The 144179-nt window shown below is 31.6% G+C and overlaps 3 protein-coding genes, 1 long non-coding RNA gene and 1 pseudogene across 6 annotated transcripts in view; 1 reads left to right on the top strand and 4 right to left on the bottom strand.

Annotated features, from left to right (window-relative positions):
- Positions 1-12626: 12626 nt before the first annotated feature.
- LOC139516645 (uncharacterized) lies at positions 12627-26479 on the bottom strand. The gene is made up of 7 exons (XM_071306856.1): positions 26257-26479; positions 25523-25814; positions 23227-23313; positions 19070-19297; positions 18512-18844; positions 13341-13682; positions 12627-13032 (listed from the first exon to the last, which is right to left on the bottom strand). The coding sequence occupies exons 1-7, from the start codon at positions 26362-26364 to the stop codon at positions 12869-12871; spliced, it is 1554 nt and encodes a 517-aa protein (XP_071162957.1). The 5' UTR covers positions 26365-26479; the 3' UTR covers positions 12627-12868.
- Positions 26480-30818: 4339 nt separating this feature from the next.
- On the bottom strand, positions 30819-101654 carry LOC139516644 (SCO-spondin-like). The gene is made up of 51 exons (XM_071306855.1): positions 99535-101654; positions 94257-94461; positions 87600-87712; positions 86941-87008; positions 85972-86213; positions 85459-85611; positions 83182-83294; positions 82777-82844; positions 82056-82297; positions 81452-81604; positions 80810-80980; positions 80017-80187; positions 79479-79649; positions 78640-78810; positions 77787-77957; positions 75544-75714; positions 69681-69851; positions 69257-69427; positions 68466-68636; positions 67705-67875; positions 67241-67411; positions 66644-66814; positions 65468-65638; positions 64919-65089; positions 64407-64577; positions 63008-63178; positions 53424-53594; positions 51564-51734; positions 51076-51246; positions 49796-49966; positions 48076-48246; positions 47497-47667; positions 46324-46494; positions 45436-45606; positions 44538-44708; positions 44177-44347; positions 43228-43398; positions 42277-42447; positions 41823-41993; positions 41156-41326; positions 40471-40641; positions 39478-39648; positions 38821-38991; positions 38180-38350; positions 36760-36930; positions 36334-36504; positions 35295-35468; positions 34352-34657; positions 32514-32828; positions 31972-32129; positions 30819-31019 (listed from the first exon to the last, which is right to left on the bottom strand). Exons 1-50 carry the CDS (start codon positions 101008-101010, stop codon positions 31975-31977), a joined length of 9939 nt encoding a protein of 3312 aa, XP_071162956.1. The 5' UTR covers positions 101011-101654; the 3' UTR covers positions 30819-31019; positions 31972-31974.
- Positions 101655-109085: 7431 nt separating this feature from the next.
- On the bottom strand, positions 109086-123571 carry LOC139516642 (uncharacterized; annotated as a pseudogene).
- A 10907-nt stretch (positions 123572-134478) lies between these two features.
- LOC139516641 (uncharacterized) overlaps positions 134479-144179 on the bottom strand; it is a 16213-nt gene continuing 6512 nt past the window's right edge. For all 3 annotated transcript variants that reach the window (XM_071306854.1, XM_071306853.1, XM_071306852.1), the window contains exons 5-9: positions 143410-143509; positions 143154-143254; positions 142382-142548; positions 136881-137021; positions 134479-136213 (exon numbers count right to left, since the gene is read on the bottom strand). In XM_071306854.1, coding sequence (XP_071162955.1) covers positions 136107-136213; positions 136881-137021; positions 142382-142548; positions 143154-143254; positions 143410-143509 — 616 coding nt within the window. In that variant the 3' untranslated portion in view covers positions 134479-136106. The remainder of the gene's footprint in view (positions 136214-136880; positions 137022-142381; positions 142549-143153; positions 143255-143409; positions 143510-144179) is intronic.
- LOC139516643 (uncharacterized) overlaps positions 141147-144179 on the top strand; it is a 681292-nt gene continuing 678259 nt past the window's right edge. The window contains exon 1 of the long non-coding RNA XR_011662995.1: positions 141147-141464. This is a non-coding gene — a long non-coding RNA (uncharacterized lncRNA). The remainder of the gene's footprint in view (positions 141465-144179) is intronic.

Below are 144179 nucleotides of genomic sequence, written 5' to 3'. Positions count from 1 at the left end.
ATATTTTCAAAAGTTGTGAATGCAGAAAAAACCCACTAATTTATCTCAAAATATTATGAAATCGATAATTCTAAACTCCAAATCATATATCTGTATAAGAGAGTTGTCACATTGGCACTCATACCACATCTTCTTATATCTATATATTATAATGTTTGTGTTTTTTCGCCGAAAGAGAATACTTTTATCAGTGACAACGATCCCACATCTTATCATTTTTAGGAACGACGAAGAATTATTTCATGACAAAAGACCAGAGAGAATAATCTCACTATATAATAGGATATATCATTGTGTATATATATATATATATATATATATAAATGTATCTTTGAGAGGGATATAAGAAAGACCTTCACAAAAGTGCAAAAAAATGTTATAATAAGAGAAACAGAATAAAGATTATATGTATTAACTGAAGTATGCAAAGACATTGAAGCATAATAGAAACCTCTTACTAGTATACTGTCAAAATTGAGAAATCGTGTTCGAGAAAAATACATAGAAAGTATATCATCAAATCTGGGTTGACCTTTTTATATTTTATATAGAGAAAATACAGTAGTATCATAAGTACTTTTATCAACTTTTTTGGTGGAATTTAAGAAAACAAAACAACAAATAACGCGTGGCACTTTTCTGGTACGACCGTAATGACATTATACAATGTTTACTTTTCGTGAGTTAGATAAATTGGTTTGACGAGGGATCTTTGTTTCGTAATAAAGACATGTTTTCATTTTTGACGAAAAATCACGATGCCAATGTCAAAAAGGTCAGAGACATCTTTGTTAAAATTACAATCTAATAACATCTTAAAAATGAAAACATATTTGGTTGGTACTAAAAGTCCAATTTCCACAGAGTTAAAATCGTCTAATCATCTACTTAATTTGTTTCAATGACCTTTAACTTGATATGAATAAACGCTTTCTCCTTGGTTTTAAATAGGTACTCTATCTTTAATTTAATTTTTGCTTCCTTTTTCCTTTTCGTCTTTCTTTCTTTTCACTCTATATGTTTGTTTGTACTTATATTTTGCTTGATAGTTTATTTTTCACATCTTTCAATACATAATAATGATAAAGTAATAATACATAATAATGATATAGTAAAATTTACATTTATAAGAAATACAGATATCACTATAATTCAAGACGATTCGGTTGGAAAAACAGCAGAAAGCGGACCAAATATAGTTAACCCGCGGCAGTTAGGGACCAAGTTACGTTAACATTTAATAATTTGTAAGTGATATTTAGCACTCGATAAAAGTAAAATAAACTAAATAAATTGTTTAAAATTTAAGAGCAGTCGTAGTTATACCTCACCGCAGGTATCAATTATTTCTATACCTGTTCCCTTCACGACTGTAACGCCATGATATCACGTGTCTTATTTGGCTTAATTGATGAGTTTCAAACGAGACGCTTTCGACCCTTCTCTCAGCAAGCCTTTTAGCAGTAAGAATTGCAGCATTATTTTACACATTATTCACTGTCGATTGTGTATTTGATTTCATTTTATAATTAATTTAATTGAAAATATTTGTGGCTCTTATTATGTTAATATTATAAATTACTTTTTTGTTATTGAAGAGCGTAAAATACCACACACCTTAACTGTTAAAGAGGAAAACATTGTTGTATTATTGAAACGGTTTCAATTTATATATAGTAAATTGCGGTTTTACTGTGTATTGACGAGTGTTTCTGTTAATGTAGAAAAGTTAAAACAAATCAAGGTGTCCAAAACATTCAACGAAAATTTGTCGATACTTAATTATTCGATATAGCATTACATGATATAGAAATTAGTTCAATGCGCATTTCTATGTTGTTTGGGACAAACCCGAAAAATGTATGAAACATGGGAAACTATGATATCACTCCAGAAATAAAACCAAAAACATATTCCCAAATAGAAAAACGATAGACTCAAAAGGATAATTACACAATAAAGCATTTTTCCATCTTTGAAAGTCTTATGAACATCTACAAAAGACTACTATTAAAAAAAGCAGTGCTGTCAATTTGTAGAAAGAAAAAAAACAACTCAACATTGCAAATTGTCAGTTAATATGAACCACTGAATGAATGAATACTTTATTTGCAAGAAGCATAACCATTCTATTTTAAACGAAAATATATACAAGACAGGAAAAACAAACATATAGTTCATTCTTATGTTGTACTGTTATACCACTGTCCAAGGTTAGGGGGAGGGTTGGGATCCCGCTAACATGTTTAACCCCGCCACATCATTTATGTATGTGCCTGCCCCAAGACAGGAGCATGTAATTCAGTGGTTGTCGTTTGTTTATGTGTTGCATATTTGTTTTTCGTTCATTTTTTTTATATCAATAAGGCCGTTAGTTTTCTCGTTTGAATTGTTTTACATTGTCTTATCGGGACCTTTTATAGCTGGCTATGCGGTATGAGCTTTGCACATTGTTGAAGGCCGTACGGTGACCTATAGTTGTTAATGTCTGTGTCATTTTGGTCTCTTGTGGACAGTTGTCTCATTGGCAATCATACCACATCTTCTTTTTTATATTATAAAAATATATGCAATACATGACAAACAAACAAAAATATATACAATACATTACAAACAAACAAACAAGTATATAATACATGAGTAACAAACAAAAATATATATAATACATGACAAACCAACAAGAATATATACAATACATGACAAACCAACAAAAGTATATACAATACATGACAAACTAACAAAAGTATATACAATACATGGCAAACACACATTATTATAGACATGACAAACCAACAAAATTATGACAAACACACAATACAATGCAACAATTCACGACAAACCTACAAAAATATATACAAAACACACACAAATATATACAATACATGACAAACAAACAAAAGTATATACAATACATGACAAACCAATAAAAGTATATACAATACATGACAAACCTACAAAAATATATAGAATGCATGACAAACACATGTGCACAATATTATATACAATACACGACACACACACGATATTATATACAATACATGACAAACAAACGATATTATATACAATACATGACAAACCAACAAAAGTATATACAATACATGACAAACAGCAGAGAATAGTATAAGTAGTAACAGAATACTATTTTGACAATATATGCGATTTTGTATTCCAAAGTGCTTTTGAATAATTGCACAGTTTTACTAATATAAATTTACAATGAGCTTGTAATAAATTATTTAACTGTACCGATTTGGCGGCCCCCTGAACATAGATACATACAATTGAAAATCTACGTTTGTGTTACTACAAAAAATACTATTAACTATCGTCTAAAAATTCATAGTTTTCTGCATTCTTCTAAAGCTGTAGTCCGATTTTGTCTTTTATACGTGTTTTAACACAATCAAATGATAAACTGTACTGGGATCTTGTGAAATCTATACATCGTTAAATATAAGGTTACATAATGCATTTTTTACGTTAGAAGCCATTATTTGCATCTTTATTATTTTTTTTATAAATAAATCTGTTATCATATGATCAACTAGCACACAGATAGCAAACAATTTTAGAAATTGTTGACTTTTATGATTTTTATGGTTCTGTTAAGGACCAGTTTTAGTTTCGATGCTTCAATTTTTTTTGATGTATTTGCCTCCCCGAACGTGGTCGTTTACGATGATTGGTTCGTACGTTTTTAATACAGTATGAATAATACCTTTTGGAAGCAATATAGCTAATATTCACTTCGATCAAATCAAGTTACAAATACGCATACCATGGTAACAAAAGTTAAAACAATTGTCCGTTAAAAAGTATATGAATTTCGCATAAGGCTTTCTGTAATTTATATTTTTTCTTAAACAGAAGTCTAAACCAACGCATTACATAATGTTGAAAAGTAAAGTATGATAAGTTTTATATCAGTCGAACTTATTGTATGTTGGAGTACTCGTTCAAATTTTATTCTTTTTCTGTTTTTTCTGGGTTTTTTTTGTTTTTTTTTATTTCGTTCGTACCATAAATATCGTGTATAATAAGAAATATGTCTTGATATACCTTTGTGCAATTTGCATAATTTTTACCGGGTGTTGAAAATAAATATTTGCCAACAAATCTGTAAAGTGATAACTAATCAATTATTCAATACAAAAAAAAAACTCATTGTATCTTTCACTAATCATTTTAAAATCATTTAATTTTAAATAGTCAACTTTTCGGGCTATAAAAACAGGTTGCAAGTTTAAAAATATCAAGACGAGTCGCAAAACTTTCGACGAGAGACATCTCACCTGAGAATGCGACTTCAAACGACTTAATTACGGCAGGACCACTCACAAAGTAATATGGCGCTTGACAAGGGTACATGTTCTATCACAAAGTCTGTTGATTGATAAAACTTATTCTGTCAGGTAACATGTAATTTGATGCGAGTCGTGTTGGCAGAGAATGGCGTCGGGTTCTATGAGGACATCAATTGTTGATAAACTACTTTCGCTTTCCACGAGTATCGAATGAAGTCAAGACAATGGCAGAAATTCTTGACTCTGACAACTCAAAGTAAGGTTGAAATTAACAATCAAACTACTATGTTTAAGAGATTGAAAGTCAATGACACATCCTGAATAGTTTGTTGACAGTTGATGCCTTTATTAAGAATAACAACATAAAGGTACATCCTTTTTAAAAGGTAGATTAAGTCCAGCTGTCATTATCGTCTGATGGTCAATTTTCACTAATACCAACATGGTCCCATCAGAAAATCATGCGACAAACTAGTTTCAATAACATATAAAATATCATCTGATAAGCTATCAATAAGTACCTTGATTGTTATTAAAACAAAAATCTCTTTAGTAAAACATCTTAACACGTTCCGAATGAGAATATGGGCATTTGCCTTGAGAGCTGGACATTCATGTCTTACAACTGCTGTGTACTCATTTTTTAAGAATTTTAAAGTTATTTGCTTGATATCGTCATCTATGGAATAAATCTTAAAATCTATATTGAATTCATATATAAACCATAAGAATATAAAACTTACGTTCTTTATATTATTTATTTGAAAAACTATGTTTGTGTTAATTACAAATACCACTGTCGTCTCGAAAAAAATATTAAAAAGGAAACTGTCTATTAAAAGTACGACAAGGACTTCCTATTTCAACTAAAATCAAATCTCCCGATGAAATTCCCTTATAATTATAATACTATAAATGTATTGATATGTATTATACCGAATTTAGAACTTGTTAAGTTTGGTACTTAATACATTGCACTTAAAATTTAAAGAATCGAGAAAAAACATTAAAATTCTAATAGTAGTTCATGTTGTTCCATTTTTCTGGTATAATGTTATTTCTTTTTATTGATGGCTCTGTTTTTGTCTATAAGTTGGTCTACAGAGTAAACCTAACATCTCCTTTTATGTGTATAATTCAGATAATTTGCCATTTGTCAGCTTATATCACGATAAGACAAAAACAACATGTTATAAAACATTACGTATATCTGACATGGAGGGCAAACAAAATAATAATGTTTAAGGACACTTTCAAAAACACCGATTATTCAATAGCTCCCAGAAGATTTTTCATATTGTTCGTGTAACTGATCTGCTGCCATATTGCGACAACCAACAATCCTCCTGGCGCAGACTATCACTCCGATTTCCGTCTCAGAATGACCAATCACCGTCTTCGTCTCTTCTGGTAACAGAAACCAGACCCAGAATTGGCATTTTTAAAGACAGAATTATGCAGTAACGAGACGTAATGTTTGTTTACAAATTAGTTGATTAAGTTAATAATGAAGGGTTGAGATTTTACAATAGCTCGTCGACACCGTTGTGAATAAAACAATTAAGAAACAAATTTATCACAAAAAGTTGCTGATGAATGAGTTGTACTATTAGTTTGCCAAAGATGAATTTCTTTTCAAATTGATCAGCGTAAAAAGTATTGGAATTTAATTATTATATTAAACACCATTTAAACATGGGTTACTCATTTGAACTGTTCATTCAATTTACAACTGCCATAATTATAAATAACAATGATATTGTATTTTTAATTGCCAATTTGTTGTTATGGATACTATAATGATTATTATCATAACATTGTTAGGGTATATAGCGCGCATGGTACTTATAATATATAAACTATAAAGGCAACAGTAGTATACCGCTGTTAGTATACCCATGGAAGTAATATTCAATATTACTTCCATTGTATATTACTGTTCGAGATTCATAAATCGGGTTATAAACTAAAACTGAGGGAAACACATAAAATATAATAGAACTACAACACAACAGAAACACAACATTAAAATGTAACACACACAGAAACGAACTATTTGTTTTTCTATTTGCCAAGATACATCAACCCAACAACATAAAAGAGACATCAAGAGGTTTAACACATATAAAAGTGTATAGATAAACTATTATTCTTGAGTTTTCTATGTTGTGTCGTGTGTACTATTGTTTGTCTGTTTGTCCTTTTCATTTTTAGCCATGGCGTTGTTAGTTTATTTTCGATTTATGAGTTTGACCTTTCGTCCCTCTTTTAGAGGCCATCATGATTGACTAAGTAGATGAATCGTTGTTTCGGAGTTTACTTCAAACCATATTGTTGGTACTTTATTATCAGCTAGAAATGAGAATATTAATGGTATACTTTATATCATTTCGAATTGTGCAGAGTCGCATTATAGAATGGTAGATTGATATATCATAGATTTATTTCTTTCGATTATAGCTATACACACGAAACATGAAAGATGATACAAACACAATGTTTACAATGTCGTCATAGTACTGCAACCAGAGTTCATTTTTTAAAACTTTAATGGTCCGGAAGAACACACACCTAAATTATATATCGATGGAAAGAGGAAAACGTGTATAATAAGAAAAGTTGGGTCGTAAAAATCCAGAGTGGTCACAATTTTGTGAAATTGAGGTCAAAGGTCAGACCTAAAAATATCAATATTTCAACCACAAGGACAAAAAGGAGAAATATTCTGATATTTATTCAATAGAATGCTACAAAAACGATTCAATCATAAGCATATGGTATAAACGATGTTAAAACGACAAATTTGACTACTTATATGAAAAGCTGCCGTTAAAAAATGGCGTTGATTTGGAACCTTCTGATTTTTTTCCATTTAAGACATAGCAAAAGAAGAAGTGGCCTTGACCTTTTCACATCCATAAACTTTCATATTGTGTATAGTATTTCACTATAGTATATTACAGAATTATTTTCTAAAGTATAAAACACCAGTTTATCAAATTATTTCAATATTTTTTCTATGATAATCTTTGAAAAAAACAAAATTCAAGCGCTGAAACAGTGTTTTTAATTTTGCATCTTAAAGGTTGTGTATTTTGTGAAAATTAGTATCTAGTTATAGATAACACATATTGTGTATTTGCAAAGTATATACAGGGCAGTTATAACACAAAATATACTATAGTCACACGAGGCGAATGCGAGGTTTAAAAAAAATGAGTGTAAAACAAAGTCAGTTTGGTGCATGAACATTTTTTTAGTGGGATAATCCTGGTTAAAAAGTTAACTCATTATTTTTTTAAGGGAAGGATGGAAAATTATACAATGCAATGCCAATTTTCTAATGTTGTAATTCAAAATCAGTCATGGTCCTTATATATAACTTTTAAAAGTGATACACAATAGCTCAAGTATTCATAAAATAGGGACATGAATCAATCTCTTAGTCATCATATGCGGATTCAGTACGCGTACATTAGCATTACAAGACACTTCCCTTTTTTTATAAGAACAAGTTCGGCGTAGGACAGAGTTTGTTCAAAGCAAACACAGTTTTTGAGTACAAATGCTATCTGGAGCGTAAATACCGTCATGATTCGGTCATACTCGTCAGATATAGTCTTACCTTTGCATAGGAAACACAAAAGAAATGTGAGTACAAAGTTTCGATCAATGTTAGTGACCCATATTCCCATATGCATATGCATGATGTATCTGCACTGCCAATCAAAAATGTAATGGGGCGAATGTTGCTACAGAAACGATTGATTTTGTAATAGCCATCAATTTACGAATTTTTGTTATTTTTAGGGACAATATACGGTTCAGAAGCGCCTTTGTGTTATTTTTATCAATTAACTAACAAATGAACTTTTGAGCCTAGGCTCCGTGTTGAAGACCGGACCGTGACCTATAATGGTTTACTTTTATAAATTGTGACTTGGATGGTGTGTTGTATCATTAGCACTCATACCACATCTTCCGATATCTATCAACAAGCTATGCATTTCCATAGAAATACCAAAATGAGGACATAGCTCATAAGAGCACTGGTGGCAGGGTGAAAGAATTGTTCTTCTTTTAATGTATCCTTAATATTTTCAGACACACCTTGGTGTAATTCTGAAAGTCTTAACATAGACTTCAATTTTCCTGCAGCAGATATGGCATCCCCTAAATTGAGTTCAGAACTAAACTCTTTATTTCATATCCCTTGGCCCCACTATGTCTGAATTGTAAGGTGTCACAATATCTAGTTACATGTAATTCTGGAGTTTGGCAGTTTGGTAAACATCAGAGACAATCTTGGGTAAAATTGATCGGTATATATAGAGGATGTGCTACATGAGAAAGGCTTTTTTTTTATGGAAGAACAAATCACATCACTAACAATCGTTATTAATGAACTGACAGCAAGTTCAAATTCTAATTTTTCAGTAACTGTTTTACTTAATTGCACAGGTGTTGACTTCAATAAGTACTTGGTTATGCTTGGATAAATGATTACTCACATTAATAAGCACAACTTAAAAGACTGTCAACACGTTTAGAGGACTCAGTTTTGCGTAGTTTTCTGGTTTTTTTAAAGGTTTGTCTTTTACACAAAAACCCTGTTTTCATATCCAAACTACAAGGAAGAAACTGAGCGCGAGATCGTATAAAAGTGTCAGGTTGTGAGGATACATGTCGATCAGTTTGATCACATGTATGGATTTCTGTTGTTTCTTATTTAAAGTTCCCCAAGGGGGACTGGGGAAACGAAATGTAGTCACTTGGTCTTCTCCCGACCGGCAGTAAAACGAAGTGGGGCGTCCGTTTGGCTGTGCGGGATGTATCAAGTTCGCAGTCACGTCCGGTCAGAATGGGGACGTTAAGTCCGATGCCTCGTGTAAAGGGAGTGTCACGTTCTTTGCATGTTAAAACCCTTGCATCAACTCTTTGAGGAGTCCGAAGGTGGCCTGTTGCAATGGAAAATTTCTGTCCCAATCCAATATACCATCATTTTCCAGTGGCAGTCTAAATTTTCCCGATCATCATCCCGAATGGCCTCTATTATGACAAAACCTACCTATTGTTTTTATTGTTAACTTGTTCTCGTCCTGAACATGCATGAAATATTTGTCACTGGACGTTAAGCAACCAACAATCAATCTAATTTAAAGACGCACCAATTTGCCTTTTGGTGCAAGTCTCATAACATCACTGATGATTCGCCCACGGAAAGCAGAATATTAAGAGAAGTTGGTTTTAGCATCACCTTGTCACACACCAAATCTCTGCGAATCTTCAATAGTACTTTTCTCCCGACCACTTGCATGCATATTAATTGATCTGAGGTTAAACATTGACAAACAATGTATTTTCACACAATGTCAACTATAGTCATTATCCGGAAAAAACTCTTATCCGAAGGATTTGGTTAACTTTTATATAAAGTCAAAATTTTATTAACAAAAATATAACTTATTTACAGAAAATACACGAAAGAACTACTATATATATTCAAATCACTCAAAAATAAATTAACTTCTCCTACAAAATCTAAATAATCACATCGAAACTATCAAATTGATGGCAAAGGAAAAAATAAATGGTGGAGCTGATTGACGGATAGGAAATTTCCGTAATTAAAAAAGGTACAAATGATGTTTTTATTTTTGAGTTTTTGACAAAATTGTTTGGAATTTGCCCAACAAAATTTGCATACAGTATCGCAATAATATGTTTTGTCCTCTCAAATGTCAAATACTATTTTTGAATCATATGTTTTCTCGTTTTCAAAGAAAAACGCGTTAAGTTTCTACCTAAAAAACAGCTAACTTTAAGTTTGAAAGTTTTACTTGGAGATGGTATTATATTTATGTCTTCATCATTCCGATGATCCTTGATGATATGTGCATAGAAAATATTTACGAAAATAGCGGGAAATTTAACCAAAAAATATATTTTTGGATTTTAAGGTAACTACCCAAAACCGTAAATTGTGGGGTACCCCCATTAAAGGGATAAAATACAAAACTGTGACCATAGAAACTTTTTACGACCCGACGGAAATTAAAATATAGATATTATTCTATCATTTAAAACAATTTGCAGCCGTGTGTTATTCCGGACCATTAAACTCGTTAACTAAGCGTCTTTTTCGATGTCAGTTGCAGTACTATCAATACAAACAAACATATAATAGTACAACATAAATGCAAGATCACATAAAAGTAAAAATATAAACAAATATATATAAGCCATGACGTATTTTTATACATGTATTAGCTATAATAGATATGCAAGGTATAGGGGAGGGCTCAGATTTCCCAAACTGACATGTTTAACCCCGCTGATTTTTTTACGCCTGTCCCAAGTCCGGAGTCTCTGGTCTTTGGTAGTCAATACATGTTTCTTAGCTTTGTTTTATATTTTAGTGTGACGTCCATTTTCACTGAACTAGTTTCATTTAGGGGCTGCGGTACGGACCCTTTGGTGGCCTTCGGCAGTTGTCTGCTCTTTGGCGGGGTTGTTGTCTCTTTAACACATTCCCCATTTCGATTCTCAATTTTAAGGCAGATAATTAACATACTAGGATAGTTAGTAAGACATGTACAGCTTTTGTTTTCAATTGGTATTTGGTAGCGAAATGCAATTCATGATATTATAAGACGTTTTAAAGAAAACAGAAATTAATGTAAACAGTAATAGGATTTAAGATTTTGCAGCTTTTGACTTAGCTAGAACAAAATTAAAATTAAAAGTCGCATTTTGTGCTGCCTTTATGTTAACTTTTATGACCCGAGCTTTAGTTTCATGTTTTTTTTTGGTGTTTTTTTCTTGTTTTTTTTTGTTTTTTTTTACATATTTTACTTGTAACGGTCGCATCAGAACGTTTTTCCTATTGTCCTATTTGTATTTCAGTTGTTTCGTGTTACTCAATGTTAATAGTTGTTTGTTTTTATAATGATTGTCATTATTTATTAATTTATTTTGTATGAAGTGGCGAAATTTCCAAGGGCCGTATATTGTCCTAGTATAAGTGTATCATTCAAACGCACCCTCATTAACGTCGTTCAAGAGATGTATGAGAAAACGTAAGATATAACATTTGTATCCAAATACCTGTTAAAGACTTCTTGCATGTTGCTTAACACGCGCTAATTGAATTAATAAACAGAAAATTGGTTTGTAAGTAGCCCTAATTCAATCATACACACTTCTCACAGACATAAGATAATAAATATTGATAATGTTTGTGTAAACTTATCTCTAAGTCGTGATTTAGTTTACCTGAAGTTTATTGGCTTGTTATAAAAGATGCATTATATTTAGTATAATTAACTTTATGATTTGTTATATTGGATACGCTATCGGCTAACCTCGGGTGACTTCGCTTATCTCCGTCTATCTTAAATGGAGTTATCTTAGATGGTGTTACGGAATCGGCCGATTTTTAACGAATGTTTCGATACTGAAAACTAGAGGTCGATGCATTGGTATAACATAGGCATTACTTTATTCTCAAATTTCTCAAGCTAATTTAATCTTTCCATAAAGGTTTGGTTTATTTTCTACACTTCATTTGTGGGTTGTTAGTTCGAATCAATTTAGCCAAATTCCTATTAGCGTTATATTCACTGGATTTGCTCAATATTGGAACAACAACTAACAAAAAAGATGACTATGTTACACAGAAAGAAAAAAAAACTTTGTTCTTTAGTCTAAAGATAGTTGCCTTATTGACAACCTTACCGCATTGTTTTATACAGACGAAAGGACTTAAGAAAAAGTTAAAGATGACTGATATGTTGCCTTAAAAGAATATAAGAATAAAAAAAAAGTCTCATTGAGTCATCTTATATTATGCGACATATCTCTTTATTTTCAGCAATTTAAATTCAAATACTTAAGCATTTCAAGTAGTAGGATCTTTTTTCAATATTGTTAACACGCTTTTTTAATTACCGAGCGTTTAGGAGTAAAATAAACAAAACAAATAAAATCAGCTTGCGTAAATGCCTACATACAACTTTCATTGATATATTTTTTTACACTTGTATTGTAAACAAAAGGGCCTCATAAAAAGTGTAATTTGACAAAAAGTCGAAGAATCAAATGTTTAACTGAATTTTTTTTAACATATAATATGCGTTATCTCCCGTTTGATAATAAAATAACACAAACTGAGAACACAAATGGACATTACAAAATTGAATGCAGTATACGTGTGTTATACTTATGTAAATGGGACACTATTCTCGTTCTTCTGATTCCTTTTTCTATGTATTAAACTACGATTTAATCAAATATGAATTGTTATTCAAACATTGTAATATATTCACCTAGTGTATAATTTTATTCGAAAAAAAACCATACTGTTAAAAACATTTGTTTATATTCAAACACTATTAAAAACGTCGTAATACTGATCTGTTTATTTAAAGCTTATTCAAGTTCGCATGACACATTTTTTTAATAATTATACAGAACAAGAAATGGTGTTTTCATTTTCGCATGAAATTGTCAAATGTCATCGTATCGATGCATGTTACCAGACGTCTATTACTAGACGGAGTGTGTTACTCATAGTTTAATAGATCACACTGCGACACATCCTCCATAAAACAAGTGTTCTTAGGACATTCATATACATCCATTCGGTCTGGTCTACATCTTACAAATTTCTTACAAGTATATGGATGTGGTTTGTAAGCATCGCCAGTCTTTTCGTCACAGTAATTTTCTGAAATGGAGAACTTGCCATTAATATTTTCTTTGTAACGATTATAACTATGTCTAGACATTGTGCTATTCGAGCTAGACGCTAATGAATTCCAACCATTAAAACTAAATATACGTATATGATAGCACTGGTGCGTTCAATTCTGGTGCCGACAAACAAGTTTGTAATTTAGACCTTCTATATTTAGCGCTTCATCTTAAGCCATAATATTTATTTGTAAAAGACTCAGAAACAATTAGAAATCGAGGCTTTGTACTCAAGTAAGTGTTATGACTGAAATTGCTTGAGAATTGTCAATATAGTTTTACCTGGAATCACAAGTATGTGTTCCGTCCCAGCCTGGACACCATCGAATGAGGATACAGCGTATAATATGGTGTTGTTCATTTCTAGAGTAGGCTTGAACTTGACAATACTGTTAATGTATGTTTTACAACTATCCTCCCTTATTTTCATTCGCCATGAGAGGTCGGCCGCTTTAAACGTCTGTGGTGCATCTGTCAAATTACCTCCTTCATCATCTGAATACAGCCATGTTATATTGCCAATCGGAGTGGGATAACCGCCTTTCCATGTAGCCTCAATTTCAACAACCTGTCCTTCAATTATTCCAACTGGGCTCTTCATTTTGATACTTGCTGACGGTTTACCTATTTTTAGAAAATATTTGGGCTTTTATTTTTTTAAGGTTTTTATTTACTTTCTTCTGTTTTTTTTTTTTAAATTTTCTATCTTCTAAGTATTCTACAGCTTGTTTCATTTTAACTGTTGAGAAGTCGACATATTTAAGATATGGACATGTTATACAATGATTACTACTAAACCATTCTAATCGTTTAAAAATAGCACATTAAACAGTGATACAAAAAACGAAACATATTTGTAGATAAAAAACACAATGATATAATATAAAAGCACTACATGTCAACGTACATTTTATCCAATTTTGATAAAATTTCATGAAAATATATGATTTTTTTAATAAACATTCGCATACGTTTTAAAAAACTTGATTAACAATTTTGTTTAGAATTAACTGATTTTACAAAATATGTATATCGATGTCAGAAAAAAATGAAATGCATTCAACGATGATTGCTCAAAATCATCTTCCCCTAACTATACTTCTTGTGATTTGATAAACTTAATTTTGATAGACTTGTCCGCCTTCTGCAAATCTGTCACCCTCGTATTATCCAATCAAAATCTGGCATTTTGTTATGAAGAATAAAAAAGTAAAATATAACCCTCGTACTATCCAATCAAAAACTGTAATTTTGACCTAAAGTATTATAAAAATACTTATAACAGAGCACAACCAACGACCACACACTGATCATTGTCAAAACGTGTTCGTATTGTGGGGTGAAAACCAATAGGACAGCTAGCAAATACATAAGTAAAATATGGACTTTGATAATAAGTATAATCTGGTAATATGCTTAGCTATAAAAAGTCCCTGGATAGTAAAATGAAAAATGATTCATCATAGAAAATAAACTGCCTGATTTAATCAAATAACATTTGACGAAAAACAATTGAATGGTTCGATTTATTGAATGCTCGTGTTTGACGACACTTTTAGCACTATTAGTTGTATCTTGGTGGTCAGTTTTGATTGGCTGAAGAAACCGTATGGCCCAGAGAGAGCATCTACTTTCGGCAGAAATCTGATAATCCTGGTCAATTGACAATGGGGTCGAACTAAACTAACAAACCCTCAACATCATTTTTGATAAGCTGCACTGGTAAAAATGCCACATGTGTACATGTATGACACATGCGTTTCACATGTGTGTCACACGCATGTGAAAGAGACGCATGTTACACATGTGTAAAAAACGCAAGTGATACGCATGATGCACACATGTGAATTTCATGCTTAAGGAAACACACCTGTGATACATGCGTGACACATGTGTGTCATTTTTGCCCTAGTAGTGATATTTCGATGGAGTACATACTAACATAGTTCACTCGGCCATCGAATCCTCAATCATGATGAAGCAACAAAAACCAATGTATTTCAGTCTTCTATATTCGGACTTGCAAAAAAAGAATGTGCTTGTGTAAACATGTTAGTGTCTAACCAGCTGGACAGTAGTGTAACAGTATAAAACGCTCCACAGTTAACATACTGAAATCTATTGCTGTCAGTCAAAAAGCCACTGAAATCTATTGCTGTCAGTCAAAAATTCACAAGATTTCGATTGACAGGTAGTGGAAAGGTTGTCTTATTATTAATAATTAATATAATTGAATTATGATCTTATTACAAGTTGATGTCATATTCAAAAGCTGTTTTTCGATTTACATTAAACATAAAAAAAAATCCGGCAGTTTTTCTTCACAATGAATTAAAGATTTCAAGTGTCAAATATATAATGAATATATCACTGTCATGTAAAATAAACATATGTTTAACATAAGGAAATCAAAATCGTTGAATACAAGTTTCACGTTTACCTTTGGTTTTATTTCATTAATCTATTTATCGTTCTTATTTAAAATGATCACAGCATCAACGAGTAGTTCAGTAATTTAGTACCTTGGAACATTTGTACTTATAGGATGACCTCCTCGTTTGTATCGTCGTAGCATGTTCATATATAGAATGCGGGAAGTCAAGGTTCGTCAAACCAAAGACATGAAATTCAGTACTTATTTTTGTTCCCACCAGGTAAACGACATTTTTTAGTAAGCGCAAATACTGGTCAGTCAGGGGTCAGAATAATGTGTCCGGATAGTATGACTTGTTTTCCTGTTGGCTATTACCTTGTCAAAAAGCAAGCTAAAACATCGCTCAGCATGTCGGCCTATACCAATAGTTATCAAAGGTACCAGGCTTATAATTTGGTACACCAGACACGCGTTTTCTCTATATAAGACCCGCCAGTGACACTCGGATCAAAATAGTTATAAAGCCAAAATAAATGCAAGGTTGAAGACCATTGATTACCTAAAATTCCAAGTAAAAATATGCCATATACGGCTAAGGTAATCTATGCTTGGGATAAGAAAATCCATAGTATTTTAAATAATTCTTTTTTTTGCAAACAGTAAATTTATAAAAATGACCATATAATTGATATTCATGTCAACACCGAAGTGCTGACTACTGGGCTGGTTATACCCTCGGGGAGAAACGTCCCCCAGCAGTGGCAACGAGCCACTGGTGTAAGTAGTTATCAAAGTTTCCAGGCTTATAATTTGTTACGCCAGACGTGCGTTACGTCTACTTTAGTGACGCTCAGATCAAAAAAGTTAGAATGTCAAAACAAGTACAAGGTGGAAGAGCATTGATTATCCAAAATTCCAAAAAAGGTTTTGCAAAATACGGCTCATATAATCTATGACTGGGATGAGAAAATCCTTAGTATTTAGAATAATTAATATTTTTGCAAACAGTAAATCATAAAAAGCACCATATAATTGATATTCATGTCAACACCGAAGTGCTGACTACTAGGCTGATGATACCCTCGGGGACGAAACGTCCACCATCCGTTGCATTGACCCAGTGGTGTAAACAGTTGTAAAATGTACCAAACTTATAATTTGTTACGCCAGACGCACGTTTTGTCTACACAAAATTCCTCCCAGTGTCATCGACCCAGTGGTATAAATAGTTATCAAAGTATTAAAAGCAGATTTTGCTCTAAATATGCATCTAATTTACTAATCGACGCGTGAGACATTCATTTATCCATTTTCCATTTTATAGTTAGAACTAAAACATAAAAGTGACATTCCTTGTATATGAAAACACTGGAAATGGAAAACGGACCTTATTAACACGGATTTAAATATTGAATTATGACACTAAAGAGTGCACTCAAACGTGATACAAATGTTTATAATACTGTTCTGCTATAACAGAACCCACTGTAATGTAAATGACTGTTTCCCGAGTGTTCAGTTCGCGCATGAATCAGTTCTTCTATATTGATATCGCTTCATCGTCCAAGATTGTCTATGCACAAGTTTTGCTGTCTTTTAGAGTTTGAATGCCAGAACACAAAGTTTTCTTTGTGCATGTTTAGCTGTCCTTCTTTTCAGTACTAAAGACAATGCTTCATATGATCAATTTTGACTATATGCCACGATCGCTCTACGATCTCTGAAAAAAAATATGAAAATGTTCACGATTGTAGTATGATCGTGGTACTATCGTGGTTAGGTCTTCATAATCAGGATGATCTTGGCTAACGTTAAACATGTTCAAAACACGTGGTACGGTCGTGGCAAAATCATGTCGTAGAAGCTATAGAGGCGTAGCGAGAGCACAGTAAGGTCATGGTAAGATCCGAAAGGTGGCTATACCATCGTAATGAGAGCGTAGCGAAATTGCAGTTCTAGCCGGGGAGATTGCACTACGATCTCACATCGACGTTACTTCGACCTATCTACGACCATCACTTTCTCCCGCGACCCAACAACTACTCTACTACGACTATACCACGTTTATACTACTATTCAAGACCATAGTACGATTCTAGTACGATCATGCCGTCCTCCTCACGCTCTTGCGATCTGAAAACGTTCATACTAAGACCATTTCGAGTTCTAGCCACGATTATTGTTATTGTCATATAACATATATATTAAAGCTCTCCAGGTTTCGTCTGTCTATATGTAATTTGGACCTCATGCCCCTTATTTCCAACAGCTCAACCATGCTTGACACATCTGTATTATTCCCACTATTGTTCAATAAAATATTGTCATTTGATGTTGATGGATCAGCAATACATCGTGATTCAGGTTGGATTGATTGATCCAACATCTCTTCTGGGTCCGGATTCGTACAAGGGGCCACCTGACTATCTCTACACCTACCACTACGCCCACGATTTCTGGTAGGTGTTGGTGGCATGTTCGTGTTGTTTTCGAGAATTCTGCGTATTAATGACAATAGGGAGGAATGGAACAGTATTCATATGGAACATGATGTTGACATAATTTCTGAGAGCGTAGAATGATCGTGATAAGAGCGTGCTATACTCGCAGCAGAAGCATGGAAAGATCCCGTTGCAATCATATATAAATCGTGGTATTGTCGTAGTGAGAACGTGATGAGCGTGGTAAGATCGTGATAATCGTAGCGAGTGCGCTAAAAAAAGAATTGTGAAAACGTGGTATAATTGTAGCGGGATCGTTGTAGAAGCGTAATGAGGACGTAGTAACATCGTGAAAACAACGAAAATCTACATTTTCATTCCGCTTATACCGCAACCTCATTATCACCACGATCTGACTTTATTTTAGATCGCTTTGTGCGATCATGGTCTAGTGTGGGGCATTAGGCAAAGTTATCAATGCAAAGTTTAGCTGTCCTTTTGGTTTTGAAACTCTCTAACGCAAAGTTGCTGAAGAAACATGCATACTCATGCTCAAGCATTATAAAAAGCATGAAGAAAACTGGTTGTGACCAAAGCGGCTCCTGATTAGTTAAATGTTTTTATTCATTACGACTTACGTTGGACTATAAGCTTTCCATATTTCTCTGTTGTTGTCAAATTATCCTTGAATCCGCAAACAAAATCGTCTTCGTCCTCACATTGGACATCTTGTATTAAAACTTTTAGCGTTAGTTTTGTCATATTTGAACCATCCATGAGTTTGAAACCATAATCATATGTTTGCCTTGGCAGGAATCCGGAAGCTATAGTTTTATGTGATTTTGTAAAATTCAGCTTAATAGTTTTCCCTTTGAGGTATACATAGTCCCAACTATTTGTTTGTATTATGCAGGAAAATGTTGCTTGATTTTTGCCTATAGCTGTTTCAACATCTGATATAAGTACTGGTTCTGTAAAATTATTTAAGAAATTAGAGGCTGATTATAGTCATTATTTTGATGTAAACAAAACGAATCATGCTTAAAGTTATAATCTTACTAATCAATGCGGATTTTTTCTAAATGATATAGTTTAAATTAATTTAATGTCATACAAATATTTGCTGTCAATGCTTGGGAATAAATTAAAGATAAAACAATAGACTTTCACATCAGTTTATTGATTCAGAGACCTACCAATTGTTGGAGGCGAAGGCGAAGAAGGATACCATTTCACTGTTTCCTCAGTTGGTGTTGGTGGAATCAGTACTAACTTCGGCTTTTTTGTTGTCGTCGTAGAAGTGGGTTCGTTCTTCCAAAATGAACCCTTTCCTATTGGTTTTGCTGGAGAAGTAAACTTTAATTCATGTTCTGCATCTCGTAAATCAGTTATATACTTTTCTTTGATAATATTCGTGTTGTTATCTGAAATGGTTTTAAACATTGCAATCGTTCAAGGTTTGTGTTTAAAAAATGGGCGAAAATGCTATCTAGAAGTTTCCAGTACCGAGAAGACGACAAACAGGGGGTAGCCAAAAATGCAAAACTCTTTTCAAGTCAATGTGTTCCAAAGAGTTTTCCATATAATAAGCTAGATATACGTATCTTACGTGTTTAAAGAAGTCGAAAAAGACTGAATCATTTTACGCTTTGATCTTTTTTTATAATAATATTGTTTGTATACTTTATGCCTTCCTGGGGCTATAATTTGGTAAATACAAATATTCTATATTCTATATGAAGGCTATATAGAAGTGGTTCTCTGACAGAAAAAAAGATCAACTAGTCCTCGTAAGCCTATATAAATGAGATAAATTGGTTAAATTAGAGTTTTATCACCATTCATGGCTGGTGTCCCAACCATTTACTTGGATATTTTTTTCAAAATACTTTCAACAGATGGATCAGAGCACACTCATTATGGAAGTCTTATTTTCGATAAAAGCATTTTCTCCAAAAATTAAAATCAGGTGATGTATTTGTTATAGTAAACGACAACCGTACATATTTAACCCTAAAATCAAGGTCAATTCAAAAGACATAATGATGATTCGTCACAACTCGGCCGATTCCGTACCTTCAACTTCACCCGAGGATTGCCGATTGGCATAATGATGATTAGTGTGTTCATACTTCAATTAAACTAGAAAATGATAGTGCGAATAGGGCATTCGTGTATTATGGACACATTATTTTTGTTGATTATTTACAAGACTAGTGTTATTTTTTTTTTATAAAATTTTTTTTTTTAAATTCTCAGTACCCCTCTCTCATATCCTCTGTCTTCCCCTTCGCCCCACATCTTATCATTCTCTTACGCACACTGACATTCTCTTTTTCACTCACTCTGTCTCCACTCAAACTGCTCCATGCTCTCGCTCTTCTCTCTCACACACTCACTTAGCACTCTTTCTCTTTCACCGAAGAAAGTCTCGATCTCTCTCTTTATCAGTCTTCTCACTCATGCTCTCACACAGAAACTCTATATCTCTCTCCTCTCCATAACACATACACACACTCTTGCTCTCTCTCTCTCAACTCCTCTCTCACTCACATCCCCTGTCCCTCACTTCCTCTCTCCTCTCACTAGCTCTCTCACACACATACTTTCTCCTTTCATTTGCTCTCTCTCACATACTCTCCCACAAACATACGCTCTCACACACATTTTCTCTCTCATTTCTTCTCAGATGCTCTCTCTCTCTCTCTCTCTCACACACACATATACTGTCTCTCACCTCCTCTCTATCACATACTATCTCACACACGTACTCTCTCTCTCTCACCTCTTGCATGCTCTCTCACCTCTCCTTTCACATCCTCTCTCTCTTACATACTCTACCACAAACATACTCTCTCACACACATAATCTTTTTCACCTCCACAAACACAAACACTCTCTCTTGCCTCCTCTCTCCTCTCACACACCCTGTCCACTCACGCAGCCTCTCCCTCACCCAGCCCTCTTTCCTTCACACACTATAACTTCTATATTCTCTTCAATCGCACATTCTCGACTTGAGACCTAAAATGGCTATGGCAGTACATGAGTTGTACTCCGTCAGGACTGAGGACACCACAGTCCATCGGGGAGGACATCACTGTCTACCAATGTCTGGGAAAAGTTGGTACTCTTCCCTTCAGTTATACTTCATTAGGTATGAGTACAACACTATGGAAGAAAATCTATGCTTTTTATTGCAATGAAAATGTCCTTCTTCACCGGTCTTTTAACATTTTACAATTTGCAATATATACCTGTATGAAGAATTAACTTTTTTGTTTTCATTTGCATATCACTTTCTTTTAATATTCTTGACCCTTTTTATGTTCAATTAGCTTAATTTTTTTTACTTTTTTGTATACACAAAAAATATTAAATTAGAAGAAATGAAGGGTGCTAACTGTGACAATCCTTAAGTCATTGTTAATATATATAACGTAACAAATATACGGCTAATTAACAGATAGCACATTGTATGTCAAAATCAGTTCACTTGTAATCATAGTAATCACTAACCTGTAGAAATTTCAACTGAACATTAATAACTTAAATTTAAATTTATATTATAAAGATTTTTCTAATGAACTCTGTTGAATAATATCAGCCCCTGTTGTCCTATTATCTTTGGTTGGCCCATTCGATTCATCATATTTGTGATGCTTCAGTTATCTCTTGGTTCACATATGTTTAGTATTGAATTCAACTGCACTTGGTTGTATTTTTTTCTTGTAATGTCTGTTTTCATAGCCTTTTAATTCAGCATTATTCGTTAGATACCAACTGTCCTTGATTTCGTGGTTTCGTGTGAGCCACAAATGAGATGTTCAACATATTATCTATAACTAAATATAATATCCACGAAAATATATGTATATATTTGCAGTTGTCAGGTTGGAGATTTTATCTGGTAAGTCGTTGATTTCCGCTTAATATATTTCGCACATATGTTATTTTTTTAACAGAACTAGAACACACCTGCGAATTTGGAGCTTAGTTGAAAGTATGTAAACTGTTGAAGGGAGAACGTTTGTAAAAGAAATTATGTCTGGAGAATTTCAGAAATGGTATCGAAAGGTACTTGGAGACAGAACAATTTTTTAAACTCTCTCCCTTTTTTCCAAAGACTTAGTCCGTTATTTTTTTTTTCTGATAAATTTCATTATTTTCGCGTTTCTGTATACTATGAACATACGTATACTTTAAATAAAGTGTATATGTTATTAACTATCAATTTCAAGTTTCTTCTCAAAGGCGATCACTGTTATATTATATACACAGCTACTTTTGCATACGTACTATTTCTGTACCAAAAATCTGCAGTACTGAAAATCTACTTTTAATATTCGGTACTATTTTGTCACTTTAAAATTATTGTAATATTTAGGTACCTGTATTTCACAGTACTTGATTTGTACTTGAAAATTTGAGTACTACATATTTTTGTTTACTTCGTTACATTTTCAGCATTTTGAAAGTACGTCAATATCAAATCTCTCAAAAATATGATTTCCAATTATGCAATATTGTGATCGCCTTTGGTATTATTTCTGTACCAACATTTAAGTACACATCAAGTACTGTAGTATACAGGTACGTACATAGTACAATAATTTGAAAGTAAAGAAATAGTACTAAATATTAAAAGTACATTTCAAGTACTACAGATTTAAAGTGCAGAAATAGTACCTTTGCAAAAGTAGCAGTGTAGAGAGTCTATAAAATTATTGTCCTATCTACGAGTATTCTTGGGAAAATTATGTGCTAGTTTAAACCGGAAGTCTTGTATGACTCAAACGTTGGTCTGATGACAGGAACACTATCCGGACGTCTTAATTTTCGTTTTTCTCCCAAAATAACCCAAACTGAACAGTCATAAGAATAGATAACACATGCGACTATGCATGGTACCTATAGAAAACAGAGGCTTGGTGATTAATTTATTGTCGAAGGAAAAGAAGTGACACTGACACAAAATGAGATCGTCTCGTTTAATAGTATAGACTCTGGCCCTTGTTAGTCTTGTATTATTTTAGTTTAAGTTTCTTGTGTACAATTTGGAAATTAGTATGGCGTTCATTATCACTGAACTAGTATATATTTGTTTAGGGGCCAGCTGAAGGACGCCTCCGGGTGCGGGAATTTCTCGCTACATTGAAGACCTGTTGGTGACCTTCTGCTGTTTTTTGTTTTTTTTCTATGGTCGGTTGTTGTCTCTTTGTCACATTCCCCATTTCCATTCTCAATTTTAGATACTAAAACGATTATGTATTTGCATGTTACTGTTTTGATGAATTCATTCATTTTATTATCATGGGACTATCATGTCATCGTGTGATTAAAACATGCTTACCTTGAAGTATCGCTAATGTTTCATTTGCTGTAAAATTTCCAGAAATGTGAATAAAATTTTGTCCACTTTCTATTATTTCATTTTGTGCTAAAATAAATATTACAGTTCATTTAGATTTATAAATAGTTTTAAACATTCTCTATGAACCACCCTATATTTTCTTCACACAAAAAAACCTTGGATGGAGAGTTGTCTCTTTGGTACTCATGGCACAAATTCATATATCTATCTGCTAGTAGAAAAAAAGACGATGGATCGCTTTTTTACATCCAGTGTCAGCTACTCTGTTACAAAATAACAAGCTTTAACAAAGAATTGAATAATTGATAGTCACTGTATATGAAAACAGGAACTAAAAAAGCAGAACAAATGAAGGGTCTGTGTGCTTTGTTTTCAAGATATAATCCATTGAAAATTAGGCGGGAAATAATTCTCTATATTTTTCATGACACCTTTTCCTCGAAATACGATGAAAAAGTAACAAGTATTTTATGATTTTCAAAGCAGTCATTTATAACTATATGTAATAAAGCTATCGAAAAAAGTAGGAGTCAATGGGCAAATTGTTGTAACGGCACTAGATGGATAAAACCAGAGGATTTCGAATTTCAGGTTAAAATTCAAAAGTCTTATGTTTGACACTACCAGAAATGCTGCATACAATTTATTTAAAGCTAGCTTGATAAATTGTGCAGACTTCCGCAATTTGGTCTCTGGGTGTCTTTTTATTATATGTGGCGTTTGAACCCTGTCTCATATTAAAAGCTTATTTTTTTTTTACAATAATAATATTGTGATCATCGATCTAAGTTGAGATAAATTACACTTCATAATTTATATCCTGGCATTCAATCACTTATAATGTAGTTTAACTGTTTTATTGAAACATGTTGACTTCAATTTGATAAAGTTGAATTTAATTTTCAGGAAATATTTAACTCCAATTGCCAATTTATTCATTTAGAGTTGTTTTGATAAAAGAGATTAATCCAATACTAAAATTCACCGTTTGGCAATTCAGAGTGAAAAAATAAGGTGAAAGAACTTGATATGAAATATTTCTGTAATAACAAAAAAAGTGCTATTTTGAACAAGGTTTTAGTTTAGAATTTTAAATTTATGGAAAATGTTAATATGAAATTATGTCAAATGATTATTCTAAATGTCGTACGTGTAGACTAGATCATGGAATTTATAAAATGTTATTTACGTTTCCTACAATTGGGTTGTCAAAGGTGCCAGGATTATAATTTAATACGCCAGACGCGCGTTTCGTCTGCATAACACTCATTAGTGACGCTTAGATTAAAATAGTTATAAAGCCAAACCAGTACAAAGTTGAAAAGCATTGAGAACCTAAAATTTCAAAAAGTTGTGCCAAATAATGCTTAGGTAATCTATGCCTGGGATAAAAAAAGATCCTTAGTTTTTCGATAAATTCAAAGTTTTGTAAACAGGAAATTTATAAAAATGACCATATAATTGATATTCATGGCAACACCGAAGTGCTGACTACTGAGCTGGTGAAACCCTTGGGGACCCAGTGGTGTAAATAGTTATCAAAAGTACAAGGATGATAATTTAATATGCCAGACGCGCGTTTCGTCTACATAAGACTCATAAGACTCACCAGTGACGCTCAGATCAAAATACATGTAGTTATAATACCGATGGATGGATAGTTAGTACTCTAAGACGACAATTCTATTTTCGGATACATAAATAAGGGTATACCCTTCTCGAACAGTAGCCCCAAGTTCTGTTTGATTAAAGTTAATTTTAATTCGTTTAATTTAAAACTTAAACTCATCTTTTTTTTGCATAATATCTCACAGTGTATATTTCAAGATAAAAGATTATAGGTAGCAACTGAACGACACAAACCCTAATTAAATCTATTCTTATTTGTCTCTCCTATTGCGTCACCCTGTAGTGACTTATTTATAAATATAGTAAAACATTTACATGCATCTTTGAATATGTTAACCAAGAACTTGACGATTTCTGTAATGAGAATCACAAATTAATTTGTCATTCTTACAGCATGTACATAAAGTCATGATATGATAATAAGTGTGGTTTAAGCATGATGAATGTAAATTTACCTATACAACAGGACACAATTTTTAAGTTAGGTTAAATATCATTCCTTTTTGGAGGTAATTTTGAATAATATGAAAAAATTATCATACTTTTGATATCGGTTCTGTGTGTTTGTGTAGTTTGGTTGCTTATTCATTTATGTATCCAACATCTATATTTTACTTAATATGGTGAATAATTAAATCTGACTTACTTGCAATGTAGAAATAATGTATAACAAGTGCAACAATTGCTGCCGTCAGTGCAATAAAAGTTATTCCTAAACACACTAAAAATCTAGTTCTGTTTCGTATCTTTTTATAGTCCATGTCTCGCTGTGAGCGTTCGGACGAAACAGATACAGACCGTGGGTGATAAGGAGGGGGCATCTCATCGTCATCTGATTGAAATTTTGGTGGAGAATACCAACTTGTCTCATGCGTCAATATTGGAGGTTGAATAGGAGTTTTATAATTACAAGGTAGAGTTGTTCCATTATTAAGCATCTACAATAAAAATAAAATGGATGTGCTTCTCTTCATTTTTTTTTAAATTTTGGTATTATATTTTGTAATTGGAAAGAGTATTTACGTATGTTAAGGCTGTATTTATTAATGTATTTATTCTAAATATTTTAACATCAGAAATGTTAAAAGAAAGAATGAAATAAAGAAACCAATATTTCTAGCTTGATGAACTTTCTTTCCTTGAATATGCCTGTAGTACCTTAACAGAACTTTGTCAACGTAAATGGTTTAAGTGTTCTGTATCTTCAAATAATTGATTCTAATGTTAGATGTATGGTTTCTTTAATATGTTAATTCGTAAAAATTCAAGTAGATCTGTTCCTAAAACAACTTTTAAATGTAAAATACGAGAATGAATGATTTAAAAAAAGATGTATCATTCGTAATTTAAATAAAATACATGTACAATGATTATAAATACCTGTGATAAATCATGATGCTTCAAGTAGCGCAAATACCTCCTATAAAGTGTGCCTTCAAAGAACAGGGTCCAGGCAGGTCTATCGATCTTGTCATCGTCAAAACTCATCAGTAAATATATGTATTAGTAAATCCTAATTTGAAAAAATGTTCTTTTGATGTATGCTTGCGAGAGAAAAAACGTGCATTGCTATTCTGGGCGTGACGGACGTGGCAACAAGGTAATTAATTAAGGGAGAAAATTTAACAAGTCAAGATAAATATGTGTTTTTAAAATTAATTAGCTATGTTAATATATGCAAATGAAAATTACAGATTATGTGTATGTAAACATGCGACTACTCAAGCGTAGGATTTTGTTGTTTTACGTAAATAGTTTTATAAATGTTGGCTTCCGAATTTAAGGAGTAATAGATGTGTCCAAAACATTACAAATGCCTAGATTTTGACACATGTGGTTTGAAATTGTAATGTTTCGTCTTATTTAAATCGGTTTTTATTAATTTGTACTAATTTATAATGTCTTCAACGCGATAATTTAGTTACGAACGGATCAAGTTAACTCAGTGCAATGAAAAAGAAAAAGTTAATATGAAAATGGATTAAGATACAGTACACGTATAAAGATATGTATTATAGGTCGAAATGTTTAGTTTATATATACCTATAAACTTTAACTGTTTCGACCACAATCGGTTCTTATTCACAAGTACATATAGGACATGTATTTTAATAGCAGGATAGAATGAAATTTCCTGAAATATGTTAACGTTGCTTTTAAAATTTCACAAAATTCAAAACATGATGATTGCAGTCGTGTGACGGTCCGTTTATAAATGTGGATGTGGACATGATAGTGCTTTAACTCCTGATATTAACTTAGTTTTTTTTTAAATATTATTGGAATTTTTTTAACGTTCAGTAGCAAATATTAATAACATCATCAAGATAAGAGCATCATATATAACGGCATATGAAAATGCGCCTTTCTTTATGAATAATTATAGACAACCGGATAAAATGTGATTGTTTCAAATGTGAAAGTGGCATAAAAACAAGCTATTCGCTCAAAATCATTATTCAGATTTTATAGCGTCAAGGCGGAGAAGCACCAATCTAAATATTTTGATATTGTTGCTACTTTGAATCGAACCCTTGACCTCAAGGTCTCATGTTAAGCAAGCAACCACAAAACAACAGAAGCAGGAAGCAAGCGGTTGTCTCCAATTGCATAATGACTTTTTCAGAAATGAACTGTATTTATTCAAATTGCGGGATGCTGGGAAAAATGGTTTTCGTAAAAGGTATCATTTACCTACGTCGAATATGAATATGAATTTGATTTTGAAAATTGTTTATGATGTATTATGTTATGGAACCTAAAATACACGTCGAATGCGATAGTTTTCGCGTTTCCTTTTAGAATCAAGTTTTTTCATTAGTGACCTTAAACTTCTCTGCGATCCGGAAGATAATGAAAGTACAATTTTATTCTCCAATTTGTTTTTATCTGCCATTTCGTGAGATTTTCTCTTAGTTACCTCAAACATTGGATTTGTTTGATTTCCATGTGAATGAGACTACTATAGGTCTCGGTGTGTGTTAATGGGACTACTATAGGTATCGGTGTGTGTTAGTGAGACTACTATAGGTCTCGGGGTGTGGTAATTATGAGACTACTATAGGCCTAGGTGTGTGTTAATGAGACTACTATAGGTCTCGGTGTGTGTTAGTGAGACTACTATAGGTCTCAGAGTGTGTTAGTGAGACTACTATAGGTCTCGGAGTGTGTTAATGAGACTACTATAGGTCTCGGAGTGTGTTAATGAGACTACTATAGGTCTCGATGTGGGTAAATGAGACTACTATAGGTCTCGGTGTGTGTAAATGAGACTACTATAGGTCTCGTAGTGTGTTAATGAGACTACTATAGGTCTCGGAGTGTGTTAATGAGACTACTATAGGTCTCGGTGTGTGTTAGTGAGACTACTATAGGTCTCGGAGTGTTTAAATGAGACTACTATAGGTTTCGGAGTGTGTTAATGAGACTACTATAGGTCTCGGAGTGTGTTAATGAGACTACTATAGGTCTCGGTGTGTGTTAATGAGACTACTATAGGTCTCGGTGTGTGTTAATGAGACTACTATAGGTCTCGGTGTGTGTTAGTGAGACTACTATAGGTCTCGGTGTGTGTTAATGAGACTATTATAGATCTCGGTGTGTGTTAGTGAAAGTACAATTCGACAAAATTGATTAGTAATAATGTATGGTAAAATAGAAATGAATAAATGTCATGCATCTTAATCAGCCTTAACCGTTATATGATTGCTAATCACAATTCAATTATGCACATGTTCATAGTTAAAATAGAGACAATATCAAAAGGGATAATCAAAATCATAAGTCGAAAACCGACTAACAGTGCCATGGCAAATAAAGAAACCGACCACAGAACAAACAACAGTACAAAAAAAAAACATAGAAAAATGAACAACACGTTTAACCGAATGTGATTTCATGTGCTTCAGAAAGGTAAGCAGATTATTCTCAAAATGTGGCGCCCGTCGTGTTTCTCGGGCAAGTACAATTAAACGCGATAAAAAGTCTTAATGGAATAATGGAAGGAATTGTGTTTACGACAATTGGAACATATCCGTCGCCATCTGTGAAACAGATATTTCATAACGGTTAGCCAACTTACTTCACTACATTTATTGTACCAGTTTTTATTATCAACCTGTTTTGAACAGTTTTGCAAGTAATGAAATAAGATTTAAGATAATAAATCAATTTCAAGAAATAAATACATGTTGAGTCTTCCTTTAGATACTGCTGCACCTCCGAAATAGCCAGGATATGATCTGTATTTTAGAAATTTGATATTGACAATATTTGGAAATCATTTAAATTAAGGTATGTTTCCTCTTGCTATCATCCAAGGTTTTGCTTTTTAAATTATATGATTTTAAGGGGGTATTCAGATTGTCAACGTTTGCACTTGGTGGAATTTAAGATTTTCAATTAATTTTGCTTCCGTCATCACTCAAGAATGAAGACATATTGATATCTAAAGATCTAGTTCATTCAAATTGTTGGCAATAATGTTATTACTACCAATGGGTTGGTACAATAACTTGTTGTCAGTAAGTCTCCGAGGTTAACAACCACGTGGTTAAATATTTTTATTGTCATATTTATAAATTATTTGTTTACAAAACATTTGAATTTATTAAAAAACTAAGGCTTTTCTACCTCAGGAATAGATTACCTTAGCTGTATTTGGCAAATATTTTTTGGTCCTCAATGCTATTCAACTTCGTACTTTATTTGGCCTTTTTAACTTTTTTGGATTCGAGCGTCACTGGTGAGTCTTTTGTAGACGAAACGCGCGTCTAGCGTAAATACAAAATGTAATCCTGAGTTTATTTAGAAACTATTACAAGAAGATTTAAGCATAATGTTAATGGCATTCTTAAGTAGAACCTTATGATATGCAAAAACATAAATTTCTCAAACAGAGCTATTATCTTTATATATTTTGTCAGGATGAACGACTGAAATTAGTTATTCACAAAATCTAAGAAACCAACGAGTATTTGCTGGTTATTTAAGTGTCTCGGTTTCTCAACTACTTAAAACATTATCATTTTGTCGTAAAGCTAACATATCAACTTTATTCCTTTGACATCATTACGGTTTTTTGCATGTTTCGAGCTTTGATACTCACTTGATATGACATTGGAATCAAACGACAAAATAATCATACATGAATGACTCTCACCTTGATCTCACTCCAAACGGAGTAAATGCAAATTTTATTTTTATTACTGCCTTGTAAATCTCTCTGTACCCAGACTTGAGCCTTGTTTGACATTGGTATAAAATATCCGAGTGTAAAAAGGGAAATTTAAGTAACGGCACATGATTAGGATAAGTGAAGGATGCATAATTTCCTTGGTTTATTTTTGTAGACAACTGTATAGTTTTGGCTTTGCTTTGTTTACTCTTTTCTTTTTTTATTGACTTTCTTTCGTTCTCTTTCGTTCTCTTTTTTTTTTTTTAGTTTCATTTTTTCTTTTCGTTTTTTTTTTAAGAATAAATATTGCAACAATCCATCAAATAAATTTATAATACATTTTTTGTTCTAGTTGTAAGAATTCGCTTTTTTTGGACAAGCATAGATGAAAGAAATACCTTCAAGTCTTTCTTAACTTGTCTCTTTTGTTATAGATATAGGAAGATGTGGTGTGAGTGCCAATGAGACAACTCTCCATCCAAATAACAATTTAAAAAAATTAACCATTATAGGTCAATGTACGGCCTTCAACACGGAGCCTTGGCTCACACCGAACAACAAGCTATAAAAGGCCCCAAAATTACTAGTGTAAAACCATTCAAACGGGAAAACCCACGGTATACATGTTAGTTTATATTTCTCGGGTTTTTTTTATAAACATACCTGATGAATGTGTATAAGGTAAATAACTCAAATGTTTGTTGTCGTACATTAAAAAAATTGACACAAGTGGTACAAAAGAATGAAAATCGATACAAAAGATACAAAAAAGGAATCTTTTATTGAAAATAAAAATAGGAATGTCCAATTGTATATATAAGTTCAATGTTGTAACGTTCTGGAAGGCCACATATTTTCTATCAATTGCATATGATTTGTGTGGCTGTTCAAAGTTGTTCTGTACTAGTTGAAGTCTCTGGTTCAATCTGTCAACAAACACACTTTGTTCAATGTTCTATTGAAGTGTCTGAAAAAAGACGATAACACATTTAAAATGTTTGACGGATGCATAGACTGTATCTCCATAAAAACATATAATCAAACTATAAATAGAAACAAGTGGCATGAAACTAAAGTAATTCATCAAATGAATTCACGAGTTATGTCGCTTTGTGTGTTTTAGAAAGAAAAAAATAGTTCATTAAAATAACGAAAATCAAAAACTGATTTGTTATAATAATAAATGAATTAAAGGCAGCAGTTACATACAAGTTAAGGTAAAACCTATAACATGATCGATAAGGAGTCGCATTCACTCGGAGGGTAAGTATATCGACACCAAGGTTGTGAGTTCAAAAGCCGCAAGTGGTAGGTGTGTTCGACTTCGATCTTTATTTACTAGAAGTGCAAGTTTGGCCTTGTTGCTGAAGGTCGGTTTTTCTCTTAGACTCACACCATCAATAAGATTTGACAATGACAATGGCGTTGTCAGTTTATTTTTTGACTTATGATACTCATAATCAGAGTTTGAATATGTCCTTTTCAGATCTTTCGCCTATCTTTTATAATTATGTTGTAAAAAGTATTATCGTTTCAATACCTATTTCTACTTCATAACTGATTTCAGACATTGAACAGATCAAGTAACTAAATATACAAATACAATAACAAGTTTTTTTTCGAACAAACAAGATTACAATAACTGGCAAAGGCCAATATGAATAGAGCATGATGAAATAATAAGTTTTGCTGGAGAAGATAAAATCTCCTTTCTATTATCTGGACATTTACGTATGTAAAGACTAGTTACTGTCTTAACTTTAAGAGAATTGCTTTCAATGCAACATTTCATATTTACCTTTGCTGTGAATATTCTTAGATGATTAAAACTGCTTTATGAAAGATTATAATGCAACAAAAACTACACCAATGATTCATTTACAAAATTGCCATCTTCCAAAATATATTTACATACTTACCTCTCACTGGTAAACGCACACTTGTGATTCCTCACTGTAACATAGTCCTTCTGGACATTCCATCACATCAACCTTGTCTTCTAGACATCTCATGTACTTTTTACACGTGTAGGGATGACGAACCGTCGAAAACAATGGAACAGACTCGCAGTAATATTCTGAAATAATATATTTTGGGTTCTTTCAAACAGATAAGATTCACAAAATGTGTTTGAATTTGAACCAATAAATGCTCTGGTTTTTATTGTATAGTTTTTGAAAGCTTGTAGATTATTTGTTTCTTGCATTATCGAAGGTTGTATTTTATATCATATTATGATTTATTTCTAACTCACAATGACGAGGGTTGAGATAAATCACAACTAGCCACCTGATTTTTGTTCAGTCCCAATTTGGGATTTAGATAATACATGCGAATTCCTTTTTGTTTTGACTATTTTTATACAACCGTCTTATATAACTGATGTTATAAGGTATATATACGGTTCGTCAATCCATGCGGTATCGAATTAATGTATTCTTTATCTATTTAAACGTTTTACCTGATATCAGCCATATTTCTCGTTCTGTATATTCTTCAGAATCTGGGGCTTGACAACGGATTTTGGCACCATTCCACTGCATGGGAAAATGAAAGTCTACTTGGACGGTTTCTTGTCTACGACAATTTTTATCTGTTACTGTTCTAACTGCACTATGAAACCTATACTCCACATACTCTGTATGGTTTCTGAATTTTACCCAAAACTCAAGATGACCTTTAGGATACCCTGGATTTCCTGTACAAGAAAACAGCACACTTGTCTCCCCAAAGATTTCAGTATCTATATCAAATACTGGTTTACCGACAGGAGGAGCTGTAAAAGATATGTGTATTTTCAGGAAAATTGGTACCTTTAATTTTATTACTACCCCTGGGTCGATGCCTCTGCTGGTGGACTGTTAGTCCCCGAGGGTATCACCAGCTCAGTAGCCAGTACCGCATGAAAATACGGTATTTTTTGTGTTATTAAAATTTGCTCTTAAAAAATGTTAGAAATTATTAAAAATTAAGGAAAATATCTCCCTCATGCAAAGCTCTGATTCCTTTCAAGGATTTGGCTATACTTTTTGAATCTTTTGGATTATAGCTCGTCATCTTTTATATAAGCTTTGGATTTCAAATATTTTGGCTACGAGCATCACTGAAGAGACATGTATTGTCGAAATGCGCATCTGGTGCAGTAAAATTGGTACCTTTAATTTTATTACTACACATGTACTACTGGGTCGATGTATCTGCTGGTGGACTGTTAGTCCCCGAGGGTATCACCATCCCAGTAGCCAGCGAGGTACTGGCATGAAAATACGGTATTTTTTGTGTTATTAAAATTTGCTGTTACAAATTGTTAAACATTATTAAAAGTATCCCCTTATGCAAAAGTCTGATTCCTTTCAAGGATTTGGCTATACTTTTTGAACCTTTTGGATTATAGTTCTTCATCTTTTATATAAGCTTTGGATTTCAAATATTTTGGCCACGAGCATCACTAAGAGACATGTATTGTCGAAATGCGCATCTGGTGCAGGAAAATTGGTACCTTTAATTTTATCAAAGTGAGTTCATACACCGACATATGTGAAGTGAATAACAGAAAGTAAATATAGGAAACTTTGTAAAAGCTGGCCTAATAATCTGTCTTCTGTTTTCTCGTGTTTTCATTGAAAGCTGTAAACACTGGTACTTTTGATGTTTTAGGTGTTTCTGACTGACGTGTTTCTATAAACGTATTTGTCATAATTGAAATTAAATTGAGAATTAAAACGGGGAATTTGTCAAAGAGACATAAAAACCAGCAAAGAGCAAACTACAGCCCATGACCACCAATGGGTCTTCAACACAGCGAGAAAAATGACTTCATAATTGAATTTTCTTTTAATGCTTTGATAAAACTGCTTATGTATAATTTGGGCATTGTTCTCTGAATATTTCAGCAATTAAAATAAGACAGACGTTATGATCATTCAAAATATGTTCCTGTTTACAAAGGAGTTACAACAATAGATGTGGTCAAGATGAACTTATTTTACATATGTATAAATGTGACACCCCCAGTTTTTGTTGGGTTCGTATTGCTTAGTATTTAGTTTTCTATGTTATGTCTTTTGTACTATTGTTTTTCTGTTTGTCTTTGTCTTTTTCTTTTTTAGCCATGGCGTTGCCAGTTTATCTTTTTTATCTGTGAGTTTGCATGTCCTCTGGTATCTCTTCTACGCTAGAAGTACTCAATGAACCTGCATGAGTAAGGTACTATAATAACGCCATCAGTTCTTTTTTTTTTATATAATAATTGCTTATAAACAGTAATTGAATCTCAGTGATTCATATCAAAATACATACTTTTAACTACTACATCCGCTGACTGGTGAAATCCCCTGTCCACAGAACAAACATACGTTCCTTCATCCTTGCAGCTAAATTTATTGAAAGTTAGCTGGATCTCTGCATACGTGTCTTGAATATCACTAGATACAGCAACAGTGCTCCCAAGGTTGGAAGTTGCAATTCCCTTAGATTGCAGAATAACCATTTCTCTCGAATTTTTGGCAATTTCTAGTTCCTGCCATGATGTGAAATTTTCAATACGACATTTTGCAAGAACAGCAGAAGCCCCTTCGAATTCTTCAGTTGGCTGAAAGAGCAGCCCTACAAATGTTAATGAAAAGTTTAATATTTGCTTTGGTTTATTATGAAAATGTTCTTTCATTGCACTAATTTAAAACCCATCCTGTACATCACCTGTCTTTAGGATATGAGGTTACAAAATGAATCTAGGTGACTCTATTTGTGAAGAGTTAAATGTAAGTGCTTTAAATTACCATCATATCTTCTAGAAATTGAAAGAAATTCAAGATAATAAAATTAAAAAAAAAATCCATGTTTGTTCAGTTCGAAGTTCCTGCTTACTAATGAAATAGATGTTTGATTATAGGTCTATTGGTTTTGGCTACTTTCTCTCTTTTTACTTTTTTTACTTTCCTGTTTACAAAACTTTATTTTTTTCGTAAAACTAAGAATTTTCTAATCCCAGGAATAGATTACCTTAGCCGAATTTGGCACAACTTCTTCGGAATTTTGGGTCCTCAATGCTCTTCAACTTTGTATATGTTTGGCTCTATAACTATTTTGATCTAAGCGTCACTGGCGAGTCTTTTGTAGACGAAACGTGCATCTGACGTATCATATTATTGTCCTGGTACATTTGATAACTATTCACCATACGCAGTTGATTCCATATTATAACCAATCGTGAAAATATTTCTGTTTGAACATGTTAACCTACCTGGACAACCCAAATCACCACAATCCTGGACCTCAGCATTATTTCCATTACAATCTTTTCCGCCATATTTTGTAGCTGGATTATTACATTCTCGTTTTCTTTGCTGAAATCCACCACCTCCACAACTAACAGTACAGGATGACCACTGCATCCAGTCTGACCACTGACCATCAACTATATAAACAGTAAACTCAAATTAATAGAGGTTGATTATGTTTATGTATTAGAAATCACCAATAAAATTACATCAAATAGAAATCTTTTTCATAATAATTGCGAAGATGAATAGCGTTGTAATCAAAGATCAACTAGTATTGGTTTGTTCGAAATTACACTGACAATATCAATTTTGCTGCACAAAAACACATTAAGGCAATACTATCTCTTTTATGATGCTGGGGGTCAAAATGATTGAAATTCCAAGTTTTTTTATTCTGATGTTAAAGATATCTTTAACATCATCAGAATAAAAAAACTTGAATTACAATATCAATTTTGCTGCACAAAAACACATTAAGGCAATACTATCTCTTTTATGATGCTGGGGGTCAAAATAATTGAAATTCCAAGTTTTTTTATTCTGATGTTAAAGATCCAAGTTTTTTTATTTTGATGTTACAGATCTTTAACATCAGAATAAAAAAACTTGGAATTTCAATTATTTTGACCCCCAGCATCATGATTTCTTTATATCTGATACAAACAAATCGTAATAAAAACTATGGCGTTTTATGGAATTCGAAGAAATTATATGTGTTTCTCCGCGTTGTAGTGTTATTTTAGAGTATGAAGGTTACCCTTATCAAAGGTTATCTGCTTTTCCTTTTCCTGTACTGTTTTCATTGCATTCGTGTTAAATTTCTTTTTTTTTTTTTTTTTATCTTTTCTTGATCATATATGAACTGAAGTGTATATGGCTGTGTAATCTTGTTGCTGTTTCATTGACATATACCACATACCTTTTTATGTACAAATCATAAGTAAAGTTATATTGTATTTCAAATCCCCAAATGGAAGCAAAATTTTATTTAAGCCTTACCTGGACAATTGTTTGTGTTGCAAGCTTTGTTCTCTTTATCTTGTCCTGCACAACTGCTTCCATTATACTGCGGAGCTGGCTCTGAGCAACTTCTTGTTCTTGCTGATTCTCCCCCTCCACAGGTCACTAAACATTCTGACCATGCAGCCCATGAAGTCCATTGTCCATCAACTAATGATAAAATAAAATGCACGTAGATAAAAAGATAACTATACTGTATGTTCTTAATGTTAGTGTATGTTCTAAATGTAAGTGTATGTTCTTCATGTTAGTGTATGTTCTAAATGTTAGCGTATGTTCTAAATATTAGTATTTGGTGTATACTTCCTCGCATGTGCTACCATTTAAACTCTCTAACAATGGATGTTTAGTATTTACATTTACATTCTAATTGGGGTTGGTATGAATGAACTGTTTTATACTTACTTGGACAATGTTGTGAATTACAATGCTGGTTTTCTGTTTTGTCTCCTTCACATGTGGTACCACCATACATCGGTGCAGGATTAGTGCATTTTCTGCTTCGTGAGTGATGACCACTTCCGCATGAGACTGGACAAAGTGACCATTCACTCCAAGTAGTCCAATTACCATTAACTGAAATAATAATATATACTATACTATTGACTGAAGTGATACATAGCATCAATTAACATAAACTAAAATTAATGTGTTTAGTCCAAGCATAAGATGATGATATTTTTAACATACACGCCACGTAGATCGGCACTATAATTAAACAACAAAAAATGTCCTGTTTACAAGTTTATCTATAATGTATTTTATTGAACACAAATAATATTCAATCACATAGATGCGAAACAAAATACAGATGCCCACTTTGGCTTGAATTCAAAATGAGAAAGTATTCTTAAATGTGCGTATGATACAGCACAATAGGTACCATTGTATGCTATAAGAACTGTAAAATTTCCCAAACATGTATTATTTTAATTGATAAACTGATATAAGTTAATGTATAAATATGCTGTGAAAACTCGATAAAACTGATAGAAGATAGTTATTTCATAAAGTGGAAGAAAATCAAGGTGGTCTAAAAAACCATCAATTAAATGCAAACAGAGAAAAAAGGCCAAAACGAAAAGGACAGATACGAAAAGGGAAAATACTAGCCACAAAACACAACACGAAATTTAAATAGTGAAAAACATGAGCCTCAACAGCAACAACAAAATTACAAATGACCAGTATCCTCTCCACTAGTGAGTACCACCGTGTTCCTCTCTTTTGATAATATGAATGCATATATTTTTCGCAGATGAGTAAACCTTATCACATGACGATCACTTGTATGTTTAATACCATATTTGATTTCGGAAACGACATTTTTGGATAAATAGTATGAAATTCAAAACAGTGTAGCTGTGGCCATTGATTGACACATTAAAATCATTCATTGACTGGGACAATTTAGGTGAACGTTTGTATGTAACGACCAATGCTCACTATGTACTTTTTAAAGACACTTAAACTATGGGGTCACCAAAGGTTCTCAACACCTAAATAAAGTAATTCGAAAAATTAATCAGAAATAACACGATATTTTGATTTATATCAATTATATAAATCAAAACACAAAGGTTATTCCTGATTAATTTTTCGAATTATTTTATAATTAAAGGCGTTAAGAAACCTTTGTTGACCCCACAGTTTAAATGTCTATCGTAGGTACGTCATGAACAGTGGTTGTTACAGACAAACGTTCACGTAAATTGTCCCAGTCAATGGATGATTTTGATGGGTCAATCAATGGCCACAGCTACACTGTTTTGAATTTCATACTATGATAAGGCATCGACTCAATTTACCAGTTTGCATTACTTACTAGGACATGGCTGAGTATTGCAACTTTCAGTTTGATTTTCGTCGCCATGACAATGTTGTCCCCCATATTTCGGTTCTGGTTCTGAACATGATCTGTTTCTACTGTGCTCCCCTCCACCACAGGTCTCACTGCATGATGTGAAATCACTCCAGCTTGACCACTGTCCATCAACTGAAAGAATACACACGATAGTGAAAGATACAACTCAATATGCCGCCCAGGGACCTGCCATTACGATCAGAAACATTATTATACACTAATGTTACCATTTTAATTTCTTTAAAAAAAACCTTTTGCATTGTTTTGTGAAATCCAGAAGTAGAACAATATTGGGGTCTTGATTAGAGAACATTATTTCTGTGTTCATTAATGTTTATGCCATTTTTCGGTTGTTATATCAAAGATTAGATAAGATTTTAAGTGGTCTCTGTTTGATTTATTTATTCATTTGTCATTTCTGGTATTATTGGACCTGTCCTTATTATCTCATTGACACATAACTTATTGATACCTCACAATCTTATGTGTATTTTTATGGAAAGACCGTATCATACGACGCTGTCATTTATACTTAAAACTGACAACCATGTTTTTACTTTTATAAGATATGAACATGTATTTAACGAGTATACCAAACTAACTAGGACAATGTTGAGTATTACAAATCTGTGTTTCAGTGTTATTTCCTTCACATTCATCCCCACCATACTGCGGCTTTGGGTTTGTACATGATCGAGTTCTTGTGTGTGTGTTCCCTCCACAAGAAACCGGACAATCTGACCAACTACTCCAAGCGGTCCAATTACCATTCACTGAAAAAGGTAGTTTGTACCGGTAAATATAAATTGATTGCAACAAGCTGACCGTCAAACTTATACAGTATTTAACTTTGATTACTGCAAAGAGGAAATTATAATTATTGTCACCTAAATTTCATCAGAGGTTTATCTAACTTTCCATTTAAATGACGCAGAAAGATGCTAGAATCATTCCTGAATGATCAACAAATGCAATGCTTCATAGACAATATGTATTCATAATCTTATATCAGAACTGTTCGAACAAAGAACAATTCAAGCTTGTTTTGTTTGCTCAGTAAAACAAATCGAATTGATCGTAGTCGATTTTGCCTTTTATCTTATTTGGTTTTTCTACCAATTTGTGGTTCTAAAGTCGACGAGACAGGCGTTTGGAGTCGTTAAGAATACATCGGATATCTTTGATACGTTTTGATCATATCATTAGAAATTGTTTTGCAACTGCATGCATTTTTCTATTCAAAACATTTGTATATTTACCTGGACATGGATGCTTGTTGCATTCATTAGACTCAATCTCGTACCCCAGGCATTGCTCTCCACCATATTCTGGTTTTGGATCGGAGCATGATCTTTTTTTGAATTGCATACCTCCTCCACAAGACTGGTCGCAATCTGACAACTCACTCCAGGGTGACCATTGACCATCAACTGAATTCAAACAATAAAATCGTCAAATTCGAGAGTAAATTATAACAATTGAATTGTGCATTTGCTATCAATTTGTGTTTACAAAAAAGTTATGATTCCGCTTTACAAAATTCAATATTTGAATGAAGTTGTACTCTATGGTCGTTTCAGAAATCGTTTGATTTTACGTTTTTGTTTGAATTGCTTTATCAAACAATGTCCAAGAAGCTAAACATATAGAAACGTAAACAAATATATATCTTATATATAAGAAACTTCTTTAACCTAGTTATGTACACTGTAAAGTTGATATGATACAAAACTAAACGTAGATAGAAGAAGAACCTTTTTGATACTATAAATAAATAAATGATGTAGTAAAAAGACTAGGGCTAATCTTTTCTTAAAATTACATTGCTCTCGTGGACGTTTTAAACTGAAATTGACTACATATTATAGACAAGTAACTAGATAATTTTCATGTTTTTTTTTAAATTATTAACAGCACCATATTTAATAACATTGAAAGAAATCCATACTTCCTACTTTGTTTTTGCTGCTATAAAATTTTGTAATTATTTTGAACTAAGGACGGATCTTCCTCACGCATATCTCTTATTGCGTGCGCAGGTCAACTCTTACTGTTGTTTTTTAAACCTTTCACCGTTTTACACACAAGGATTTAGTTGTTTAACTGAGGCAAGTCAATTTTAGGAATCTTTCAAACAAAATATCATGCAAGGGCAAGACTAAAATCAAGTAAACAAAAAAGTTAAATCGATTTGGCCAAACCAAAAGAAAAAGTATAATTCAAATTGTAAATGAAGTAACGTAAAGGCTCACTTGGACAATGGTAGAAATTACAAGACTGTGATTCAGTATCGTTACCGTCACAAATATCACCACCGAACTCAGGCTTTGGGTTTGTACATGCTCGCATTCTTGTGTGTTGATCCCCGCCACATGACACTGGACAAGCATTCCAGTTACTCCATTCCGTCCAATTACCATTTACTAAAAATAAAATAAATGTACCATTTATTTTGAAAAGCTACAAACAACGAATCTTAACATTACACTACACATCACTTAAAGGTAAAAGAGGCCCAAGTAACAGTAAGACATGTTGTTAAAATATGTTTGTTTATAATAGATACTTAAATCTCAAATGTTTGAGTATGAAGTAGTAGAATATCAATGTTTTGATTAAGAACTACGTATACTGTGCAAAAGTTTTATACTAGGTAACCTGCAGTTCCTAATATTAAAATGTGCAATCTACAAACCATATTGTTAAATGTTCAGAGCGCTCCCTATTATCATGAGTGTCAAAAACCCAGCCGTTGTTAAAAGTAAAATGTATCAGGCACATCATTCATTTTCTGTTAAGGAAGAATTGAGACGAACAAAAATGTTAAAATCCCTAATTTGAAAACCCTATCTCATGTATTTCAGGGAATCATTACTGATTTAATCACTTTCTTTTCACTTCATGATAATGAAAATTTTTAGATCACTGCATACATACTTGGACAAGGCTCATTATTACAACTGTTTGTTTCATTTTCTACTCCAGCACAATAGTCTCCACCATATAATGGTTCAGGATCAGTGCATGATCTATTTCTACTTTGCAGACCTCCACCACACGTCTGGCTACAGCTTGTATACTCAGTCCATTGTGACCACTGTCCATTGACTGAAATATGGAATTAAAAAAAATGTGGGAATTCAAAGGTATAAACAAAAAGTAAGTTGATACGTATTAGAAATCTTTGCTTAAACCCTAAACAGATAAATCTTCGCCGAACTCTAGCTTCCCATCCAATATCTACAAGTTTTCGCCTATTATACATTTTGTGAAAAAGAATGAACTTATTTCGAATTCACGTATATATTTTAAAACATAGATATTAAAATCACACAATCTATCAAGAAAATTCTAAAAGGCCATCTTGACATTTAAAGTAAATATACTCTAATCCATCCCCAACCAAAACGTAATTAAAGCAAGATGAAAACGAAGACAACTATACATGGGTAGACTAAACGCAAAGCATAATTTATTCAAGTAAAAAACATCGTTATCACATAAAAAAAAGTATCAAATTGATAAGAGTATTTTTATTTATATATACTTGTGGACTGGAAACATAAAATCTAATCAGATAATTTTCAGATTGATTTATTCTTACTTGGGCATGGGTCTTCATTACATGTCTCCGACGTTGTTGCATTTCCAACACATGGATTTCCACCATACTGTGGTAAAGGTTTTGAACATGCTCTTTCCCTGTCTTTCAAACCACCTCCACAAGAAACACTACATTCGTTCCAAGATGACCACTTAGTCCAATTTCCATCAACTGAAATTAACATTTAATAAATTAAATGATGATAAATTAATTAAAATCATAAAATCCTCGAAAATAGATAATGTATAAATATTACCTAGTATTCTAGCTTTCGGGGGAAAAAAACGTTTGAATAAACGTCCTAAATGACAATGCTAAAAAACAAAATACTCTTTTAGAAAGGATTATGCAATATCAGGACTAACTGGATAATTATTGAAATAAGTAAAACATGATCGACTAGATGCTTTATATCCAATAAGTCTCCTTGTAGATATACTTGCGAAATACATACTTGGACAAGGATTGTCTGCACATGTAGAAATATGGGTATCATTTCCTGTACAATGTTTGCCACCAAATTGAGATTCAGGATTTGAACATGTCCTGTTTCTAGTCTTGACTCCACCACCACATGTTACGCTACATTCTTCCCATTCACTCCATCCAGACCAGTTGCCATCAACTAAAACGAGACAAGAGCAAGACACTGATGGTGAAAACTATTCTGTTGTAGTTCGATTAGAATTAAAACTAAAGTCATATGAAACGAGTGAATGCTGAAAATTGAAGTGAATCCATTTCTTGAACAAATGCATGCATACATCATAAACTTAGTCTTTTGTGCACGATTTTATCATTTTTACGCATCTATCCATTTCGTATAATCGTCAAAAAGATATTTCACTCCGTCAGTTTTGTTGTGAAAATATGGCAGCTAATAAATAGTAGTGTTTTGAAGCAGAAGTTTATCGATTGTGACCTTTGTAAACAAACAACAAAGAAGCATGGATATTCAAGTAAGCAAGAGTATAACATGTACAATACAATATAGATTATTTCGATGACTTAAAGATGTTTTAACGTTTGTTCACTCTCTCTGCCAATTTTATTTTCCCCTTTGCACTTGCGTAATTTCGATCTCCGGATTTTTACGAGAAAGGTCACGCTGAGGTAACTGCATACGGATAACATGTCGGTGAATTATTGACGATACAATTTCTTCTAAATTTGGATAAATTAAAAAAAATTCTTTTGAAAAAAGTATATGTACACAAGTTTTATAATGAAAACTAGCCATTTAGTTATAACAAAAACATATGCATCATTCTTTTTTTAATTTGAACTTTCATTTGACTTTAAATTATAGAAAACAAAATGGTATAAATATGCATTAATGAGGTGATGAACATTTCATTAGTAAAAATTAATTTCACGATCAGGTACATTGCGATTGTTTTCTTACTTGGACATGGGTCGTCATTACATGTTTCAATATTTGTGACATTTCCGAAACATGGATCTCCACCATATTGTGGTACAGGATTGGAACACTCTCTGTCTCTGACTTTCATGCCACCTCCACATAAAGCGCTGCATTCATTCCAGGATGACCACTCTGTCCAATTGCCATTGACTGAAATTGGCACATTATACTATTATCAATTAATCCACCACTATTAATGGTACAACATGCTAACCACTATATGTAACATTTGTAAAATATGGACCATTTTACAGTAACACACAGATTAAAGAACAATCTAAACATGACATAATTCGCTAGATGTATAGATTACCAATTTCAGATCTTGAAATCAGAAACATATGCTGTTATTATAAATGTGAATATAAAATGATGTTATTAAGGTTGTCATTTGATGATTCTCCTAGTGTGTGAAAATATAATTTGTGTGTGAATACATTACCTTCATACTGAGATAGAGGATAACGTTGATAAATTTTGACTTCCATACACCTATTGTTATATCCCTTGTAAATAAAAAGTAAAATCACAAAAATTCAGTAGGAAGTATGGTATTAAAGAAAACAAACTTTTTAATATTTTCTAAGTCATCGAAATTGTTTTCCTTACTAATCGTTGCGAATGTTTAAAATTTGAAGAACACATATTTCTGGATTACTGTATATTCACACAGTCATACTTTGTTTAAAATTGCCACTATTATTTCACAAATGTATTACAATCGATGATTATACATGAAATAAAACGTGGTGATAAAATTTACTGCAAATTACTCCTTATTTTTGATTAAGTGAAAAGTATATCAATAGTGCCCAACTGCATAATCGTACAGACAAAAATTGAAATACTTCATTTTATATCTTCCCAAAAGAAAAATATTAACATTGCAAAAATCTAATTATTTTACATGAAGATGCGCAATACATACCTGGACAAGGTTTTTCTGCACAATTAGAAATATAAGTATCATTTCCTGTACAATATTTGCCTCCAAATTGGGGTTCAGGATTTGAACAGGTCCTGTTCCTATTCTTGAGTCCACCTCCACATGTTACGCTACATTCCTCCCATTTACTCCATTCAGACCAGTTGCCATCAACTACAAAGAGACGCGAGCATTACAATAATGACGAAAACTGTAGCAACTTATTGTGGTTCAAAAAAGAAATACATATTTATCTATAGAAATCAAAATACAAAAAATGTAATAAAAACATGCATTAATTAGTAAATGCATTTTCGATTAGACAAACATTATTTAATCATCAGTGTTTTTAATGTTTTCTTACTTGGGCACGGATCTTCATTACATGTTTCAATATTTGTAGTATTTCCAAAACACGGTTCTCCACCATGTTGCGGTTCAGGATTTGAACATTTTCTGTCTCTGACTTTCATGCCCCCTCCACAAGTAACATTGCAATCATTCCAGGATGACCACTCTGTCCAATTCCCATTGACTGTAAATGGCACATTATAACTATTATGATACAATCCGCAAGCATGGATAGTTAAAACTTGCTGATCATACCATGTAACATTTGTAATATATTGCACAATTTAATAGTAACGTAATAGCAATGAAAAGATTGTAAATGACAAAATGCAAATCAGGAATATTTTCTGTTATTATAAATTTGAAAATAATTTAATGTCAAGGTTGTCGTGTGAAGATGCCATAAATATGTGAAAATGTGATTTTTGTATGAACACAGTAAACTCATACTGAGATATAGACAACGTTTATAAATATAGACGTTTATACACATATTGCAATTTCCTTTATATGTAAATTCGGTACAAAGTTTGGAAAAAGAAAAAGTTTTTCCTTTCTAAGTTATCAAAATTGTTTTACTTAATCAACCAATGCGAATATATAATATTTTAACATATATTATTGAAGACATATATTATTTAAGATAATAACTATCTTTTGACAAATAAATTTCTTATCATTACCTACAAAATAAAATAAAAAGTAGCACTTTTCAACTTTCGTAATAAGATTCCTCACAAAATACATTTTACTTTTGGTTATGTAGACAGTATATCAATATTGCCCAACTGCATATTCGTACAGACAAAAATGTAATACTAGTACGTCATTTAGTATCTTCCCCTCAAACAAATATTATCACTGCATTAATCTAATTCTTTTACATGAAGATGTACTTGCGCAATACATACTTGGACAAGGATTGTCTGCACAATTAGAAATATTGGTATCATTTCCTGTGCAATATTTGCCTCTATATTGGGGTTCAGGATTTGAACATGTCCTGTTTCTAGTCTTAAGTCCACCTCCACATGTGACGCTACACGCCTCCCATTCGCTCCATCCAGACCAATTGCCATCAACTACAAACAGAGAAAAGCGGGGCATAAATGACGTAAACTATATAAAAAAAAAAGTATTATAGTTCTAATAAGAAATGAATATTAAACATCACAAAGCAAAATAATAATAAGATCATTTAAAAAAGAAGATGTGGTATGATTGTCAATAAGGCAAATTTCCACAAGAGACACAATGACACAGAAATTTACAAATATGTGTAAAGGCCATATCTCATAGTATCTATAATAGGCCACGACATGACATTTGTAAAACAATTTAAACGAGACAACTAACGGCCATGCATTTAAAAGATGATTTGGTATCGTGTCTGATGATTTGTACATGGAGTTTATAATGCCATATATCAGGCATTAGTACTTTACCGATTTTTAAATCTCATAAATCGATTTAAAAGGTTAAAATCAAGATAAAAACGAAAATTGAGAAAGTTGCAAGATTTAAGAGTGTGATGACTAAAAAGTTGTCAAAATCAAAATGTAAAGTGATAAAACCTAACTTTAGTTTATAAGGATTTTCTGATATAAATAAAACAAATATCGGTAATTCAAGTCCAACGTAGTTGATCGCGGATAATATAATGGAGTTCTTTGTTTAGTAGTTTAAAGGTTGTTGCTTCCTTAATGTGCGACGTTATAATATCATTACTGTCATGTAGAACTTTATCTAAGCCAAAATTAATTTCACTATATGGAACATTATTGGAATTGTTTTCTTACTGGGGCACGGGTCTTCATTACATGTTTCAATATTTGTAGTATTTCCAAAACATATATCTCCACCATATTGCGGTAAAGGATTTGAACAGTTTCTGTCTTTGACTTTCATGCCACCACCACAAGTAACACTGCATTCATTCCACGATGACCACTCTGTCCAATTCCCATTGACTGAAATTGACACATTATACATAAAATGACGCAGTCCACCAGTATGGATATTACAACATACTGACCTACCCATGTTACATTTGTAACATAAGGTTCCTTTTAACTTTAACTTACTTTGTAATGAAGTTTAAAAATGGCATAATTCACTGGTGATATTAATTAACCATAATTTAAGAACTGGAGATCACGAACATCTTTGATTAGGATGAGTTCTAATATAATTTGAGGTGATTGTAGTCGTGTGAAAATTTAACTGTAGTGTGAAAATATAATTGTAGTATGAACTCATGATAAATTCATGCTGAGATAGACGATAACGTTTGTAAATTTATCTAGCTAAAGCAATTTCACTTATATATTAATATGTCGAAAAGTATGGTTAAAGAGAAAATAAAATTTTTACTATTTGCTTCGTCATTTACCGGATTTGTAATAACATATGCAACAACACGGGTGCCACATGTGGAGCAGGATCTGCTTACCCTTCCGGAGCACCTGAGATCACCCCTAGTTTTTAGTGGGGTTCGTGTAGCTTAGTCTTTAGTTTTCTATGTTGTGTCTTCTGTACTAATATTTGTTTGTTTGTCTTTTTATTTATAGCCATGTCGTTGTCAGTTTATTTCAATCGATGAGTTTGACTGTCCCACTGGTATCTTTCGTCCCTCTTTTAGATTGTTTTCTAGTATTCATTGCGTAAATAAAATTTGAGCAACACATTTTTCTGGCATTCCGTATAAAGATTATTCAAGACTACCACTATTTGTTTTTGCAAATATATCTGTATAATCATTGCTTAAAACAAAAGGACTCCTAACTTCGTTATACAATTCACCTAAATGTACCATCTCATATTAGATGAAGTTGAAAGTATATCATTATTGGCCAACTGCATCATGTGCATGTTCATACAGAAACAAATTGTTAAACATCAGTTTTTATCTTCACCAATCACTACTTTAAACATAATACTTTTCAATGTTGATGTACTTGCGAAATACATACTTGGACATGGATTTTCTGCACAATTAGAAGTATAGGTATCATTTCCCGTGCAAAATTTGCCCCCAAATTGGGGTTCAGGATTTGAACAGGTCCTGTTTCTGGTCTTGAGGCCACCTCCACATGTGACGCTGCATTCCTCCCAATTGTTCCATTCAGACCAGTTTCCATCAACTACAAGCAAAGAAGAACATGGAACTTGTGATGTAAACTATAAAGACTACATGTGATTTGAATAAGAAATAAATATTAAGCTAGATAATGCAAAATAATATTGTAATCATGCATTTTAGAGGTCATATAAAATCGTAACTGATGATTATAACTTATAATTTCAGATTTGATGCAACCGTGCTTTTGCATTTATAAGACCTTCTAAATCAATTCAAGAGGTAAATATCAAAACGACAAATAAAAACGAGGTCAATTGGAAGACCTAAAAAAGGAACCCGAATTAATAAAATCAATAAGGAAACGAGAAAAATCAAAATCTGTAGTGATAACAATAAACTAATGGTCAGGGAACTTTCCATTACACAAAGTTAGTTCACTCTTAGGATCGGCATTATGATCTTTTCTTACTTGGACACGGGTCTTCATTACATGTTTCAATATTTGTAGTATTTCCTAAACACGATTCTCCACCATATTGCGGTACAGGATTTGAACAGTTTCTGTCTCTGACTTTCATGCCACCTCCACAAGTTACACTGCAATCATTCCAGGATGACCACTCTGTCCAATTACCATTGACTGAAATTGAAATATGGTATGATATATATAATAATACAATCTGCCATCATGAATAGTAAAATCATACTGAGATATCTAAGGAATTTTTTCACATATTATATATAGTATGTCTCAAAAAAAATATAATAATGCACCACACAACGACAGTTTAAAACACAACTTATTTAGGTTGTTGAACTTTTTTCATAAGTAAAATTCAGGCATACATTTGTCGACATTATTCTTAAAACAAATTTATTTTAAGGTAATTGTTAAGAAATTATACTGGTGAACTCATCGTGATATTTAATCCCCGAAAGTAAAGTAAAATGATAAAATATCACGCTACAAAACACCTACTTGGACAAGGATTGTCTGCACATTTAGAAATGAAGGTATTGTTTCCGATGCAATATTTGCCTCCAAATTGGGGTGCAGGATTTGAACAGGTCCTGTTTCTAGTCTTGAGTCCACCTCCACATGTGACGCTACATCCCTCCCATTCGCTCAATCCAGACCAGTTGCCATCAACTAAAACAGACCATCAATGCCGAGAACTATACAACTTATAATGATCCGAATAGGAATAAAAAATATGTATATATGTTAAACTACAAAAAAAATGAATAACCAATGATATGATCATGTGAAAAAAAGATCACAAGAAATTTTCATGTCATATATAAAATTGTAAACATTGCCATGTGCCTAATAAAACCAGGAACTTTAAATAACAAGAAAACTAATCAAGTAGAACACTTTGACATTTATGAAAATTTCAAGAGAAAAGAATATTCCAATAGTAAAGGATTTTAACAGATATATTACAAAAGCAGGGGATTCAAATTTAACTTGCATAACTGATCAAAAAGTAATTTGTTAAGTAGATACTTGCCTTCTCAATTTATTCAAAAGATAGTGTATCGTTTTGATACAGAAATTTCTATCAAACAAAATTATGTTCACGATCATTTATTTTCTTACTTGGGCATGGGTCTTCATTACATAGTTCAGTATTTGAGTAATTTCCGAAACACGATTCTCCACCATATTGCGGTATCGGATTAGAACAGTTTCTTTCTCTGACTTTCATGCCACCTCCACAAGTAACACTGCATTCATTCCAGGATGACCACTCTGTCCAATTCCCTTTAACTAAAATAGACATATGATACATACAGTGACACAATCTGCGAACGTTTATAGTAAAGTATATATAGACCCATTGGACAGCAATGTAAAATGTCATAAACAGCTTTCAAACAAACAAATTATGGTAGCAATTCCTTTGAAAAAATTGGGGCTCAAGATCATTTTTGTAATTATTGTCTATAATAAATTTCGTTTAATGAATGCCGTTATAGGATGTGTGTAGTTTTAAAGCTATCTTATTGATTTTTTTAATCCTAATAATCCTTACAGCAAAAATTAATATAAAAAAAATAACCTGAATAATTACAAAAAAATGATTATTGTCAAGCGTGATTCGATATCTTTACAAAAAAAAGGAATTCTTATCACTAATCATTTTCCAGTTATTTTTAAGGTAAAAATTATGAAAAAAACATACTTGGGCAAGAATTTTCTGCACAGTCAGAAATAAGTGTATCATTTCCTAGACATTTGTTGCCACCAAATTGGGGTTCAGGATTTGAACAGGTCCTGTTTCTTGTCTTGATTCCACCTCCACATGTGACACTACATTCCTCCCATTCGCTCCATCCAGACCAACTGCCATCAACTATAAACCAAAAGAGCAGTGCATAAATGACGAAAACTATTCTAATGTAGTTTGATAAGAAATAAATGATAAAGAAGTTTAACTACAGAAAACAAAATAATCAGATGATAATGTATTTAAGAGATCACATTACTTGTTAAAGGGGCACTACGAGATATATAAAAAAATCAAAAGTATGATTTGTTTTGTTCAATCATTAATGAAAGTGAAATAGTGAAATAATAATTTGCTTTTATCAGCTAAAATGGTTCAATTTTGTCAAGTTAAGTTAATAAACATTCATAATGATTAATTCACTTGCAAGTGAATAATTCGACCTCATTAAATCCATATTCATGTGAACTCCGATTTAAATCCGTAGAAAGAGATAGAATTACGCATGCATTGTCCGTGTACGGGCATTTAAAGGAAAAGAATGTCAACATTGAAAGTGAAACTAGGTAAATAATTTGAGTAACTGATTCGATCCACACAAAATCATTTTTATAAAGGTAAAAACGACGATAAACATATTTTTTTAATCGACAATACAAAATATAACGTACCTATAAAAATACAATTGCACGATTTGCATAATCTATTCATATATATGTGTATGTTTACATCGCTGATATGGTCATAGAAGGTCAACTCGATAGTTAATTAGATGGAGTCTTGGCTAAAATTCACACGAAACGAAGCTACATCTTATTGAGACCACGTCCTGTAAATTGTTTATTTTATACTTTTGATAGTTTGTAAAAAATGTTTTACATTGTTATAAATACAATATGAGAATTTGAGTCAAATCGGTGAACATGAATTTCCGATTGTAAACTTCAAATCGTGCCTTGTACAACCTGAAACTTCTATTAAGTAGAACACTACGGCAATTTGAAAATCAAAACAATAAGAGAAAAAGCAATATGATAGTAAATTATGTGCCCTAAATCAAATTTCTTTTATAACTTATCATATCCATAGAATAATTGTTTTGTTTAGCAGTATATACGTTGTTTGTACTTTCCTAATTCGTTCAAACGATGGTGGATCATAATTGTAACAAAGAACTTTCAATAAGACACAATAATGCTCAAGATCAGGAAACATAATCAGGATTGCTTTCTTACTTGAACATGGTTCTTCATTACATGTTTCCAAATTTGTTTCATTTCCGAAACACAATTCTCCCCCATATTGTGGTTCCGGATTTGAACAGTTTCTATCTCTGAATTTCATGCCACCTCCACAAGTATCACTGCATTTATTCCATGATGACCACTCAGTCCAATTTCCATTGACTGGAATTGAAAAGTAATAAATATACGGACATTGTCAACCAACGCTTTTGTAAAAAAAACATACTGAGCTATCAATTAAAGATTTATTTGTACAAAGTGTGCTAAAGAGTTACTAGTTGTAAATAAGGTAAGATTATGGAAATGTTTTTCCTTATTTTCCTTTATGCATACTGAAATGTAACATAAATATTATTGAACAGCTATAAAAATAGAGAAAAAGATCACTGTCAATCATCACTCGATATCTTAACCAACACAGAATTCTTATCAGTGAATTGAATGTAGTCATTTTTGGAGAAATGCATTAAAATACATACTCGGACAAGGATTGTCTGCACACTCAGAAATGTTGGTATCATTTCCTATGCAATATTTGCCACCGAATAGGGGTTCAGGTTGTGTGCAAGTCCTGTTTCTTGTCTTGAGCCCACCTCCACACGAGACACTACATTCCTCCCATTCACTCCATCCAGACCAGTTGCCATCAACTACAAGCAGAAAAGAGTACAATAATAATGATGAAACTATCACAACTTGGAGAAACTCGAATACGAAATAAAAATTTAACTTCAGAAAGTAAAATAATAATATGATCATGTATACCATTGTATACTATTTAAATCATCATTGTCTGTATACTGTGTACTATTGTATTTAAAATCATGTTGCATTATCTGGAATCGCTGCTTAATATGACAATAAACAATGAACTGTAGATAAAATATTGCAAATAATAAATTGTGAATATGGTGGGTAAACTATTTTTTATTCTAGTACTGAGTCATTACCGATGCTTCTCATCTTGGGTGTTTTCCCTACAGCATTCAATTTGACGGTACTACAAACATGACTAAAATATATCATTTGTCATCTTTTACTTGGTAAATAGTTATTAAAGGTACCAGGATTACAATTTAATACGCCAGACTCGCGTTTCGTGTACATAAGACTCATCAGTGACGCTCAGATCAAAATAATTATAACAATAACAATAGCCAAACAAGTACAAAGTTTAAATTGATAAAAATGACCATATAATTGATATTCAAGTGTTGACTACTGGGCTGGTGATACCCTCAGGGACTACACGTCCACCGGCAGTGGCATTGACCCAGTGGTGTAAATAATTATCAGAGGTACCAGGATTATAATTGAATACGCCAGATGTCCGTTTCGTCCACATAAAACAATATAAACTTAGAAATTAATACGAAAAAAAAGGTTCAAACTCCCTCAGACAAAATGTATCATTTATTTTATTTGGCTGCTTCGTAAGGTCCTTGTTGGTCATATAATATTTAAGTACTAATACGTTCTTGGTATTACTATTACAATATTACGGTTTGGACGTTCCTGTGAAGGTAACACCAGAAATGTGATTTGGATGAATCACATTTTTAATATGCTATATCTATTTCCCTTTTAAACTATAATATCTTCATATGCTTAACTTTTCACTTAACTTTTTTTTTTCATAGGAAAGCTGAAACTTCTAACATAGAAAAGGTAAACGTATAGAGGAAGTACCCTTCTTTTTTTAATTGATTAATATAGTAACAAGTACAATACACTGTTTCGTTGATAAAATTCCTGTTTTCTGAAAATCTTTGGTATTAATTCATCTTGTAAAATCGTCATGCGTCCTGAATTTACATGAAATTACAATTAGTTCCATTGGACCAAAAACTGCATTCAGACTCATGCATGCACCCAATCTGTCCAACTGTCATTTATTGACATTTAGACAGTTTTATATGTCCAATATTTTGTTTGTATACATAAAAATATACAAATTATTTCACAAGCAGTTTAATTCGGATTTTCATGTCAGTTTATCGTTAATGGAAATTTTTATCCAATTAGAAAGTATTGGGATACATACTATTATTTTCTTATACCTATTTTATCTATCCAAATTAAAATTACTGCTTCCCATATTCCTCCTCCACTTACAGCAATTTATTCATGCCTACTGAGTTACCGTAACCAAATGGGTTCAGTTAATACAACCTATGTGGATAGTATACTCAGTATTCTTTTGTTATTACTACTTATTACATATTCCAACAAAACAGCTTTTTAACATGAGTATCGTATCTGTCATTTCTGAATTAAGACTCAAAATTTGAATAAAAAAAGTAGTGACTTTTATATTACCTTAATTTCAGTGGTCTTACCTGGGCAGTAATGTTGGTTACATAAAGTACTCTCTGTGTTATTTCCTTTACAATCGTTTCCACCAAACTGAGGTTCAGGATCTGAACATGTTCGATTTCTAGACTTAACTCCTCCACCACATACATCAGTACAATTGTTCCATTCGGACCATTCTGCCCAACTACCGTCAACTGTATATAAAAGGAACCATTGAAAATTTGATTTCGAAACGAATGTCAAACGTATTTGAGACGTCAACTTCTTTCTGGAGTAAGACTAGACTTTTATCATTCGGACAAAATCAAACGATGAAAATTATATTTGTTAGTCCGACATTACCGGTTTATTGGCTTAATTTGAGTTACGCCTGAGTCATATATCGGAAGTATAAATCTCATGCTTGTGTAGTGAATCGTAACTTGTAACATGTGCACATAAAAAGGGAAATAGCAGTGTTATTTTGCTATATTTGACTGTACATGAAATGCTGTAAAAAGTAATATCACAAAGATACTGAGCTCCCAGGAAAATTCAAAAAGGAAAGTCCGTAATCAAATGGCATATCAAAAGCTAAATGAAAATAACCTATTTAAAATTCCACGATGTATATTTTTACATACTTGTTTTTGTACTGGAGGAGCCTGAAGAATGCTCTATGAAAATTTGATTTGAATTCTTTGATCATTTATTGTTCATTACACTGACTGCTTTTTCATACAAAATTTTCATTTTCAAAGATCCGGTTTCGCTTTTATCAACTATTTCATATTCAGAATGTGAATGTAACGTATTCATATAATAGATAAATAATCTACTGTCTTATGGAAATCAAATCTATTTTCTCTTGACCTTTCATTTCATTAGAATTATAACTTATTTTTATAAAATGTTCTTAAATATTGTGCCATGAACATCGACCTCAACCCGCCCCTTCCACAACTTTTCATTGGTAGTTACAGTAAGAATAACACACTGATGAGAGCATACTTTATTATTACAATGAGTAACAATATGATTGATAACAGTTGCACACTTTCTAGTCCGTATGTTGCAGTCTCTATATATTCTTGTATATTCCTTGTGTGGTAATTATCTTTACTATTCCTCCTAAATGCACTATTTTAATACTATTCAAATTTCACAAATGTTAATTCTTGATGCATGCATGATGATAAACAAAAATATGTATCCTGTCAATTTGTTGTATCTTTAAACAAATTAGTTAATTGTATGATAACGACATTTGAATGAGTCATATATTTTTTCCGGTTTGAAGTTTCTATGTTTACTGACTCCTAACACCTTCATGTGGAGCACCGCTTGGTCGTTTTTCACTCTGCAGAATAGTATCATCTTTTACTCTGAAATGTAACACACAGATGAGTTCAAGCCAATTTAAAGGATTAAATCATACGCATAAATTAATGTATGTCAATAACTTTATACAATATTGTCAGTTAATGTATTTTTTTTAACTTTATAATTAAAAGATATATGTGCATTTTCTATTGATTTTTTAATTTACAATGATATAATATGAGGGAGATAATAAACTAGAGGCTCTAAAGAGTATGTGTCGCTCACCTTGGTCGATGTGAATATTAAACAAAGGAAGCAGATGGATTCGTGACAAAATTGTGTTTTGGTGATGGTGATGTGTTTGTACATCTTACTTTACTGAACATTCTTGCAGCTTACAATTATCTCTATCTCTATCTATAAAGAACTTGGCCCAGTAGTTTCAGTGGAAAATTTTATGAAAATTGTTAAAAAATTACTATAAAGGACAATTACTCCTTAGGGGGTCAATTGACCATTTCGGTCATGTTGACTTATTTGTAAATCTTACTTTGCTGAACATTATTGCTGTTTACAGCTTATCTCTATCTCTAATAATATTCAGGAAAATTTCAGGGCAGATAGATCTTGATCTGATAAACAATTTTACCCCATGTCAGATTTGCTCTAAATGCTTTGGTTTTTGAGTTTTAAGCCAAAAACTGCATTTTTCCCCGTATTTCTACTTTTAGCCGTGGTGGCCATCTTGGGTGGATGGTCAGGTCACTGGACACACTTTTTAAATTACATATCCCAAAGATGATTGTGGCTAAGTTTTGATTAATTTGGCCCAGTAGTTTCAGAGGAGAAATTTTTGTAAAAGATTACTAAGATTTACAAAAAATGGTTAAAAATTGACTATAAAGGGGAAAAACTCCTAAAAGGGTCAACTGACCATTTCGGTCATATTGACTTATTTGTAAATCTTACTTTGCTGAACATTATTGCTATTAAAGGGAAATTCCGCGATTTTTTACTTATCATCTAATTATGTTCATCTTAACATAAAAAACACATTTGCAAAGTTTTAAATTTATATTCCTTCTAATAACGGAGAAAATCAAGTATTTGTAACTTTTTTGGTTGAATTCTCGAGTGAGTCGTGACGTTTTAGATTTGTTGAATTCTGGGAAAAAATAAAATCTGTTTAACTCTTATGGCTTATCGACAATATACGTAATTAAAAGCGCACAGCTGACGAATGGTCGTAGTTATTAACCACAATATAAGAATGAACGAAAATGAATATGCATATACCGTTTTGTATTGATTGAATTAAACTCCTATAAAATTATCTCTAGTAAATGTTTTCGAATAAATTTCATTAATTATTGTTGAGATTTGTTTCATAAAATATTTATTGAACATTTTTACTGATATTAAACTGAAAATATTTCCGTTCTATTTACCGTTATTGTTTTGATAATCATTTCAATGCAACCAAGGATTTGTATATACAAATCCTTGATGCAACTAATGTGTGAGCAGAGTGTGTATATTATTTTGTAAAGGTCTCTGTATTTCTCGGCTTGATGTCATTTCGTTTACCTTGTAGCTATTTAGCAGCAGGTGTGAGTTCAAGCGTACACAGGTATGAATGTTGTTATTTGGAAAGGATAAACAGAAAGGATTAGAAAGAGTATGCTGTATTTAAAACACTAAGATTTAATACACGATGAGAATAAAGATACAATAATTAAATTGTGTAAATTAATTGAAAATAAAATTTAGATTCATAATTCCGAAAGTGTATAAAAATAAAAGGAAACAATTTTGGTTTAATCTTTAATAAAAACTAAATGCAATATTTCCCAATTTGATATACCATCTGTTTGATATCATTGACTTTACCGGAATTTCTTAACTTGTATTCAAATCTGGCTGTGTTAATGCTCATAAAACTATCGCAATTTTAAAGACGGACTATCGACATCGACCGCTTGTTCTTGATATTTGAAACTGCATGCATATATACGTATACGTATTTACGTTTATGATAGTGATGAGTTCTTGCGTCTGACAAAAACTAAATTCCTTCATGGTTACTTGCCATACGTTTATATTGGTTTGTAAGGTGATTACTCAAAATCGTTATTTGAAGATGAAGATTTATTTTAATACAGAAATTTCGTCTATATATTAAGTTTCACAAGTGTATACCACGGAGAAGCTCTGAAGGTACATAACTCCCATTTTGTTTGGGTGTGAACCATCGATGTTTACAGCAATATCAAAGAATAAGATGATGATGGTAGAAAGAACTATGGGCGTCATGTGGCAAATATTACATGCATATCGGACCATGAGTTGTCAATCTGTATGAAAAGATTTCCAATACAACAATATTATTGAGAAGGAATGTTTACATGTTATATTCTCGTACTAGTATTACAGGGTTCTTGTGGCGTCCACCTTAGACACACATCTTTCTAACGATGTTTTAAAAAAAAGACAGAACCAATTTAATGTTATATTTCCCTTGAATACCAAGAAAGAAAATAAATCCCGAAATTAATTTGAAACTTTGATACTCAATAGTTTCCCAGCAAAATATTAGAATGTAGGACAGAAAGTCACAGACAAAAAGTCACTGACAAAAAGTCACAATTCAGTTTTTAGAATATTTTTCTTTAAATAAGAAAAAAATAATTAAAAGATAAAAGTTTTGTTTTTTTCTTGAAGTGTTAAACATAAAGCAACTTTGTAATTAAAATGTATTAAATAAATATCAATAATGATCAAATAAGTGTTATGAAAACCAGATGTCAACGTGACATGGTACCTAAATGGCTTCATATTGCCAAGAAATATCTCCTTTGAATGATTAAAATTTAATAATTTTTATTTAACAAAGCTTATGAACAATGTCCTACGCTTAAAAATGAATAGATGTATTGAAAAGTAAATATTTAAAGATCTTTCTCTTATATATTTAAACAATTGTCAGAGAATTAATTGTGAATTTTTGTCCCATCAAATTTGTGACTTTATGTCCTGTAACTTTTTGTCCTGTGACTTTCTGTCCGTTTACCAAATATTCACATCCCTTGGGGATAATTAGTGTTCGTCCAGTGGCATATATAACAATTGTGATGACGAATTCTTTCCTTGGTTCGAGAACAATCTTATTGAAATATAAATCTGTGATTTTACTATGTCCACAACTTCGATGAACCAAAGCAAATTATACATCGACCTGTATTTAAATCAAATTGGTTCTCTTCTTCTGGTATACAATAGTCTATCGACATTCGATGATTACATACTGTTGGCATACGTGGACTAGTCTATTTACAAAACTTTTACCCCAATTTATTCAAAATATATGTTTTTTTCTTATGTTCAATGTATACATGTATATATTTTAAATTGCGCTATAGTTCCGTAACTTTCTACCCAGTCGTATAAACGAATCGTCGACAAGTGCGTACATTTTTTTAAATCAATATTTCTGGTATGTTCCAATCTGTCCTTCACTATTGACAATGAGTATATATTACATTTTCCCAAATTCACCCTTGGAAAAAATATTTAAATAGATTTTAATTTCATCAAATCTTATTTGTTGGGTATTATTTATATTTTTATGAATAATATTCTTTACACCAGAATGTTATTTATAAACAAGCGTATGAGTTTAGTAATAACAAGTAAGACAGAGTTGTATATTATACATCTGATAGTTCAAAATGGAAAGTTATAAGTTATCCGCCGTGTACACTGATCAATACCTGCAGAGGTGAAACGATGCATGAACTTGCAAGCCCGACAGGAAATCGCTTGAATACCTGGACGTGTCACCTCACACACCTTCACAATACCTTTGGAAGTAATACCTTTAGCCATGCTGGTAATCAGATGAGGGAAGATCAGAATTTATTTGAAAAAGTTTATTACTTTAAAGAATTATGAACAAATTAGATTTTCGAAAACAATTTTCACGGAACACTTATTTATGATTTCAACTTTGACTTTTTTACCTAATTCCAATATCAACAGTTTAAAAACAACAGACCATGGTAATTTAAAAAAATAAGAATATTTTCCGTATCAAGTTAGTTAGTCGGATAAAACAACCGTACGATTGACAAGATATCGACACGCAATTACGACTTCATCGGTTACTGTAGTTTTGTTCCTTTGTGGTTTATAGACATATCGTTGTTATTAATCGGGAAAGAAGACAAAATGGCCGAACGCAGAGAATTGATACTCTAAATTTAAAATCGATGGTGATCGCTTATCTAGCGGAATAAAACTTTAATAACTATGAATTTGAGCATTTTTATACTGAATGAACATAATATCAATTTTTGATTTTTTTGCGAAGTTTCCCTTTAACAGTTTATCTCTATCTATAATAATTTTCAAGATAATAACCCAAAACAGCAAAACACTTCAGGTGCACCAACCCAACAACGGGTTGTCCGATTCATCTGAAAATTTCAGGGCAGATATATCTTGACCTGATAACCAATTTAACACATGTCAGATTTGCTCTAAATGCTTTGGTTTTTGAGTTATAAGCCAAAAACTGCATTTTACCCCTATGTTCTATTTTTAGCAATGACGGCCATCTTGGTTGGTTGGCTGGGTCACCGGACACATTTTTTTAACTAGATACTCCAATGATGATTGTGGCCAAGTTTGGTTTAATTTGGCCCAGTAGTTTCAGAGGAGAAGATTTTTGTAAAAGTTAACGACGACGGACGACGACGGATGACGGACGCAAAGTGATGGAAAACGCTCACTTGGCCCTTCTGGCCAGGTGAGCTAAAAATAAATCCTTACAAATTTGTAATGAATTAAGCGACTTAATACTGCAATTTCAGAAAAGACGACGAAAAATATATTTATAGCAAATGAAATAGAAAGACAGATATTAATTGATAATAATATTAGAAAATAGTAAAAAAAAAAAAAAATAATAACATTATTCCCATTTACAATATTTCAAAAAGGGAAGATTTAGTGAAGTTTGTATCCTTTTATAAGTGCTGTTGTAATGTAGATATGATAATCAAGAGTTTTAAATGGACCATATATTACTGTAACATCACTTGATAGTTTTATACTTCTATTATACCATGAACTTAATTGTGATTATGGTTATCAAATTTGTTCAGTCAAAACATACAGTGTTTTACAATGAGATTGGAAAATATCTCAATTCACGTTATATATTAAATATAAAAAAAAACTATCATGTTCCCCTTTTAAATTCTAAACTATTGTGACGCTCTGGATGGCTCCTTTATTTTTGTTATTATACCTATTTGTAAATTGAGGGGTTGTGAATAATACCTTCTGCAGACGTCAGGATAATCTGGATTATATTGATGCATGCTTTTTAGTTAGTCAGTGACATTTTAAACTCTTCTAATCATTATAAACTATATCATTACAGTGCTAAGTGTTATGTAAACTAATCATTAGTACAATTTCTTACCTCAATATATAATTAGCCTTTGTTCTTTTAACTTCCTACGAACAATTGCCAGTGATCATCTATTGAAAAATAACGTGTTTTGTTTTGCGATTGCAAGTTCAAAAACGGCATGACCGCAGAAGATATTTTTGTAATATTTTCAAATTTGTTTAAACAGGTTTCTTTGAATTTGCTTTTTACATACTCATTTATCTAGGTATTGCTGTCATCATAAAATAACAAATCGTTTTGCTAACATTGAAATAATTTTCTAAGGTAAGTTTTCTCATAACATAACATTAGACAACGGTTTTCATCCTATCAGAATCGCTGATCATGGTTTTTGAAATTAAGATGCAATCACGGAAAGATTTTACATCGAAAACCGCCAAAAGATTTTTTTTTCTTTTTTTTAATGTACATCTTATTCAGTATCTGATATATAACATATAAAAAATCAATATGTTGTGAAAAAAATCAGAAAACTAAATGACCCTATTTCGAGATAAAAATTATAATTATTTTATGCAAACAAATGAGGATAACTCGGTTTTCTTACTACTAGTATATAATATAAATAAATTTGATAATCTTCTTTTCTAAGAGTAATTGATTATAATCATATCATATAATAAGGCAAGGTTTCACACTTCTTATATTAAAAGCAAAAACAAAATCTTGTTATTCACAATGAGGCTATTTTACTACTATGTGTGGAATATATCATTTGGGTAAAGATGTTGCTTATATATATTTTGGCCAAAAACTATGCACGAAAGAACCATGATAGGTTAAAAACGTAAATTTGGACTATTACTCCATGTTCAAGTCATAAATGATCTTTAATCAGTTAAGTTTCCAGAGTACAGACACGGATAGTTTTCTCAATAAAATTAATATAATTTTCAAAAGGTGGAATAAGTTTCCATTTTGTGCAATTTCCGAGAACAAAACTTGCTCCGATCATATCTCCTCTGTTGCATTGTTAACAAGTATGTAAGCATATACTTAAATTCTGTAAGTTTAAAAGAGGGACGAAAGATACCAAAGGGACAGTCAAACTCATAAATCAAAAATAAACTGACAACGCTATGGCTTAAAATGAAAAAAGACAAACAAGAGTACACATGACACAACATAGAAAACTAAAGAATAAACAACACGAACCCCACCAAAAACTAGGGGGGATCTCAGGTGCTCCGGAAGGGTAAGCAGATTCTGCTCCACATGTGACACCCGTCGTGTTGCTTATAAGATAACAAATCCGGTAAATAGTATAATTCGGTAGGTCACATTCATGAAAGGGAAGGGGGTTGTAGTTACGACGTCAGGAACATATCCGATATCATTTGTGAAACGGTTATTCCATAACGGTCAACCAACTCGTGATGGCGTCCGTACAATTTACGAAGGAGTGATTTCAACTTCACCATTTGAAACTCTTGGTTTAATAACTTCCTTGTGAGCAGCAACCCTCTATCAAGAAAATCATGATAGGAAATGCAAGCACGGGAATATCGTTTCAATTGGGAGATATATACCCCGTATGCAGGTGCTGCTGGAATGTTGCTACTTAGAAATGGAAAGTTCACAATTGGAAAGCTGAAATCATCTCTTTCGTCGTAAAGTTTTGTTTTCAATTTTAAGTGTCGTTTGTTTTCTCTTATTTTTGAGTGTAAATTCACATTGCGATAAGACGTGTCACGGTACTTGTCTATCCCAAATTCATGTATTTGGTTTTGATGTTATATATATATGTTATATTTGTTATTCTCGTGGGATTTTGTCTATATGTGTTACATTTTAGTGTTATGTCGTTGTTCTCCTCTTATATTTAATGCGTTTCCCTCGGTTTTAGTTTGTTATCCCGATTTTGTTTTTTGTCCATGGATTTATGAGTTTTGAACAGCGGTATACTACTGTTGCCTTTATTTAAGGTTCATTGATAAACTTTCATTTGTGAATTAAATGGACTAACTTAAGAAAGAACAAAATCGACCATAAACGAACATTTACTATTCAGAATGATGGAAGACACCCATACAACTTTTTATGACTAAATGAAAATGTACATGAATAATATCATTGTTTGAAAATTTCAAATAGAAAACATTGGAATTCTTTACTTCTGTTTGTCTATTCTTATCATTATTTTGATTGGAAGAATACTATATTGCGTCTAAAAATCCATTTACTATATGGTTTAGAATCCACAATAATTTATTATGAAACTAAATGTCTTTCATTTTCTTTGATAAACATTTATTTTGCAAACACTCTACAAGACAGACTGCATGCAAACTATTGTGACCAAGTTGTCCAATTACCGTTTGATTTTATTTAAACAAAAACAAAATGGTTACAATTTGAACATATTCCTTTGTAATTGTTTTTTTTCCCTGGTATCCAAAACTTATTTTCTCAGCATTTCGATAAGTTTTGACTCGTAAAGAATTGTGTATGATTACATGTCAGTCCATAAAACAACCGAACAAAGATTAGATTCGAGCTAGTCTTATTGTAAAGACACCTGTTTACTGTTGAAATCTATGTCCCTTCTGAACACATTCTAACATTCTAGGTAGTCATGTCGATGGAAGAACTCTTCTTTGAAGTATACTAACAGTTACTGTATTCATATCGAAGTGATGAGGTTGATAATGATATATTTGGTAACAAATCCAATAACAATCATGATCTTGAATCCTTCTCTTCTAAAAAGAAATTAAGTCAAAAAAGTGCCTAACGACATTTTTGGACTTAAGAAACATACAAGAAGAAAAAAATACGAATTTCCTTGTTGTAATGTATTTAAAATAATTCTTAAATATGTTTTACCTGGACATTCATGTTCGTTGCATATATTATTGTCTACACTATTTCCAACACAATCAATTCCTCCAAATTGTGGTTCAGGGTCTGAACATGTTCTATTTCTAAATTGAAGGCCGCCACCACATAAATCGGTACAATTGTCCCATTCTGACCATTCTGCCCAACTACCATCAACTGTATTAAAAGAAACTTTGGGTGATTATGATATTTTCATATACATTGGATGTGTAGATACACTCTAGAGGGAACAAGCTGAAGATATGATATCATATTGAAATCACAAACGTAGAAATATCATAAATAAATAAAGGAGAGAACAAGAAGTCAATAGCAAATTGATAGCTGTCTAAATATAAAAATTAAGTTGACAATAACTTATGCTATATATTAAGGACCTTGGAGAAAAAAAATACGAAGGTCAGGCAATGCTCAACTTCTTTCGCACATAGCTCTTCTAATAGAACAGCCATATGTCCATCTACAGGATAATATGAATGATTGCATCAAACCCATTAAAATTAATATTCAATTGCATATGTCATGAATATTTTTTAACACTTGATGAAGTTGACATGAAACAAAGTAAAAGTGAATGTTTGATTGTGTCCAGCTCTTTATATTCTATAATATCATCAGAACAAATCATTGGCACATGATTATCCATACATTTGTTTGCATAAATGAGGTAGGGTCAAATGTCGCGGTATTCGTTCAACTAACAAAGTCAAATTACGAACTTGTTCAAGCCGAGTGCAATTCAAACACACAACAAAATATAAAGTATACTCTAAAGCAATTTTTACAAATGTTGAATATTCCAATACAATAAAATTGTAATTTAACGCACAATATAAAAAAAAAGACTTCAGATGCTTGATGCTCCTCTTTAAAATATTTGGATACATACTCATATGTACCCAAACATGGTATAAATGCACTTTTAAGCACATTTTGTGGCATTTATAATATGGTTAGATGTTCAAAAATACACACAAAATGTAAATAGTAATTGGTGTACACATATGCATCTACGGTTTTGTGACTTATTGTTCTACACTGAAGGAGTTTCACAAAATAGCTATGCTGTTTAATAAGTTCTGGGGAGAATGAACCAATCTCTTTCTTTTATAGTGAATAATTGATCAATTCAGAATATTATGTGAAAACATCAAAATATGTATCAAGTGATCACTTTCATTAGACCCTCAACTTCAGAACTCTTACGCCTGTAGATGTCTTCTAGACACTTGACAATCCTAACTGTAATGGCGGTACTTAACCTAACGAATAAAAATGCTGTAGAATAAAAATTTTAACGCTTGCTTGTTCGGGGCATTTTATGTTGCTGTAGCACGGAATCAATATAATCATTATGTTTTTTTTATAGAATTGTATGTATAACCTGGGCAATAATGTGTGTTGCAGGAATAATTTTCTGTTCTATTTCCAATACAGTCAATTCCACCAAACTGAGGTTCAGGATTTGAACAATTTCTGTATCTGAGCGTAAGACCTCCACCACAAGTATCACTACAACTGTTCCATTCAGACCAATCTGTCCAATTGCCATCAACTGCAAAATAAATCGTAAATACAGACTAACGCAACAGATGCAAAAATGTGTCAGAAATGTATTATCTCAATCTGGGATAAATTGTTTGCTATGCCTATTAGTATCAAAAATTTTGATAGTGCTCAATTCAGGCCATGCAAACTTATATCAAACAGCTTCTGACATTATCAACGATTTGTTTTATCTTTTAGTAAATTTTTTTCATTAAACCGTATTTTTACAAAGTCATGTATTTCAATGTAAATGCCTAAACAAATTCTTGTAATAACAACGAATTAAGACTCCATTTACTTTCCGTTTTAAAAGAATTATATTTTATAATTTATTATCATTATCATTACCTGGACAGTAGTGGTCATTACAAATATCGCCTTCTGTACTGTTTCCTAAACAATTTTCTCCTTCAAATCTTGGTTCAGGATCAGAACAGGTTCTTACTCTTGACCGAAAACCACCACCACAAGACTGTGTACAATTGTCCCATTCTGACCATTTTGTCCAGTTGCCATCCACTAAATGTTGAAATATTTAAAATTTTAAGAATTCAGGAAATAATAAGTAAATACCAAAATGAACTTCATTCACTCGCCTAGCATTTAAAAAAGGAACTGTCAAGAGTTGAGAGATATCTTACTACACGATATTAGGGGGTTAGAATTTGTTTCCCTTATAAAAAGACGAGATGTCTTTTCCATTGCAATGTTCTTCCTATGTGACATCCCCAGGCATGATCGCCTTTTATTTCGACAAATGGAAATTCAATAGATTTAGAAAAATAATATTTAAGAGACAAGTGAAAATCAAATTATCAGACCACAATACATAAATTAAGCTTCAGGAAGGTATAGACTTTTTTTTATTAACCATGCAAAGGAATGGTATGTGTGTACCTGGACAATTGTGCAAATTACACATATCATCGTCGCTGGCATTACCAAGACATTCCATCCCACCAAACTGAGGCACTGGGTTTGAACATGTTCTGTTTCTAGATTGAAAACCTCTTCCACAAGAGTGGCTGCATGTGCTCCATACTGACCAATCTGTCCAATTGCCATCGACTGAAATAGATTTAAACTTAACTTACGCCTCTTGTACCAAATTTCATTTTTGTTTCTGGATCCTAATTGTGAATGTGTTTAAAAAATGTACAAGTATAATGCATAATAAAATATTATTTAAATCAATTCTCGACAGAAAATGTAATGCTTTTGATGATTCTTATTCTTGTATAATCAACACTATGAAATTTGTCACATAAAAAAGTATCTTCTTGTTTTCATTTGTATCTTGTATTATGAAGTAAATTATTAACTTTATTTAGAATATATCGCATTCAATTATAAATCACCACGGTGAACAATTTTATATTAACAATTGTTTGTTCCATATAAGATTTTTACACCAAAAAATGAACAGGGAATATTGTATAAAAAAACAGTAGTTTTAACACATTACATAATCCCACTTGTATTTAAAGTATAGGAACACAGGAAGTAGACGTTTAGCAGATACGAAAAGTGATAAAACGTTACAACTCATTTATGTTCAGAGAATAACTAAATATGTAATTGATTTATTCGGTATTTCTTGAGAACTCGTCAGTTAGACAAATGAACAGACAATATGATTGATAAATAACAGGTTGTTGAGTCTTTATATACTGACTCATTTTATAGCCATGGCTTCCTAGGAGGATCGAAAACATTTTAAGATTGGCGATTATAATCCTGAATTTCATATAAATTCTTTCGAATATAGGCAATATATATTATTATGATTTACTGTGAGTCCAACATCTCATTTGACCTTTCGTTTACAATTCATATAGTCAATGTCCCACGTTATCCTGTTATAAGACGTGTTTTAGTGTTTTTGTACATGGTTGTGCCATCAAAATTCATAAAGAAAATTGAAATTTAAGGTTGTTTTGCAATGTTACCGAGATACCTATAGATATACACATAGATATTCATAAGAAGGTAAAAAAAACGCAAAGAGGTATTGACAAATAGTTCATACGATGCTGACATAGGGAAGAAAATCCACTTATGTTATAATAATACCTGGGCATTCATTAGTGTTGCAGTGATTATTCTCGGTATTGTTTCCAATACAGTAATCACCACCAAACAGTGGTTCAGGATTAGAACATGTTCGATTTCTTAGCATAAGACCTCCTCCACATGACTTGCTACAAATACTCCATTCTGACCAATTTGTCCAATTGCCATCAACTAAATTTAAGATTCAATTAATATGATTTAATCATATGTCGTTAAATCTGATACACATTATGTAGAGAACTGACTAAATAAAAAGAATTGAGTTATTTGAATACACGATAAACATTTAGATTCAAAACATGGAAACAAAGTTTAAACATTATTTTTCTATCTTTACAAAGTGCAACACATTAGTACATCTTTCTAAACTTCAATCTTTCCAAGTTACTTAAATATAAGCAAATAGTAGTCATCGGTATTTCAACTATTGATGTGATAAGATCGATACTCCCGTGCTGTTAGCAGCAATGTCGTGTCTTGTGAATACAAACTAGTCCGTTTAAGATAACTGCAGCCTAAATTTCATTCGGGTCTTAAATGAAATCAGAACTGTAAATTAGAACACCTGAACATAAATAAATCATAGACTGAACTCACTTGGACATTTATTGTCATTACACGACTTGGTGTCTGTGGCATTTTCTCTGCAGTCTTTTCCGCCAAACTGGGGATCAGGATTTGAACATGATCTATTTCTATATAGTATTCCACCTCCACAAGACACACTACATTCGTCCCACGCTGACCATGTAGTCCAACTTCCATCAACTACAAACGTATGAAGTATTACAATTAAATTGTTTCATAGTTACACTCCATACATGCCGTTACGTCAATAAAAATCATATTTTCGTTTTTTAAGGCAAACATGTTGACCATGATCCATCAACATAGAGTAATCCAATGACTCATGAAATTACACAGAAATTCGTTCAGTTTAACAAACGAAAGTACGTTAAAATTTATTACAAACAATACTATGTTTTAGTTAGAGTTTTCATCCACAAATATAATTAAACATTTCCCTCAATGCAGTGAAATTATCCTTAATACTAACTTACTTGGACAATATTTACTATTACAGACGCTTATTTCTGTGTTATTGCCAAAACAGTCCCCGCCTCCAAACTGCGGTACAGGATTAGTGCAGTTTCTATATTTTGTTTGAATTCCACCCCCACATGATACATCACAATCACTCCAGTCTGCCCACTCAGTCCAGTTACCATTTACTGAATTAAAGATAAATATTCGCGTTATTTTGTGTGTACAAATTAGTTTTATAGATATTTTCGGTAATGATACCGTTAACAAATCGAGGACTGGAATACGGGACTTTCAATATGAATTTCACATGATCAAGACGGACTTAAAAAGTGTTTATTTTGTATAATGATAGCCACCTACAAAACATAAATATATTTTTCTCAACTTTTCACCACTGTTATCTATACAGAGATTTTATTTCATCAACAACAATATTTTTAACTTACGTTACAATTTGAGCAAAAATCATATATTTTTTATAATTCCGCTGATTTCGATGCAATTCTACTTCGTACTTTGTTTGACATTTTTTTAATTTTAATTCGAGTGCCTCTTGTCAGTCTTTTATTGACATAAAGCCCGTCTGGAGCGTCTGGTGTTCATTTCACAGTCGGGACATTGCGCTGATGACTAGTTAAATATACTGAACTCTGTTTTCCCCTTAACCATTTTACAGAATTTGAATACATAGATGTGAAACACAGTTAATGTTTTCTTGTGCAAATAAAGCATATTTTAAGGATTAATTCAAAATACTGTAATATGTACTTCATACTTGGACAGGGGTAACCGTTACAATTCTGCTCTTCAGTAATATTTCCAGAACAATGGATACCACCGTTCTCTGGTTCTGGATCGTTGCATGTTCTATTCCGTGACTGTGAACCACCACCACAAGATAAACTACAGGCTGTCCATTCATTCCAATTTGACCAGATACCATCAACTAGGGAAAAAAAACAGTAGTTATAAACATAAAGCCCAAAAAGATAGTACTGTTTACTGCCTCCCTGATTGTCCTATCACATATATTGCATAGCCATTTGTTTTGGTACTGTTTATGAAGAGTCTTTGTTGTTGAAAGGCACCGTTAAGTGCAATGTTGTTTTTTTTGAAATTGTAACTACACTAGATTATAAGAATATCGGTATCCCATGTTTTTACATGAGCGCCACTTACAAGTTAATTGTAATCGAACCACGAGTGATATTTTAATATCATCACCTTATATTTGATTGAACCAAAGTGCAAAAAACTCTAACATTTACTTTTATCGGTAATTCGTATATTTTCCCTTTGATCTTACTGCCTAATATTTTCGAGTATCAAGCTGTTTCACTGAAAATATTAGGCAATACATTGTGTGACGTCATAATTACCGATAAACAAATTAATAATAGGTAGTTTCGTTTTTGATACTGACTATATCATGTGAAATATCTTAACTCGCCCTAACGGGCTCGTCTAGATATTCCACATGATATAGTCAGTATCAAAAACGAAACAACCTATTATTCTATATGTCTTTAGTTTACATATAAGGAGGAAAAAATATTACTGTCTTACTTGGACATAATATAGCATTGCAAATTGCAACTTCAGTATCATTTCCATGGCAATCTTCTCCACTATACTGTGGTATTGGATCGGTGCATGTTCTATTCCGAGTTTTATCTCCACCACCGCATGTTACACTGCATTCTTGCCAACCACCCCAGGTTGACCAGTTCCCATCTACTGTAGAAAGAAACAAAATATTCCTAAGATGATAATATTTCCAATATATTCTATCTTTCCATATGAACAGATAATAGAATTTTTCTATCCGTTAACAACACAAAACAAGCTTAAAGCTCTGATAGATTATACGTTTTGAAAGCAGTATATTTTATTTTCATTTCAATTTACAATCTAAGCTATATCATAATTATCTTGACAATCATAACCATAACATAACATACGGTGAATTGATTACCATTTCATAACATACCTGGACAATCGTTTGTATTGCAGATATCTGTTTCAGTTTCGTTGCCATCGCAAAGTTCCCCACCAAATTGCGGTGAGGGGTCAGTGCATGACCTATTTCTTAATTTATAACCTTTCCCACAAAAAATTGTACATTCAGACCACTCATTCCATTCTGCCCATTGCCCATCAACTACAACATATATTATCACAAGCTATTACCCTTGATATATATTGCGTTAGGATAGAAAACGTTATAATGGATTGTTCAACTTAGTTTGTCAAGTACTTCAAATATGTTTGTTTGCTCTGACAGGATATGGAAAAAACTGATGGTTGTTTGGGTCTACCTTACGTAATGTGTATCATCTTTAAAACTAGAGGCTCTTAAGAGCCTGTGTTGCTCACCTTGGTCTATGTGCATACATGTATGAAACAAAGGACACAGATGGATTCATGACAAAATTGTGTTTTGATGATGGTGATGTGTTTGTAGATCTTACTTTACTGAACATTCTTGCTACTTACAATTTTCTCTATCTATAATAAACTTGGCCCTTTAGTTACACAGAGGAAAATATTTTTTTTAAATTTACAAAAATTTACCAAATCAATGAAAATTGTTAAAAATTGACTATAAAGGGCAATAACTCCTTAAGGTAACACGATACCGAATGGCATATCTCCCGATTTCCCAAATTTTTGGCATACGTGTTCTTTGAATCGAGTTACATCGGAATATGTAATAAAAAATGGGGGTCACCATTTTTGTTTTTTTGTAATTTTCATAAGAAAACGTCAAATTTGGCGACAAATTTACTTAGGTATATAGGGAAAATGCCTTTTTTTCGGCTTACCTTTTTAGATTTTCGAATGGATGGCTATTTTCTTATATACGGAGAAAAACAAAAAACTAACATAATATCCATGATTGCATAGTGAATCCATACACGTATAGAAACTCATATGTCACCATCCTTGTTTTTGAAATAAATGGCTTCAAAGTTGATCGATAGGCCTAGAATTTGACCAAAAACGTGTGACGTTATTGTGTACGGAATATAACGTTATTCCTTCTCAGAGAAATGGAGAAAAAAATATGTGTCGGGATCTGAATGAGTATATTTTATTTTCATTCCCCCTGTCGACTGTCGTAAAGTTCCTAGTAATGCAATATAAAATTCTACTGAATCAGATATAATTTTATTTCGTCCTGCACATGGAATTTCACTCATATGAATTAATATCAATATCGTCTGATTTTCACATCAAACGAGCATATACTTGAAACTTGCGTGAACAGGTTCCATGTGAATCGTATGATAATAGTTCATGCATAAATCACCGGAATTTTGTACACGTTAAATTCACGTAAATATTTGAAATAAAATTATTTAAATAATATCTTTGTTCTTAAATTTGATTAAAACCATAAAAAAATCCTTCAGATTTTTGTTAAGTTTACGTGAAAATTAAATGAAATATTTCACGTGAGATTCATCATTACTGATTTTTAACTCCATCATATTAGACAATGGTGGTATCATCACTGCATCCCGTGATGCATAAATATAGTATTTCAAAAAATTTGATTCATTTAACTGTTTTTTAATTGCTCGGTTTGATGGTTGTTTAACATTCAGTGGCAAATAGTTCATGCATGTTCGGGACGATACAATACAATTTTGAAAACAGTTGTTTATAAAAGACACATTTGATGTACCAGTCAAAAAAGATTAAAGTGAAAATTATGAGGAAAAAAAATAATCATGATAAAATACACATTCCAAAAAATAGAATAACAAAGCTCCAAGAAAAATTCAAAACGAAAAAAATCCCTTTTCAAATGACGAAATCAAAAGCTGAAAAACATCAAAAGAATGATAAACCGCTGTCATATTATTGACTTGGTACATACAATACATGTAGTATAGTGTACTCTGCGTGGTGTAAATGTGTTACTTGTTTGCTCAGCAAGTCGGACAAACCTTGCAAACTGTTAACCCGAATTAATTCAGTCGTTATATTCCGCTTACTACATTAAGTAAGTAGGAGAGATCGATTACGGTGAGGGACTGAATTATTCGGGTTAGCTAACTGTATGCCTAATTTCACAAATTTCAACCTTCTGTCATTTGTGAAAAATTATTTACATAACAAATCTTGAAATCATATATGCATTCTAAATATATAAGTAAAACAACTGCGAAATTTAAAAGTTCCAGCTTAAAATTCAACCTGTATCAGATGTAAGCCGGTGTCTGTACTCTGTGTGCCTTTGTATTTTATCAAAATGCCTAATCCAGCAACCTGCCATGAAACAAAAAAGAAACTCCAGACGATATACGCACCTATAATATGAGTAGTAACACCAGGTACATAGTTTTAAAGCTGAAGCAAAACTACTGTAGTCCTAAATAATTAGCCGAATTAACCCTATATATACTAAGTGCGGGATTAACGGTCGAACGGACAAATGTAAAACAATATGATGAAACGTGCTTTATAAGTAATTTGGTGACAATGCATATTTTTTAATATGCAGTTCATATAATGGAATGGTAATTTGGAGATCTGAAATGTAGTAGCAATGTAAGAAGGCTAGCATTTCCGTCATTTCGTCTTTGGTGGAAAGTTGATTAATTGGAAATTTTACCGCATCTCCTTATATTTCATAATGGTTTGAATTTTCTAGAGAAGAGCAAAAGTTTTAAAAGACTTAAACTAATATTAACCAAGAGACTGAAATGTTACTGTGACAATTATACTACACATACTCAAAATTTTCCAACTTTTACTAAAACTACAAATAAGAAGTGTAAAGATACTATTCCAATTAGCATTAGTTACGATTTTCTTGATGTCTTCAAGGTGTTGATGTCAGTTAATAAATGCCCAGCTGTTGCTATCTTATAATTTGCATATCACATATCTCCATTTATCATTCTATCAGCCAACTTTTGTACAAATAACATGTACATGTACACAAAAAAAAATATTTGTACTTGTACTTTTACAAATAAAGTCTCATGTTACCCCACTTCCAAAATGAGCAAGCGGTAATGTAGATATTTAGTTTTGCGTAACTGTTCAATTTTGGTCTTCCTCGCGGTCTGCGTTTAAACTTTTTCGAATTTTTTGAAAAAAATAGAGGCATTGATTTAAATTTTAACAACTAAAGTTCCAAGTGACGGGTGTAAATTGTAGGATTGATTGCTTTGATTATTGGTTGGTTAACGTCCAGTGGAAAATATTTCATGCATGCTCAGGACGAGAACAAGTTAACAATAAATACAATAGGTAGGTTTTGCAATAGAGGCAGGGCATCCGCGATGATGGTCGGGAAAATTTTAACTGACGCTATACATGTATATATATACTTGTATACTCGTTCTAAAAACTAATTTTAAGAAAGAAACTTTTCGGACCTTTTCCGACGCCTAGTATGCGAGCAATATAGCCCCCAGAGCCCTAAAAGGTAACTTTGTTAATTTTCTTTCAGTCGTTTTGTCTCCCAACTTGTACATGTACATTCTTTCCAATTCAAAACTAAAAAAAACACCGAATACCCATGCAAGCGTAAATTAACACGAATATAAAATCTAAATGATTTCAAGATCTAGCTTTTTTACAGTCTCTTGCCGTTTGAATAATAAAAAGTCAGTCGTTTGCATGTAAATTTCGAGAAAAAAAATTATAACGGAATCAGGGAACATGGAACCGGTCTGACTACAGCCAGCCCCAACTACCAACTTGCGTTTGTAGACGCAAGTAGATACTCGGGGCGGGCTTTATTCAGACTCTAACGGAACCTTAATTTTGTTATTTTATTTCTGCCGAATCAAGTGCCCATGTATTTCTCAGCCTTCGTTCACTTTCTAATGCTTCATTCCGATGTTGCTGTCCGTCCTGAGTAGACCACAGGTATTTGGGGCATGTACCCCCTTTTTTGGACCTCACTAAAAAATAATGTTTGGTGTTTTTTTTTTTATTTATTTACAATTTTCTACAATGTATTGCTAGTCGATTACAATAATTTTTTTTCTATCCATACGAGCCCCAAGTGAAAAAAGAAGGGCTCGTATAGATAGTAAAAAAATTATTGTAATCGACTAGCAATGGATTTTTGAGACTTGATATATGTTTATACATTGTAGAAAATTGTAAATAAATAAAAAAAACACCAAACAATATTTTTTTTAGTGAGGTCCAAAAAAGGGGGGTCCATGCCCCAAATACCTGTGCTATAAATTAGATTTCTACTTTCAAAACAAAATTTCATGGGGATACAGCGCGAATTATGAATAAGTACTTATTGCAAAAATAAACCAAGGTTTACTTTTATAAATTGTTATTTGGATGGAGAGTTGTCTCATTGGCACTCACACCACATCTTCCTATATCTATACCAAGAATAAAAATAAAGTGATAAAACTGTGTCTGTTATGCATAAGAACATATATAGATAAAGCGTGCAGATGCTTAAATATTAAAGAAACAGAATATTTAAAAAGTAAAGTAATACTTTTTAAAGATTAACAATGAGCAGAATGATTGCCGGAAAACGATAAAACAATCTATGTCAAATAACCGCTACGTATTGCATCAAAACTCTCGGCACTCTGCATCTAGGGAAAGTTACCGTTAAAAATGCCACACAAAACCCGCTGCATTGGCTTATATGTGTGAACGTTATTCGATAACGTCAGGAACGATAACTCATGGCGTAACGTCATTCGGTATCGTGTTACCTTAAGGAGTCATTATCATTTTGGTCATGTTGACTTATTTGTAGATCTTACATTGCTGAACATTATTGTACTTTATTACAGTTTAACTCTATCTATAATAATATTCAAGATAATAACCCAAAACAGCAAAATTTCTTGATAATTACCAATTTTGGGGAGGGGGGGGTCCAATTCATCTGAAAATTTTAGGGCAGATAAATATTGACTTGATAAACAATTAAACCCCTCGTCAGCTTTGCTCTAAATGCTTTGGTTTCAGAGTGACTTATTTGTAGATCATACTTTGCTGAACATTATTTCTGTTTACAGTTTATCTCAATCTATAATAGTATTCAAGATAATAACAAAAAAAACGGTAAAATTTCCTTAAAATTACCAATTCATTGGCAGCAACCCAACAATGGGTTGTCCGATTTATCTGAAAATATGAGGGCAGATAGATCTGGACCTAATGAACAATTTTAACCATGTCAGATTAGCTCTAAATGCTTTGGTTTCAGATTTATAAGCCAAAATCTACATTTTACCCCTATGTTCTACTTTAGCCATGGCGACCGTCATGGTTGGTTGGCTGAGTCAACGGACACAATTTTTAAACTTGATACCCCAATGATGATTATGGCCAAGTTTGGTTAAATTTGGCTCAGTAGTTTCAGAGGAGAAGATTTTTGTAAAAGTTAACCCTTTTATTTGGGCCATGTGAGCTAAAGAAGACATGGACATGCTTCATTTTCAAACCCGATGAACTAGCCTTGGCTACGAATATGTTCAGTATAATATTTAGCTATAATGTTTATTCTATGACAATAATACTATTATAATAGTAAAAATAAATACATTTCCTACCTGCGTCCGTGTACATTTACGCCAAACATTTTTCATTTTAAAATGAAAAATAAATTTTCAAATTGCTCTTAAAATTTTAAATGTAGTTGGTTAGAAAAATGTAACAAAAATCTATTCAAATCAATTTTGAAAAACCAATTTCTCTAAAAGATTTGAAATTTTCTCGTATTTCAAATCTTTGAATATCCAATGTGCTTGAAGGCAAAACTAATATATCTGAATAAATAGTCTATTGATAAGATTTTCTACAACTTGTTACACAAATTATTTACAGTTCAATTTACATACTTGGACAGGAAATGATGTTACAAATTTTCACTTCGTCATCACTTCCGGTGCAACTAGAGCCTCCATTCTGTGGCTTCGGATCAGAACATGTTCTATTTCTTTCAGTCTTTCCAATTCCACAAGTCAATGAACAATCTGTCCATTCACTCCATCCTGCCCACTGTCCATCAACTATGGTCATACAAATTACACATTTGTTAGTTATAATTGTTTTGTGTTAGTGAAGGATCATGATCAGAATATACTTTTTGATTTAAATTTTTCGAAAATTAACAACTACACTGCACAAATCGCAGCATGCATATAGAGTTGTTACGCAAAATATAGTTACATCTTTCTAAGAACATCAACATCCTTATCAGTGTAATACATGTACATTTTGATTTTGTCGTACGGATTTCAGAAATATATGAATATTAAATAGACTTTTGTTTTAGGTTTTATTCCGACACCGCATGGTATATGCTGTCCAACTACTTGTACAATATACCCTTTACCCTCCATCGACTAGATGAACAACAAATAGATATAGGAAGATGTGGTAGGAGTGCCAATGAGACAACTCTCCATCCAAATAACAATTTAAAAAAGTGAACCATTATAGGTCATCAACGGCCTTCAACACGGAGCCTTGGCTCACACCGAACAACAAGCTATAAAGGGCCCCAAAATTACTAGTGTAAAACCATTTAAAAGGGAAAACCAACGGTCTAATCTATATAACGAGAAACGAGAAACACGTATAAATTACATAAACAAACGACAACTACTGTACATTAGATTCCTGAATAAGGACAGGTGCAAACATTTGCAGCGGGATTAAACGTTTTAATGGTACCAAACCATCTCCCTTTTTCTGAAACAATAGCATAACATCACAACATAGAAAAACACACGATTAAATATCAATTGGTGGGCTTAACTCAATCAATACACTATTAATACACTATGAACGAATAAATTTGATCTGCGATATCTGAATGCAAATGCACAGTTAATAAAATATTAGGGACAAACATTCAAGGCCAAAAAGCAAACAAACAAGTCTGAACAAAGCCACGGCAAGACACCACTGCGAAATATTTAACCCTTCGAAAATTATCACTTTTGAAAAAAAACGGTTTAAATAATAATAAGTTTATACAAATGTAGTAAGTGAAAATTAGAAGATATTCCAAATAATCAAAGCTGGTATATAGACAAGATCCATATTAATATAAAATAACAAAAAAGAATTATAAACAGTATCAACAAGTCGAATTAACAAATAAATACGATTTGAGAGTACTCACAGTTACTGACAGCTAGTTAAAAGCCAAAAACAATTAATAATAAAAAAAATCATGCATCAGAGACTAAAGCATATATATAAAGGGGAATATTGAGGAGCAACTGCTGGAAGGCGAAATACATAAATAAAATGATAGAAACAGAAATACACAAAAAAAAAACATTACAGGGAGGACAAAAAACAATCATTTTGTAACAAGCTTAACACTAAACTATAGAAAATGGAAAATAAAACAAAAAAACCAGAACAATGACATTGGAAAATAGCAAGATCAGATAGCAAATATGGTTGCTCTAATATAGTTTCATATCGGATCATATCAAGAGTGCATACACAGAATTGTCTCGTCAGCTTCACTGATCAAATATCAATTGTATGTGTAAAACCTTAAAGATAAATGTTCTATTATAGGTATTAAATAAACTTAACAGTATTAATGAATATATTTAATGAATAACAAGAGAGGAAAAAGGTTAACACTAAATAAAAAAGACCAAGAAATAAGCACCAATCTTTACAGGAATAAGAATCAAATTACTCTACATGACAGTATCAATTGAAAAAAGTAAAATCACAAAAATACTGAACTCCGAGCAAAATTCAATCGTAAAGTCCCTTATCAAATGGCAAAATCGAAAGCTCAAACACATCAAACGAATGGACAAAAACTGTAATATACCGTACTCAAATGTAGAAAATGGTGGATTGAACCTGGTTTTATAGCGTTAAACCTCTCACTAATATACCAGTCGCATCAAATTCCGTTATATTTACAGCGATGCGTGTACAAAACAGACATAATAAATAAAAGTCAAAATATGGGTACAGCAGTCATCACTGTGTTACAATTTCAAAACAAAAAGGCATGCAAAGAATGAGTAGAATGTTATTTTCTCCTCTGTTGATCATTTGGGGATAAAATACTCCCTTTTTTGTACATACAACTACGAACCTGGGCAACTCTTTCTTTTACACTCCTTGTGATCGTAACTATCACCAGAACAATCTTTGCCGCCGTACTTAGGCTGTGGGTTATTGCATGATCTTTTTCTCTCTTTATTTCCACTACCACATGTTACTGAACAACCTGTCCATTCAGTCCATACTGACCATTCTCCATGTACTATTGAATTTAACAATTTAACGAAAAGGATACTCATCGTCTTTGTAAAATGTATTTTTTTAGATAGATATGCAATATGCTACATGTAGTTTTTGATTGGCAAATACAAGTATATAGAAAGTAAACAATTTCAATGGCATCCACATTGTAAAACTTAGTACAAATTCAATTAGTTTTAATACAATGATCGTATTCATCGTTAAAAAAATTTCCACGTGAAACAATAGAAGCAAAAAAAAAAATATTTTCACCATTCACCTGATAGTGAATGATATAATATAATATTATATAGATTAGACCGTTGGTTTTCCAGTTTGAATGGTTTTACAGTAGTATATTTGGGATCCTTTATAGCTTGTTGTTAGGTGTGAGCTAAGGCTCCGTGTTGGGGAAGGTACTTTGGCCTATAATGGTATAGTCTTATAATTGTGACTCGGATAGAGAGATGTCTTGTTGTCAATCATATTACATCTTCTTATATCTATACCTTCCAATAAAACGCAGATAAGTCGACATATGCACTGTTTTAATCTATTATATATGCGCATGATTCACTCATTGTAATTGATTTGTCATATCATAGCATTATATATTATATTGTAGTTTGTTTGGAATTTTCTTGAAATGAATATGTATAAGGACAATATCATCATTTCGCTTAAAAATCATATGTGAAACTTACTTGGACAAGGAATACTGTCACAGTTTTTGAAATCAAGATTATTCCCAGTACAATTTTGTCCACCATACTTCGGTTCAGGATCATTACATGTCCTCATTCTGTTTTGTGACCCTATTCCACATGACATGGAACATCCAGACCACGTTGTCCATTCTGTCCACCCACCATCAACTAAATAAACAAATTATTCTAGGATAAATATTGATTTTTTTTTTACATTTTACGTACGGCTTTGCTGCATCTAGATGCGCTAAACAAATGTTTGTTGTCCATCTCCTTATTCTGATTTTAATCTGAAGTGAAACGTAGAAATGTATTATGTTTAACTCTATCAAATAGAGTTCCATTTACAGACTGTATTTTCTTTCGCTCATGGTCAATCCTGAAAAAGCGGTTTGGACGCACAAAAGTTATTTAATTTTATTTTCGTTAGTTACTACCATGCTCGATAGAACTCCTGGTAGACTATTAGTTCCAAAGAATATCATCAGATCAGCAGCCAGTGTTTGGTACTAACACGATTAATATACTATTTGTCTAAAATTGTTAAAAAATTCTGTCATAAAATAAGGTTTAAATTTTATCATGCAGAGTTGAATTTAGATAAAATTATTATCCTGAAACGTCTTTTTTTCTTTTTTTTTTTGGTAACATAGTTCTTTACGTGTCTAAGTATTTGTAAATCCATGGGTAACAAATAATTGGGTATGAACTTACCTGATGAAGGTTTTACAATTTCGCACAACATTCATGAAGTGTTTGTTATTCTGTAGAAATGAATCCTGAACATTTCCTTTCAATTAAATAACATACACAGTCAAAATTAATCACTTAAATACCTGGACAAAATTGGACTCCACATTTATCCGATTCCTCTACATTGCCATTGCATTCCTTTCCTCCAAACGTAGGCTCTGGGTTAGAACATGTCCTTTGTCTTGTCGTGATTCCACCATCACAGGATAGCGAACAATCAGCCCATGCGTTCCATTCTGACCAGCTTCCATCAACTGAAATAACTTTATCGATGAGTAAAAATGCTTCCATTTGAAATACATAGAATGCAAATGAAATTTTTTTTAAATTTGAAAATAAATTCTATAGTATTACAATTGCAAAATGAATCATCTATTGGAGTTATGTGCGTATGCATACTGTCTTCATAATTTGTGTTCCTCAACTTGAAGTCATATCTTTACGATTTACCATTGCTATTGTTCGTAACATTATACTTTAAACATTGTTTTTTGAAAATTGAGGATGTTGAAGTAGCAACATATTAAATGATATAGTTTTTGATTTAAAAAAAAAGAAAGAAATGAATATCTTGTACTTTTACTAAAAAGTTCTTCTGATAATTATTAAACAAAATGTTACCTGGACAAGGTTGGTCATTGCATATGCTTGATACGATTTTGTCACCGACACATGTCCGTCCACCGTATTGAGGACTTGGATTTGAACAAGACCTAGATCTTTCCTTCCTACCTCCGCCACAACTACCAGAACAGTCAGTCCATGAGATCCATTCAGACCACATACCATCAACTGAAAAATATAAATATAATTATCGAATGAATTCAATTCATTTCCCCTTCTGAATTAACTTCGAGTTCGGTATTTTTGTTATACATTTTTCAATTAATCAAACCTAATTACTGATCCTTCCTGAGCATAGACTTACCTTTTCATTCAAGTTTGTATTCAATTGTTTTGATCTTAGTATTGTTACTGTCAATATATTTTATGATATTTTAAAGTGTGTCGGTCATTTTAACATCGAAGTATCATCACTTCAGTGTTTTCTAGTCTTTGCAACATATAATGGGCAGAAGTAAAGTGCAAACTTTGACTATACTTTTTTTTATCTTAAAAATGTCTTCTGAATAATCTAGTTTTCAATTTTCTATCAAATAAGTTATTAATAAATCATACATGTGACGCATGTACTCATATTTATATTCATGAACAATAAAAAAAAATATCTATTTTTGACTATCAAGTCTTGTTTGTTTTTGTTGCGTTGAATATAATTATCAGTAATGATTTTACTTGTAATAAAAAGAATTTTAACAAACAACATGCTTCTTCGTAAATATAAAAAAAAAATGTCTGACATTGATTTTTTGTAAAGTTATGAATTTCTCAATATAAATGAAGTGTACTTTACTGGGACAATCTCTCTCTTGGCACTTTTCATTATCAATGTGGACACCAATGCAATTCTGACCACCAAAGGACGGAGACGGATTGGTACACTCTCGTTTCCTTTTCTTAACTCCCATGCCACAAGACAAACTGCATTTCTCCCAGTGATTCCACTCTGTCCATTTTCCATCAACTGTATATAACAATGTATAGAGTTTTTGTTTTTCTTTTAGTTATTCAATATTAAAACTCTTATTGAATAATGTTTGGGTATATAATGTATTGGTTTTGTTCATAATAGAGCGTTGGTCTTTAGTCGTTTTTTTTTTACTTTATTGTGTCTTTGGTGGAGAGTTGTCTCAATACAAAGCATAGCACATCCATTATGTATATATGCACACAAGTTATTACAGAATTTGTAGATGTTGATTCTGGCTATTTCTTTCGTAAGCCTACGTCTCTTTCACATATATCCTATATAATAATGTTGATATTGATCATTTCAATTATAAATTTATTCACAAAATGTAACTTAAAATTGAGTCCAGAATCCCTTATAACTGTTCTTTCCATATTGTTTTCTAATTTTTACTCAAAATCTTTTAAAATGTCGATTTAAGATGATTTAAGATAATTTAAGGTAATTGGTAAATATAAAACGAACCTGGACAAGGACCGGATTTGCAAGCCTGTACTTTAAGTTCATTCCCGTCACATAAATGATGTTGTATATCAAAATCCGAACAATATCTTATACGTTTCTGAATACCTTCCCCACATGAACTACTGCACGTTGACCAGGTTGACCATTCCACTTCTAATTAAAATAGTTTACAAAATTAAAGATTCCAAATTGAGAGAAGAATGTAAAAAGGTGACAATCAACAGTCATTACATTGCAGTCGTTAACTTCTATGTCATTTTGGTCTCTAGTGGAAAGTTTTCTCATTGGCAATCATAAATATATTATTTAATACAAACATGGCTAAAAAATAAACAAAGGAAATATCTAGTTTAAGCATAAATATTTTGTGCTGTGAAATGTTTAAAAGTATTGTGCTTTTTTTGGTTTTTAAATTTTTTAAAACAGACCTCTTTCATATGTGATTGACTATTTCTTTCTTTTTTTGTACTTTGAATTTTCGTTCAAGCTTCACCTATTTAGAATATTGGTAAAATATATGTATTGGTATACTTATATATATATACGTATCTATAAACATATGCGTGTTAATTTCATCAATTGATATTTTTACCAGTAAACTCACTTGTAAGATATTTATGTTTATCCGGAAGTTCAACGGTTCCAGGAACATATGCCATTTCCAGTGTTATATTGATGCTCTTAATGTTAACTAAAAAATCTCGAATTAAATAGTATAGCTTGTCGGTTTTAACAACTTTTGGAGACTTCTTTTTAATGATGTCCTCTACTATTTTTTCGGTGTCAATCGGTGAGTTCTTCAAGAAATCCAGATTAAAGAAGATTCCAACTTTACCATTAATATTACTGTAAAAAGAAGCATTCAATATTAAAGTTTGGCTGTACCAGTCATTTGAAATTATATTTAAAATGGGATACCACATTCTAATTTTACAGTATTTCTTTTTAGAAAGCCCGTACATAAAGATATGATCAATGTTAATTCACTGAACCTATAAATGATTTTTGTCTTAATTGATATTAATTTATAATAGCAAACCGAATGACATCAATATCCTACATCCTTACTATTTTGTATTACACAAGATCATGCATTTGTCAGACTGAATATGACGTGTAAACATTTAAGCCATTAGTTGTGTACTGATTTATACGTTATAGTGTAAATGAACATGATTTAATTATTATTTGTTATTAACTTTCAGTTACTTCGAGTACTCATTATTTGATACATTGTGTTGTTTGTCTTCATTTAATTGATTTTGAGCATCGTGCCGATTTGACTGTCATAGTGTGTTCTGCAAACAAAATACAAAAATACTTACATCATATTGATAACATCACACTTGACGAAATGTGAAGCCAGGTCACTTGAGAGAAAATATCTATACATCTGAAAAAATCAAGACATTCGTCGTAATATCTGTAATGTTAATATTCAATTGTCACAAAGACATGTTTGTGTTAATGCTCTTGCTGCTGTTATCACTGATGTTAAATAAAAGTTATAACACCTTCTCATTTCATGATTATATGTAATAAAATTAAAACTTGTTACTAAAATATTTTCAGAACTTATATATCTAAAATCTTTTTATATTAATCAATAATGGCATTATTTTGAGTCGATATGATGTGCAAAAAAAAACTACAGCCAAGATGAACCTCATACTTAAGGCTATCTCAATAGAATTGTCACATCTTGTCATACTTTTCTAAACATTTCTTACGATATAGCATAAAGGTTTTGCTATGGAATGAAACTCATCGGATGAATTATCCTTCAAAACATCATTAAACTCTTCGTTGTCAATTATTAAACTGCTATGTGCTCGAAGGAGGGCTGAAACATTAAAAAGGAATATTTAATATCATGTTATGCAACCGTTAATATCACTATTTAATAGGTTTCGTGATATTTTTTCCTGAAAAATCTCTTTAATACAGATAAAACAATATACATGAATATCTATGCCAGTAAAAATATTTCTTATACCTCAGATATAAATCATCATTTGGTCTTAGCGAAATATATCATTGTTTTCTACAACAGAATTTGATAAAACTGAAATTACCCAAATTAGGTTAGAAGCTTCTATCGGGATCTTCTATGGCAATTTCCTGTTTAAGTTTTGAAAATATATGAGGTAAAGAGGCTTAATATATCTCAGAAATATTGTTTAGTTTGGATAAAGAATGAATGAATGTAAAATATACATGGACCCTTTCCTACTTTGAAAAAAATGACGCCTTGCGATAGGAGAAATCTTCAAAATGTCAGTGATATTCCTTTATGAGGTTCTAGGTCGGGGTAATTCATTTCTGTATTCCTTAATTTTTTGTGTATTTTTCTCCTAGGTTTATATTTTTTGGCCACTATCCTCTTTTCTTTTTTTTTTTTGGTCCATTTTTTCTATATTTTTGCCCATTACTATATATTCTGTAAAACCCCATCCACAATCTCCTTTACAAGCGTTGTCTAACAAATGGAAGGAAAAAGTGATAAATTGTACACCAAAAAAAAAAAAAAAATACAAAGCTGTTAAAAATAATAGACTTAAATAAAACGTTAAGTATTAAAGTCTAAATTTGTATTCTTAGTAAAACGGCTGATGACAATAAGGTAAAAGAAACAATAAACTGTGGACACAAAGTTATGTCTTGGTAATAACGAAAATTACTAAATGATAAAAATGAAAAGCTGCAATTTGTAACTAGCTGTAACCTTTGAAAATGAAATGATTGACATCCAACATACAGCATAAATATTCAAGGTTAATGAAAAGTAATTTGGGATAGGACCAAATAACATCCATGGAAATGCCATATGCCATTTCTTATATACAAACACATTTATTTATCATTCTGTGACATCATTTGGTTTTGGTGAATAAAATACAAGTTATCTGTGGTATTCGGTTTTCAAGCAGTTTATGATTAAAAACTTCAATTATCTCTCATTGGATTTTTAAATGAAAAAGAATTCCATTTGATGTTGTGATTTTTTTCGGTGATAAAATACAAAATAGTTATCAAAGGTACCAGGATTATATTTTAGTACGCCAGACGCGCGTTTCGTCTACATAAGACTCATTAGTGACGCTCAATCAAAAATATGTATAAACCCAAACTAGTACAAAGTTGAAGAGCATTGAGGATCCAAAATTCCAAAAAGTGACGCTCGTGACTTTGTATGCGTTATAACATATGTAAATGACACTTTATTACCAAAACAAATAAACTCGTGTTTACTATAATTCTTGTGGTGGCTTATCAATCTCTATGAAAATAAATACATGTTTCAAATAAGCAAAAGGGGCTTGTCACAGTTGATGAAAATTGACAATGATGGATATTCGAGGGCAGCATGAGCATATTTGTACTTTTATTATGATCTGAATGACATTTATTGTATCCGCTTAAGTTAGTGTTGTTGTTTATTTAAATGTTTTGTCACATACTTCTTTGTAAAAAATTAGACGATGAACATTATGTTTGTTATTTAGAATAACAATTTAATATGTACTTTTGATGTGTTCCCTTTTTTTAATCTTTGAAAAGGGAATAACTTTCAGTTTGACCTTTTAAATTTGGTCAATATAAAAACTTGATTACACAGTCAGGAATATAACACTTGTTTTCCATTCGCTTGATGTGTTTGGGCATTTGATTTTTTCGTTTGACAAATGACTTCTTATTTAGAATTTTCCTTGGAGTTCTGTACTTTTTAATTTAAATTTTCATATTCCCAATAATATGTTTATTGCTTCAATGTAGTCTGTAAGTACATTAGGGACGTCAACCGCCAATAACCAATCACTCAATCTTTATGTAGCATCTACAATCACCTCAGGTTTTAGTGGAGAACTTTTTGATTTTCATTTTTCTGTGTATTTGAGAATATTCATGCTTTTTTTTTAATTTCTTTTGGTCGTGTTTAGGTCTGTTCTTTCCTTGATATATGAGTAATAACTTTCCCATTATATTTGCTTATCTTTAATTTTTACCAGGACAAGGATTATGTTGACAAGCTTGCTCGTCATATTCATCCCCATCACATAAATGATTTTTGATATCAAACTCCGTGCAATTTCTAGTACGTTTCTGGATACCTAAACCGCAGGTTTTACTACATTCAGACCATGTCGACCATTCCACTTCTGAATTAGAAAATTTTTAATGAATTGATAATACGTTAAGCAGTAACTTACAATAGGGGAATAAAACAAGAAGAAAATATCAACGACCGTAATTCGAATAAAATAAATGTTACTAAATTGAAATCAAAAATAGAAAAAAAACATCAGTAAAAATACCGATAAGTAATTTGTAATTTTAAAATTCATAAAACCATTAAACTTGATTTTTTTAAAGTTTTGCTGAAGGTTTTTAGCAGCTTTAACTAATTACTTGATCACTTTTCGACTTAATGTAATTTAAATAATAGAATATTAAAAGAAATAGGGTATGATTCATAAGTGTGATTTCTATCAACATATATCAATTACTAGTAAACTCACTTGTTAGATATTTATCTCTATCCGGCAGTTCAACAGGTCCAGGAACATAAACCGTTTCCAGTGTTATTTTTAAGCTCTTAACGTAGACTAAAAAATCTCGAATTACAAGGTACAATTTGTCGTTTTTAACGAGTCTTCCAGATTTCTTTATAATGATGTCCTCTATAGTCTTTTTGCTATCAGTCTGTGAATTCTTCAAAAAATCAAGGTCAAAGAAAACTCCAACTTTGCCATCAACATCACTAAAAAGAAATAAATAGTCTTGTATAATATAAAAATACAGTTTAAAAACCAGCAGCGGTATTGACACAGCGGCAGTTATTATATAAGCGGTACCAAACTTACTTTTCCATATTTTCGGGACAATTAATGTGTTTTAAGTAATGGATGTCTAGAGTGATGCGCGAGGCCAAATATTTAAAATCAAAAATCCTAATACATAAGTTGAAGAACTGATCGAACGAAGTTGGATCAAAAATATAGTTACAAGCATGTTTAACCTAACACATTCTACATGTAACTTTTATATGTCAAGATACTGTAGTTTAGTGGTTGTTGTTGGTTAATGTCTATTCAAAAATTTAGAATAGAAATTGTGAATGTGTCAAAGAGACAACAACCCGACTAAAGAGCAGAAAACATATTTGCTTTTCTGTTTATTTACCTTTAATAAATCAGGGCATAGATTTTTATTTAATTATTTCTCAAGAACTGTTTCAAATTTTGTAATTTTGGGGCTTTTATAGCTGACGGTATGGATGTTGTTCATTATTGAAGACCCACCGTGACATATATCTACTGAAATCCTTTTCATATGATTTATATAAGATATTTGCAGCATTTGAAACCAAACCAAATCTCCATTTTCTTAATACAGAGATATATAAGACGCTACCAAAATAAAAGATTGAGCAACACAAACCCCATCATCCACGTGATATTAATAAACAAAAATGCAATAATACTTACACCATTTTAATAACATTACACGTAACAAAATATGAGGTCAGTTCACTTGTAAGGAAATACTTATGCATCTAAAAATAACAAGAAATTCGTCATTATTCTATAACTGTAACTAACATACAAGTGGGAGGTTTGGATAGCTATAAAATCAGTTGTAACCCATCATTTTCGTCGGCAAATACCTTTTCCGAGTAGGAAATATGATAGTTGTTTTTCACTAGTTCCTTTAATTGATAGTAGTGGTTTCGTCAGTTTTTATGGTATATACATGGACTTCCACTATTTTCTTTTGCCTTGGAGTTCGGTATTTCTGTTATTAGTATACCTTCATAATGTATTGTAGATTGTAGATTGCAATTGTTAGATTTGTGACACTTATATTTATATTCAAATTCAAAAACTTTGGATTTTTAAAGGTGTTGCAGCTGTTATCATTGAGGTAAACAGTTGTTCAAATATTTCATTATTATTTGAAGAAGAAACATTAATAGCGTGTTTTGTTAATCAGAATTAATTAATCGAGGACCATCTGATGTTATCCAGTATTATATCATTAGTATACTATACTATGCAACAATGCTACAAGCAAGATTAAACTATCACTTTAAGCTATATATGTTATGCTAATTTTCACATTTTATAATAGTCTGAAAAATCCTTGCCTCATTACATAGTGGTTTCGCAATAGATTGAAATTCATCAGATGTAGTGTTCTTCAAAGCATCATGGAATTCTCTGTTGTCAATTATTAAACTAATATGCGCCCTCAGCAGTGCTGAAAAATAAATATTTATTTGATATATCATTATTAAACTAATTTCATCACTCATTGTATATGTTTCTTAAAAATGTCTACTAAATTCACCAATTTAATCCATGAGAGCTATTATAATATGCAGTTTTATTTATTCGAGTGAAAGGAATTCTTGTATGGAAGACAATAAGAATCCGTTTTATAGGCTAAATGTATTGTGCTTTTCAATGTGTCAGCATTTGACAAGACTGTGAAATCCTAAAATCATTAGAACGGGGTGTTAAAGATTCCATCCGTCCTCCTATTAGTCTTTTTTAAGTGACGGGAAATGTGAAGGTTAAGAGACGAACTATATCCAAATCCGTACTCATGGTACTGTTTAAATTGAATGAAGGATAGATAAATGCAAAATATATCTCAACCCTTTATTAAAAAAATTGTTTTAAATTTTGGACGTCTGTCGATAGGAGATATCTCTAATCACCTAAAGGCTACTCTAAGTTCTATTAAGCGTTGCTAAACAAATTCAAAGAGTCAGTAATAAATTGTACATACATAAAAGGCAAGAAAGTGTAATGGTAGATGATATCATAAAATTGTTACATATTCAAGGCCGATACTGTAACATCGTAAGTACTTTGGCGGACGACAGTTGGACCAGGTCTCGCCTTTTTTTACGAATAAAACGATGCAAATGCTGAAATTCAAATACAACAATATGAGCTAGAGGGTTGGCCAAATAATCTTCATGGACACTATAATTATGTCATTGCAAATACAAATGCTTACGGTATACCATTAACGTTCAAATAGTCGAAGCGATATAAAAACAAGTAGTACTTTCACGTACCTATTTACACTCTTGCTAGTATATAAGCGTAATTAAAGGTAAAACAAATATAGAGTAAATCCCATGCAATCTCTACATGACAAAGTAGTCCATTTGATGTGGTGAAAATTCATTCTTAAAATTAGACCTTTTTAACTCATAAACATTATAAATAATGTGAAATAACAGTTAATTGCCAAAACAATAAAAACATGTATTTATTATTTTTGTAATGGCTTATCAATCTTCATGACCATAACAACATGTTTGAAATAAGCAAATGGGTTTTGTTACAGTAAAAGAAAACTGACAATAATAGATTTCCGCGGGCAGAATGGAAAAATTTGTACTTTATTTTTTTCTGAAATTTTATAGTAATATGTTCTCAGAGGAGAGCAGAAACATATGTTCAATAATGTTTAGAAACAAATCAAACTGTATAATCAAAAGCCAAGGCTTTCTTTGTTGGCGTTTTAGTGCTAATCATGATTAGATCTAAAAGAGGGTACAATGACATTTATTGTTTACGTGTATGTTAGTGGTGTTGTTTCAGAACGTCTTTGTTAACTTATCATACTTTATTGCATAAGATGTGAATCTCTTTAGAGATTTTACGATTAACATTATCTAATCTCTATCAATTAAATGTTGTTAGGTATACGATCGCATTTAAGATGTGCAATTGTCTTATCTGTCATTCCGATAAAACGAATACGTTCTTGTCTGAGCTTAAAAAACTTGTTTAGATCGAAATCTTAACAAATGTACTTTAAATTTGTAAATTAGAAACAACAGCAAACTACTGACCTTCACACTTAATGATCAAATCAATTCGTCTAATTTTTGAATTTGTCAGGTTTTATGGAATTTCTTCATATGTGAATTTAACTTGGAGTTTGCTATTTTGGTTATCGGATTTTAGGGACAAAGGGTATTTAATATCAGTGTCTTTAAGGACAACTATGTCTATGATTAATACTATAGAGTTTCGAAGGATATTATGGTAAATTCAAATGTGGAACGGGTGCTTGTAAACAAGTTTAAACCTAACCTCGCCGTAAGTCTATGGACAAGCAGTTTATTTTTTCAGACTCTCTGTTATCCTGCTTTTTGTTCACTATTACTGTCTCGAGATTCATTCATTTTTTTTTACAGATACAGCCTTTGTTAGACATTACGCTGTTTATTGTATGAATTATTTTAGATGTTCTTCAAAACTAAAATAAAATGTTGGCTAGTTGACATTGTGGAAGGCCACAAGTTGTTTTTGAACATCATCGCTCAAACGTCCCACGGTCTCAACAAGTCTTTAAAATTAAGGCCGTCAGATGTCCAAAACCATTTTTGTCCTGTACCAAATCAGGAAAATGACCATTGTTATATTATAGTTCGTTTCTGTGTTGTTACATTTTAGTGTTGTGTTTCTGTTGTGCCGTAGTTCTCCTCTCATATTTGATGTGTTTCTCTCAGTTTGTAACCCAGATTTGTTTTGTTTTTTTCTCAATCAATTTAGGAATTTCGAACAGCGGTATACTAGTTTGCCTTTATTTAGACTTTATAAACTCATCATAGATACCAGAATTAAATTTTGTATTAACGCCAGACGCGAGTTTCGTCTACAAAAGATTCATCAGTGACGCTCGAATCCAAAAAATTTAAAACAAAAAACAAATAAAGTACGAAGTTGAGGAACATAGAGGACCAAAACTAAAAGTTTTGCCAAATACAGCTGAGGTTATCTTTTCCAGAGGTAGAAAAGCCTTAGTTTTTCAAAAATTCAAAAGTTTCGTAAACAGTTAATTTTTAAATATGACCATATCAATGATAATTCATGCATAACTTGTCGTGGATAAATTTTTGAAAGCAGCTGCCTACCAGATAATTACAAAACATGCAAATTTTAGTGAAAACCCGATTTTACTGATGTAAGGGAAACAATCATTATCGAGTTACATAGGTTTATCGCATATGATCAACTGTCGTTGCTTGATACATTTTCAAACCTTTCTATCGTTGATAGGAAAAAACACGTTTAATACTTTTTCTTTCAAAAATTAAATTGTAATTTCATATCTATAAATCATTCAAGTTATTATTTATGTTAAGGAAACTAACCTCTCAAGTATTATATAACAGTGAATTATGGGAATTTTAGACTGATGTGTGCTGTTAATGCGTCAAAGCACTGCATCTTATCATACTTAAAAGAACATCAATTACTTAGATTTACAAAATGTGTCTTAATGCAAGTATAAATCACCATCCGTCAATGTTATCAATCTTAGTTCTAAGCTTGAAGCACTAGATTTGACATGACCATGCCGAAAGGTATTCTAAAAAAGATTGTAGAAAATATTTGGAGATAGTATTTCAAAGTTTAAAATTTGTAAAATTCTACAAGGTGTCATAAAAATAAGATTATTGCGATTTTATGTAATTTTTCTACTTCGATGAAATATATCTTGCTGTGAAGTGAAAAGATATTGACGTTTAGAGGAGCAGGGACTGATAACCAGAAGCAGCTGAGTTTACCCCAGTTTGAGATGGGGTTTACATATCGCCTTCTGTGAATTAGGTGTCGGGGTTTTATAGTCGGTTTCCTGAGACTTTAAGTCCGCAGTGTAACTGGCTTTGTGCGTTTATAGTATAACAAATAACTATTCTTATATTTTCTAAAACGGAAACATTTATCCCTAAAACAGAAACGAATGGATTATTTAAAAAGTGTTTTGAATACGTCTTTATCGTGTACGTCTCTATAAAAGAGGGACGAAAGATACCAGAAGGACAGTCAAACTCATAAATCGAAAATAGAATGAAATTCAAAACAGTGTGGCTGTGGCCATTGATTGACACATTAAATTCATCCATTGACTGAGACAATTTACGTGAACATTTGTCTGTAACGACCACTGCTCACGACGTACCTACGATAGACATTTACACTGTGGGGTCACCAAAGGTTTCTTAACGCCTTTAATTATAAAATAATTCGAAAAATTAATCAGGAATTACCTTTATGTTTTGATTTATATAATTGATATAAATCAAAACATCGTGTTATTTCTGATTAATTTTTCGAATTACTTTATAAAGGTGTTGAGAACCTTTGGTGACCCCATAGTTTAAGTGTCTTTAAAAAGTACATAGTAAGCAGTGGTCGTTACATACAAACGTTCACCTAAATTGTCCCAGTCAATGAATGAATTTAATGTGTCAATCAATGGCCACAGCCACACTGTTTTGAATTTCTTTCTAAACTGACAACGCATTAAAAATGAAAAAGACAAACAGACAAACAATAGAACACATGACACAACATAAAAACTAAAGAGTAAGAAACACGAACCCCACCAAAAACTGGGGGTGATCTCAGGTGCTCCGGAAGGGTAAGCAGAAACTACTCCACATGTGGCACCCGTTGTGTTGCTTATTTTATAACAAATCCGGTAAATAGTTAATTCGGAAGATCACATTCATGAAAGGGAAGGGGATTGTAGTGACGATGTAAGGAGCATATCCGATATCATTTGTGAAACAGTTATTCCATAACGGTCAACCAACTCGTGATTGCGTCCGTAAAACTTACGAAGGGATAATTTCAACTTCACTCTTGGTTTAATAGCTTACTTGTGAGCAGCAACCCTATATCAAGAAAATCATGATAGGAAATGCAAGCACGGGATTATAGTATCAATTGGGAGATATATACCAGACGTCATTTTCGTCTACAAAAGACTCATCAGTGACGCTCGAATCACATAAGTTAAAAATACCAAAATAATTAAAAGTACTAAATTGAACAGCTTTAAGGGTACAAAATATATTTCAAAATTAATGTTCTGCATATTAAAGATAATTAATGATAAAGACTGCATGTTAAAACAATCATTTATCGCACAAAATTTACACAAATTGTTGAAGAAAGTGTTATATGTGCTGTCATAAGATCAGGTTTTAAGTTGACCTTTGTGTACAATTTGTTCAAATTATAAGGTAATTTCAAATGTATAAAAAAAATGTACAATAGTTATAAGAAGATGAGGTATGAGTGTCAACGAGACAACTCTCAATCGAAGTCCCACTTTATAAAAGTAAACCATTATAGGTAACAGTACGGCCTTCAACACGGAGCCTTGGCTAACACAGAACAGCGAGCTATAAAGGGCCCCAAAAACATACTAGTGCAAAACCATTCAAACGGGAAACCCAACAGTCTAACCTATTTAAAACATGAGAAACGAGAAACACTTATAAACCACATCAACAAACGACAACCATTGAACATCAAATTCCTGACTTAGGACAGGTGTAAACAATTGCAGCGAGTTTAAAAGTTTTAATGGTACCAAACCTTCATCCGTATCTGAATCTGAAACAGTTGTGTAACATCACAACAAAGAAGGACACACTATAAAATATCAACTAAAATATCTCTTCTCAATCAAATGTCGTAGTGACACAAATGAGCATACAGTTAAACACAGAACGGATAAATGTGATCTATGATACAATGTAAATACAAAATTAATATAATAATAAGGGATGAATAATAAAAGTAAAAGTATTATACCGCTGTGAAATGTTAAACAATTTCAGGAAAAACACCAACCTTGAAAACAAATTCCTCCGTTTGCAGTTATTTTAAACTCAGATAAATTAAAATATTTTTTTTTTTATAGTTATACTGTATAACCTTCCGTTTAGGAACACCAAGAAATTTCTTGTAAAGCAATAAAACTATTCTAAAACTTGATACAAACGTGTTCTTGGTAAGAATTGATGAAACAAAATCATTTATTAATATACAAATGAATATGTATCAAAATAGTGATGTATTCAAATAAATGTTTAGAAGAATAACAGGCACTGTCAAAAATATCGGAAAGTAAAGAAACTTTTAAAACAGATACCAAATCGTGACTTTCCTTTTCATAAATCAGGCTGTAGCGCTATCTATAAAACTCGAACTAGCAAGATTATTACATATACCAATTAACTATAATAAAGGCAGGCAGTGTGTCGACTTGCATTCAAACATCGTAAAACTTACTACAGAGATAAATATTGAAATAAAATCACCGGCGTCTTAAGCTTCAAGTAGATAAAAATCAGATACTTTGACAAATAATACTGAAATAAACTTTGAATTATCTAGTATGTATCTTAACAAATGTTTATAGTTATATGACCATGAACATCACACACAAACAATAATAATTTTTTTTTTTGTCATTTTACTTACTGGCTGGTTGCCGTCTATTGTCTAAAGGTGAATAGTCTAAAGAGATTTTACCAAGAAAGAATTTTAAATAGCTGAAAATCAAATCGACAAAATTCCACTATGTCCTGACGTTATATACATGTTGTTGTCTTAAGTCCACACACAGTGGTAAACTTTTTCTCTATCGATTTATGAATTTTGAACAGCGGTATACTACTGTTGCCTTTCTTTATCTACATACAGTGGTAAACTAATACATGCAAATTTTAAAGAAGGAATGTTATTTATTTTGTTGATTCTATATAAAGTTTACTAACCAAGTTATGGGTACAGAGTAGAGTTCAAAAACAATCTCCATTTTCAAACCTGCTAATGATATACCAATTTTGAATTCATTTCTTCGTTTTTTTCTCTTTCACCATGCTATTTATTGGGAAAACTTCATTTATATATTTGAATATTCGTCAGGTGAAAAATCCTTTGAAAAATATTAAAAATGCATGAAAACATACCTTTTTCTTTGGTAACGAAAATAGATATTCCTACGATCATAGCTAACGCTGCCAACAAAGCTATGGCTATTAAGAAAATGACAATGATGTTTCTTCTGTGGTGTTTCTTCTTTTCTGATTTACGTGAAATTGTTGAAAACGACTGTCCGGTAGATGAACCTCCAAAACTAGATATCCAGTGGGATCCATGATATCGTATTGCAGGCTGAAATTAAATTATATAAAGAAATGAACATTGTAATCACCCCAAATTTCATTTCTAGTGGGATAAATGATATCGTATTGCAGGAAACAATTGAATTGTATAAAGACATTAATAATGTTATTTTCACAAACTAGATATCTAGTTGGATCCATGATATCTTATTGCAGGATGAAATTCATATGTATCATATAAAGAAATGAAAAATCTAACTCCTCTCAAATTGATATCCAGTGGAATCCATAATATCTCATTGAAGACTCAAATCAAATTATATAAAGAAATGGACAATGTAACACCTCCCAACCTTGATATCCATTTGGATCCATGATATCTTATTAGAAGCAAAAATTCATTTATATGAAGAATTGAACAATGTAACTTTAATAAAAAGAAAACTCCCAAAAATCCTGAACTCCGAGGAAAATTCAAAACGGAAAGTCCCTAATCATATGGCAAAATCAAATGATAAAACACATCAAACGAATGGACAACAACTGTCATGTTCCTGACTTGGTACAGGCATTTTCAAATGTAGAAAATAGTAGATTGAACCTGGTTTTATAGCGCTAAACCTATAGTATGTTCCAAGATTTATTTTATTATGTATACAATATGATATTTATGGTTTAATCTCTTGCCTTTCCGAAGATTTTGATTTCGCATATGGCTCATACTTCTTTGTAATAAGCTGAACACTTTAGATTTTTAAATAATAAGGTCCTGCATAAACACATGCAGAAACCGTAAAACAAATTTAAAACTTTTTCAATTCTGTTTGGATTGCTTTCTTATAATAAACTGTTAACCCATTTCAAAGAAATGTATTGCTTTTTCGAAAAAGAAAAATATGATAGACAGCAAAAGGTTTTATTAATTATTTAACTGGATCAATATCTATTGGGTTGGATAGGGCCTGGAAATAATCGTCATACTGATAAGTACTGATAGTTATGCAACTTTCAACAAGTTATCATTGATCAATTACAAGTAGTTCTTATCAAACTTACTTAACATTGAAAATTATAGAATTATTCAAAGTCACTATACAATAACTTAGGGGCAAAGCATCGAAATAGTCGTCAAACTAATATAAACTTATAGTAATGCATCCTCACGAAAAATATCATTGATCTATTAAAAGTAGATCTTTTCAAACAAACATAAACGGAGAACTTAACTTTGATAATTGCTTATAAATTCAAAGTCACCTAGGGGATAGTTCCTCAAAACAGTCATCAAACTGATAGATACTGATAGTAATGCAACTTTAAATTAAATGTTTTATGATGTATCATACGTAGTTCCTATCGAACAACTAACTTAAACAGAAAATTATAAAATAATTGTAGACGCCGTCGCCGGAACAGCAATTCCTATGTCTCGCTTTCCGCAACTTTCACAGGCTAGACAAAAATGAACAAAATTATTAATTTGCAGTGTAATTCGTTTATGATAGAATAAAAGCAAACTTTTTTTTTATCAATTGTTAAAATATAATAACTGAATGATTTTTCTGAATCAGTTCAAAAAATAAATTATACTATTTCATTGATAAATCACGATAAAAAAAATATTAAAGAAACGTTTTTCACTAAACAACGAATCTATAGTTTATTATAATTTTCAAAAATGCTGAATAATGTTTATCTGTTGTAAAATATAAAAACTTTTACATGTTAATGAATAATTCAAATATTTGGTTAATTACTGTCAAGTTGTGTCATTAACGAGACTATTTCGTGAAAAGTTCACATGTCTTACGTTTATCCGTATCATAACAAATGTAAATGTATCACAATAAATACAACATACTAATTGATTTCAAGTTAACTATATCATATATAAGACATTTGAAATCAGTTATGTTAACATTATTAATTCATGCATTCAAAATTAAATTACACGAATACAAATACCTGTATTATCGTAAACCAAAGTACAAAATACAAATAAATTAACATACGTAGTATGAAATAAAACTACAAATTTATTGTATATACATTCAGTGATTACCAAAGAGATTCTAGGCATTCAATAATTGTTCGTATTATTTGAACAACTTGTTAAGCTCAGACGGCTTGCTATTCTTAATATCTTGAACATTTATAATATTTTGTCTATTTATAAAATGATGATTTTAATGCATTTGTCTACTCTCGTCTGTTATCTTAAACATGTTCAACTCTGCGTATTTTATCATCTACCAATTTCACTTAAAATTTTTGTGTTCATGCACTTCTAATTTTATTAAACGAATGCATGTCTGTCAAACATTAGTTATCAAAAACACATATCTTAACACCTTATGGCACGAGCAGTCATTTATCATTAACGAAAAAAACTCAACTGAAGATAAAACCTTACATTTGTTATTTAGTAGTGTTTCCATATGCTCTAATTAAAATCATTAAGTCAAAATCTTTTCGTTGAGTCATGTTCTGTTTGATTGAAATATTGACTAGTAAGAAGAACAGCTACTATTTGTGGTATTTTACATTTTTAAAGGACATCATAGTGTTTATTCCCTTTGTTTTCATTGGTAAATTATCTTGTCCTGTTTTCTTTAATTTTCGTTTTAATATTTTGTTTTTGCAATTCCTTTTTTACCTATCTATTTCTATTCTAGTTGTTATCGAGTGACTTTCACGAAGTCTTGTTGCTAAACGACATGTTATTATTTCACTTCTCATCCGGGCATTTTGGCTACACCCGTGAAATTGATATCAAGATTATTTCTAGTAGCTATGTTATATTTGTATTGGACTTCTGATACAAACATTTCCATATGAATTGTGTTCGTGGATATCCCGTATATTCAATTCGAAACTTCTATGTAACAAACAGCTAACGAACAGTAGTGATTTGGTAAGTCACAAGATTATTCTTACATCCTTTAAGAGTACAGGGGACAAATCTTGGCAATTCGATGGAATTTTTTTTTTAACGTTCAGTGGCAACTATGTGATGCATAATAAGTACGTTGACTTGTTTATTGATATTATATTGATATGAACAGTAAGTTTGCTTTAGATTGATTATTGTTTGCGTAATTTCCAGTGGCAAATATTTCTAACATGTTAAGGACGATGCCATGTGTCAACCAACTATAAAGAAAAACATCATTTCCCCAAGTTTTCAGCAAATTTAGAAAAGGTTTCAAAGGAGATCGATGTGGATTGAGGAAAAATATGGTTGATCGTTACAGTATACTAACAGGTGCAAACGCTAGAACGACAAAGGACTGGCGGGATAGTTGAATTCTTTTAAAATTTTGTTTCGATTTGTTTTTATTCGCATAATTAAAAAGTTGGCAGAGTTATTAAGAAATTCAGTTGTTTTCGTTATTACGATGACCAACTCCAAGTGGTGTTTACATAGACATAGAAATACAATAAAAAGTTAATTTGTTATTGTAATAAATCACGTTCAAGTGTATATTTACTTTTAATTCCCCTCTGTCATCTAAATGACCTACCATGAATCAAAATATATAGAATTACAACGATGCAGAAAAAACTAAAAGATCTGTTTGCTTCGTTTCTTCTGTTACCTATTCTAACATCGGCTCGGACTTCTTTTGAACTGAATTTTACAGTGAGTATTTATGTTTGTTTGTTATTTCATATTGGCTAGATTTATAGGGGAAGGGATAATTAGATCTCACAAAACATGTGTTTTTGCGCCTGTCCAAAGTCAGAAACCTGTGGCCTTTTTTAGTCGTGTATGTGGTTAATTCGTATGTTTCGGAGTTTAGTATGACGTCAGTTTTATTTTAATAAGTATACGTTATTGTTTAAGTGTTTATGGACAAAAATGCATTTACAGATCTCATTTTTTTATTAGATTGCATGTAGCAAAACCAACTATTATATTGATATATATTATTAAATTTCGAATTCATTTTAAATCAAGCCTTCATGCATAGCTCTGGTCCCATACATTTATCCGAAATATGACAAGGTACAAAAAGAAAGCTCCGGTACAAATTCACAAAAATAAAATGTAAGATTTTTTAACTGTATGATGTAAATAAATAAAAGATAAAAATCTCGATGCAAATAAATTTGATAAAACATTATACAATCGAACAAAACCACTCACATGGCTTCAAATTATAAAACAAATGTTTGAATTAAATTTGCCTTTTGATTAAAAGTCAGTTCTTTGAATTGTATATTTATAAACAGAATTGTTTTTAATTTCAAAATTGGCTCCCCTTGTCTATGGTCGACACAATAGCATATTTCTATTTTTGTCCAGCGCCGGCAAAATAGCCACTGAGTTTTGGTATCGGTCCAATTTGGATTCATCAGCTTTTAAACATTTATATTGTGTTTTGGAATTTTCAAATATATGTTGGCTCCAATCTTTAGTGTAGAGACTTTAATTCTTAAAATGCATTTATTGTGCAGAAAGAAACGTTGGTTCCTTTAATGTTCTAAGCTTGCTTACATTAACATTGACCTGTTATGTAAGGCTATACATACTTATTTACTCTCATTAAGATTATTTATGTAATAAGTGCAATTTTTCATTATATTCTTAAGTGAATATACTTCAATTCTGACTAATATTTACAAATTACTTGAAGTTACCCTTGTCCTGGATAAGACTCAAATAAGTACATTGATACTTTAATCATGTACAAACTGTTTAAGCGTCAATATGTCAAGTATCTGATTCAGTCCAAATATCAATCATGTACTATTCAAAAAAGTTGATAACGTAAGAAATATAAGAAATATTTTGAGTTTTCTTTTTCTTCTTTTGCAATGCTGATAGTTACACATCGAGAAATCGGTAACGATTCTTTTCATATATACTGCATATTTACAGAAGATAATTCGAAATTTGCAAAGCTATGTACTTCAGAACTTAAAGTTCTGACCTTTTTAGACTTGTCATAGTGCATTCAATATAAGTTACATTTCCCATGAATACGGGTATTCAACAGGAGAAATATTCGCTTTCATTTTGACATGACTTTGAATTCTGAACAAAAACTTTAACACCATTATTTGTAGTCTTTCTGTACTAAAATCAAGTTTTTTGCATGTTTAGAAAATGACCTACCCTAAAGAAGCCTCTATCTATAGATGTAAACGTTCCATTTAATCTACACCTTCCTTCAGTTGAGCATTCTGATATTGGAGACGCACTGCTTCGCGTGCTGTTCTGCAAACGGCCACCTATTTTCCAACTGTCCAGTAATTCCACCCATTTAGCTTTACTCACACCCGGGAAATTGTCATACCTGTGTTCACTTATTGATGAATTGTCTCCCTGTGATATCTTTTCGGCAGATGGGATCGTTACAGTATTTGCCCCAAGCCTATTTGCAATGCTATTTGTATTTATCATATAGTTCTCTGGACAAAAATCTACCAGAGAGTTCTTTTCCATTTCAGTGTATCTTGGTGTAGTAGGCTCAACTAGTAAATCGGTAGCATCAGGATAATCGGCATGAGGTACCAGATTTTCTCTCGAGTTTTCAACTGGTTTTTCCGATTTGTTTCTTGGTAATTTCGGGGGATATGGACAATAATACTGCATAGGAGCGGCTTCTATGTCTTTGTTAATTATGCTGTCAGTATCAGTGTTTGAAACAGAGGGTGTTGACCCAACGTTCGGGAAATCGGAAAGGTTCTCCCAGTCGTTGAGGTATCTAGAGGAATGTTCTTTGGAAGTTTCACTGACAAAAATTGGAATATTTGACTGAATATCACTGCGATTTCCTATAACCGACGGTCTTTTCATATTGTAATTATCGGTATATAAGTTAGTCTTTTCGCGGGCTGTTTGGAAATCCGTAATTTTTGCAGGATCCATATAAAAACTTGGATTCATAATGCTATCCTTATTCTTTGAATTGTCATTTTCAACTCTATAATCTACATTATTTGTTTTTAGATACTCAATATTTTCTGAGTTTAACCCTATTGAGCTGTCCTCGGCATTTATATTGTCAATGTTTCTACTTGGATTCAAATTGTCGTTTATGTTGTATCTTGCTAACCACAATGACGGATTCACTACACTGTCTTCTGATTTCACATGAAAATCGTTTTCGAATGTATAATCTAATTCGTATGTATTTAAATTCTCCGTATTAATAGATTCAGTCCAAGAAGTTGAATTCGCTATACTGTTTAACTCTTCTGATTCTTGATTTATAATTATAAAGTCAACTTTTTCCGATTTGGAAGATCCTTCGGGTTCTGAATTATCAGTTCGCAATGTACAAGTTAAATCATCGCCAGACGACCATTTAATTCCATTATCGTCCGTCAAAAGATGGTCTTGTAACAAAGTATTTTTGTCAAAATCAATTACTTGTTGATTTGTTACTTCAGGATATCCTGTGTCATCATTTTGTGGAAAAGAAAAACGATGTGTCGCCAAAAACTGTTTCCATTTCGGAATTTCCTCTCGGTTTGTTTCAGACGAAATTTTCCGCTCGTACCAGCAGCGCCATTTGGATTTTAATTCTTCACGTTGTCCACTATGCAAAAGTTGTACACCTTTACGATTTGACGGAATGTCATCCATTGTCTTTTAATTGACAGGTGTTAATTAAAAATTTATGCATAGATATTCATAAATAAATAAATGAAACATCAAACACGTATCACTCAGTGTACAATACACAAATACTAGTGCATCATGGGTAACGATAAACCCAAGTAGCTTTTTCTACTTAAAACCAGAAAAGTAAAAACCGAACGATAATCTTCCTGATTAAATTGCACTCGTAGCACACAGCGTATTTCAAGAAACGCCCATTTTATAAAAAAAAAATTAAACACTTGATTTTAAAACTCTTATATTAATTTTAACTTTTTCACCTTAGTATCATTAATACAAATCTCACTTATGCAAATGTCTCCACCTTTACACCTCAAAGACGTTTAGTTGTTCCCCTCCTTTAGAATGGAATGAAATTTAATTATTCCTAAATGAATCATTTTACGTAACACATGTTAGAATTAAAGGTTTATCTTTCTTAGTAAAACATGCAAAAATTCCGTCACACGCCTGAGAGAGAAGTGCCCTATCTGCATGTTTAAAGTGTAATCCATTTTTTATGATTACTTCAATGCATCATCGTATATAAATAACAAACGACGATTCTTTCACTAGTCTATGTATATAAAAAAAATTGACTTATTGGTTTCTTCTCGCAAAATTGTAATACCAGATTCATCAACTTTAGATAATAGATTTGTTGTATAAAATAATATGTTGAATCTTTTCATGCTTTACATACATTAAGTTCATTGAATTTTGGGTCACTTTTAGATCTAGATTGTTGACATACAATAATTTCATTTACAACACAACGTAACGAAAACGGTATTGAATTCGAAGATAAATATAGCTCTTTTAAACGCAAGCTTACTGTAAAATTTATGTTAGAAATTATATATGGAATCACATAAACACGTTTTGTAATAAGAAAATTAAAATTGATAAGTTTAACTTTATCTTCCCAAAGTGTATAGGGAAATATATTATATTTGTATTGTATTAAAGTGTGCATTTCCTTTGTAAGGAAGATATTTCTTAAATAAATATGTTAATAAGTAGGTTATCACTTTTGTTTAAAAAACACTATCTGCTTTTAAATCATAAATGATTTCGAAAAAAAAACAAAATTCAATTATTTGTTACAAATATATGTAGACTGTAAAAAATACTACAAGTAAATGCAATTTAAAAGTGTATCAATTCCTACAAGTAAATGTAAAGTATGTGAATTGCCACTGCTGTGTCCTTTCATTTGTTTGCTGGGACTTAATCTCTAGGAGATATGTTGACTGACTGCTTTTATGTTTAGTATTGGTATTTCTAAAATGATCTTTTTTAATTTTTAATTGTCGGTCTTCGCATTATATAATCATAATATAACAATTGCTCTTAACTCAAATGACACAATTTCAAATATTGTTCTTTCGGATACACAGGTCTATTTATTTTTATGCTTTTAATCTTCTTTTTTTGCAATGCCTATCTTTTAATGTATATAGCGAACCACAATAATGCACACAGAAATCTTATATATTTGTATTAATTGGGTTATATCTTAGTTCCCCTTATATCAATACAATATACAGAATCACATACATTATAAGTGACAAGTTATACTATATATTGACGATTCTGTTTTTGAAAAACGAATTGCCCATAGGTCGTATTCCAGATATACGTCAAGTTATAAAAGTTCAATAAAAATTTATAAATTTCTTAAAATATTTTTAACCTAAGGCCTTGGATCCTTCATAATTTGCACTCTTTCTCCTTTTCGTTACATTGAAATATTCTTTGATGTAAATAGCAGAAGAGAGTTGAGATTAAATTAAATTGAAAATTAAGGCTAAAATTTGCTGATAGCGTGATAAAACGTTTAACCTTGTGCAAAAAGGTAGGAATTTGAGTTTTTTGAAAGCTTGCATTCATTTTAGTTTTAATGATTCTTTCCAGACAAAATTGAATGTGGTTAATTGGAAAGATCTACATTTTGACATTAAAGTGATTCGTGGATTATGTTTTGTTTCTATTGATGACAAGTTTCATCAATATTTGCGTTAAACTGTAAAAACAAATTAAGAATTTCGAGTTGTCTTAAGCACAACGAATAAAGCAGTCTAAAGTTTCAAGGACTTATGAACAGTATTTCTGCATCTGTCAGAGCTAATAGTGACAAGTGTTAAACATTTATAGGAATATTTAACAAATTCTAACAATATCAAGCGAAACCATGTAATGCATCTGCTTTAACATTTGACATAATTTAATTATGTCACGTATGTGACTTTATTTGTTTATTTAAAAAGGGTGTGGTGGTTTTATTCTTTTCTAGGCTGATTGGTACTCTAGTATACTTATACAATCATTCCACATCTTCTTTTTTTATATTAGCTCCTGATTGTAATACATATCAATATTTAACACGGATTTATATAACTATTGTACACATTGGCCTACTATTATTTGTATCGCACATGTATGAAAATAATTAATAAGTGTGAAAGTTTCCGAAAATACAGATCCAGTATATTTTCACTAGCAGGAACCGCCAGATTTGAAGACTTGGTGGTGGTACTAATGACCACCATACTAAAATTACTACGAGGACTCTCAAAAAGTTAAAACCGATTGAATATTTTTTTTACATTGAAGTTTTGACGTAAATGAAGTATTTTGTGAATATTTTTAAAATAAGTATGGTATGATTGCCAATGAGACAAGTCTCCAATAAATAAAAAATGACAAAGAAGGTAAACAACTATATGTGTCACCATACAGCCTGGAAGAATAAGAAGATGTGGTATGATTGCCAATATGACAAGTCTCCAACAAAGACAAAATAACAAAGAAGTTAACAACTATGTGTCACCGTACTGCCTGGAAGAATAAGAAAACCCCGTACCACATAGTAAACTATACAACTCTTTAATAAATTTTAAGTTACCGGAATGAGCGTGATTTTCTTAACACTTGAAGCTTTTTGTTTTCTTTACAATTTTGATCATGAGTTTGGCAGTAAAGATAAATTTGATTCCTGTAGCATATATAAACTATATAGACGACAATACATTTTTTATAATATATATACATAGACAGTTCTAAATGACATGATACCTACGATGGATCTATATCGATGGTGCAGTAGAAAGATGAAAATAGTGAATGCACATGCAGATAGCTTGGAGTCAATAATTAACGCTTTACGTTAAAACACGACTGGAAACGATGCTGTTCATTAGTTTGCTCATTTGTACCCCCTGAGTAAATGGATAGTAAAACGTAAACGTTATCGCATTAAATTCGAAAACAGGAAAGATAAAAAAAGTTATAACAAACTTAAAATTAGAGAAAAACAATAAGTTCTCTTCCAACGTAAGAGAAAGGTCTTATGCATCCACAAAACATGTATACACATTTAATAAAAACCACATGCAGGATAAACCTTACTATATACATGTCACAACGTGAACCGGTTAAACAAGATAACGGATCCAAGATGTAAAACGAATAAAACTTTGTTATGACAGATCGGTTGATACGAATCATATAAAAATTTAAATACTCGCAGCAATTTAAAACAATCACCAAACCATCCTTATACAAATTAAAGGTATCATTCTGAAACTTGGCATACATTAATAAGCTGACAAAACCTACTGCATTATTATATATATAGGTAGAAAGCATATCTCGAACATTTTCCGACAGTTCGCAAATTAAGTTAAATAACCCCATTATTCAACAGAATGCCATTCACATTTTTAACGGGTAGTAGCTAAAGTTAAGATTATTCAATTGATCTGAAAATTAAAGTAAAAGTTTGTGGAAGGCGTGATCAAACCTGGTGCTAAAAGGTATGAACTCGAGTTTTTGAAATAATTGCATCTAAACTCGTATGGTCTAGTATGAATGTGTTTCGCAGACAACATTTAAAATTAATGTGTTTATTCAAAAGTGAATTGGAAAAATCTGCAAGTCTTTTCACTACAGTGATTCTTGGATTACTTTTGTTTTTCTTGACGACAGATTTTATCAAGGTTTGTATTTAACTGTAAAAAAAAAAGAGTTGTCTTAAGTACAAAGAATTAATAAGTCCAACAATTGCAAGGACTTTTATGAACAGCATTTATACATCTTTCAGAGCTAATGGTGACAAGTGTTGAAAATTTATAAGAATACTTAGCGAATTATAAGAATCTCATGGGAAACCACATAATGCATCTGCTTTTACATTTGACATTATATAGTTATGTCACGTATGATTATTTACTTGTTTATTCAAAAGGGTGAGGTGGTTTTTATCTTTTTTTTAGGCTGGTTGATACTGTCTCGTATACTTAGCTTCTGATTAAATACATAACAATATTTATACTGCACTCGTTCTATTTGAGCAGTCAAAATACGTTGACTGTATATTTCTGTGGCATATACAGTCACTGATCCGATACCAATTTTCGTCATGAATAATTAAATAGCAGTTGCCGAAACTATATTTAATTATTCATACGACCTTTTCAACCTGTTCTTGTTTCCGATGTATACAACTAAGCGTAAAACGACTTAAACATTTCTTTTACAATTTTTGGAAATACATATTTCGCTTGATAATATTTTTTGTTTGAAACCTATAAATTATTATGTTTTATGCTTATTGTCGATATCTAAGTTATTGCGGGTTTCAACAGGTAATGTACATCTCATTGCGTTGTATATTTCTCCGCCTGATACCGGTATGAAACATTTTTAAAGGGGGATTTTCCCCAATATTTAAATCAAATAAATATCATTTACACATTAAACAACAATTGAAAATGGTTTTTTCCTAGATTGCAGTATAAAGACAATAAAAGTGCATTGACTTGACTTATGAACGATATAAGGATTCGGCCCGAAACGGAGAAAAAGCTCGGTAGAGCCTCACATTTCCACGTTTCTACGCCTCAATCTTATATCGTTTATATGTCAAGTCAATGCTTTAACCATATAAATATTGCTGACATTGGCTTATTATTATTTGTATCACATATAGAGAAATAAGTGATAGCCGTAGAAATTTATCCGAAAAAACAGGTCAAAACTTTTCACTGCAGTCCACTTCTTACGACAACAGAATAACATTATTTCGAAAACCCTGAAGGAACAACATATTAAAGAGACATATTACAAAGATGTATTGGCATATATAAATACGTTGTGATATAAAAATAAGATGTGGTATGATTGCCAGAGACCAAATTTACATAGAAACCAACAATTTTGGTTCACCGTAAAGACTTGAGCAATGGGCCATACCACATTGTAAGCAATTAAGTGTATTTTGATAAATTTTACGCAAATCGACTGAGCATAACTTTCTTAACATCGAAGCTTTTTGTTTTCTTTACACATTTTAGTTTGGTTATATTTGAATTTCCGGATGTCTGGATTTAAATTTCTTTAAATTCGGGACCTCGTGATTTCAAGCTTTTATGCCCGGCATTTCGGGATCAGGAATTTTATACTTAACTACGCCATACGTCCGTTTCGTCTACAAAAGGCTCATCAGTGACGCTCGAATCAAAAAATGTTAAAAAGGCCAAATAAAGCAAGAAGTTGAAGATCGAAAATTCCTTTAAGTTTTACCAAATACAACTAAGGTAAATAGATTTCTCAGAGGTCAATAATTAATGCTTTACGTTTTTACACGACTGGAAAACAATGCTGAAAGTTTTTAATAAAAAACAATTCAGTTTCATAGGTTGCATTATTAATTTGTGCATTAGTACCCTCTGAATAAAGTCCTATAAAACGTTATCACAATAATGCAGCAATTAAATTCGAAAAAAAAGGAAAAAAACAAAATATTATACTTAATTTTAACATAAAATAAGAGATAAACAATAAGGTCTCTCCCAATGTGAGAGAAAGTCCGTTAATGCCAACAAATCATGTTCAGATACCTAATAAAACCACATGCAGGATAAACCTCAAAATACAAATGTCACAACGTGAACCGGTTTAACAAGATAACGGATCCAAGATATATAATAAATACAACTTTGTTATGACAGATATGAATCATATGAAAAATGTAAATACACTCAAAGTTATGTTTAACAATCACTCTGCAAATTAAAGGTATAATTCTGAAACTTAGGACACAAAGTTATAACCTGGTCAAACCTTAAGCACTTATATATTAGATAGAAAACACTACTCAAAATATTTTCAGACTGGTTAGCAACAGAGGGCACACTAAATAGTAAAATACCCATAATAGTTGTGTGAATTATTTGTCGGACATTCAGCAACCGACAATTACACAGCTGTGGTCTTTAATACATGTTAGAAATTGAGCACACTATGAAATTGTGCAACATCATATTGTTCACTGTAGGAAATGTTGTTCTTTTCAAAATACATTGAAATTTTGAAGAACAACGAATGTGTTGACTTTGCGCCTATTTACTTTAAAGGGTTTTAATCTTTCATTTCAGGGCAAGTAGTTATATATGTAGAGTATTATCAAAGTGTTCAGCTCTCTTTCTGAATATGCGAATCATTGACTGAGGTATAGAACTATATATTGTCGAGTGACTTCTCCTTTCCCGTAGTGAAACTCGTTCTATAATCATGAGTCACGTCAGTTTAAATTGAAGATGTTTTATTGATGCTTGGTGTATGGAGATGCAACACTGTCAGCACATGGTAAAGAACCCTTACAATAACTCTTTGAAGAATACATATATTGCCTGTTTCAATGTTATATACTTGAAGTAATCGAACGTGTGCTCTTTTAACAGTGTCAGTCAAATTTGAATTCAGCCATGCAACTCGCAACTGACCAGCAACAGAAAAAACCTATTGGTAATGTTCCCAATATGTATGAAATACTTTTCGCTGGACACTACGGAAACACTTATCAAGCGTAATATAAACTTCATTTATTGCTCAAATATTCAAGATGCTCTATAGACTTTTTCCGAACCACATTTTGGTTAATGCTACTTGTAGAATTTGATTTCTGATTTTTTTCTGTGTAGACCTGTGACTCCAGATAATATTTCAATTAGTGCAATTGACAGAGCAACAGGTAATATATGAAGTTTTTCGTACAGAGGTCTATATAATTTTGGAATTTTATGCTTAAAAGCTAGGTTCGTTTTATTTTTTTTTGCTGATTGTTCAAAGAAGTTATCAGGGATTTATGATAAGTTAAATTCACTCTTAGTCAAAAGTTTCTCTTTTGTGGCTTGATTGTCTGAATAAACCACATTCCTTTTTTTATTGGGTATTTATAGTAACATGCTTTGCAATCAAGAAACAACCTGACAGATGTCTAGTTTGAACTACTTCATATCTATCATATAAAGTAAAAGAGGATATATCAAAATCATTTTACACAATCTGTGCTATTCAAATTTAAATAAATGGCTTAAAAGGTAAATACATCATTTTAAAGCAAAATCCATGTAATATCCAATTGAAAGACGTAACTTACTGATTATAGTTCCAGAGAAAAAAAGTGACAACCATTGCAACTAGGGGCATTTAATAAATAAGAAGTTGATCAAGAGATAAATATGAAAAGCTTTATACAGCATAGCATGCCCACATAAATTTATACAGCTCTGATTTGAAGTTCACATGAAGAATGTGACAGTAATGTCATGAGAGAAAAATGTGACGAAATTTCAATTATGGGCATAAGCATATTTGATTAATAAGAAATTGATCAAGAAATGAATATGAAAAGCTTTGTACATCATAGCATGCCAACGCATAGCCTAAAAACAAATTCAGAAAGCTTTGATTTGAGATCCACATGACAGGAATATCATGAGACAGACAGATATAAGGACCTGATGGCCAAACAGACAAGGGTAAAACACTTTACACCAACCTCCAAAGTAGGGGTAAACAAATACCCACTTAAAATCAATGGTACAGGACAGAAAAGCCCTTACAAGAAGAGTTTCCGAATCCAGATATAAATTATAAGGATAGTAACATTGACTTTAATGGAAAAATGGAATATATTTGTAAAAAGGAGAACATGCAAAAAAAGGAATCAAGAATCAAAAGTCAAAGAAAGACCAAAAATACCATGGACAACAAAAAGACAAACAAACGATACGAGTCAACACTAAAGAAAAAACTAAAAACAATTGAAAAACAAAAGCCACAGCAAAATTTGGGCAACAAATTAACTTTAATATTCTAAATTTGAGGCTTTTGAAGTTCTTTTTTTTTATTAACATTGATACTGACATGAAACATCAAAATCATGATGCATGTGTTTGGTTCAGAAAACAGGTAATTTAATTGTAATTAAAGTTTGTGTTGTCATATCATTTCTATAATTTTATTTCAGTATAAACAGATAATAATCATTAACAAAACTTATAACATTCTGCTTATACAGTATCTGGAATATTTCAGTATAAACAGATAATAATCATTAACAAAACTTATAACATTCTGCTTATACAGTATCTATATCTCTGCACTTAATCGTCAAAGGTTACATAGTTCATATTATTGCATCTTATACATTCAGTTATCTCAAAGATTTATGCAAAACGTATTTTAAGAGGTAAAATATGCAAAACAATACTCAGTAACTGACATTTACGAGTTTATTTGATTTTGAAAGAACATTTCATTTTAACTGCTGAATATAAACCAACAGTAAATATTTCATAGATGTTAAAATAAAATGCTTTGTAAAGTCAAACGAACTCATAACTAATAACATAAACAAAGTAAACTTATGTAGAATTATGAAGCAACACAAATTTTTGTACAAATTTTGGTAACAAAGAATTATTCAAAACAATCTTGACATATAGTTGAACATATAAAGAATGAAATATTTTTCATAGACTATGATCCTTATATCATTTTCATAAAAAATATGAACACTCATCTCAATGAAACCTATTTTCAGTGATCCAATATATAACAATCATCAACCATCAAGATATTTATCTTTGAAATGACCACAATAATCTTTGACAAACCTGAAATGTAGTTAAAACTAATAGATTGTGGTATTTTCTACAGGATTCTCAAAATATCAGTCAAATTAAGGAACAAAGTTTGTCGTTTTAAACTTTGTCATCTCAAACTTTTCTTCTTATTCATGGATACTTTTCTTCTCAATAATTCTTTTGTTTTAATAATTTTCACTTATTATACATCAATCAGTCAGTATTCCCCATAACAATTAATGCACTGAGTTGTGTTCTTAAAAGTTGAATACCACACAAATGTATTGACTCTAATCTTATTTAATTTTGATGGTTCTGTCCAGCTTTCGCCACCAATAAAACTGACCTCCATGAAATAGCCAGAAGTGTTGAAAGTGGTGTTAAACACCTATCAATCAATCTAATCTAACATCTTTACCTTAGCTTATGGCACTACATTCATCAAACTCTTAAATAATGCATTTATGTCAGGCATTTGAAATGACATAAAGTTCTACACAAAAAACCTGATAAAGACATTGCAAAGGCCAAAGCAATCCAGAAAATAAAATATTTATCTATATGTAAAATCAATCATTAATAATTATCACAGTGATCAACAAATAATCAAATTGTTTTATAATACCGGTATATAATATTTTTTTTATGAATCTATATCAACAAGTCATCCAGTTCTTTCCATAATACCACAGGTTCTGGATGTTTTCTCTGCTTTAAATAGGCATCCATCTTTCCATCAAATAAACCAAAAATTCCACCTGTAAAATACTTTTGGTTTTAATTTATAATCAAATTTGCATTATTTCATAAGTCAGTTTGAATACCTGTAATCACTTAAGCAACACGACGGGTGCCACATGTGGAGCAGGATCTGCTTACCCTTCCGGAGCACCTGAGATCACCCCTAGTTTTTGGTGGGGTTCGTGTTGTTTATTCTTTAGTTTTCTATGTTGTGTCGTGTGTACTATTGTTTTTCTGTTTGTCTTTTTTTATTTTTAGCCATGGCGTTGTCAGTTTGTTTTAGATTTATGAGTTTGACTGTCCCTTTGGTATCTTTCGTCCCTCTTTTAGTATATACAAATTGAGTTCACAGCAATAACGTGAGGAAGTTTCATAACGTTATGTTTTATAGGACAAGAGCTTTTTTTTTTTTAATGAAAACCACTCTAAATTTGATTTTACTCAGCATTAAATGAAAGTCTGAAGAACTAAATAGATAATTAGAAAACTAAGGTTCCAACTCTCAGCAGAAAAAATTACCAAAGATTGCTTTTGCTAATCTTAATAAAGGTTCCTTTTGGTCAAACAGCTCCTAACTTTTTTTGCATAGCTTAACAGCCCTAGCATTGAATGTTCCTGATGAAGCCGAAGGTAAATCCAGAAAGGTATTTAAGACTGAACAAATCTATAAAGAGTTATCTATATGCCAAAGTGAAATTGGTTAAATAAGATGATGAAGATCTTAGGTACAAACACATACACTAAAGATCTGCTAAAATCATATAGCCTTATAAATGTATAGACTATATACCTGTATCACCAAATGATTCACTTTATCAATTTTTAAAAAGTTTCAGTTCAAATAAGCCAGTCAGGAAGTTTTCCTCTGTTATTTCTAGATGTTTGTTATTGTTTGGGGAAATTGGTTTCAAGTATTTACCTGTATGTATGAATAAAATTCTGTTTCCTTGGAACCTATCTGGATTTGATGAAAGTTCTTGCACTAGCCCATTTGCTCCTTTACCAGTGTAACAAGGATCTAATATAATACCAGTACTTCTACTCACGGACTGTATAAATTCTAAAAAAAAAATACTATTAAAAAGTAAAATCACAAAAATACTGAACTTAGAGGAAGATCAATTGGGAAAGTCCATAATCACATGGCAAAATCAAATAACAAAACGCATCAAAAACGAATGGACAAGAACTGTCATATTCCTGACTTGGTACAGGCATTTTCAAATGTAGAAAATGGTGGATTAAACCTGGTTCTATAGCGCTAACCCTCTCACTTTTGTAATGACAGTCTCATCAATTTCCGATATTTTTACATTGATGCGTTAAATAAACAGACACAATAAATATAATAGTCAAAATATGGGTACATCAGTCATCATCGTTTAACAATTTTAAAAGGAACAATTTAACAGAACACAAAAACATCTACTATCTACGAACACATTTATTGAGTGTCTGACGTCAGAAAATTTTATACGTCACATAAATTTGTCGTTCAATGTGCGTACATTAAATTACATTCTTGGCATGGGCTACTGCTTTTCATGGTTTTGTGAATGGCTTTCTGAACTAATTATAAAACTGTAGACCAGATTTTTTAATTCTCATAACATTTAGTTTCGATGAATGAAAGTAGACATCCAATGATTGATGATATGTGATGATGAAGTGTTCATTTTCCATCTTCGTAATTGTCATACATAAAAAATTGTATTAAGCTTTATTACTATTTTATTTCAAATGAATTAATTAAAAAATTGAAAGTACATCTGTACCATTTTTTTTACGTTATTGTTTTCTTTAAGTGACAAGCTTCTGGCCAAATTAACACCTTTGATGATCATTTATCCGGCAGAGGACATTTTAGCGCATTGATAGGACATTTTAGCAAAAAAAAATGGACGTTTTAACACCAAAGTAAAACGCATTTTAGCACCAGATTTTTAACCCATTTTTGCAAACATTTAAATTGTCAATGCCCATTTCGGCGAAATATTTTAATAAATGATATATAATAAATAAAAGACTTTAATAGAATCAAGACATGTCCATTAAAATACACCACTTAAAGTCTAAAAGATTAATTCAAATGTTAAAGTCCTTTGTTGTCTACAATTTATATTCCAGATTAAATACAGCACTAAAAGTCTAAAAGTCTAAAAGGTTAAAATAAATTGATAACAGTCTGTTCTGGCCTGGAATTCCTATCATAGATAAGGTATGTAATGGGCTCTGGATATACCCCCTGCACAATACTGTTGATTTGCATTACAAATTGTTCTTTCTCTTGTCTAGATTGTGGTGCACATTCGTCTATACCTTATATTTTTATATATGTTGTTTGCAATTTGATAATAGAATACAGAAAAACATAAATAGCTAGGTGACAACTATAAAATTGCTCATTATAATGGACATGGAAAGACTCTGAACCATTATTTGTTCGCTTTGAATTACACGGAACTTCTGCCAAAAGCTCAAGTGGGAACATAGAACCTTTAGTTACATTGTAATAGTATTCGGTTAGATAATCTGCAAATTCGACACATCTCTTATTGTGTTTCCATGATGAACATATAAGCAACTTAAATATTAAACCAGAATAAACTACTGTTCATGGTTATAGTGAAGCAAGCATTTATTCAACAATATAAGTTTTCGGTAAAATGGGCTATCGATAATACAGGTGAATGGATTAAACCCGCGCTAAAATGTCCTCTAGTAGTTTTTAAAAAATTGCTAAAATGTCCTTCGCCCCATTTATCTGCTGATTTTTCAAACTCAATTTAATAAGTGTCATCACTTCTGATTACAAGTGTGCCATATTTAAAGTGTTCACTTTGCAATTTCCTCCAATTGAGACAATGTGTGAGCATAGATGAATCAGATAATTTCCTCAAGCAATAATTGAATAAAAATTTTTTATTTAAAGTTGTCAGTAACGAAAGACGTACAAGTAAAAGAAAATGAACACCTTATTTGCAATGTCCCACAAATCATAACGTAAGGTCGTTAAACAACATAATTTTTTTATGATTATTTACAAGATTCAAATTTTTCACTTGATTTTTTTGGGGTACAAACCATTGACAGTTTGCAGTAACAGTGAGGGTCTGGATGATGATCCTTCATTTCTGTATTCTTTAAAATTTTAAGTAATTTTTCTCTATTTTTTTTTATATTTAATGTCCATTATTCTCTATTCTATATATATTGTGTCCATTTTTTTTTATATTCATAAAATTTCAGCACTAGATTATTCTTTGTTTTTGGGGGGAGGGGGTCTATTTTCCCAGTTTTCATGGATGGGATTGTGAACTAAATATGCAACAAGAATTGTACATATTTTACTTTAAAAACCTAAATTGTACGACTTTTTTTATCATGAAAAATTATTTTTGATGAATGAAAGTCAGACACTCGATGATTGATGATATGCGATGATGAAGTGTTCCTTTCCCATTTCTGATTTTTTTTTCTCAAAAAACTTAAAACCACAATTTTAGAAACCCACCACATTTTGCTCAATCCATAAAAATTGATAACCACAAATAAAAGTACTTTCATAGTATGATGTTCAACATGAAACGAAATGGTTAAAGGTTCTTGTTTTACTTGTTCTACTAAAAAAGATTCTATTTACTGCAATAAGTATCTATATGGTGTGTCACATGAGAGAATAAAAATTGGAGATGTATGAAGATGAAGACTCAAATATATTTTGACGCAATTATTAGAAATGTGTTTAAATAGAGTTTACTTAAGTGCAAAATTTCAAAACAGTTAATCTTCTTCCTTAAGCACTATAAACAAGTGTTTAGTACTTTTTTTTATCTGCTAATTTCAATCTAATTTTAGCTATAAATTAAACAAAGGGAGTGATAAGCTCCTTTTAGATTGAGTTGCTCTCTCTGCACTATTGAGAAGTGTTGAAAATAAAGTAAGCTTGAGAAAACAAACTTCCGGACTATGAACGATTATTTTTCAAAAGTATGCAGTTCAAAAAAGTATTTTAAACTTATTATCAGTAACTTTCCATCTTTCCTAATTTTTACAAGATATCTATGAACAAGTGTTTTAGACAGAGGATTTTTTTATACTTCCTAAACTTTTTAAAAATAGAGTAAAGTTTTAAGGCCTCTTTTAACGAATCTGATGATAAACATTGTTTGAGGTTATACTGAATTCTTCATGACTTATGAGTCCTTTTCTAGTAATAACTTTGTATTTAACTCCGCAATGCATAAAAATAAATTTAATTGATTATTTCATATAATTATTAAGGCTATCCATCTAAAATAGCCACCACCCATCTTATTTTAATTAAAGTCCCTTCAAACTTTCCCATTCAATTAATTCTGGAAAAGCCTTAATATAAGTAAAATGACAATCAGTGTATAAGCAAGTAACTGGTTTCAATATTTCTATTCTATTTTGGAATAAAGACATTTAACACTTAATATACAACTACAAACTGAAAATATGTCCCTCAATATATATTTTTATTTTATTAACAAACCTTGTTCTTCAGGAGTAGATAAGCCATACCCAAGTCCTATGTAACCATCAACAATATCTATCATGTCATCGGCACAAACTGAATCACCAAGTCCTACTTCATTTAATGCGTCGTTGATGTGATCAATAATTGATTATTTGTTAACGCAAATAGTTATTGCATGGATTCTGTATCAAAAAAAAAGTTTGGGTAACTAAAGATAAATATAACAAATTGATAAAAACTTGATTTGTTAAAATATACGTTTATCTCTATTTTACGAAATTTTCCTTTTATCTAATTACTGACTGATTATTTCCTGCTCAGAACAGTAGAGTGATATGAAAAATCAACACTAGAAACTAAGGGCGCATGTGCCGTTTTTAAGGTAAATATCAACATCATCATTAAGCCAAAATTTGACTGTCCCTCTGGTATCTTTTGTCCTTCTTTCAAAAGAGAGATAAACAGATTTTCATTGGTCATCTCACATCAACTGATTTTCTTATTTTTGCTGTACTGGACAGACCTTTTATTATAAAATTCTAAAAGTTTCATATTTCTCTACAAATAAAATTGAATAGGGATTCCACAGTCAAATAACAGTTACTACCACTTTTACGTTGCAATGACAGAACCTATCCTCATTTACATTATGTATCATATCTATCCTCAATAAGTTAAAATTTAATGATTTAAGCAGTTTAATATAACAATACCTGAGTTTTGATTGGTTTAGATAGTTAGCTATAGAAAGTCCTGCTGCTGTTCCACCACTTCCACAGGCAAACACAATATCATCAAAATCTTCTAAAAGTCCCTTAAAATTGTTAATATTACCAATAAGACAGAATTCATTTATTTTCATATAAAATATAAATCAAATACAAACACTGCATGTTGATTTAAAAAAAATAAGCATTTTAAAAAAGTGTTGACAATACATTATATGCTTTTTTTTTTCATCCTTAAGTCTGGAACTGATAATTGTCTCTCATAGTTGAAGGGTGTACAGCGAAATATAGTTGCTAACATTTACGTCATTTGATTCCTAGTGAATAGTTATCTCATTGGCAATCATAACACATCTCCTTATTTATAGGGGCTTTTATGGCCAAGTGGTCTAAGTAGTTACTGCTGTAATCACTAGCCAGTCAACACTGAGGTTGCGAGTTCGAACCCAACTAGTGTTGGTGCACTTGACTCCAATCTTAATGGACTGGGAATGTAAGTTTTCCTATCAAGGTTGGTGGTTTTTCCCGGCATTCCGGTTTCCTCAACCAATAAAAATGGTCTCCAAGAAATAGCCCAAAAATGGTGATTAAAAGTGGCGTTTAATACACAAACAAAAATCAATCTTATTTTATACTCTCACTCAAGCGACTGACATATAGTTATTTTCTCACAGCTTTTCTAAAACTGGAAAACTATGAAGGACTAGACTATATCAAAAAGATAATTAATGGTATATGTGCAAGGTTGAAACAGTATTAAATATAAAATCATCTAGTACCATATGCATATGCTTAAAACCAATTCTTTGATAGAAATTGTGAACATATATTTAAGCATCTCTGAATACCTGAGAAATCATTTCTTGGAATGCTGTAAGATAACCATATAATCCAACAACATTAAATCCACCAATCGGTAACAAGTAAGATTCTTCACCTGTTTCATTCCTATAGAATAAAATAACTGTCAATGGGAGATAACTCCAATCAAAATGTCCTTATTTATAGTTGTTAGTTTTCAGTTTGATACATATATACACATAAACCATGTATAATACTAATCTTTTTGTACAAATGTTTCACAGGCACTTGTCTCTAAAAAAATATTCCCCTTTTTCATTCCTATGAAATAAAATAATTATCAATGGGAGATAACTCAAAACATAATTTCCATATTTAGTTTCTGTGTGATATATACACATATAACATGTATAATAATAATCTGTTTGTACAAATGTTTCACATGCACTTGTCTTTGCAAAAAAATCCTTTACACCATATATTAAGATATATAGGAAATTTGTTTTAGAGACAAGTGCTAGTGACATGTTTAAAATAATAAACTGTTATCACAGAGATATGTCTCGCCTTTTAGTAATTTTGATTATGCAAATGTTGAAATCAAATTAGCAATACTTTAACATCTTACACAAGTTATGAAAGTATTCAAAGTCAATGAACCATGAATCAGCTACTTGGCTAAACATTCTCCATGCAAATGAGATGTGCCAATGCTTATACAACTGCATACTAAAGACCATCATTATCATTGACTTATTATAAGTCGATTCCAAATCTAAATACAAACATTTACTAATAAACTATAGAAAAGTTTCAAAGTCAATAAGAGGGGGTAGGGCTATATAATCTCCATGGAAACAATACTTGCAAATGCCAATAAATTTGCATACCAAATTTCATTGACTTAACATTAGCAGTTCATCTTAAAGTGATCTAATCACAAACTAATACATGTAAACTTAGATAAGTTTCAAAGTCATTACACTTTGACTGAGAGGTGAGGCCAAATATTCTCCATGGAAATGAGATGTGCCTATTCTCCATGGAGAATATTTGGCCTCAACCCTCAGTCAAAGTGTAATGACTTTGAAACTTATCTAATGCTTATACAACTGAATACCAATTAACACTTGCCTTCCACGAATGGTTCCCCTTGAATTGACCTAATCACAAACAAATACATGATAACTCAGAAAGAAATTCAAAGTCAATAGACCATGACTATGGGGGCGGAGCCAAATTATCTTCATGGAAGTGAGATATGCCGATGCTTACACAACTATATACCAAATATCATTGACCTACCACTTGTGGTTCCCCATTAACTAACCTAATCACAAACTAATACATGTAAAATAAGAAAAGGTTTCAAAGTCAATAGACCATGACTTAGAGGGTGGAGCTGAATTATCTCCATGGAAATGAGATATGCCGATGCTTACACAACTGCATACCAAATATCATTGACCTACCACTTGTGGTTCCCCATAAACTGACCTAATCACAAACTAATAAATGTAAGATAAGCAAAAATTGTGAAGTCAATAGACCATGACTGAGGGGGCAGGGCAAAATAATCTCCATGGAAATGAGATGTGCCAATGCTTATACTACTGCATACTAAATATAATTGACCTACTACTTGTGGTTCACCATAAACTAGACCTAATCACAAACTGATACATTGTTGACGCCGCCGTCGCCGCAGCCGCTGACACCGGAAACAGCATACCTATACCTTGCTTTTTGACTCCGTCAAGGCGAGTCAGAAACCACAATGAATTTCTCTACTTCAAATTTCATTAGTTCCAGGTGTGAGGAAGTGGATGATGATTGCACAAGGAAGAACATCAGTACACAGTTAGAAGTTTAGTTTCACATTTTGGCCATGATGAATATATTAAATATGAAAGTTTTTGTACAATAAAATTTATATTTAGTTAGCTGAAGATTAATATAGCCTTCCAAGAAGGTTTATACAAACACAGCAATTGTTTTTCACATGTTTTATCTGCCATTTTTCTGTTTAAAAGTCTGTATTTTCACATCCATACCGCCCATAAGTCTAGAAATTATTGTAGTGTTTTTCAACAAAACAATGACCCTCACACTTTCCAATAGAAGTTAATGGAAAAATGAGATAAAATGGATATAATTTTTTTTTTACCTCTGGATAGATAAATGTCTATGGTTTCAGGAAAGGTATCACTGTAAAAACTTACTTGATATGTGCTGCTAGTTTTTCCATCCTTGGTGTTATGTCTTTCACATATCTGCTTGTCTTTGGTACTAAATACATACTAGCACCACTCATTTTGTCCAATAAAACATTTCCTTCAAATGTTACATTGGTACTGCAATCTTTGTACTCAAGTTTACCAGTCTTAGTTTCTATTGACTCCATTGTATAAGGCTGTCAAAGAAATAACTTTACAAAATTGTTTAATTCTTCTCTTGTAAAAGCATTTCAAACATATAGTTGGTATATGAGATGTTAAAAAATATTGCAAATTTTAACAAACAACTTTATTTGAACAATTGTAAATTTTCAATTAAGGTCAAATGATATTTTACTAATCCAATCAAATAAAATCTATAGCTAAATATTGATTGTCTCTATAAAGTTACATTCATCATTTTTATTAATCTGTATTCAATCTAAACCTTTTCTGTCCAAAAAATATCCAACTTTTGTGAAGAAAATTACAAACATAATAATGAAAATAGGTTTATATAACACAGAGAAGGCTGAGAGACACAGGACAGTACCTCTTTCTAAGCATTATTAATCCGTCATCCCCCTCTTTTTTTTATAAATAAGTTATAAATACAATCACCTTACCACTTCTGGACTTCCTAACAGAAGATGACACTTCAACCCAAGCTGTGCTGCAGCTACTGCTGTACACCTGGCAAAATTAGACTGCATACCACCATAAGTGATTACATTCTTACAGCCTTGGTCAATGGCATCAGCAAATAAAAACTCAAGTTTTCTGACCTGGAAAGAAGCCATTGATAATTCAGTACCTCTCTAAAAATTTAATGTTCAAAATATACATGATATATGCTGTAAATTCAGAAATAATTGCATGCATTTTTTATTGCAATTTTTAAAGAAAGTCCCAAGTCAAGAGCCTTTGGCCTTTGTTAGTCTTGTATTATTTTTTATTTTAGTTTCTTGTGTACAATTTGTAGTTGAGTATGGCGTTCATTATCATTGAACTAGTACCGCATATATATTTGTTTAGGGGCCAGCTGAAGGACACCTCCGGGTGATAGAATTTCTCGCTGCATTGAAGACCTATTGGTGACCTTCTGCTGTTGTCTGTTCTACGGTTAGGTTGTTGTCTCTTTGACACATTCCCCATTTCCGTTCTCAATTTTATTAATGCATGTTAGATATTGTGAAACCTGCATAGCAATATCTATATCAGATATCAAAATGTGAGTTCTAATTATTGCGATACTCACCATCTGCTCACCCGATTGCATTATTTGCAAAAATAAAAACCATGCAATAATTTCTGAATTCCAAATATTCAAGCATTATTTCCAAAAGTTTTATTTTTGCTCATTTCTTGTCATCTTTTTTAACTACACCTCTTTATTATTTCAAGAAATTGATTGGATTTTGTTTGTATTTGCTATATCATATATTGTCAAGTGTCTGGTAATATCAATAAAAACTTTTTCATTTTTATTTGTGCTTATTGCCATAACATGATACATATCTGATGATTAAGCCCATTTTCAACTGGTTTTTTTTAAGTTGGTTATGTAATGCTGTTACACTACTGTCCATTTCGGAGGAGAATTTACCACTTACAAACATATTTAAACCATATTAACCCCACATGCTTTTTATTTCTATCCAAAGTAAATAAATTGTATTTGTAAATTGTTCCCTTCTGTCATAAATGTTTTTCTAATAAAGTTAGATGTTATTCAGCTTAAAAAAATCTGGCATTTGTTTCTATTTTTTTTCTTTTTTGATATGCAATTTTGTTTAGTAATCATATAGCTTGCTTTACAGTATTGGATTTGCTAATTTTTAAAGCTGTATAGCAAATGATAGGTGTTTCCATCCATGTAAATTGGTCTTAGGTTGAATGTTGTTTCATTGAATATCATACCACCATGACCACAATTCCTTACTTTTTATCAAAATATGACAAAAACTCAATGTCCAGATAAGCTTAAAGGTAACAATATCAACACACCTTATTACCTGACAATGTTGACCCTGTCAATATCAACACACCTTATTACCTGACAATGTTGACCCCGTCATATCATCTCTCTTAATGTAAACTTTAAAACCACTTGGTACATTTGGAAGTCTCCACTCATGGATTGGAGTATTCATATTACCAAGCTTAAAAAAATGAAAGACATCTTTTTGTCAAGTTTTTTCAACAAAATTCTAGATTTATATTTTTTTATACCATACTAAACATACATATCCAATTAGTTAAAGAACATATTAATACAAATTCAAATGAGTTGAATTATAGACTTGCAAGCAAATAATACATCAACAACATTTTTTTTTAGCTAATTTGGATTTTGAACCAAACTGACTGCTTCTAACATATACATGTTTTGATATTCTGCTTTTTATACAAAAAAACTATGTCAATTGGACATGCTTTGATACTATATATGCCCTTGAATTTTTACTAGATAACATTTTTGTTCGCTTTGGGGATTCCGTATATCTTCAGATTATCGGAATTCCAATGGGGACTAACTGTGCATCACTTATTGCGGACCTGTTTTTGTATTGCTATGAATTACAATTTATGACAAAAATAAGCAAAGACCCATCGAAACAGCATCTGATAAACAAATTTAATAATACTTTTAGATATTTGGATGATATTTTGGCTCTCAATAATAACGACTTCAGTATGTTTATTAAAGAAATTTATCCTGTTGACCTTACTTTAAATAAAGCTAATACTAACAATGACCACTGCCCTTTCCTCGATCTTGATATCTATATCACTAACGGAAAGCTGAATACTAACATTTATGATAAAAGAGATGATTTTTCATTTCCTGTCGTTAATTATACATTTTTAGATGGTGACGTTCCCTTGTCACCATCTTACGGTGTTCATATATCTCAACTTGTACGATTCGCTCGTGTATGTAACAATGTTTTAGATTTTAACGAGAGAAATTTATGTATTACTGAAAAATTATTACACCAGGGTTTTCGATATCACAAACTAGTCAAAACATTTACTAAATGTTATCATCGGTATAAGGACATCATTCGTAAATATAGCTCAACATGCAGACTTCTTATACGTTCAGGTATTTCACATCCAATTCATTATGGAAATATTCTTTATAAAGCACAAAGGTGTCAGTATTCACCTCAAAAACTAACAAAACCTTTGAATAGACTTATTAAGAAGGGATATAGTTACGATACTGTCGTCAGGTCATTAAAGATTGCATATTTTGGCGTTAATATTGAATCACTTATAGGGTCTTTGCATCGGAACTTAGCACATTTATTCAAAAAACAGTTGTTGGCATGGCACGGGTTATGTTCTTCTCATATATGTTATGATGGTGTGATACTAAACCCCTAACGGGAAGGATTGTGCCTGATGTTTATATGATGAAATCATAATCTTTCAGTGATTTTAATTGAAGTCTGGAGCTGGCATGTCAGTTAACTGCTAGTAGTCTGTTGTTATTTATGTATTATTGTCATTTTGTTTATTTTCTTTGGTTACATCTTCTTACATCAGACTCGGACTTCTTTTGAACTGAATTTTAATGTGCGTATTGTTATGCGTTTACTTTTCTACATTGGCTAGAGGTATAGGGGGAGGGTTGAGATCTCACAAACATGTTTAACCCCGCCGCATTTTTGCGCCTGTCCCAAGTCAGGAGCTTCTGGCTTTTGTTAGTTTTGTATTATTTTAATTTTAGTTTCTTGTGTACAATTTGGAAATTAGTATGGCGTTCATTATCACTGAACTAGTATATATTTGTTTAGGGGCCAGCTGAAGGACGACTCCGGATGCAGAAATTTTCTCGCTACATTGAAGACCTGTTTGTGACCTTCTGTTGTTGTTTTTTCTATGGTCGGGTTGTTGTCTCTTTGGCACATTCCTCATTTCCATTCTCAATTTTATTGAAACAAAAATAGGCATATCTAATAATTTTTTTTATAATATTGAAGCTGAGATTGTAGCTTATGCTCCTTTTGAGTGTTTTAAGATCTTGTTAAAAATTTGTGTTGTAATTGTTTGTTGAATAAACTCTTCCGTAAAGCTTATATATTTTGCTATAAGATATCTTTTATCTCGGGTTGTTACATAAGCCAAAGGCTTCTACTTCTACTTTTTAATGACTCAAATTGTCCATGACCAGTCATGTAGACTTTTAAATAAGATAATCTGATACTGATAAACAAGATAAAAAGCATCATGTGTGCAGCAATATATAATTTATATATAGCATTGATATAGACAACTTTTGAGTTCATTGATGCATTTCTGTCAAAAACTTTGTGTTAAATGAACATCATTCATCTTTTATAATTATTTGGACTACATGTAGCATTATCCTTAACCAGCAAGTGCCTCTCCTTGATTTGTGTTTGTTATCTTTTTAAACTTTTTTATCTGTACATTGTACTATCTGACTGTAGATGCTTACCTCCACAAAATATTTAGGAATGTGTGACAGTCTGTTACACCAGTTTGGTGGCGAAAATGGTGTCAAAACTGAAGCCATGGTGCCAATTGGATGTACAGTTTATTTTGTTTTAGGCAGTAAACATCACTTTTGCAAATGCTGCTGGTTGAAACATTGAAACATTGAAACATTTTATTTCACTAAAGGCCTCACATGAGGCATGATAGTACAACAATATAACAAATAAGATATAATGCATGAACAAACATATTTACAAATGCATGAATAAATGGGAAGGTAAATATCATTTATAAATTGACATTACAATTTTACAGAACTTGGCTTAGCCAACAAGAACAAATTTATCTTTGCTGTTCATTAAATTACAGAAACTCATAGTATTTTTAACTTTACAAATATCTGCAGGCAGAAATTTCAGCCTTCTGAACATATGTATGTTCTAAATAAAATGAGTTGTTTTCCTTCAATAGTTTTTGGGATTATCTCTATTTGTTTGGCCTCGGGTCTTTTCCTAGACATTTACTTGAAACCATTCTGAGGGGAAAAATGAGCAATCATCACCCGTGTATGAAGTTGAGACTTATCGACTGTTGTTTAAGCTCTGAACAAAGTGTTTGAGTGAAGGTGCCATGCCACCAAAATCCTTTCAAATCAAAGTTCGATAAAACTAAAAACGAAAAGTGAAGCAATTTAGTGACAAGATGGCGGGAAACTATGAATTGCCAAATTTGATAGGCAGTGGGACTTTTGGCCAAGCATGGCTTGCAAGAAACAAAAAAGATAATTCAAAATGTGTGATCAAAGAAGTAAATATTCTAAAAATGTCTGAAGGTGAACATGATCAAGCTTTGACAGAGGTTTCAGTTCTAGCAAGATGTAAAAATACCAACAATATAAAATCGTGATGCCTTTGTTGACGAAGGGTCTCTTAAATGAAGGCAACAGTAGTATACCGCTGTTCAAAACTCATAAATCCATGGACAAAAAACAAAATCGGGGTAACAAACTAAAACCGAGGGAAACGCATTAAATATAAGAGGAGAACAACGACACAACACTAAAATGTAACACACACAGAAACGGACCAAGCATCAGAAGAAATCCCACGAGAACAACAAATATAACATCAAAACCAAATACATGAATTTGGGATAGACAAGTACCGTGCCACGTCTTATCGCAATGTATTAAAATAGTCATGGAATATGCAGATAACAAAAACATATTTATAAGATAACTAAATAATTCTTTATATTGGTATATATTAATTTTAAACATTTCAAAACAAATAAAAGAAATTATAGATATACATAAATGTCTTTGATAAACTAATGAAAAATGCGAGTATCTAGTACATTACAGATTTTGTAACGATTTTAAATTCAATAAAAAAAAACTACATGTATAAGATAAAATTATAACCCTGTTCAAGGTAGACAATCAACATATTGACTTCATGAAATTGAACATAGACTCATAGTTCAAAGGAATATAACTCTTGTATACAAATGACACATCAATCGAATTATTTAGCTGCGAATTTGTGCGCCACCTTTAAGGAAGATTCTAAGTTATCAATATAACAACAAGTTGTTAATCTATAGATACTGACGACTAATGAATGCTAACCACAGTAAAGAATATTTGTTTGAAATTTTTTAACACTTACTCAGAAAAATGCTCGAACTACTTGACTTTTAAAGCTCATAATTAACGTGTTTACACACTGATATAATATGGTTGTTAGACATTACAAACCTGTAATCGTATAAGACACTATACACATCGTGTGCTTGCATTAACTTATCCAAAAATATATTTATTTCAAGCCTATTTATTTCGACATGTTGTTTACGTTTTATAAATTTTAGAATTCTAATTGTGTCACAAATTCCGGTTAAGATTTGACTAAATAACAATATCCTGATATCGTCAGGTAAATATGCTAGATAAATATATTTATTAACTTAAATCTGTCCATGATTTATTCTTAATCTAATAGTTCATGAACATACATAAATGTACTTTAGTAATTGTATCATTATTACATTTAGGACAAGTTTCGAAATTAGACAACAATTGACATATACTTTAACCAAATATAAAGTTTTTCTTGGGTGCTAACAAAAAATTACTTCTCTAATCTAACACATGTATACATGTACATTGTCAATTTGTACCTAAATATTGATGTACATGTGAAACAAGGAAAATCTAGAAATTTTACAAAATATACACAAATGTGTCATAGTTTGTTGCCTTGATAATTATGAAATTTGTTTTAATGTAGCTTGATAGTATAGTTTGGACATGTGAAATATATATATATATATATATATATATATATATACATGTATATATGGTAACTTCTCAATTTTCCGTAATATTTCTGAAAAATAGGTGCTTTATTTGCATTACTCCTTTGCTGTTTTGGACTACCAACCAGAATGCATTGATGTTAAATAACCATCCATTATCATCAGTTTTGTCTTGCTCGTGAGATATATTGTTTTGCTTTACAATGATCAGCAGCGGATCCAGACATTTTAAAAAGGGGGGTTTCCAACCAAGGACAAAGGGGGGGGGGTACCAACCTCATGTCCCCATTCAAATGCATTGATCGTACAAAAAATGGGGGATCTAACCCCCTTGAACCCCCCCCCCCCCCTGGATCCACCACTGATGTTTGTATTTGCTGCATCACTACAGTTTGTAAATTGTGATAAACTTGCACATGCATGACAGGCAAGACATATATCATTGTATTGTGTTTTTTGTTTGTAATGATTCATATATATATATCAAATGGTCATGATGGTGTTTTCTTTATAAATATTATATATGAAAGAATTTGTTATCCTTTTTTTAACCCTTCGTTTTCATGACTAGACATTTAGATTGTAGTATGTTATTGTCATCTTCCTCATGTTTATAGAGATATATGATTTCTAAATTTTAAAAAGTTAATAAAAAGAAATCACAAACATGATATTTTTTATTTGAAGGAGATCTGCACAAAAGAATAGTTAACCAGAAATGGATACATTTTGGTAAGGAGGTAAGCAAAACCATGTATAGTATGCATGTCTGACATGAGCTGTAAATACAGTTTATGTATATTTCTTTTAACACTGGTCTTTCAGCATGTTCAGCAAAGGAAACCATGTGAGGAAAAAAGTTGTTAACTGTTAGTTATATAGCCTTTGATATGTTTAATTTTTATGTTTTAAATCATGTATTTTATAACATTAAAGATGTACATGCTTTTTCGACACAAACATCTTTAAGAGAATAAGTTACATGTAAAACATGATAATATACACTCATAATTTACAGTCTCTCTCATGTAACCTTAACATGTTAAAAAATGTCATGACCCTCAGTTTGAGATACACGAAAAAAGTGGTGGTCCAGGAGTACAAATGTATTAGTCATCATTTTTCTATTACATGTAAATGTTTTAAAAAATGAAATTATTTTTCTTTTCAGGCAATTCTTGATTGGTTTGAACAGATCTGCTTTGCATTGAAGTATATACATTCACAGAAATTATTTTACATAGAGGTATTCATATTTGATAACAAAAAGTTTTAGACAGTTTGAGTAAGAAAAAAAAAATAATGAATGATAGAGATACATGTAATTGAAACTTTTGACTAAATTGGTCCAGTCCATTTTTTAATGATCAATTCTCAAACAAGATGTTGATTCTGGGTTTTTTTCAGGCTTTTAAAACTTTTTTTACTTGTAACTTTTGTTGTCCTCCTTTAAATTGTGAGTTTTATAGATTATCGTTGGTTATTTCAACAAGATTGATTTTCTCCCTTGAGTCAGTCACGGCAAAAGCGAGAAAAGCAATCAAGTTGAGATGACTAATGATAATCTGTTTATTGCTATTTTACCTATGACGACGTTGTCAATTTCATTAGCAACGCCAAGTGGCTCCTTAGTTTCTAGCGATAATTTTCCATATCAAGCGAGTAGCATGATATGAAAAATTATCACCAAAAATGATCAAAGGAAAAATGAACAAAATAGCGATAATGGATTTTATCAGTAAATATTAACCTTGGAAATTGAAGTCAACATTCCTCAGAAATAATAGAATGTGTTCATGTAACCAACAACGTTACATGACTACTTTATGTCAATCAAATATTTATAAAGGGTAACAATAATAATAATAAGATGTTTTTATTTTTAATTTTCCTGTTTGAAGATCATGTACAGAGGATATGAAGAGATTACAAAAATTATGATGTATGATCAACACCTAATTGCTGAAACTACAAATTTTTCAATTTATAAAGGGACATAAATCGAGATGGCAAACCAAAGTTAGAGAACAAAAACCAACTTTGGGTAAAACTTCATGCTCCCTCCCCTACGATGGGGACACCAAAAAAATCAACTCGAACTCCTGAAACAACCCCTCCCCTAGCACCTGCAAAAATTGAATTGGCTTTTAGCTCGGTCTAGCTTATTTTGATTTCCTATCATTCAGATAAACCATTAGTATTGATATCTGTTTATTATTGCAGACTTGAAGATACAGAACATATTTCTTACATCGCAGAATGATAATAATAAAAAGACGAACAGACAAATCATAGTACAGAGAACACAACATAGAAAACAAAAGACTAAAGCAACACATGTTGCTTTGACATAAAATGCTTTTCACTTCATTTGAATTTAAAACAAAAGTGCTGTGCCCGCTTGAAATTGAGCAAGTTAGCATAGACAGCAATGAGCTATGAATTAGTGTTGTACTTGCACAATGTGACCAGGTTCAACAAGATAACAGAAACAAGAAATATAACGAATAAAACTTTGGTATGACAGACATGATGAAATTAATATAAAAATGTGAATACACTCACATCAATGTATAACAATCACCAAGCCATCACCCTACAAACTAAAGGTATAATTCAGAAACTCATGAAAAAATATTAGCTAACCTAACCTACTAGACTGATTTTTTTCGAAAAACTAAAGATTTTCTTATCCCAGGCATATATAACCTTAATTTGGCACAACTTTTTAGAATTTTGGATTCTCAATGCTTTTCAACTTTGTACTTGTTTTGCTTTATACATATTTTGATATGAGCAGTACAGATGAGTCTTTATGTAGACAAAACACGCGTCCGGCGTACTAAATTATAATCCTGGTACCTTTGATAAATATTTACACCACAGGGTCGATGCCACTGCTGGTGGACGTTTCGTCCCTGAGGGTATCACCAGCCCAGTAGTAACCCTTCGGTGTTGACATGAATATCAATAATTTGGTCATTTTTATAAATTTCCTGTTTACAAAACTTTTTTTCGAAATACTAAGGATTTTCTTATCCCAGACAAAGATTACCTTAGCCGTATTTGGCACAACTTTTTGGAATTTTGGATCCTCAATGCTCTTCAGCTTTGTACTTGTTTGGCTTTAAAAATTTTTGGATATGAGCGTCACTAATGAATCTTATGTAGACGAAACGCGCGTCTGGCGTACTAAATTATAATCCTGGTACCTTTGATAACTAACTACTACATGGCTAAAGGTAGAAAGCATAACTCGAACATTTTCCGACCGTTCGCAAAATACACCCCTTTACCGTTATATCAACAGAATGCCATTCACATCTATAGTGTGGAGTATCTGAATTTAAGATTATCAAATTAAAATGAAAATAAATGCAATGGTTTGTGGAAGGCGTGATCAAACCAGCTGCAAAAAGGTGGGAATTCGATTTTTTTGAATAATTGTATCTTCACTCGTAATGTCTAGAATGAATGTGTTTTGCAGACAATATTGAATGCGTTTATTCAAAAATGAATTGGAATCAACTACAATGATACTTGGATTAATTTTTAGCTCACCTGGCTCCAAGGGCAAAGTGAGCTTTTCCAATCACTTTGCGTTCGGTGTCCGGCGTCGTCTGTCGTCCGTCGTCGTGAACTTTTACAAAAATCTTCTCCTCTGCAACTACTGGGCCAAATTAAATCAAACTTGGCCACAATCATCATTGGGGTATCTAGTTTAAAAAATGTGTCCGGTGACCCGGTCAACCAACCAAGATAGCCGACATGGCTAAAAATAGAACATAGGGGTAAAATACAGTTTTTTGGCTTATAACTCAAAAACCAAAGCATAAAGAGCAATCTGACCTGTGGTAAAATTGTTTATCAGGTCAAGATCTATCTGCCCTGAAATTTTCAGATGAATCAGACAACCCGTTGTTGGGTTGCTGCCCCTAAACTGTTAATGTTAAGGACATTTTACTGTTTTTGGTTATTATCTTGAATATTATTATAGATAGAGATAAACTGTAAACAGCGATAATGTTCAGCAAAGTAAGATTTACCAGTAAGTCAACATGATCAAAATGGTCAGTTGACCCCTTTAGTGGTTATTGACCTTTATAGTAAATTTTTAACAATTTTTCGTAAATCTTAGTAATCTTTTACAAAAATCTTCTTCTCTGAAACTACTGGGCCAAATTAATCCAAACTTGGCCACAATCATCATTGGGGTATTTAATTTTACAAATGTGTGACTTGACCCTGCCAACCAGCCAAGATGGCCACCATGGATAAAAATAGAACATAGAGGTAAAATGTAGATTTTGGCTTATAACTCTAAAACCAAAGCATTTAGAGCAAATCTGACATGGGGGTAAAATAATCTATTAGGTCAAGATCTATCTGCCCTGAAATTTTCAGACAAATAGGACAACCCGTTGTTGGGTTGCTGCCCCTGAATTAGTAATTTTAAGGAAATTTTGCAGTTTTTGCTTATCTTGAATATTATTATAGATAGAGATAAACTGTAAACAGCAATAATGTTTAGCAAAGTAAGATCTACAAATAAGTCAACATGACCAAAATTCTCAGTTTACCAATTAAGGAGTTATTGCCCTGTATAGTAATTTTTTTAACAATTTTCATAAATTTTTGTAAATTTGTGTAAATTTTTAGAATATATTTTCCACTGTAATTACTGAGCCAATTTCATTATAGATAGAGATAATTGTAGCAACATCTACAAAAACAGCACCCTCACCAAAACACAATTTCGTCATGAATTTATCTGTGTCCATTGTTTAATATGCACCAAGGTGAGTGACACAGGCTTTTGAGAGCCTCTAGTTTGTTTTTCATGATGACAGGTTTCATCAAGGTGTTTATTTAAGAGTTGTCTTAAGTACAAAGAATACTTAACGGATACCAAGAATCTCATGGGAAACCACATAATGTATCTGCTTAAATTACATTTGAATTATATAGTTATGTCACGTATGATTATTTATGTGTTTATTTAAAAGGGTGTGGTGGTTTTATTCTTATTATTATTAAGGCTGGTTAGTACTCTCTTATACTAAGCTTCTGATTAAATTGTACAGCAATATTTTATATAGAACCATATAGTTATTGTACATATTGACCTATTATTATTTGTATCAAATGTGTGAAAATAATTACATGATAGCCGTGAAAATATGTACCAAAAGAATTGACGTATATGAAATATTTTGTGAATATTTTGAAGAAAAGAAGATGTGGTATGATTGCAAATGAGACAAGTCTCCATCAAAGACGAAATGACAAAGAGTGTCAGTATACAGCCTGGAATAATGGGAAAACCCCGTGTCGCATTGTAAGCTATACACTATTTTAATAAAGCCACTCGAATGAGCATGATTTTCTTAACACTTATAAGCTTTTTTGTTTTCATTACTTTTGTGTGATTGATTGTATAGGTAAATTATTTGATTCCCGCAGAATGGACAGATTGCTTGGAGATCAATAACAAATCCTAAACATTATTACACGACTAGAAAAACATGCTAAAAGGTTAAAAACAACAATTCAGTTTCATAGGTTGCATTATTAGTTTATTCATTTGTACCCTGTGAATTAAGTCCTACAAAAACGTTATGCTCTTCAACTTCGTACTTTATTTGGCTTTTTAAAAACTTTTTGGGGTTCTAGCGTCACTGATGAGTCTTTTATAGACGAAACGCGCGTCTGGCGTATATATAAAATTTAGTCCTTGTATCTATGATGAGTTCATTTACTGCATAATGTAGCAATTAAATTCGAAAAAGGAAAATTAAAAAAAATCATTCTAAACATAAAGTTAGAAATAAACAATAAGGTATCTCCAAACGTAAGAGAAAGTCCTTAAATGCCAACAAATAATGTTTAGATACTTAATAAAACCTCATGCAGGATAAACCTCAAAATACAAATGTCACAACGTGAACCGGTTTAACAAGATAACGGATTCAAGATGTATAACAAATAAAACTATGTTATGACAGATATGAATCATACGAAAAATGTAAATACACTAACAGTTATGTTAAACAATCACCAAGCCATGATTCTGCAAATTAAAGTTATAATTCTGAAACTTAGGACACAAAGTTATAACCTGGTCAAACCTTAAGCACTTATATATTTTAAACAATTTGCAAACAAATCATATCCACTGTTATTTTCAATGTTATGCCATTCACATCTTCAACTTAATGTAGCTGAACTTTAGTGTATATGCTCGCAGGTTTGTTTATTTCTTCTTTATAATTAATAGATGAGTTCATTCAGACTCGTTGGAATACAAAAACTGGTTAGCAACAGAGGGGCATAATAAGTACCCATAGTTGGGTGAATGTGTTTGTCGGACATTCAGCAACAAAAAATACAAAGCTGTGGTCATTGATACATGATAGAAACATGAGTATACTATGTAATTGTGCAACATCGTGTTCACTGTAGGGAATGTTGTTCTTTTCAAAATACATTGAAATATTAGAGAGCAACCAATGTGTAGACTTTTTTTATATTTACTTTAAAAGGGGTTCAATCTTTCATTTCAGGGCAAGTAGTTACATATATAGGGTATCATTAAAGTGTTCAGCTCTTGTATTTTCTGAATGTGCGAATCATTGACTGAGGTATAGAAATGTATATTGTCAGATTGACTTCTCCTTTTCAGTAGTTAAACTTGTGCTACAATCAAGAGTCACGTCAGTTTGGATTGAAGACGTTTTATTGGTGCTTGGTGTATAGAGATGCAACGCTGTCTGCATATGGTGAAGAACCCTTGCAACAGCTCCTTAAAAGATACATATATTGGATGTGCCAATATTAAATACTTGTAGTAATCAAACTTGTGCTCTTTTACAGTGTCAGTAAAGTTTGAATTCAAACCTGTTACTCCAAGCTGACCAACTTTACAGAAATGATCTCTTCCACTGGCCACTACGGAAAAACTTATCAAGCGCATTTCTAAACTTCATGTACGGCTCAGAAAATGAAGATACTCATGAGAATTTTTCAGAACAGTATTCGGTTAATACAAGTAAAATTTGTTTAATTTGAAAAAGAGGTTTATATAATTTTGGAATTTTATGCTTGCAAGCTAGTTCGTTTTTTAATTTGCTGATCATTCAAAGAAGGTATCAGGGATTTGAGATAACTTAAATTCACTCTTAGTCAAAGATTTCTCTTTTGTGGCTGGATTCTCCGAATGTACCCCAATTCCCGTTTTAATGTGTATTTATAGTAACATGCTTTGCAATCAAGTAACAACCTGATAGATGCCTAGTTTGAACTACTTCATATCTATCATTTAAAGTAAAAGAGGATATATTAAAAACCAATTTACACAATCAAATTTAAATAAAATCTGTTCAGGTAAATACAACATTTTAAAGTGAAAGCCATGTAATATGAAAGGCGTAACTCACAGATTTTCAGTTCCAGAGAAAAATGTGACGAAATTTCAATTACGGGCATAAGTATATTTGATTAATAAGAAATTGATCAAGAAATGAATATGAAAAGCTTTGTACATCATAGCATGCCAACGTATAGCCTAATAACAAATTCAGAAAGCTTTGATTTGAAATCCACATGAATATCATGAGACAGACAGATATAAGAACCTGATGGCAAAAAGACAAGAGTAAAACACTTTACACCAACATCCAAAGTAGGGGTAAACAAATATTCACTTAAAATCCATGTTGCAGGACAGAAAAGCCCTTTTAAGAAGAATTTCCAAATCCAGATATAAATTCTAAGAATAGTAACATTGACTTAAATGGAAAATTGGAATATATTTGTAAAAAGGGGAACATACAAAAAAAGGAATCAAGAATGAAAAGTCAAAGAAGGACCGAAAATACCACGGACACAGCAAAACGACAAACAAACAATACGAGTCAACACTAGAGAAAAAAATAAAAATTGAAAAATAAAAGCCACAGCAAAATTTTGGCAACAAATCAACTTTAATATTCTAAATTTGAGGCTTTTGAAGTTCTTTCTTTGATTAACATTGACACTGACATGAAACATCGAAATTATGATGCATGAGTTTGGTTCAGAAAACAGGTAATTCAATTGTAATTAAAGTTTGTGTTGCCATATTATTTCTATAATTTTATTTCAATATAAACAGATATAATAATCATTTACAAAATATATAACATTCTGCTTATACAGTATCTAACGTAACGGTACCCAAATTGCACCAAGTACCCAAATTGCACCTATTTAGCAAAACTAGCAGCGAAAATCTTACAAGATTTCATAGAGACTAAACAATTAGTATTTTTATGATTTGATACTAAGCACATCTTTCAACATAGGTAATACTATTTAGATATGCACAAAACGTTCACAGTATTTATCAACAGGTGAAGTATTTACTGAAAAAGCAAAATGTACTGAAACGTCGCCATGCGACGTCATCAAAACGTCATCTTTTAAAAATGAGCAAATACAATATGCTACAAGTATCCATTTAAAAATTAATGAAGAGTAAGCATGGACTAATATCCAATTGTTCAAAATATTTGAAGAAATTAAACAAAAGCTCTGTTATTAGACTTTTGACAATGTGAATTTAAGCATGGATACAATTTGGGTACTCCTCATTTCAGAATCATTGATGGTTTGGAGGTCAGTTTAGACCAATTTTTCTATGAATCCATATGGAATAAAAAATCAAATTAGTGTACCTTTATAATAAAGAAGGATACGGCTACAAAATAAACATATAATGAAAACTTTTGTCTGAAGTATAAATAAACGTAGGTTAAAAAACTGTCAAAATAGGTGCAATTTGGGTACCCTGACGTTATATCTCTGCACTTAATTTTCAAAGGTTACATAGTTAATATTATTGCGTCTTATACATTCAGTTATCTCAAAGATTTATGCGAAACCTATTTTAAGAGGTAAAATATGCAAAACAATACTCAGTCAATAAAATTTACGAGTTTATTTGACTTTGAAAGAACATTTCATTTTAACTGCTGTAAAAAAACAACAGTAAATATTACATAGACTTAAAATTAAATTCTTTGCAAAGTCAAATGAACTCTTAACTAATAAAATAAACAAAGTAAACTTATGTAGAATTGTGAAGTAACATAAATTTGGTACAAATTTTGGTAACAAAGAATTATTCAAAACAATCTTGACATATAGTTGTACATATAAAGAATGAAATATGTTTCATAGACTATGATCCTTATATCATTTGCATAAAAAATATTATGAATTCTCATCTCAATGTAGCCTATTTGCACTGACACAACACAAGACAATCATCAGTCAAGATTTTATTTGTAGAATGACCACAATAATCTTTGACAAACCTGAAATGTAGTTTAAACTTAGAGATTGTGGTATTTTCTACAGGATTCTCAAAATATCAGTCAAATTAAGGAACAAAATTTGTCGTTTTAAACTTTGTCATCTCAAACTTTTCTCCTTATTCATGGATACTTTTCTTATTAATAATTCTTTGGTTTTAATCATTTTCACTTATTATACATCAATCAGTCAGCATTCCCTATAACAATTAATGCACTGAGTTGTGTTCTTAAAAGTTGAATACCACACACATTTATTGACTCTAATCTTATTTAATTAGGATGGTTCTGTCCAGCTTCAACCACCAATAAAACTGACCTCCATGAAATAGCCAGAAGTGCTGAAAGTGGTGTTTAACAACAATCAATCAATCTAACCTAACATCTTTACCTTAGTTTATGGCAGTACATTCATCAAACTTTTAAATAATAAAATTGAGAATGGAAATGGGGAATGTGTCAAAGAGACAACAACCCGACCAAATTAAAAAGAACAGCAGAGGGTCACCAACAGGTCTTCAATGTAGCGAAAAATTCTCGCACCCAGAGGCGTCCTTCAGCTGGCCCCTAAACAAATATATACTAGTCCAGTGATAATGAACGCCATACTAATTTCCAAATTGTACACAAGAAACTAAAATTAAAATAATACAAGACTAACAAAGGCCAGAGGCTCCTGACTTGGGACAGGCGCAAAAATGCGGTGGGGTTTAACATGTTTGTGAGATCTCAACCCTCCCCCTATACCTCTAACCAATGTAGTGAAGTAAACGCATAACAATACGCACATTAAAATTCAGTTCAAGAGAAGTCCGATAATAATGCATTTATGTCAGGCATTTGAAATGACATAAAGTTCTACACAAAAAATCTGATAAAGACATTGCAAAGGCCAAAGAAATCCAGAAAATTAAATATTTATCTATATGTAAAATCAATCATTAATAATTATCACAGTGATCAACACATAATCAAATTGTTTTATAATACCGGTATCTAATTTTTTTATGAATCTATATCAACAAGTCATCCAGTTCTTTCCATAATACTACAGGTTCTGGATGTTTTCTCTGCTTTAAATAGGAATCCATCTTTCCATCAAATAAACCAAAAATTCCACCTGTAAAAAACTTTTGGTTTTAATTTATAATCAAATTGACATTATTTCATAAGTCAGTTTGAATACCTGTTAGTATATACAAATTGAGTTCACAGCAATAACGTGAGGAAGTTTCATAACGTTATGTGTTATGGACCGAGAGCTTTTTTTTTAATGAAAACCACTCTAAATTTGATTTTACTCAGCAATGTCAGCATTAAATGAAAGTCTGAAGAACTAAATAGATTATTAGAAAACTAAGGTTCCAACTCTCAGCAGAAAAATTTACCAAAGGTTGCTTTTGCTAATCTTAATAAAAGTTCCTTTTGGTCAAACAGCTCCTAACTTTTTTGCATAGCTTAACAGCCCTAGTATTGAATGTTCCTGATGAAGCCGAAGGTAAATCCAGAAAGGTATTTAAGACTGAACAAATCTATAAAGAGTTATCTATATGCCAAAGTGAAATTGGTTAAATAAGAGGCTGAAGATCTTAGGTACAAACACATACACTAAAGATCTGCTAAAATCATATAGCCTTATAAATGTATAGACTATATACCTGTATCACGAAATGATTCACTTTATTAATTTAAAAAAAGTTTCAGTTTAAATAAGCCAGTCAGGAAGTTGTCCTCTGTTATTTCTAGATGTTTGTTATTGTTTGTGGAAATTGGTTTCATATATTTACCTGTATGTATGAATAAAATTCTGTTTCCTTGGAACCTTTCTGGATTTGATGAAAGTTCTTGCACTAGCCCATTTGCTCCTTTGCCAGAGTAACAAGGATCTAATATAATACCAGTACTTCTACTCACTGACTGTATAAATTCTAAAAAAAAAATTACTATTAAATTTCATTCTTGGGCTACTGATTTTCATTGTTTTTGTGAATGACTTTCTGAACTAAATAAACAACTTCAGACATGAATTTGCATATTCAATCTTTAAAAAACCTAAATTGTACGACTTTTTGTCTATCTTGAAAAATTAGTTTTGATGAATGAAAGTCAGACATCCAATGATTAATGATATGTGTCAGATGATGAAGTGTTCATTTTCCATCTTCATAATTTTCATACAAAAAAAAAATCGTATTATGCTTTATTACTATTTTATTTCAAAAGAATTAATTAACAATTGAAAGTACATTTGTACCATTTTTTTAATGTTATTGTTTTCTTTAAGTGACAAGCTTATGGACCAATTAACACCTTTGATGATCATTTATCTGGCGGAGAACATTTTAGCGCATTGATTGGACATATGAGGGGGAAAAATCAGACGTTTTAGTGTCAAAGTAGAACTCATTTAAGAACCAGATTTTTAACCCTTTTTGCAAAAATTAAATTGTCAATGCCCATTTTAGCAAAATGTTTTTAACCCATTCTAATAAATGACATATAATAAATATAAGACTTTAATAGAATCAAGACAGCACAATATAAAACATATCATGTCCATTAAAATACAGCACTAAAAGTCTAAAAGATTAATTCAAATGTTCTTGTCTGGAATTCAAGTCATAGAGAAGGTACGTAATTGGCTCTGGAGACAACTTTTGCTCATTATAATGGGCATGGAGCAACTCTTGACAATTAATTGTTCATTTGAATTACACAGAACTTTTTCCCAAAGCTCAAGTAAGAACATAGAACCGTCAGTTACATAGTATTTGGTCAGATAATCTGTGAATTGGACACATCTCTTGTTTGTTTTTCCATGATGAACATATAAACAACTTTTGAATAAATTACTGTTCATGGTTATAGTGGGCAGAATCAATTTGCGCCAATTGCAGTTTTGAAAAGGTATTAATTGCGCCACTCTCTTTTATTTTGATGGTATTAATTGCGCCAATAAATGAAATGAAATTGCGCCACATTTACCTGTAAATATTTTTTACCTATATCATAAAGGCTGTACATGTTTTACCTATATCATACCTGTACTATAATTAACCTTTCCACTTAAGTTTTAACTGAACACTCATCAAATTTTAGTAAACTCACCAAAAAAATTGTTTAGTAATAGAATATTTTTTCACGAGTCAATATGTCAAGATGTACAGTTAAGTCGTGTTGTGCTAGTATATTCACAGATGAATCGTGTACAATTATTTTGAATGGAGAATTAGATCATATTCATACAACTTTATACTATACATGGCTTTAAGAATAGACATTATATTCCCTTAGTATGTTGTCTGTTGTCGTCAAAATCAGAAGCGTGTTACAAGAAAATGTTTCCCTTACTTGGTGAAAGTTGCAAGAAGATTAATCTGACCTCGAATAATACTCCCATTCATCTAGATTTTGAAGATAAAATGCACAAAACAGTAAGAGACCTCTTTCAAGACGTCGTTTTTAAGTCATGTGGATTTCATCTTGCTCATGAAAAGTATCAACAACTAATGAGTGGATAAGTAAGCAGAAGGGAATATTTTTTTTAAAACTATATATGTACGAGCAGAGACATATAATACATTACATATGTCTCTGGTACGAGTAAAAGTTTTAATTCAGCATATGTTTTGTTGTTAAAATGACTTTAACCCGCCAGTCGGTAAACTGCCGGTCCATAGCCCCTCGAGCATAGCCCGTATAAAGGAGGCGGGCAGTCAATCATTAAGTGGTTATATATAAACAAAAATAAATAAAGTTGGCGAAATAAGTTGATTATTTTATTGGCGCAAATGATACCTATAGTTTTGAAAATAAGGTGGCGCAAAAGAAGTATTGGCGCAATTAAGTTGTGGCGCAAATGAGTTACTTTTTGGCGCAAAAAGATATCGCCCGTTATAGTGAGGCGAGTATTTATTCAACCAGGTAAGTTTTTGCTAAAATGGTCTATCGAAAATACAGGTAAACAAATTAAAACTGCTAAATGCGCTCTAATGTCGGCCCTAAAAAGGCCTTTAGTAGTTTTAAAAAAAGAGTAGGTCCAGTAAGATCCCTTTTTGGCCCCAAAATATAGCAGTTTTACAAAATTGTTAAAATGTTAACTTTTAGTTATGCATTGGACAGTAGAATGCTTCTGCTACATAAATATGAGCTGTGTTTTGACAATACAATGCACATATATCGGGTACTAGCACCATAAAGTCATGCTGAATTACTGAAATCTTCACAATTCTAGCATTTTAGTTAAATTTTGGACAGTTTTCGTGTAAAACGAAAGTGGCCGCATTCGTGTTCATCCTTAATATTAAAATGTAAGTTGTATTTTATGATAATACATAACATATATAAAGGTTGAGGATGAACACGGATGCGGCCACTTTCGTTTTTAACAAAAACGATCTGAAAATTGACATTTTTCGGCATATTTGGTAGATTTTTCACATTTGAGCTTGAATCGGATCATTTTTAAAGACTAAATCAGTTAAAATCTTTTACATAAACTAATTGATTCAAATGTAATAGACACTTAAGTGTTTAAAAAGTGGTCGAAATCTTTTGTCAGATGAACCTGAAATTTGAGGCCAAAATTGGTACTTACTGGACCTACTCCTTTGCTAAAATGTCCTGCACCTCATTTAGCCACTGATTTTTCAAACTCAATTTTTAAAATTAGTGTCATCACTTCTGATTACAAGTGTGCAATATTTAAACTGTTCACTTTGCAATTTCCTCCAGTTGAGACAAGGTGTAAGCATAGATGAATGAGATAATTTCCTAAAGCAATAATTGAATTAAAAATTTGATTGAAAGTTGTCAGTAATGAAAGATGAACAAGTAAATGAAAATGAACACCTTAATTTGCAATGTCCCACAAATCATAATGTAAATTCTTTAAACAACATATGATTATTTACATGATTTCAAATTTTTCACTTGATTTTTTTGGGGGACAAACCATTGACAGGTTGCAGTTACAGTGAGGGTCTGGATGATGATCCTTCATTTCTGTATTCTTTAAAATTTTAAGTAATTTAAAAAAAAAAATCTATTTCATGTCCATTATTCTCTATTCTATATATTTTGTGTCCATTTTTTTTATATTCATCATATTTTAGCACTAGATTATTCTCTTTGTTTTGGGGGGAGGGGGTCTATTTTTCCAGTTTTCATGGATGGCTTTCTAAACTAGATATGCAACAAGAATTTACATATTTTACTTTAAAAAAACAAAATTGTACGACTTTTTTTTATCATGAAAAATTATTTTTGATGAATTAAAGTCAGACACTCGATGATTGATGATATGCGATGATGAAGTGTTAATTTTCTATTTCTGATTTTTTGTTCTCAGAAAACTTAACACCACAAATTCAAGAACCCACCATATGTTGCTCATATAATGAAAATTGATACAAACAAATAAAAGAACTTAATGAAGATGAAGACTCAAATATGTTTTGACACAATCATTAGCAATGTGTTTAAATAGAGTTGACTTCAGTGTAAAATTTCAAGACAGATCTTCATCTTTTTAAAACCACTATAAACAAGTTGTTAGTACCTTTTTTTTTATCTGTTAATGTCAATCTAATTTCAGCTTTTTTTATAAAAAAAAAATCGTCCAATTTGATACATATATAAAAAACAGGAAATGCATGACAACTGATGAACCTGATATTCCCGTTTTTCCAGTGGATGAGTCTATTACGTTTTTGACACGAATGTTGAAACTTATTTTCGTATCACGTGTTTGCATTTTTTTCTTTATATCAGTTTTCTTGCTTGAAGATCATTATTCACCAAGTTTACTGAAATTAAGAAAGAGGTACCATATCTGTTTCTTCTTCTTGTTTGTGAAATGAAGATTTAGTTTCGTCTTTATCCATGGACACAACCCCCCTTTTAGGAAATTATTAGACGATGTCATGCGATGTTTATGACAGCTGAGCAATAATATTTCATAGAAGTAAATTTTAAGAAATGATTTCAAAATAGCATACCAAACATATTGTTTATAGAAAGTTGAAATATTTTTTTTTTTGCATATTTTCTGTCTTTAAGTCATATGAAACGAGTGACTGGTGAATAATAATGTTTATCCAATTCTTGATCCAATGCATGTATTTATCTATAACTTAGTCTTCTGTGCACGATTTTATCATTTATTAAGCAAATGTATCTTATAATCAGCAATTTTTTTTCTCTCTGTTTGTGATGATGGGAAAATATGGCTGCTCATTACTTGTCATGTTTGAAGCCGAAGTTTACCGATTGTCACCTTATAGTCAACAATCAACAAAGAAGCATGGATATTGAGCATGTGTTTAACATGTACAATCTATTAATAGTTTATTGCAGTGACAGATCCATGCGTATTGCCATCACAGGATTTTTACGAGAAGGGTCACACTAAAGTCACTTTGCATACGGAAAATCTGTCTGCAAATTGCTTCCTGGAAGCAAGCAATTAAAAAATAGTAAACTTCTCCTTAATGTGGACAAATTAGAGAATTTCTTCAGAAAAAAGTAAATGTACACAAGTTTAAGAATGAAAACTATCCATTTTGTTATAAAAAAAACATATGCATCATTTTTCTTTAATTTGAGGTTTCATATCGTCGCTGGGCTTCTAAAATGTCGCATATGACTTTTTTGGCTAAAAATACTTTTTGACACCAATGGTCTCAGCCGGAGGAAATCTTTGGTATAACAAAATAGCATACAGTTAGACCAATCAAAGTGTGTGAAATCAGACATATTACAAAATTGCCAATGTCAGTTGTTTGTAAAGTTTACTTCCAAAATGTTGTATGAAAACTTGAAAATCGTTGTAGAATGGCTTTGGGAAAAAAATAATTGTACATTTCTTTATTTCTGTGAAAATAGTTTAAGTTCTTATTTCATTGCTATTTACAAAAATGTTCAAGTTCACATACAACATTTTGGAAGCATGAATTTTGCCAAAATTTTCAAAGCCTGTTTGTGAGATATTTTTTTATTGAAAAATTTGTAATATACAACATTTTAGAAGCCCAGCTACGATATGACTTTAAAAGATTTTTTTTTTTTAAATTTCCCGACAGACCGACCCGACTTTTTCATGGGAAAATCTGTAAACCAACAAATTAAAAACCCTGGCCTAATATAAGTAAAATGACAATCAGTGTAAAAGCAAGTAACTGGTTTTCATATTTCTATTCTATTTAGGAATAAAGGCATTTGACACTTAATATATAACTACAAACTGAAAATATGTCCCTCAGTATATATTTTTATTTTATTAACAAACCTTGTTCTTCAGGAGTAGATAAACCATATCCAAGTCCTTTGTAACCATCAACAATATCTATTATGTCGTTAGCACAAACTGAATCACCAAGTCCTACTTCTTTTAATGTGTCGTTGATGTGATCAATAAATGATTGTTTGTTATCAGAAACTGTTATTGCATGTATTCTGTATTCAAAATAAGTTTTATTAACTAAAGATAAATGTGTAAATAATTGATAAAAAAATAATTCTAATATTCTAAAATATATGTTAAATAGGAAATATGGTATGATTGCCTGCATACAAGACAACTCCCCATATTTTCACATTGTACATTTCACTTTTAACTTTTTGTATGTACATGAATTTATATTTCCTCTTCTAACAGGCTTCTTATACAGCCTGTTGAATGAAAATAAGTTTATCCATCTACAGGTCAAACTGTCTTGCACAATAAACATTACTTTTTGTTGCTGTAAAATCTCCTGCTTGCTCGTCCACTCTTGTGCAGGAGTATAGAATCTCCCGCATTCAGATATTTTAACCTGGAATTACATGCATGCGGTATGGGCTTTGCTCATTGTTGAAGGCTGTACGGGGACCTATAGTTGTTAATGTCTGTGTCATTTTGGTCTCTTGTGAACAGTTGTCTCATTGGCAATCATACCACATCTTCTTTTTTATTTTTGTAGTTCTCTGGCTTTTCCGGAGTCTAAATATATATATATTAAATATTTATCATATCATCTTAGTTAAAATTTAATGGTTAAATCAGTAATCTATACCATTACCTGAGTTTTGATTGGTTTAGATAGTTAGCTATAGAAAGTCCTGCTGCTGTTCCACCACTTCCACAGGCAAACACAATATCATCAAAGTCTTCTAAAAGTCCCTAAATAATTATCAACGGTATCAATAAAAAGGTATTCTTGTTCATTTGACGTCTAATCCATTTGTCATTTTTAAACAATAAAATATGTTTAAACTAAACTAACGAAATTCTGACAGAAATATATAACATATATGATATATTAGAAATGTTAATACCTGAGAGATCATTTCTTGGAATGCTGTAAGATATCCATATAATCCTACAACATTTGATCCACCAATCGGTACCAAGTAAGAATCTTCTCCTGTTTCATTCCTATAAAATAAAATAACTGTCAATGGGAGATAACTCCAAACATAATGTCAACAGTAATAGCTCTGTTATTTTTCTGTTTGATATATACATATATATCAGTATATAAAAATAAACTTTTCATACCAATGTTTGTTAAGTTAAAAACCAAAGATGACTTTCTGTACTAAGAATCAAATAGTATTAACACAACACAAAAACATTTACATATAATATACAGAGTACATGTACCGGTACTAATTTCCAAGGTAACTTAGGTTTCAGATTTTTCTGACAAAAAACTTTAAAGAAAAGAACTTTTAACTGGATTTTCACTACATCTGTCAGTTTTGTAGTTCAAAGGTAAGTTTGATTAAGAACATGAAGAAAAGTACATTGTATAACAACCATTTAGTCCAGTAAAAGTGTCAAACTAAGTGTCATTGGAATATGTCCACCAAACTTATGGATTAACTTGAATAAAGCACCTTATTCAGCTAAATGATTTAAAACCTTAAAATCTTTGGGACAAGTATATATAGTACTGGAATCCTTTCATGAAACACATTTTTAAGATTTGCATAACAGTTAGCTTTTTTTTAACACTGCAAGTTGAATCTTTGAGTTAGATTGATAATATTTCCAAATGCCAATTGACTTAATGTTAATAACAAAACCATGCAGAACATTTAGG

Source organism: Mytilus edulis, chromosome 3 (assembly GCF_963676685.1).
Source record: "Mytilus edulis chromosome 3, xbMytEdul2.2, whole genome shotgun sequence".
Classification (NCBI taxonomy): domain Eukaryota; kingdom Metazoa; phylum Mollusca; class Bivalvia; order Mytilida; family Mytilidae; genus Mytilus; species Mytilus edulis.
Note: the sequence above shows the minus strand (reverse complement) of the source record. Positions and strands in the feature narration are given on the sequence as shown.

What these genes read in the sequence shown, in the direction of transcription:
- LOC139516644 (XM_071306855.1), bottom strand. Translation starts at nt 101,010, where the DNA reads ATGGATGACATTCCGTCAAATCGTAAAGGTGTACAACTTTTGCATAGT. An exon ending in TGCAGACAATCCTTGTCCAA is followed by an intron (nt 41,994 to 42,276) that starts GTATGTATTTCG and finishes TGTTAATTTCAG; the next exon opens with TTGATGGAAATTGGACTAAG. An exon ending in TAATTTCTACCATTGTCCAA is followed by an intron (nt 39,649 to 40,470) that starts GTGAGCCTTTAC and finishes GTTTGAATTCAG; the next exon opens with TTGATGGTCAATGGTCACCC.
- LOC139516645 (XM_071306856.1), bottom strand. Translation starts at nt 26,364, where the DNA reads ATGAGTTTTGACGATGACAAGATCGATAGACCTGCCTGGACCCTGTTC. An exon ending in AACATTAGCGATACTTCAAG is followed by an intron (nt 19,298 to 23,226) that starts GTAAGCATGTTT and finishes AAACCATTTCAG; the next exon opens with ATAACAACACGAATATTATC. An exon ending in GCCTTCGCCTCCAACAATTG is followed by an intron (nt 18,845 to 19,069) that starts GTAGGTCTCTGA and finishes ATAATTTTACAG; the next exon opens with AACCAGTACTTATATCAGAT.